Source organism: Tinamus guttatus, unplaced genomic scaffold (assembly GCF_059628265.1).
Source record: "Tinamus guttatus ecotype Peru unplaced genomic scaffold, ASM5962826v1 Tinamus_guttatus_pri_ptg000307l, whole genome shotgun sequence".
NCBI classification, from domain to species: Eukaryota; Metazoa; Chordata; class Aves; order Tinamiformes; family Tinamidae; genus Tinamus; species Tinamus guttatus.
Genome location: NW_028288841.1, coordinates 4,825,204 through 4,947,099, shown reverse-complemented (window position 1 = coordinate 4,947,099; position 121,896 = coordinate 4,825,204). Strand labels below are relative to the sequence as shown.

General features: G+C 43.2%; 1 protein-coding gene across 2 annotated transcripts; it reads right to left on the bottom strand.

Moving 5' to 3' along the window:
• Positions 1–596: 596 nt before the first annotated feature.
• Positions 597–79,436, bottom strand: SLC25A26 (solute carrier family 25 member 26). 2 transcript variants are annotated; one of them, XM_088528310.1, is made up of 10 exons: positions 79,275–79,436; positions 78,045–78,201; positions 76,168–76,277; positions 61,025–61,129; positions 60,183–60,230; positions 21,612–21,656; positions 11,515–11,584; positions 3,574–3,638; positions 2,090–2,163; positions 597–693 (listed from the first exon to the last, which is right to left on the bottom strand). In XM_088528310.1, the coding sequence occupies exons 1-10, from the start codon at positions 79,305–79,307 to the stop codon at positions 597–599; spliced, it is 804 nt and encodes a 267-aa protein (XP_088384436.1). In that variant the 5' UTR covers positions 79,308–79,436. The 2 variants fall into 2 exon arrangements, with proteins under 2 accessions (XP_088384436.1, XP_088384437.1); XM_088528311.1 differs by lacking the exon at positions 78,045–78,201.
• Between the last annotated feature and the right edge of the window lie 42,460 nt (positions 79,437–121,896).

Below are 121,896 nucleotides of genomic sequence, written 5' to 3'. Positions count from 1 at the left end.
CCCATTTGCTCGTTGTAGTTGAGTAATTCCCCAGTGATTTTCTCCGTTTTGGCCTCCGACGAGCGGGGCTGCAGGCAGACGCTGCGCGGCCGCCTCGAGCGCTGTCCCCGTCCTGCCGTCCCTGTCCCCGTCCCCCTCCACGTGCTGGGAGGAGCCCCAGGAGCGCAGGGCTGTGTCGCGCGAGCGCCAGCGCTCAGCGGGCACCGGCAGGACCAAGAACGTGCACAAACAGGGCTCCAAGGAGCAACAAGTGCATCACTGTCCTACAAAGAGCCCTCCCCCCGGGGCTGTTTGCTGCAGCTGTAACTGCCGGCCCCGGCGCCCTCCCGTGTCACGAGGCAGGTGCCACCGCATGGTGCAAACTCGCTTTATTGCGGCCCGCGCTGCGCCCACGTCGCGGCGGGGCCCAGTGCCTTCCCCGCAGCAGCGCTAACGAGGCCTTTTCTCCAGCCACCGTAATTAGCTGTTTACCCCCAAACGTTACTTTTTTGGCACGACTCTCGCGATGACGTCACTCGCTTTCCGGGCAGGAAAATTCCGCGTTCGGGAAATGGGCTTTTCTTCAGGAGCGGCCGCTCGCAGCAGTCCCGGCGGGGTCAGAGCAGCAGCTGCCGGGTCTTCTCGTAGGTGCCCAGGAAGATGAAGCCGCCCAGGCCGATGGCCGCCACGCGCGGGACGAGGCCGGCGAACAGTCTGTGGGCACAAGGCAGCAGTGAGCGGGGCCGGGCGCCTGCGGCTCCGACAGCGGCCTGGCTTTAAACTCCGAGGCCAGCGCAGGGGCTGCCTTTACACCTCCCACCCGCACGACCAGGCGCTCTGCCCCCCGACAAGCCCGAACGGGCACGTTCATCCTCCGGCCCTTCTGGCCATCCCCCCGGCCGGGCTCTCTCCGGACAGAAAGGGATGCGAAACGCCCTGGCGCGAAGCACAGGGATTTACTAGGTGCAAAACAGGAAGTTGAGCCCTGTGCTCTGGTTTTAATAAGGTGGCAATAAGCATCTTTCTGCCCTCAGAATTCCTCCTCGTCAAGTACGAGATTTATTAGAGAAGTCATAAATCATTTTGTGTTGCAACTGGCCAAAAAAGCCCGACACTTTTATTGTTTTTGATTAATAGATTTATAATTGGCAGCAGGCATGGCAGCCTCTGCGTTTATTTTTCCCAAGACTTTCTTCCTTTTCCTTGCAGCTGACGCAGCTTGGCCTACTTCACATGCTGCTTTTTCTCCAGATCCCTTATTGTGTTGATTTCAGCAGATTTGTGCTCCCTTTGGTCCCGCTCCACGGGCACTATCTTTAGGCAGCGTTTAGAGAAGGGCCGAAGCCCCTTGTGGAAAGGCACAAACCCCAGGGTCATTTCCTGCCTCTGCCCGCCCAAGCCCTCACCGCGATACCTGCTCCAGGCCAGCGCTCAGCTCCTTGGCAGCAGCCACATCTCCTGGCTCCTGCAAACGTGGCCCTAACCCCACGGAGCAGCCTGCGGAGCCTGCGCAGTCCAGCGGGGCCACGGCAGCCAGGGCCCTTCCTGGAATGAGTGTCCAGGACCTTGCTGCTGCCATTAAAGACCCATTTGTGACACTGAGTGGCCAGGAACCACCCACAGTGACGCACAGAGCCCAGGAGCTCAGCATCATGAACGCAGCAGGTGTCCACAGCAGCAGCCACAATAACTTCCAGGCCTGAGACACCTTTCTGGAAAGCTCACAGGTGCCTACAAACACCAGCAGGGTGGGTTTTCTTTCTCAACCTCCTCCAGGTTCAGAGGAGCAACTGGCAGCCGTAGGAATGTGCAGAGGGCACTTTCCCAGTGTAATCCTGGAGGTTATATTGGGGAGGTATAGACTGTACGTTTGGCCTTGTTTCTACACTCTCTCCTGGTCACTGCATGGTCAGTGCTTGCAATGTACGAGCAGGCCGGAGGGGCCTGCACAGTTGTCTCCGCTACCCGAGAGCTAAGGCTCCCTGTAGACAGCGATTAACATCTTTCCTGTATGGCAGAGCTTAGCACAAATAGACCATCCCACCCTCCCTGCACCCCAAACGCAACCTGGAGATGTGAGCACGAGCTGTGCTCCTGGGCACGTTCTTACCCCGACAGGCCTCGTGTCCTCCAGATGCCACCAAGAGCAGCCAGAACGTTCCCGCTCGCATTACTGGAACCAGCCTGCAACACAACACAAACATTCCTTCTGGAAAACTCAGGAAAAAGGAAAAAAAAAAAAAAAGAGATTTGCTGAGCTTCATTTACTGAGCAACCTGTAGCTGGTGCTACATTACAGCACTGCCAGGGGTCCTAATCCATCTCCTCACCCCATGCAAAGGTCATTGTGGCCAAACCAAGACAAAGGACAGGAAGGAATATCGAGGCACAATAAAGCAGTCGCTCCAAGCTCACACAGCTGCCCCAGGAGTAAGACACTAACAAAAACAAATTCTCAAAGCATCAACAAGTGACCTGGCTGCCTGCTGACTTTGAAACTTGATGGACAGCAGCCTTAAGATTTACTAAAAAAAATTCAAATTACAAATAACAATTTTAAAAAACCATAAGCAGTGTATTGCAAGCAAAAATTACCCTGAGTGGAAAACAGGCCAAACAGCAGGACTACAGACTGTTAGATTACATGTGTGATCTTAGTGTGAGATAACTAACAAAAATGTTGTTGGAAGGGTCTCGGAGTATCTCGGAGCACCGTCATTCCCTACCCACTCACACAGGGTTGCTGGGGAGAGCAGCAGACATACAGGAATCTCAGCTCTTACAGCTGTATCACGTGCTGTGCACAAAGGCAAGGAGGCTGCAGCAGGTTCAGCAGCCGTCAGTGAGAGATGCACAACACAGTGTGGACAGGGCTGCAATTCGGACGAGGAGGTGCAGGGCATCAAGGAACATCTGCTGAAGGATGGGAGCCACAGGGCAAAACCTGCACCTTGAAACTTGGGGTACCTGACCCCTGCAACCAGCACAGCTCTTTTTAGGGCAGGGAAGAGCCTCAGGAAAATTCACCTGAAGGCTTTTCTCTCTGTGACCGGCTAGCTCCTCTCTGGGTGAGCAGAGTAACGATGAGAAAGCTAATGGATACTCTTACAAGCAGTTTTCCTTCTGCCTTGGTTGGCAGAACTTTGCCACTGTAATATCTGTGACTTGATATTTTAGGCCAGAAAATCAAGTGCCAAGCCCTCCTTGGGAAAGACACACAAAATTTCAGCTATTATCAAAAACAACAGAGGAAAAAAATCACTGCTGGGACTTTTAACTTTAGGCATCTGTCCCTCGGAGGATTTTTCCCTAAAGACACCACATGAGACTCCTGAAGCCTGGAAACTAGCACAAGTGCAGGCCCTTCCCAGCCAGCTCCTCTGGGAAAGGACGAGAAAAGCCTTTCAAGGGAACGAGTACAACAATTTCATTAGTTCTGTGCATAGTATCTGCTTACATCTAATCCTGTCTTTGAGGACCAGAGCAGAAGTCTTTCCTAATAGGTGCTGGATTTCATTCTGTTGCGACCATTCAGAAATTCTGAAATTAGCTCGTCATTCACCTGCTTGTGTGCTGGTCTCCTCCACAACTTACCTTTGCCAACATAATTCTTGTCTTTGCTACGTCTAGAGGTGTGGTGACGGCAGCTGCAAATCCACCTGAGCAAATGAAAACACCAAACACAAGTGAGACATTGTTGATTGAACGTGAGCGCAACCCTGCCTTTAATTCCCATGGCTATGGCCAACATTGCTTCATTATTTCTGCCTACAGCTTGTTTCCTCACTTCAGAAAATAGCTGTTCTTGTCAAATGTCTGTAACAGAGAGTGTTTTATTCTTCTGTGTCAACTTACAGAAAAACTGCTCTCTCCTATTAACTGTAAATTTAAACCCTCCTGTTGAGATTTGTGCTCTTTGTCTCTGCACATATATAAGTACAAGAAGACCTTACGACTTAAGGGTAACAGGTTCCATTTTCAACATCTAAGTCAGGGATGACAGAGAGAACCTGCTTGCTTACTTGCAGAGAAAGAAAAATAAGCTTATCATGCTGTGCTCTGTTTGGAGAATTAAAGCCTGACCAACCAACACTGGAAAGAGGGAATGCAAAGAAAGGAGGGAAAGACTCTGTGCACATGATGTGTGTGCATTACAGGCCTGCCCACAAGACATATACGGACATATATAGACAGGATTTGCACTTTGAGTGTTAGACCTGGGATTCCATTGCTAGAAAAGACAACAAGCCGGTGTCCAGGACAGGGCTCATCTCCAAGGAAGGAGACCGGCTCGTTTGCTGAATGCAACAACCTGGAGCTGCCCAAAAGTCTTGAAACTGTCCCAAGCCTGCGGCCACGAGCTCCCACAAGTGTCATCCTCTGCCCGCAGGCATTTTTATTGTCTGTAATCGCTCCCAAACGTCACCCTCGGAGCTCTCTGCCTTCCCTCGGAGCAGCCAGCTCAGCTGTGGCTTTCCCACTGAAAGCCAGAAATCCCAGCCTGGTCCCTGTGCACGTCTCACCCATAAATTTGCTTATTTCTCCATATTTTAACCCTGTGGCTACAGCTACGGCCTCTCATGCTACTTAGGGACTAGGCTGGCTGTTTTTTCTCCCTTTGCCTTATTTTCCCCATCTTAAAATTAACTCTAAACCTTCTCTCCTTCTTTTAAACATTCACATTCTGGAAGAGGTGAAAAGAAGGAAAATTACAGTTAAAAACAGTTAAAATGTTGGAGCAGCAGAGAAATGAGTGAAGATCTGGGAAGAAGAAGGGAAGACAAGAAAGAGAGATTTGTTTCGAGTCACTCGTTTCTTCCCTTCTTTTCTTCTCTGGAGCTTGTAGAGATCCTGCATCTCCTAGAGTGAGGAAAGAAGTGGCTCCAAAAGCTGAGGCCCACACAGTACCCAGGGAATATGCTAAAAATAATCGCTCTTCTGTTCCAAGTTTTCTGGAATGCAGAAAAATTGATCTCCCTTCTCTTAGGATGGGAGATTTTTTTTTTAAATCAGTAAAGTAACAAAAAAAAATCCATCTTCTCCACTAGCTTGTGTTTTGCCTGCATCAACCTCCTTCAGCCTTTAAAATAACTTTAAAATACTGAAATCCAGACTTCTGTCAGAAAGGCGCCTGGTCCAGCTGGCACCCTGTCTTGACTCCCAAGGATAATTAAGGAACATCCATGACAATTTAGGACATGTAGGAAGGCAAAGATGCTACTCCTGGATCTCCAACAAGAATGCAGGGAAGGGGAGTCACCCAAGGGCCCCGGCTTGACCCACTGGTTTCACTTTGCCAGAAGCTTTCTAGCAGTGACACCTCACAAAAAAAAGAAAATGTAGAAAAACGGGTTGTACACAAGAAGCCAACACAAAATCCCAATTCCAGCCCATTCTTGGACCTCACTGAAGGTCAAAATTCTTTTCAGTGTCAGCCAGTTTTTGACAAAATGACCCAAAGGCTTTGAGAGAATGATCTGGTTAGTGATGTATTTTTAGAGTAGTGAAAATAATCTCCACGGAAAATAGTGGATTTACAAGTTTGGACATAGAAGCCTTTCCTTTGCTCACAGAACATGATAAAATTGAACAGTGACCCACATGGCTGTTAGTCCTGTATCAAGCAGAGATCTCAATGCATCACTCAGCTAGAGAGTTGACAGTAACACTTTAGTAAGACCAACTTATTTTCCTTATCGGATCCTGGCAAATTTTTAAGGCATTCAGTCCTAGGAGTTTCTTACTGGCAGAAGATTCAATCTTGGCTGATAGAAGGATTAGAAAAAGCACAATTTATTCTGATACAATGTTCCCAAACATTCTTATCTGAAAGGTTTAATCAAGGCTGATTAGGTTTTCATTTTTCCCAGCTAATATCTGGATCTTTCAAGCTCTTCTGCTGTTAATGTTTCAGTGTTTCTTTTTCTGTCACTGGGAAGTACAAAACTTTCAATCAATTTAGAATGACAACAGCAGCCATAAACAGCTTCATAAGCACAAAAAGCAGCACGATAGTGACTAAATTAAATGCAAGATTGAATTTGCTTGACAAAAACACAAGCTTAAAACCAGCACTTATTGACAACTATGTTTTACTGAAGACAATGAGCTTGAGAAAAATAATCTCCTCCATCCTTAACCCGCATGTCGAAGGTGATTTTAGACAGACCACCTTGACTTTATTGCACACATAGCCAAGAACAGGCTACAGCTTGTGAAGTGCTGTTGAGTCCCACCTGCTTTAAGCAGGTAAAGGAACTTGACATAATGTGACTGATCCTATTCATCACATTAATGAAACAGAGTCTAATCATTCAAAACAGGAGGGTGTGCTCTGGGTTGGCCAATACACAGGAGGCCAACAGATCTGCTTTAAAAGCTCTGCCACTTATCTAGGTCAATCTTGCCATCGCCGACTCCTCCAAGAGCTGAACTCTGCCCAACTCCACATCTAGGAAAACCAGGTATCAAAGTATCAGGGAGGGAGGGAAGGATCAGCCACATCCAACCATACATCCCTAATCACTCTGGCTGCTCCAAAGAGTTGAATAAAGAAAAGCCTGTGCCCAGATGCCCTGACTCACTCTTGGAGAAGGCTCCCTTCTTTCCCTTGTCCTAGAAGGACCTAGGGGTGACTCCATCTCTGTGGGTTGGCATAACGATGGATTTGCGTGCAGGGAGAAAGCTCTTGGCTTGCTGATATTTCTAGTAGAATGACAAGCTCCTCTGATGGGAAGAGAGAGCCTCACACCGTATTTAAAAATCCATTACCTGCCTCCCAAGAAGTTACATGGGCAACTCTATTCACGCATGTCATCTGTGCATACTTCCCCAGTGACTGATTCCTGATGAAAGTGAGAGCAATTTCCTTTCACTGGGCACTAACCACAAAAATTCTTGAAGACTTGGATATTCTCCTAGTTTCCTATTGGCATTTTTTACACTTTCTAGCTGTCATATTTGAATAAAAATGGAGAAACATCTGAACAGAGTGAATTCTCCACTTGAGAACCATGTATTACCCTAGGTTCTAGCAGTAAGGTGGCTGCCTGCACAATTTGCTGATGCTATAGCAAAATACGTCACTGGTCCTTTTAAGCACTCCTCAAATGAGATCCTAGGAGGGAGGAAGGCAAGTTCCTCTTCATCCTGCATCTTCTCTTTCCTCACCACCTTGCTTTTTCTCATCCAGTCTAAAGGCCTTAGGGAACCTTTCTGGCCAGAAAACACAAGGTTTCTCCCAAATCTGACTTTACATCCAGCTTGTTCCAATACCTTTCTCAAACAGAGGCCTTATGCAGGTTAGAGCAAAGCGTATTTCAAAAGATACAAACTTGTATTGGACTACTCAAATGTTTTGGTTTGAATCAGCTTACTTAGATAAAGCTAAAAAAATTAACAACAATAAATAAAACTGTATCATTGCTTGTCTTTATTACTGTTTTCTGTACTATCTGAAGGTTCCCCAGGACAGATTTTTAGGGCTGAATGCCAAATTAAGATTGAAAAACTGAATAACGCTACCCTACTAAACCACACAGTATTCTCTTTTACTGCTTTTTTTTTCTTCCAGAATCTCAGATGCTCTTTTTCAGACATCTTCACTTAATCAGTTCTTATTTAAAATTGTATGCTATTGATATTACATTAACTTTTAAGGAGAATTTTATCCTGCACCTTTATGACTGCAGGAATAACTCCTCACAGTGATAGAGCAAAGCCACCCAGGGAAGCAGCTCTCCAGATCTGAGCAGAGTCCCAAGAGACGAAGCACTTCTCCTCCTGTGATTTTAACTATTTAGATTTAGAAGCATGGTCCAAGAAGACACCAAAGGGAAATCGTGAAAACGACTCCAAAATTTATTAAGAGCTGTAGAGTTAAAGAGGCTTTTAGACACAGCATGCAATCTTGTCAGAGTTAATTAAATCAAAACAAAAAATGATGGGAAATCTTCTCCGTTAATGTGCAAAAAGCTCTTGTTAGTGCTTTATTATTCACTAGACTTGCACCTCCATTCCCTGTCTGCGACTCTGTCACCACAGAACATAAATTATTAATGTTAGGCCACACGTTCTGGGAGAAAGAGGGCGTCTTTGGTAGGGACAATTTTCAACTGCGTTAAATTGACACTCAGGTTCTTTGACAAGCAGTTGCTGCCCTACTAGTTTAATCAGTAGCCGATGGCAGAATTTCCTTGCCATGGAGCCAGCCCCAAGGAAGACCCCTGCAACCTGCCAAGATGCCTCTCCCAGGACAATCTGCCCCGGTACCGTTCAGGGACAGAATGGACCAGCTGGACTGGCCAAGCCCCAAGAAGGCTGAAGCACCAGATGCAGCCCAAAACACTCCTGGCCCGGCTGCAATACAGGGACACACAGGCCTCGTCTGCCTTGAGCCTGCCAAAACCTCTGCCCAAATCCAGGCTGGTACCCAAACAGCTCAGACATGAGCTCAGACACAACCTTAAAATATGGGTTAAAATATGGCAGAGACCTACCCTTGGGTTCCTCCTTGGATGCCTGCTCGGAAATCTTCCTCTCTCCTAGACTGTTCCAAATGTCTCCATTAGTCAAGACACCAGAAATGATAAAGCTGGACAAAGCCTCCGGGGATTAAATTATTAACAGATGATACAGAGAGGATTCCAAATCTCTAACTGATATTTATGCTCATGTCTACTCTGTTTTTATGAAAAGCCTGCAGATTGCATACATATATTTTACACATCTGCACACAACGAGGAAGAGTCAGACCTCTCGGAGCACTTTGGCTCAAGTCACTGCCATTTCACAGGCTTTTGGGATGGAATTCAATATATTGTTGCTTTCTATTCCCTCTCTGCCAAATAATCAATTACGGTTTTGCTAGGAGCTAATGAGCACACACAGACACACACATCTATGTGTGTGCCATACAGGGAGGCCAAACAAGACTTCTCTTTCAGTTTGCTTCAGCTTATGGGCCTGCCCCTCAGGACCCATAATGTATTTTTAGAAAGTCCTGAATTCAAGCAAAGAACACAGGAGAAGATCTTGTCTGTATCCCACTGCTACCACGGTGGCATTTGATAGTATCTGTGTGTTTAAAGGCTGTTTTCTGGGTAATTCCCTTCTCCTTTCAAGGTTTATAATGTGGTGAATTTAAATCATTCTGATGTGCACACACATTTTCTTCACAGGGTACTGGGGGGGCTGAGAGGGAGAGAGGATACAGAAGAGTGTGGTTTGGTTTTTGTTGCCCTTGTTTGAAGCTCTAAGTAAACAGTTACTGGTTTTTAACTGTGGATTCCATCTACAGGGAAATAACTTATCCACCTCCTCCCCTCAGCAAAGGTGCTGGATGTTTTCAGTGTAAGAGGATGGATGCAGTGCCTGAGTAGATCAATACTGGGCCTGCCTGTCACATATCTGCAGAGGGAGGGAATGGACACAGAAGAGTAAAGTTCCAATCCAAAAATAATCCAGGCTTGAGCGTTTTGAAGCTCTCAGAGGACTCTATGATCTCTAGAGGTCCCTTCCAACCTCAAACCCTCTGTGATTTTGTGCGTGGTTCTGCAAAATGATGGAAGAAGTTAAAAATATTGCTGTTAGGAAGGAAGGAATAGGGAAGGAAAGAATGACAGAAATAAAAACACAGTGGATGAAATAAGGAGGGAAGCATATAGAATATATCATCACCAAAGATAACACGATCTACCAAGTAAGACTCCAGTTCTCCAAAGATTTCTGCTCTGGGAATAGCTCCCCGGGAGCCGTGCAGGCCGCAGCGTCTCCCCAGCAGCACCGCGCAGGGGACGTCAGGCTGCCAAGGGCAGCCCAAGGCCTGGCCAAGCTCCGCGCGCGGCCGGGTCTCTGGAAGCCCCTTCTGCAGGATTTCTGCTTCCACGTGAGCAGACGCTGCCCAACACCCCTCAAAAAGGCCAGGCACAACTAGCCGGAATCAAGATGTACAGAGAAGGAAAGGGAGACACCGGGCGAGCTTTCCAATCGAGGCGCTAATTGGACTTCAGGAAATTGCTCCTCAAGGCCTTGGGTAAATCAGATAACCTTTGCAGCTCTCTGAACGTGCCTGAGCGCAGGATTTGTATCAATATGACTGCAAAAAGATCACAGATAAATTAACGATCGCCTATCACACCTGCAGACATGCAGATTCCATTGTAAAGAATTTTAGTCTGGGTTGTTTTGTTTCAAAACAAAAAAAGAACACTCTCCTTCAATCGAAGCGCTCTGATTTTGTTTGCACCATTTAAGGCAGTATAAAATCCAAAAGTAGACTCAATCTTAGGCAGAACAAAAATGTCTTCCCGTTACATAAACTTGGAAAATAGGGCTGGTTGAGACTATAAAAGATCATATAATATATCCTCTCCACCCCAAAATAGAATCAATTCTACCTAAACCATTCTTCACAGCTTGTGTGCCTGCTCTATTAAACTGTGTGCAATTAAAGCAATGATTTCTCTCTTAGCATGTGTACTCACAGCGCCTATCAAAATGAAGCCTCGGTAGTTTAATCTCTGTTGGAATTCTGCTGCTATTAATACTTCAATTCCCCATACAGAGCTTATTTTTAAAAAATTACATACAAAGTAATGGATCTGATTTTTTAAGTCATGAAAGAACAAGTTTTGCTTTTGATAATCTCTATTTCTAGAAATGCTATAATTTCTTTTTTAACGGGATTTATTTTTTTCCACATATTCTGTTACTGATTTGGAATCTTAAAAAGTATTTCAGCTCCTTGGGGAAAAGCTCTGGCTATCCCTCTCTGAAGTACTAATCTGCTTTTTCTATTAAGACATTTGAGTGTCTCCTCCCTCTAAGTTGTCAGCTATACTGATGAGTCACTAATTCTTTTTTGAGTTCTTTCTTTTCTGAAACATCTACAGTAGGCTAAAATCAAGAAAGAAGCCTCCTGAAGAATTCAATTAACTTCTGGGTTGCTTGGTAATAAATAGTGCAGCATTGCATCCTGCCACTCTTTACCCTTGCTCTAGTGTCTGGAGACTGCCCAGATGTTTCGTCCTCTGTTCTTCAGGGGTTTATTTTGATTTTTTTTCTGCTGCGGAAGGCTTTTGCCTTGGGGCTGGTGCTCTCCTGACTCCAGTTAATCTACGCGGCTGTCAGAGCCGTCACATGAAGGGTGAATCACGGCCTGGAGCCCCCGGGGAGCCGCTCGGAGCAGACAGCTGCACAAACCCGCACCCAAGCAGAGATTCCCCTGGATGAGCATTTCACAAATCAACTTTGAAATAATCGCAAAGCCTGACTGACAGGGCTTGGGTTTTTAAATAACAGAAATTTGTCAGAAACAAATTGGTTGTCTTTCAAACAGACACCCTGCTTGAATTTTTTTTTTCTCCCACTTGTCTTTCCTTTTCTGACTTTCCTTCTCCCAAATAACAACTGGATCCGCTTTCTTCTAAACAAACTTGAATTACAAAAGAATGCTGTTCTGCTATACTTAATAGATTTGCACATTTTTCCCTTTCTTCTTTAGTCTTTCTCAGTATAACATATAATCCTTTGCACCTGCAAAAGCTCCACAGACTGCTGACTGCCAAGAATCCACCACGTGACCCTGCTTCCATGACCAGAGATCCTGTGTTTAAAGAGAAAGGAAAATAAAAAGTTATTAAATGTTTGAATCTATCTGATCCCCATGTGAGTTAGCTCCGAGGATGGGAACTTAAGTGAAAAGCTATTTTTGTGGCATTTTTCAGTGATGTAATAAGCGATTTTTCCCAAGGAACTTGTGTACTCAAACAAGCAGATGGAGTGAGAAAGATGTCTGGAACTGAGGAGAGCTTGAAGCAAATTGCTTTCAGGGATTTCATATGTATGTATTTAAGCCTGTGGCCATGCAACTTTGCAAATGTTTTGCGAACTTATTTTCTTTTTGGCAGACAGACCGGTGCAAAGCAGACCACTAGAGGGGTGGGAAGGGGGTCACGCAAAACATCAGTTCAGCCCCGTTGCACCAAACGCTCCCATCTAGAACGAGGGATTCCTGGCTCCACGACGTGGGAATGCTGTCTGCCCCCCTCCATGCTTCCTAAACCAGCCCCTTTGGCCCCTCTCCCCTCCAAGCCCCATCCTTAGGGAATTACCCTTATTCCTGCTGTTGCAGCGGGGGCAGGCGGGTCTGTGTGGCACTCGGCGTCACTCGGGACCACACACCCTTCTCCCCACGGCTCCCACCCAGCGCGCTCCGAGCCCTCGAACGCGTCATGTCACTCCAGCACGCACGGTTCAAACCGCTAACACCAACCGTGCCGCCTCGAACCAGGCGCTGGGATCACGTCACACACAGGGCCGTGAGGCAGACCGGGATCAGCAACCCACGCCAAGGCTCGCCGGCCGCGATGGGGCTTTTTATTACGCCGGCCACGGTCACCTTGTTCTCGCCTCCTCCTCCTCCCACACTTCACTCCCCCTTCCCAGCCTCCTCAAACGCTCAGCCGTGGAAGACCTCTGGAGCAGGGATTTCCATTCTGCTATGTTAAGAGCAGTGCTCAGTGGAAAGGCACGGGCTTCTCTGGCCCTTTGGAGCCCTACCGCAGAGAAATCAATAATTCTACTTTATAGCCGTGGCACTATCTCACTTTTAAAGCTGTATTATTTCTGTGCTATAAAATCTTCTTGAAAGCAACCCGATACCCGCGCGAGGCTGAGCTCTTGCTCTCGGCCTCCCAACCTGCAGTCTGACCACAGCCCGCGGGCCACGAGGGTTCCTGCCTCCCTGTTTTTGCTGATTCCTCATTTAAGGCGCTGTCCTTGCGCCCCGCGCGCTCCAACTTGGCTGGTGCTGATACTTCACTTGAATGTTTTAAAAATCAAACTGCTCAAAAAAACAATGGCCAGCCACAATGATGTTTGGTATCTTGCCACAGCTAAACAGCTGCAGCTCCGCTTTGCTAAAGCACTAAAGGGCTTTCAGTGTCTTTAACGCTAGCCATTCTTTTTCCTGGTGTTTTCAGCATGTGTTGCTATTCTGCTGTCACCCGCAGCAAAAACTGATTTTCATCTCATGAATAAATAAATAAGGACTCACAATTCTTCAAACTCTTAAGTTGCTTTCCTGGAATAACTTACACTCTTTGGACATCCTGTTTTCTTGCAAGTCGCTCTTGCTGTAGGACACGCACATCCCATAGGACAAAGCATGCTATTTTCCAAAGCATCTAAATACTATCGATGCATAAACCCCACTTTCAAAGCCCACTCTCCTAAAACTTAAGGTGCTTAGGAATACTCTGAGTATTGGGATTTGGAAATCTCAGTGCTGGGGCCGCTTGGCAGAGAGAGCGCAACTGTATTTTTTAATTAAAAAAATATTCCCGAGTATGTCTACATCTACAAGTAGAGCCTGGGATTCAGCACAGTTATTTTTGTTATGCAAAAACCACCATGGAGGATCTGCTGGAGGACTGACAGGAGAGCTAGAACATTGATGCAGACTTCTGTGGCTTTGCCAGAAGCCCAGCCTGGCCTTAGGCAGTCTCAAGAGGGTTTATCTTAATGGCATTGCCCAAAGAAGCAAAAGGTCACTCCTAGTTGTTGGCACAGGGCTCCTAACTCTAGCTGCTGATAGAACTTGATTTCCTGGCTGCACAAAGCGCCTTTGCCAAGCAAGGCAAACCGATGAATCCCCTTCTGCTCAGCCCGCCAACTGACAGCAGGTAATGCAAGAGTCATGCAGGATGGAAAATTGTTTAGAAGGGTGGAGTTAGGAACAGTTCAATTAAATTATAAATTAGGCAAAAGGAGAACTGAGGCTGGAGAACAGGAAGAAAATTCCCCAACAGTGAGGTCTATTGGACTGTGGAACCAGCCTCCCCAGGGAAGAGAGGAAAACCCTCTCCTTTGAGTCATTTAAAAATAGACTGGAGAAGGCACTCGAGATCGTTCTGCAGGGAATCATCCTGCCTTGGCAGGGACCGGCTAGGATGACCTCATGCATTTCTTTCCATCTCTGATTTCGGTGATTCACTCGGAGTTCCAGACCTGAACATGCGAAGCAGAGACGAGGGCAACGAGCGCAGCAGCGCGGGAGGAGGAGGAACCAAAAGGAACGAGAGCCACGGGGCCAAGAGGACAAGCAAGTCCCTGGCCCACGTTCTTCCTAACCGCACTCGTGCCGCGGGCCAAGCTGACGTGTTGAAGGTCACACGTGTTTTCTCTTGCAGCCAATGGACCCACTAACGGACAGGTCTTTACAGCAAGCTGGGCTTTGTCTTTAAGCACAGAAGCTACTGCAGGCTTGAGAACGCAGGTGAACACTAGAGCCTTGTTCCTGAGCAGAAACACATGGTTATCACCCATCCTCAAACACCGACTTTGCTGGAGATCCGCTCGGTCCTGGCTCTGGGGCCCTGGACGCTGCAGCCGCTCGGAGCAGCATTCCCTCCACGCGCCCTGTCCTGGCAGGGCCGGAGGGATCCAGGGCGACGTGCCGAGGTCCCGGGGCAGATCAGTGCCAGCGCGAGGATGGGAGCCCGTGTTTCGCCGCTCCCCGCGCAGAACCCCACGCAGAGGTGCCTGCCCAAGCGCTGCAATCACCCGGCTGCTTCTCCACGTCTCTCTGAGCATGACAGGGAATTCTTAGCAATGTAATTGCCAGTTTCATCTGCCTGGTTCCCCCCTCCTCACAAACGGTCCCCACCTGATTACACCAGGCTTGGCTTAAGGAGCAGCATGAGATAATGAGACGTTTTCTGGGCACTGCCCGTCCGCGCTAGTATCGGCAGCCGCGGAAAGCGAGACGGCAGCGAGTGCCGCACATGAAAGCGGGCGGCCATGCCAAGCCTGTGTCATGTGTATTCTATTAAGCCGAAGGCTGAATAGAAGACTTTGTTTCCCACTTCAAAGGACCCCATCCCAATCTCTCGCTCTTCCCTTATGAATAACAAATTGGAAATAAATCTTCTGGCTGAAGCGCATGGAAACTTGTACAGTTGGGGCCCTCTGCAGCTTCCCAGCTCAATCACATGCTAATTTTTTTTGTAAACACTCCTATGTGATATATATGTAAAACTCACCGTGCACTGCTGCACCATGTAAAGCAATACAGCGAGTGCGTCCCCAAGGGGTCGGGCACAGCAGGAAGCCTCGACACAGACTTCCAAGTATTCACAGGGACAGCATTTGCAAGAAGAGTTCAGCTTTATATGAAGGTAGTAAAAGAAAAGTCAACTTTTCTTTCTCCTTCTCCCATCTCATCCCACAGACTTCTGCCCTCTATTTCTCATCACAACCACTATTTAGCTCTTTTAATTTGAGAATAAAGGCACCTGGACACCACACTTTCCTCAGCAGAAGGCGTCTTGGACTAGTCAGTGTTAGGATATATTAAAAGCCTTTCAATCTCTAAATAACAAAGAAAAAAAAAAGAAAATATTCTCTCTTTTAAATATGGGAGGAATTTATGGTGCCCACGGGAGCATGGCACCGACGAGGCTCCACATGTTGAGGACAGCTGGACTCAAGCTGACCAATAATTTTTTACTAGTTCACATAACTTCTTACCTATGTGCCTGCCACCTTTGCTTTACATCTGAGCTCACCTTTTGGCTTCGTGCTTAAAGCCCAGCGGGCTCTTCGTGCATACGTTCAGGAGCCCAGGGCTATGGGGACACTGGAAAGCGCAACACTCCCATCCCGCTCGCACTTGATGACCAAGCCAACATCCCAAAACTGCAAGAAGCATCGCAGGGAAGGAGACACCTCCAAGGCAGATGCCTTATTATTCTTCAGCCATTAAAAGACAAGCAGGGCTCATGGCATACTCCAAATCTTAGGTCTGCAGCTGAGTAAATATTACAATTCATCCAATGATAAGCATCGGTAGTATTTCTATGCACCCCTCTGTTCCAGGCAGTGTTCAACTTCATGATAACAGAGAGTGGGGAAAAAAAAAAACTTTCTGAATTAATCATATTGATTTGTATGTATGCATAATCCTGCAGACTGAGGAAAGAAAAGCATTCTTCATGCTTGCCTTTGCTATGAGGTATTTTACTTGCAACGTGGCATTCTGCATGGCTGGTCCTTACAGATGCATGGCACATTAGCTATAGGAGAAGCAAAAAATTCATAAGCAGATTGCAATTTCTACACATAAAGTGGAAAAGCAATGAGCCAGACATCCTCCCCAGTGAATTGCTACGTGCATATGTGCAGCATATGTGCAGCGCATGTGTATATTATCTTGCAGGAAACATGCAAGCCCTAACATGGGAAAAAGTCAGTGATCTAAGTTCACTGTTGACATAAACGTTGAGACTGCTATCACACTAATGGACTTGTGCTCGCTTATGCCAGCAGTGAAATTGGCCCTAGAATTTAAACTCACCCAAATCCCAGATAAATTGAAAGAGAACAAAAGTTGGCCTACATGCAACAGCATATTTTTCATGTTAAAAGCGTTTCATTCCCTTTTTCTCCCCATATAATGCTGCATTGATGTCTGCGACTCATTTGAATGTAAATCAAAATGGATGTGCTAAAAGCCTAGTTAAAAAAATTGTCTTCAAACCAGAGTTCTCATGGCAAGACAGAGCACAAAATGCCAGACACTCTCAGCCCCCAGAGCGGAAGGGGCAGTTCTGTGTCCGGGGGAACAAAAGCAATTAAAAAAAATCACTTCTACAGTTAGAACAACTTGCCCTGAGCAGGTGCATTGCTATTACCTGTTAATAAACATGTGCTCCGTGGAGGCACAAGGAAGAATCACATAAGTTTTTAAAAATTCTTCAGCAAGAAGGAAGTATCTGAGACAAACTGGCGAACCCTTTACACTGAACCCTTTACCAAAAACACCCCCAGACATCACTGGCAGGCCCAGCATCTTCCAGCAAACCGCTCCTGTTCCAAACATGATCAAGTGCATCACAATCCAGCCCTGTATCCCCAAACTGCATGAGCCTGTTTCCCTTCTGCCGTTTCAAACGGCGCATTGACGACCCGAGAGCATCTGACTTCTCCAGACGTGCCGGCAGCGCTGTGAGTAATGATCGCATTTGTTTCTTGCTCTTCAGCGCAGATGGCGGAGAGCATTCCTTCGACTGTGCTTAAAAGCTGGGTGAATGACAGTTATTGTGACACTAATAAAGTGAGGGCTGTTTGCTGAACAGCTGTTGGCTACATTGTTCTTTTTGTGAGAAAAATGCGGCCGTTATGCTCCAGGAATGCGTGCGCCGCGCGGGCTGCGAGTTGCATCACGCCTCGGAGCGGCGCAGAGCTGGTTTCGCCATACAGCACCCGGCGAATGGCAGACGTGTTAGCCTTATTTCACCATTAGGACTTAATCCTCAGATCAGCCTGATCGGTGCTCAAAGGAGGCGTGAGGAATGGTAAAACACTTATTGCGCCGCTCGCAAGGAAATGGGTTTAGCGCCGGGCCTGGGTTTCATTTGCTATTGACTTGCACGCAGCTGAGCACAGCAGAAAAGAAACACTAGACCAGGAAGAAAGGGACGCTGTCACCTAGCCATAGAGCAGGGAAAGCCATTTTAGGGCCAGTTTGGCTACGTTCCTCTATTTTCTACTTATTCTGTTAAACAGCAACAGGTTTGATTGTAAATTTTAGGAGGGAAATAGCATGTGGTTTATTGTTTCAGTGGTGGAGTTATAAACACATATTACTGCTCAGGACCCCAGCTGCCTGGGCAGAAGAATTCTGTAAATCTTTTGTTCTTATTAACTTTAAAAATCAGGTGCAAGGGGCTCCAAACAAGCTGGAAACGCACTAAGCAGCCCTGGCACAACAAGCCCTAGGGTATGTCTTAAAAGAGCCTCTGCAGTGACAATCACAAGGCAGCCTGAGGCCACCCTCCCACCCAGACATCTTCACATCCTTCAGTGCAAGCCAGACCACCCGAGGGGTCCCAGGGCCAGAACGTCCTGGAGGGGAGAACCAAGGACCAAGCAAATGAGCCCATCACACCCAGCACCTTCAGGTAGGTCTAGAGTCTACCAGCAAGTTTCCCAAGCTCTGTTCATTTCCAACATGGGTGCTTGTGCCTAAGTTCAGTAACGGTTTTCTCTCTGGAGAAAGCATGGAGAGAACCAGCTTAGGAACAAACGCAGAGACCTCCTGCTCTGACCCAACCACCCTTCTGTCACCACCCCGCGTCACGGAGGAACAGCTGGGTCCTGTCCGTGTCCCTGGCTGCGACGCCCTGATGGCCTCGCAGGGAGGCACCGTGTCTGCACGTTCAGGTGCTTCTCTCAGAGGAACCCTGTGCTTCTCCAGGGCCTTTCGCTGCTACCCCAAGCCAGCTGAGCCACCGTACAGTCTCTCACGAGATCTGCCCATGCATCTCAGGGGTCTCTCTCCAACTACTGACTCTGAAGGTGCAACCAAGTACATCTCTCCGTAAAAGCACCTGCTAACCTCAAAGATTTTGAGTTTTGAGCAAACTCATGCCTAAAAACAATGAAAAAGAACTGTGTAGGTGCACAGCAACTGCAGAAAGTCTAAGATCTTTGGGTTTTACCCATCACTGAGAATAAGAGGGCAATTCTGTCTTCATTCAGTGCCAGCTGAGCCAGGTCTTCACCTTCAGTGCATTCAGTCCAAGATTTGTATCCTGCCTTCCAGGAGGGAGGCCAGCCGAGCAGCCCGGTCTGTGACAGCCCTCCCGGAGAGGCTGCATGTGCAAGAGCAGCATTCCTTGGCACACGGTCGGCAGGGTGAAGTCAGCATGACCCTGACATTACATATTCTCAGCAGTGCGCAAGTGTCTCATCTCAGAATTGGACGTGTCTAATGGAAAAGACAAAAGGTTCCCACTATACTAGGTTTGTTTTTCCCTTTTTAAAGAAATAAAACCACCTTATTTTCCAATTATACTTATTTGAGATCTACGTCCTCCTGCCCTATTTGCTTCTTCCCTCCACACTGACTATCAGAGCCTTCTACAGACATGTAATACATTGGGTCTGCAAAGAGAGCATTCTCCATTTATGGCTATTTTGGAGTAACTTAATGGCTCTGAAACAGCAGCCAACAGAAAAAATATAAAACTCAAGAGGTCTGAGCCCTGTTTCACCTAAGAGAAGGGCTCATCTTATACAAATCGTTGTGGTTACAAGCACACAGATTTCCAGTTGATTATTTACACTTAACAGTATGAAGACAACACTTTTGAAGAGATGTTGCTGCACTCAAACTAGTCAGTGAGTTCTTGCTGCTGATTTTTCAAAACCCCTACTTTGGGTTTTGAAAACCAAAGGAGTTTGAAAACCCCTAATTTGTTAAACAAACTGATGTCCCACCTTTCACCAAAATCTCCAAACCAGATATTTAATTTTTCTTCCTTCTCAGAAAGGTCTAAAACATACATATATAACATACATAAGAGTTTATTTTTATTAAAATCACCAGCATTTCAATGCTGTTGCCTTTTAAGTCGTTGTGATCTAAGAAAAGAGTCACTTCTTGTTAATCACTGAAATACCTGCTTTACCAGCACCCACAGTTTAAGGGATCTTGTAGTTCAATGATCTCTCCTTTTTCTAACTCACGAGTGTTCAAAGAACCAGTGAGAAGCCCCTGCATGACTTGTACCGCTAGTGATGCTACCAGCCACGTTCTCCCACGATGGGAGATTTTTCATCCTTTTTCATCCTTTTGTTATAATGTCAGGGTAAGACAGTAAGAGTTAGGAGGTTTCTAAGAGCTTAATTCAGCTAAATAAAATGTATCCCACTTTCCTGGCCTGGCTTTGATGTGACAAACTCTGAGCTCTCTCCATGCACTGAACTGAAGCAATATTGATTTTTGAAGATTTCTACTCTCAGTTCCATATGCAGCAGAATATATTGCAACCGGTCTGTGGAATAAACTTAGCCAATTTGGATTTTTTCACATCTGCACTGACCTCTTTAGATTAAACATGATGTCTCATGCTAGTGACTCACACCCTTAGCAAGCTAAACTCAAACTGCCTTCCTTAAGCCTCTACTTCAAACAATACATCTCACTGCCACGGCCACGGGAACGTTAGTCATAGCAACTTTACATTCTGAAAACAACTTCACGACATTATTTCATGCACTTCTGGAGAGAACACTGCACTTTTTCCCCTTTCACTTGTGCCACCTCGTGCTTCCAGCGCAGGCGCAGCGCTAACACCGAGCGCTCCCGCCAGCAGCGTTTCCAGAGGCCGATCCCTGGCGCTGGCAGGGAAGCAGATTCCTAATAAGGCAGCCGAAGCTGCCCCGTGATGGGACAATACCCAGATATCGCAGCAGGCTGAGCTCACCAAGGACCTACAGGACCTAGCCAGGCTCGTGTCCGTATTCCACGCTCCTCCTGCCTTCACATTTGAGGGGACAGTTTTTTGGGAGAGCCTTTGCTTTCCATAAAGCCCAGTGGAGGGCATTGCCCTGGACTCCCACCGAAGTCGCTGGATGCTAAAGCTCAGAGCGTGGGCTCATCCCTCAAGAGTGGGGAGATGCGGCCTGAGAAGAGCAGGGCCAGGCAGCTCTGGGGAACTTGCTACCCTCCAACACAAGCCCCAGGGCGATCACAAAACCACCCTCCCGAAGAGCAGCACAAGATAAGCTGGTCCGTCAGCAGTACCTGTCCTTCCCCGGTGGGTCCTGGTGGAGAGAATCTGCAGGGGCGCTGGAAAGCTGGAAGTATGAGGAAGGAATGAAGCAAAGCCCGTGGCCTCTCAGGGCCAAAGTGCAAAGACCCAGCAACAGCACAGAGCACATGCTGCAGGGCAGCTGGCAGTGAAGGACAAAGTTAACGACTGGCAGCTGTTGGGCATTTGTGGGCAACGAGCCAGAAGGCTCCACCAAGTTCAAGGGAGAAAGCTTCCATGTCACCACAACCATGGCACAGCTTCCACTCTCTGGAAAGCACCACCCTGGATCTGCTCCTCTGGGGAGAGGAGCCCTTGGCTGAGCCTACCCAGGGAGCCGCTATTGCTGCTCCTGCCTCCACCTTCCATCTTGTGAGCAAACAGCCCAGGAAACTCTGCCCTTCCTTTATCCCTTTGCAGCGGGTAACCGGCACCACCATTTAAAGGGAAAAGGGAGGGACTGAGAAATTCCACAGCTCCCAACCCAGCCCCTGCCGCTGCATCCCTCGGAGACTGCTCTGTTCAATAGCACCGACTGACACATTTAAAGGACCTTTCAAACCAGGCATGCAAAGTCCATCAAAATAGGTTGTCAGTGATATACGAAGAGCCTCTCCCTGTCTAAAAAAAAACAGGCTTAGTTTTCTTTCCACCAGTCACAATTCCTGTTACCTTTAAATGCAAAAAAAAAAAAAAAAAACCACCACCACCAACAAAAAACCCACTAAAGTAATATCATGTAATTCAAATGGCTCCCACTCTGCTTCAATCAATAAAATTAGTTAGAGCAGCAAATAAGATTTCTGGCAGGTTGGGGAGTCAAATTTAGCCTGCATGCCACATGTCAAGGTTTAGATGATTCCTGTTATTTTTCCTAATATTCATGCAAAAGACTTCCACATGCACAGGCAGCCTGGGACACACTTGTGGATTCTGCACTGTGTCCTGCAATGTGATAACCAAGCTAGGTAAAATACCCCAGAAAGGCTTTGTGGGACACATAACCCGTTACTATCATTAAAGATGACTTACCTTTAAGGATTCCCAAATCGGAAATTGTACCAGAGAGAAAGGAATCTGGAGAGAGGGTAGGAAAAAAAAGAGAAAAAAAATGTTACCAAAGCAAATGAGGTTGTCATGTTTCTTGACTGGCTAAATTAGGAACAGTTATTGCTCGGTAGTGAACTGCAGCTTATTACATTTACAAATCTTTAAGGACACTTTATGGAAGCTGCCATTAAATGATTGGTTTCACTAAAGCAATTTTACTTTGTTTATCACATTCCCTGCTGAGAGGTTAATGTATCGTTACCAGGGTGGCCTAGAGGAGCAATAAGCAGCATGATCTAGTGCAGGGACGTTCTTGCCTTGACTCCCCGCCAGGAGCCATCAGGATGGTTCAAGCAACACATTCCCAGGGCCAGGAAGAACCATCTTCAGCAACACGCACTCTCACGAGTGATGGGCCTAAAAGTCACTTCTGCTCTGAGCAGGGCTTTGCAAATGGGGCCTCGGCAACAGAGGGAAGGTTATTCGGACATCTCCCAGTGATCTCAGATTAACAAGATCCCTTGAGAAATAAAAGTAGGTTAAAAGCTACCAAGCCCAACCAAAACCCTCAGGAGAAGCTCTGTGGTTCTCCTCACTCATCACCTATAACGAGAGGTGGTTCTGTCCAACGCCAGCCCACACCCCCAGTGAGGCTCACGAGTCCTGCCATGCACAGCAGCGTCTGTGCATCTGCAGCTCCTTCAGTGCCCTTGCCCTGAGAGAGGCCTCATGACCAACCCTCCTGACACGCGGGAGCAAAGCAAACCCTTCTCCAGCTCTGCAGGCAGCGCAGGGCTAACGTGTAATTAGTCAGTCAGTCACGGCTGAACATGAAGAAAAGGATGAGACAGAGGGACAGCAAGAAGCCATTACTGTTCACGGCTTTGCCTTTTTTTGGAGGTCCCTCCTCCTCCAGTCTCACTCCTAAGTTCTTCTGCCTCTTCCTACTCCTTCCTGCTCCAACAAGGTCTGCCCAAAATCCATCTCTGGTGCTTACCCTCCTTCCAGATCTCCAGCCCTGGTCTCTTCTCAGGGCATGGCACAGAAAGGTGTCCCACGGCAATACCATCCAGAACTGTAACTACATTTGTCTCTTTTTGGCCCCTTGCTAAAAATACTTTTCCCCCACTTCAACAGCCAGTCAGCTCTGATTTTAAACCTCCTTCCAAGTATCTGTTTTCTTCTCTTATCTTCACATCCTCAAACTCGATGCATGTTGGGCCAGATTTTCATTTCTTTGCATTGATTTTGTTGCTTAGTTTTAGAAAGCATAGAGGCACCTTTTGTCCTGAGAACCAGCAGACAATCTAAATGAATCACACTTTGTTAATGCATAAATCTTAAGTCTTCATAACACATGTAATGAAAGATTAAAAATATTCAGTATAAAGGTATGAGCAGGTTTGTAAATCTAAATTCAGGCTATACCAAGGAACTTGGCAATGGTGCCTCTATCCAGCATCACAAGAGTTAAAGGGTATTGTCTGCTTCACTGTGTTGCAACTAATGATTAATAAATGAGTCTATTAAGTTAATCTGTCAGGCAAAACTAAGCGTGACAGACACCTGCCATGGAAAATTTGTTATCTATTCGGGCAGGAAATGGCAGTGAGAAGAAATCAATGTCACTGCTGTACATGGAGCTGACAAACTGAAATCTCAGAGGAAGTTTGTCATCTTGAACAGTATCCCTGGTGGCATCTCAAGCCCCACAATAAAGGTCAAATATGGCTCTTATTTATCAGGGCCTTGAAACTCTAGTGTTGCAATTAAATTTTGTTTTCAATACTGGGTGAAAAAGTCCAGCTATTTGACAGTAATGTGTGGTAATATATTTACGAGAAGATATATATATATCCACATGCTGCTGCATCATTGTTGAACTGGAGTTAAATGGCATGATTTCTTTGCAATATAAAATGAAAGCAACATAATATTCTATTATCTAGGCCAAAAAAAGAAGGGGGAAATGAAACAATACCTGCTACATTTGCTTCAAATTTGTTAAAAAGAAAAAAGGAAATGCTCTCTATCCAGCTGTATACCAAATAAAACAAGCTTTCAAGTACACAGTCTCCAAGTATTGCCCTTCTGTACTTGTGAATGAGGTCCAAGACTATGCAGCTGCTAATAAGGTAACAAGGGGAGCATTTGACACAAACCCCTGGTCATCTCCGTTGCTAACTAGCAGCACTCAGTCAAAGAGGAAACTTGTTCGCACTGCTCTTTGCTTTTCAGCCCTCGTGGTGCTCGCTTTCCGAGTCCTGCTCAGCAGGAATCACAGGGATGGAGGGATGTTATCGCTCTCACTTCCCCGGGAGGCCCAGAAGATGCTGCAATGCAGGACCTACCAAAAGCCCTGGCAAGGGTTAGGATGCAGGTCAGTGGGATCTAGGCAGCCACACGTCTCCATCCCCCTGGGGTGTCTGGGACAGGGACCTCAGTTTTCAAGCAAACAATGAAGCACCTTCACTTGCATCCAGAAGTTCCTAACAAGAAATGTTCTCCTAAAATCAAAGCCTCCATCTCAGCCTGCTTGAAAACACCCTGATTTTAAAGAACCCATAAAGCATTCTCATGGGCAGGGGAGCTAAAGGCAGCCCAGCTTCTCATCAGTTTCCCTTTTTTCATCAGATTATTCACAGCCCAAAAATTACATGTCCAGCTCAGCACTCTTCGCAAGCCCAGGATCTTCATCACAGCTTCCTGCGACACCAATCCCACAGCCCTTGTTAAAAGGTAGGTTCACCTTGCAGAGAAGCCCTCAAATCCCCCCAAATTACTTCTACGGTCCCCCCATGCACTGATTTTCAAGAAGCCTCCGGGAGTTTCTGTTTCCCTTGCAACCTCTGCATTGCTGCCACGTTTCTGTGGCCAGCAGGAGCAGAGGGGAGCGGGCAGGAAGAAGCGGCCGGGCCGCACGCTGCTGTGTGCTCATGTGCACACACCCTGCTTGCATGAGCCTGGCCTCCCCCCGAACCCAGACTGAACAGCCTGTGCCCAAAGCAGGGTTAACACATGCAAAAAGCAGCACCTCCGCAAGCCTAAGTCATGCCACAATGAAGACGACTGCGGATGCCACGCGAGCCTTCTGTCCTCTGCCACGACAGATGGGACAAAACTCGCTCAGTTTGGGGACGTTTCGCCATTTGCAGCATTCGCCATCTGAGTCCATGTAGCATTTTGCTTTCCTAAAGGAAAAGCTCTTCAGCAATGAGCAGAATTGCACCCTGCCAGGCAGCAATATTTATGCCTGAAATAGGCTAAGGCAACAACGAAAAATGTGCTCCACACATGTAGGAAACTCTCTGCCAGCAAATATGAAACCCTGGCGAGCTCCACCAACCTCTCATTTGACATTCATATAAAATAGACAGAGGGTACCAGTTCTCATGTCTGGCCTGATGTTATATAACTGTGCTGTTTGTTCGGCACAGTCAAACCTTGCACTAAAAATGAAGAAAAAAAAAAGTGTAAAGCTCCCAGGCAGCTGTAAATCATTATTCTAAAATCTTTTATAGGTTAGTGAAATTGTCAGTTACTCTGGCCCCTGCTTTCTTTAGCACCTGATACCTAACTTAATGTAGCAAATGTTGCAGGTTCTTTTTATTCTTACAAATCTCCTTAATTCTCTTCATACAGAAGGATTTTTAAATCCCTAAAATCATTTTTTTATAAGCGAGTTTTAGAAACAGTTGCCCTTCACAGTCAGCCAAACAGAAGAACAAATCTGCAGTTCTCCAAAAAATACCAGCTTGCCCTTACTGGAGATTTATCTGAGAACAAAGTCTCACCAAATACCGCTTGAATAAACAAGAAAAAAATAAGAGGGAATTTAAAAGTTGTGCCATAGAATTGCATTAATACCAAAAACATAGAGAGTGCTAACGCTCCTTATAACTGTAACACAACATTTTGAAGCAATTCCCTCATACAATATGTGATGCTAAATTGCAAGCTGACATCTTCCAGAAGGAAACTCTGCAGCCAGACAGCAGGGAGGGGAGATGCTGAAGGAGTCACAAAGAAGAGAAGAAGGACTGGGGGGAGGAGAGCGGGAAGGGAAAAAACAACAACAGAAAAAACTCATCAGTCCCTTCGAAACTGGGATTCCCTTCAAAATATGAGGATTCTTTCACATAAAGAGGAAACAGATGTTCATGGCTGGGATTTGCATGTGGCTTTATTCTCTTCTAGCATACAATAAAACTACTCTTCTTCTCATCCTTCGAGCTAGAAATTAAACAGTGGCATGTCATGCAGAGTCCAGCTGGGCTTTCTACCTCCAACCTTTATTAGCAATATATTTAAAAGGAAGACAAAAGCAGAGAGACAAAAAGAAAGGGAGAAACTAGAAAAGCCTAAGAATTGAAAAGCTATGTGGTATGTGCTCTCACAACAATATAAAATCTACAGATGTTCTTACTAATCTGCAGCACATGTTTGTTTATTCAGGTTTTCCCTGTCTCCAGTTCAGTGGGGCTGCATTCTCCAAATGAGATTTCTGTTTTTGCAAATGTTAGAGCAGATACTGAAGGAGAGGGCAGCTAAACAGCCAAAGGCTCACCCTGAAAGTGCTTTTTTAATGTCCCTGAAACTGTTCCTCCATCCTCAAAACTATTCTCCCCGCTGTTCCCTATATCATTAACAACGGGGGAAATGTTGATGGTTACAAAGATGATTTTGGTAGCTCTCATGTCACCCAGGCTAATGGCAAGAACCCCCGGCAGCCTCAGGAGAACTTGCTGCAGTTAGCACTGAATTTCCTGAAATTGCATGTAATCTGTCACGAGCAAGCACTTGCATGGGGTCACAGGTAGAGGTTTTCCCAGGGCCAGCATCTCTGCACGGAGCATGCCACGACCGCCAGCCCAACCGCAGGTGCAACGGAGCCTTCTCCATCGTAATTACAGAAGAGAGTCAAGTAACCCACAACAGGGCATCAAAAATAGGTCATTTTCCAAGCATACATAAATCTACAAATTTCAAAAGACCAATCTTTCATTTATTTGGGGGGATCTTTGTGTTTTTTTCTTGTTTTTGAAACCAGCCCCTTTATGAGAGCTGGTTCTTTTCAAACAGTTCGCATTACAGCAGAATAAAACAACTCTGTTGGCCTGCTGCAGTCAACACCTAAACATCGCCTTCACGACCACGGTAAATCAAGTTCAGTGTCTTGTCCTCTTAAAATCCTTCACACACTTGCCACTACACCCAGGTTGTGATGCACTGGCATTCTACTGAGACATATACCACCAGGATTTGAAGGGAAAGCACAAGAAAAGGCAAGTCTCCTCCTCGGGTATGTCACAGGTTGCCCCAAGACACATAATTATATAGAGCAGGTTATAAAGTACCTTATATAGAGCTTTCCTCAGCACAGGCTAAAGGTGAAGGTGCAAGAGAGTTCGGCCCAGCCACCTTCAACGGCATCCTGAAGCTGAGAAAGTCACTTATTTTCTTGCAAAGCCTCAATTAATACTGCCTCCCAGATCCTACTTGATAAACTGCAGACTCCCCAAGGAACCTAATGAAGGTAATTTGTAATCTTAACATGAATGAAAGGCTGTCAAGGCCATCAGCTGTGTCCTGCAGCTTTGAGAGATGAAAGGAGCGAGCACAGTGAAGGAACGGACAAGTTTATATCTTAAAAATGATAGAAGGCTCTGCTAATAAACAATGAGGCAATTAGAAACAACAGTCTTCAAGCAAACATGACAACTCTAGTATAACAATGACCAGAGAAGATCATCTCTGGCTCTGCTTCTAAGAAACACAATGAAACACCAAGTCCACATACAGTAACCGACCGCATCAAGCCAGAGAGAGGCAGGACCATATGAAAAGCCAAAAAAAAAAAAAGGGGGGGGGGGAAAGACCATTAAAGGTAAAACTCTGAAGTTGCATTTGCTAAAAAACAACATCTAAAAATTCTTCAGTGTTGAATGGTGCCTCCCCAACACTGCCAGGGGAAGATGGACAACATTCATGAAGGCACAAACACCAGCCTCGACATTTTGAGGGTACCATTAAAACGCAGGTTTCAGCCGATGCACCAGCAACTTCGAGTTCCTCTGCGGTTCCCTCACTTCCAAGCTATGGACAATAACCGTGCTCCAGCTGGGGAGACAACTGCAAGCCCTAAATGTGCAAAAATACAAAATACCTGAACTGTAAGCATTATTCCGATTCAAACATCCACTAATCCTCAAATAAATATTTGCACCTTGCTTCCTCTGTTTTTCCAGCTCTAAAACCAAAGTAATTCCACTTGTCACCTGGCATATGTGAATGTTTGGAAGTAAATTCCTTTATGAGACAAAACATGACATGCCCTGCAGGGTTGCTTAATTTGGTTACAAGCCATTATCACAGATGTCTTTTGGGTCTATGTGATAGAAGTTCACATTCAACAGGTTTTTCTTTTCAACAGTGCTGCACACTGATTAGAAGGGGAATGTAAAAAGGGCATTAAGCAGAAACAAATAGGTTGTGCTATATAAGGGAAACTCTATCCAGTTTCCCCTCCACTAGAAAAAGGGTTTGATGGAACAAAAAAGGGACAAAAAAAGTTTTTCTCGAGAAGCAATGCTGACTAGCAAAGGGAAAACACAAATCTGCCGCGACTACATGTTCCCAACCCATGGGAATAAGAGACACACTGAGGCAGGTCTATGAACCTGTCTTGTGTTGAACTCAGCTCGTGTCAAGTTTGGTAAGAGCCTGATAACCACAGAAGATTTTAATTTCTCACAAGGGTGACAGGATCATCATCAAGCTCTGGAAGCTTTTGCCTCAAAGAAACAAACATATTAAAAGCCTCTAAAATCTCGCCTTCTGCACCAGCCTCATACTTTGGTGTGACAGAAAAGCTGTATTAGAAATTGCCTAAGGTTAGCCAAATAAATTGATCTTGCTGGACTTCACGCAGGCGTGGGATCCATCAGGCCCTAAAAAGGCCAACTAGACATGTTCTCTCCTCCTCCAGCAGACGAGCACAGAGGAGATGCCTGTTTTGCTGTTCCCTCTTTAATAAAACAACACATAAAAAACCCTTCAGCAATGAAGCAAATATGCTAACATCAATTTGTACGCGCTGTTTTTAAGGCACAGATAAAAATCTCATAGGCTAAAAGATGAGTTTAGCAGCTCTGGAAGAATGAAGGTATTGTTTAACAGGAAGCAGATGTATGTCAGATGGCAAACTCATTAAAGTGTCCCATCGTTAAAGGAAACAGGATAACAATGAGCCATCTGAAAAAACGTGAACTGATCAGGAAATACACATGCCGCAGCTAATCTCCTATTTATTGGTAGGTAATGCCTTTAAGTCATGCACATGCATTGAGTTTAGGACCATGAAGGCCTAATCTTTGTTCTCATGAAAAAAACATAACAGCAGAACCCTAGAGCATGGAATACAGCATTTCTGGAAAAAGCCTTCTGAGGGAAAAGCCTAACATTTGGAGAAACGATTATACAACTGTGTGGACACACACGTATGGTTATGTGCTGCTGTTCCGAAGCAGCTGGATTCCGCGGCTGAAGCTGAAATTCTGAAGCTTTGAAGACATTTAATGTCCATTTTACATACATGCACTATTTTTAGCTTGAAAATAATTAGAAATTTGCCTTATAAAAGGTAACTAGCAAGTGAGACCCTCCAAGTACAAACATATAAAAATCTAATCCAAGAAAATAAATTCATAGGAAGGCATTTGACTGACAGATTTCCAATAACACATAGTTGAAAATTTCCGCAAATAGAGTTTGAGTGAGATGCAAGGAGCTGAGCACTAAGAATGAAACGGCATGTTTGTCTCATAAGGCAGGTGAACCTGCAGACAGGACAGGGAGTAATGCTTCATCCAGCAAATATTCAATCAAACAAACCAGGCAGCAGTGCAGCTATAACCTCATTGACCTTGACATAAGAGTCCTGTCCTCAGAGTAACAGCTATAAAAAAATAAAGAGAATGAAAGGCAGCCTGCCTGTCCCTTGCTTGATGTTTCTCAATTTACAGTAATTTTGTTACAAATAACTTGTTACTACATTACGATTACAAATATAGCCCAGCAGCTCTTATCATAATAAGTTATTTTTAAAAAAAATAAAATTAAAACCACCCACTGGTGTTTTTTTGGATGTCATTATAAAAACTCCATGCAAAGTTTTTGGATCGGGATCCAAGCTCAAGATGGAGAAAAAAGGAAAGAACGGCTATAAGGATGCTAATACACAACATGAGGATGAAACGATTTGGATACTACCTTCCCGGAATGCAGGGAGAGTCAAAGTCATACTGCAACTCCATGCTGAAGATGTACTTTAATTTTTCTTCCAACTTACAAGGCAGAATCTGTTGCAAATTCCCTGCTTTTAGAGACGCTGATATAATAGCCTTCCTAGTAGCTACATTCAGGCTCAGACTGTGCAAAACATTTAAGAATAAGCTAAAATCCCAATGAAGTCCATGCAACTTAAGCATACACTTTCGAATGTCTTAGCAAATGCACATTTCATTTTCACTAAATTGCTGGTCCTCATGATGATGAAAGGATCTTCCTGCTTATTTGCCTTTTTGTGGAAAAGGAGAACTAGGCAGGTAAAAGTTGCTTTAAAAAGGGGGAAAAGCTATCTGGGCACCCAGGGTGGGGAGTAACTAGAATTACTCTACCAAGTCTAAGGCAAAACCAACAGTTACAGCAACAACTACTGCAACACAACAACACAACTGGGCAATAGTTACCCAGGTTGACGCTTTTGGTTTCAGAGTGGAAGACCCACACGGTACTGTTTATAAATCTCACACCATTATCTCCATCATGTGGCAAAGAGAAAAAATGCAGATTAACATCAAATTCAGGACATGCTCCTCATGGAAAGATATCTGATGTGCTTTACACACAGGCGGACACACGTTTATGTGTAAACACATAAAGAATTTGGGGACCATCTCTCGAAGTGGGGCATTGCTAAGCTTCCTTGAGGGCCTGGATGTTTTCAGCTATTTACTAGGAGCTGTATCTGCATTACAAGCCACAGGTAAAAGAAGAGAGAGACAAAGTGCTTTAAGTCTCCACGGGGACTCCCACATTGCACCTAAGAGGAAATGCAGAGCATCCTTCCGCACGTCCAAGCTAGCGCTCCTGAAATGCAAGTCAATACAGACAGGGTTAAAGAACTGATCTTTGTAAGCTCCTTGAAAGACTTCCCCACGTGTACTCTCTCTGTTCAGTGTTAGCTGAAAAGGAGTTGATTCTGTAAAGCACTAAAACACATGTCTCATATCCCACCTCTTTACAGCAAAGCATTTAAATGTGTCCTTAAATCCTGCACATGAGTCAGACCGTTCCGTACGCCTGAAATCAAGGCTGGATTATTTTCTTCTTTTTTCATAAACCTTTAGCCCAAACAAATGACAGGGCCTTGCAGAAATTAGTGAGTGAAATTACTTGCCTATGTCACACAGAGGGACCAACTACCTTAAGAAAATTGCCTCTTCCAGCCTTAATGTATTAAGGCACAAGAACCTTCTGGTTTCCAGAACTGCAGCTACAGTCCCACAAACTTCAGTCATATGCTGCATTGCAAAAGACCTAATCTAAAAATCAATTAAACCGAACAGAACAACCCCAACAAGCGTTTGCTCACGACCCAAACGAATGGTTACACAACGCACGCACACATACGGGAAGGAGGGATCCCACGTTATTTATTTATTTATTGGTGGTTTAACCAATTCTGCGGACTCTGTAACTATTTAAACAGGAAGCCCCCTGGGCCCAGCAGACCTCCCTGGCTACGCAGCTGCAGAGCTGCTCCTAGCGGAGCCTTTTTCCCAGCGCCGGCCCAAGGTGGCAGCTGGACAAGGTCAGGTCCCCGCACGGCCACCCGCGCCCCGCTGCCCTCCCAGGTGCCCCTGCATCCCCCACGCTTCCTGCCTGCCCGGAGCCGGGAATGGCGCTAAGGGCGCCCGGCCGCATCCGCGGATCCGGCACGGCGGCAGCAGGGGCCGTGGCTCTCCAGAGCCTCTCGCAGGCTCCCCCAAAGGCATCTAGCCCTCAGACATGGACAAACCTGGATTTTCTTCACTCAGTCACTCCAAGGGGCTCCTCACACGACAGCAGCTAACTCTTGTTCTAGGAAACCCTGGTTAGAGCTGCCATCAGCAAAGTAGACACTATTAAGCTTCCACTTTACGAGTATAAATCATCCCCTCCATGCTTGGCAAAGCACTTAAGCACATGCTTAACTTTAACTATTGCCGAATAGGAACAAGATTATGCTTTAGAAACATTAAAGACCAGACCCAAACAAGTTTTTAGACTCCTCGCTCTTCTTTACGCTCCCAACTTCCCATTAATCTCGGAGCTCTTCCAGAGCTGGAGCTGTGCCAAAGTGTTTTGCTGAACTGACGCCTAAACAAAGTTTTCTGCTAATTTGGGGCTGCAACCAATGTGCTGAATGAAGAGAAAAGCCAAAGAAAATACCCTACACTTTTCTGTGGTTGCTTTAGATATACAATAAAGAACTTGAAGTGACCTCAAACACCAAACACGGCATAAAGTAACGGTTACACAACTGCAGCTCCACCAAGAGGCTCTTGCGTTAGGAAGAGGCCCTTGGCAGTAGGAAAACCCAAGGATCGGGGTGACATCCAGGGCTCCAAGAGGGGCCTGGAGCGCAGCAGCTCCAGCGAGCTCCCCTCACACAGCAGCTCTGGGCACAGCAGCTGTTGCGGCGATGGCTCCTTTAAGGAACCAACTTCTGTGGAAAACATTGATCCCAAAAGGAGAGCGCCAAACTGCCGCCCACTGCCGCTCGGCCTCTGCGGGGAAAGGGATGGGAAACACTGCTCTCGCAGCTTGGATTCACGTAGAGGCCACTTCACATCCAGAAGGTTCCTCTGAGGTGATTGCTTTTCCTCACGGGTGTTGCAGCCACGTCCAACGCCCATCACAGCCAAGCAGCAGGTTTGCCACTAAGTCTCCTTGACCAGTACGGATTCTTGCCTGCTGGATACACAAATATCATCTACCGTTTTATATTTGAACCCCAGTTAGGGTTCCTAGTGGTACTCTAGCTGGGAAACACAACAACAACAACCAATTTTCATGATCATAGGTGACACTTGAGGCACCCAACACAAAAATGAAGCTGGGGAGAAAACAGCCTTACCCCAACACAAGGAATCTCCAGTAATTTTACCTGTTTAATGTATGGTATTCGAGTATGTGTACTAAACATCTGCTTGAGGAACCTACTTTCTAGAGAGGCCTCAAAAACTGGTTTCTGTTTCTGCAGCAGCATTTGGCTGCTTATCCAAGTGCCACCACAGACCCAGCAATAGGTATATGAGCAGCTAACAAATGTCTTTTCCAATATAATGTTGGTAACATCTTGGGCTGAAAAGGAACAGAGCGGTGCTAGCAGCATATAAAGCATGTAGACGACTTCAGCAGAACTTTTTCCAATGAGATTAGCACACTGTACATTACATTTCTCAAAACTCTTCAATCTTGATGCATTTTAATTACATTTTTCACGTATCTTCCTTGGGAATTTCTAATTTGTGCCAGGACATTCTCTTCACTTAAGACACTCGCAATTTTTATCTCCAAGTAAGTCCTAATAAATCACTTCAAAAACCAAAAACTGCCTAAGCGATATGAGAGCAAAAATCAGCTTGGGCCTTCAGTCAAAAGCTGTAATATTCCTATCATCTTTCCTTAAATGGTGTTACCAAAAGCTGGTAGTGGTCTTTGGGATCATGGAGAGAATTAATAAACCTGAAGCAAAGTGTGTTGATTTTGCATTCACATGCGTGATTTGAAAAGGCCGACTGACACAAAGCCAGTAAATGTTGTGACTTTCTTTGGAAGCTCTGCAGTATTACCAGTGTTTTAGGCCTAGGACTAAGATTGGGGCAGAGGAGGTTCCCAAATCCCTGCTGAAATGCCCGTTACGCTGAAGAGGAATTTCCAGGGCACCAAGAGAATCAAGACAAAATTAGCTCCATAAGATGGACGAGCCACTTCCACCACAACCACCCCAGTGTGTGCCCAGGACGCTGGGGAGCTCCCACTCCGAAAGCAGAACCCAATGCCAGGAAGATCCCGTCCACATTTCCAGACACTGAGCAACTGCCTTTACAAGACAGTGCTGATTAAAAATAAATAGATAAAAGGGCAGAGAACTTGCTCCTTTGCTTCGCAACACAGAGCAGCTTCGCAAGATAGATGATAAAAGCCTTTACTGTGGCAGAACAGTTAAATACAATCACAATAAAATTCCACCTGTCAGTTCCAAAAGCACCCCACATGTAGAATTTACACAAGCTGAACCGGAGCTGGCTCAGGGCATGTCATAACAGTTAGTCATTTCTGCACTGCGCACTGTTAAAATTGGCCTCAAGATGAATCGAGTGCCTGCAAAGGGCAACCATATTTCAAGCAAACTGGGACATGCTTAGGGTGGTTGGACTGCCCCTTCAGCTGCATTCCACACTTTAATTTTTGCCACTTGGTTTCACGAAAAATATTTCCAGCGCACTTCCAAAGAAGTCTGCGATCCAGTGAAAACAGTCAGCAGTGAAACTTCAGGAGCAGGAGGGAGCAGAAAGCTTTTAGTTTATACTGAAAGGATTTTGCACAGCCTTCTCCAAACCTATGCTCCCAAGAGCAAATCAAGGCTCACAAACACCCCTTGCTCTCCCTAAGTTGTCTGTGATCTCTCAGTGCCCACAAACTAAACTATGGCCTTTCCCATCTAAAAGGTTTCCCGTCTAAAGGAGGTTTTTTTGAACATTTGCCTACTTTTAGTTACACATTTCAACAAAAGCGGTTTCTGGCTGTAGAAGACAACATTTCTCCAATTTGAATAAAAAGAACATTCTCAATGATTTCATGCACACACAGGTTTTCTTGAGGAATGTGGGCCTTGAATTCAAGAAGGCTTCTCATTTCATGCAAAAGACTCCTGAATCAAGCCAGTGGTACTGAGCACCTTCACCTCAGTTCTGCTTCAACTTTATTTCCCCCTACTTGATTGCCTGAAATAATCAGGCACAACCCTTCCCAGAAACCTGCACATCAGAGAAGTCAGTTTGACCAAAACAAATAGAAATCCTCTTAAAGCTAAGAAATCAGTCCAGTAATAATGCAAGATTAATAGCAATAAAATGTTTTGGATTTTTTTGCCATATGACAATCTATATGCTGTATCTGCATACCACATACACACTTCGAAGACAGAAAATTACAATCAGCAATCAATATATTTCTCAGGTGTCGCAACTAGGACTGAGTTGTTACTAGTAATTTCACAGTGAAGGCTGCAATAAAGCCCAGGTCTCCCCTTATACAAATGAATTAAGTCTCCAAACGCTCTGGTGTACATGGCAGACACTTCTGTGACACGATTTTAGGAAGGTATTTGCTCAACTTGAAGACATACATTTTTTGTAATTTTTTTGCTTTTACAATGTTTGCTATTCTCACATTTCTCTGCATTTTACCATATAGATAATTGCTTTCATACAATCTTAAAAAGTAGATTTCAAGTATTTCCAAACTTTTATCAAAAAAGAGACAGACACAGAGAGAAAATTGGGTATTTTGGGCCTCCCCTTATTCCAAATAATGTACATAAGCATATGAAGTCCAACCATTTGAACTACTTAAAACTTCCTTCTCTTTCTACTTGTGGATGCTTCCACCACGCATTTTGGAAAATCCACCATTTGGAGAGACAATTACGAAGCACGAATGGCAGAGGGGGCCACACAAGACAGGCAGTGTCCTCTGAGGCCAAAGGCCCCTCTAGAGGAAAGGCACCATGCGGGGAACACATTAGCGCAAGGTGTAGCATGGAAAAGACAGAGGTAACTTTGTTGTAAGACGGTTTTGTACCAAGCACTTCTCAGACAAACTGCAGATTTGCCCCAGGACCTGCAAACACGAGAAGGAAAGCAAATATAATTGCTTAGTTCACTTAAAAAGAAATGCAGCATAGACATTGCAAGTTTAAGTGCCACTTTGGTGACAGTTTATCCGTGCTAAATAAATCACTTATACACCTGACACAGCTCATTTCTTCCTTTCATGATAATTATAGTTTTAGAAGCCTCAATTAAGGGGTGCAAATTAATTCCCAAATTCCACCTACTGTCAAAGAGTGTATTTTATTAGGTGATTAATTACCTTCAGGAGCACTCCAGGAGACACCTTGAAGGCAAACAAGGATTGCTGTGACAGCTCCTTTAAGATATGGCTCAGCTCCTGAAGCCCGATGAGCCCAGAGATAAAATAACTGCACGCAGGTGTTAGCATCTACAGTACCTTGGGATGTTTTCAGTTCAGAGCAGTGCATCTCCCCTCAGAAACATGCAAATATTTGCCTGGATATTGTAGCCTTCGCTTTGTGGGAAGCTCCACGTGCTGCCTGGCATTGGCCCCACACCCACAGCTAGGTAGAGGGTAAAGGCAGCCGTGAGGACCACTCTGGCCTCGGCCTCAGGGAGCTCCTGCCACCCCCTGCACTCAGTGCTCAGACTCATCTTTCAGTCAAGCTTGATGTAAAAAGACTGTGTTGAGAACAAACCATCACGGTGCAGAATGGCTCATGCACACACGAAATGCAGGTACCTCCACACAATATAATCACCTTGACATGCCATTTAGATACTGAGGATTTCCTCCCGAGGAAAAAAAAAAAAACTATTCCAGAAACATAAGTACAGCATTCAACAAATTTAATGGACTTCATCCACCTTGTTTACTGCAGACTCTCACTCTACACTGTGACACACAGTCACAGCAGAACCGGCTCCATTCCCTTGCATTTCTCACTCACCTTTTCTTACAACTACACCTGTCTTTCCCTGGAATTACAGGGCCATGGACAGAACAGGACTTGAAGGATCCTCATTCTTGACCAAGGCAAGACCTGTCCCCAACACACTGTCTAACCTATTTTCATGGTCGCTTGGGTGGACTGCATGGACAATCCCCTTGGGTGTTGGGTAGTTCCTCAGAACAATTTTAGTTATCACTCCTTCACCTTCTCATCACAGGCACAGAAACAGACTTCCTTTCCCCTTAAAGAAAGTTTTCAAGCACACTGTGTTTTTATTTATCATGTTTCTTCCGTGTGGCTTTTCCAATGCTTTTCCAGCCTTTCACATACAAGAATACATACAAGTCTCAAAGACAGACAAAGGCAGCTGTTGCTGCACATTTCATCAACAAGCTTAAACCAGACTGTTAACAAAAGCTGGTCAAGTATAAACCAGCACTAAGCCTTCAATTTTGGGAGTAAAGGAAAAGTCAAAACAACAGTCTAGGAGAGATTCTTTCCTCTGACAGGAAGAAATTTCTTGTCCTCATCTTTGGCTAGTAAGATGGGACAATCTCGCTTTAGTATCCAAGGAAGGAGATATGCCAGAGCAGCATATTTCAGAGGTGAGGGAAAAGGATAGAAGAACAGATTTTCAAAATCTGAGGATATATTAATCTCTCACAAACTAATAATGAAAGACACACGGTATTCTCAGAAGCACTTCACATAGCTGAGAGTGCACAGTTGATGGAAGGATTCTTCAGAACTCTTCAAATTTCATCCAAAGCCAAAGTATATCTAACAGGACTCATAGTTTTTAAGATGTGGACACTTAATTTGACTTTCTATTTAAAAAAAAGCTTAATGGCCTCAGCTGAAGCAAGATCAGAAAAATACTTCCCACTCTTTTATAAAAACAAACAAATAAAGCCCAACAACAACCAAAAAAAAAATTAAAACCAACAACAACAACACACAAACCTCCCAGAAAAACAACCAGATCACAGTGAAGATCAAACCAGAGCTTATTGCTCCACTGCTTCAAATCTGCCCTTGATTAAGTATGGAGATTTCTAGCACTCAGCAGTTGTTAGAAAGTTAGATAGACGTCTCATCTGAAACATCACATTAACCCAAGAGTAATTAACCAGTGCTGACAAACACTGTTCTACAAACCTACTTCAATTTTAACCCATAACGTATGCTGGAAACCTCCAGTCGAATATTTCATATTCTCTCTTTTGCCCACATACGCTTGCTATTAAAACCACATGTGGGCACTGAATCATTTCATGGTTCGTTTACAGACAAACACGCAGAAAATTGTGGGAAACAAGTAAAACCCAAAGAGTTTGCGAAAGGCTCTGCAGTCTCAGACGTGCTGTGGTGCAGAAGCTCGAGCTACAGGCCTACCTTATTCTGGGGCTCCAAAGTGAACCAGACAGAAGCCATCGCATGCATACTCTAAATGTCAAAGAAAATGGTTAGTAAGGTTGGCCACTGTAGCAAAATGCAATGTACGTGTTCAACTGTTAGCTTAAAAAGCCTTAAGTAAGGCAGTAGAATGGCCTTTAATTTACGAAACCGTTCTGGGAATCAGGAGAATTACCCAACTGCATAGGAAGTCAGTAGCATAACCTCAGGCAAAGCATTCAATCTTTATGGAGCTGACAGCTGAGAAAAATGGTAGGTCTTTGTCTTACCCGTTCGGGCTGGAAGGTCTTTGGCTCCCAGATAACCTCTTGCTGTGGGTGCAAGCCAACAACGTCTTGATTTTCATTGGGTTTCTATGGATTATTCATTTAGAGGAAAGACCCAAACGTAACATGTCTGCTCAGATGGGCAATGATCACACGCATGAAGTCCACCTGGGAACAAAACCTCCCATTCTGTTACAGATTACTGTTGGATTACGAAGCAAAAACTCCTACAAGGGAGAAGCTGGACAAACATTTTCTATAAGAACACACCTCAGCTATGGACCTTCTCCTCCAGCAACACAAATTCAAGTTATGCCAGCAGATCTCCTGTCCTGCTTTGAAGCCTAGAGCAGATCCAGGGTCCCTGCTACACACTCTGAGGATTGTAGGGGGCCAAATCCCAGCAGTGCAGTACAATCCTTGTACCTGCAAGAACTGAACCTTTCCCTTAGAGGGGTGTTGGTACACACATGTAAGAGACTTTCCATAGCAACTAAATATTTCAAGTTAAATTACTAAATGGTGAGGTATTCTTCATCACTTAATAATTTAAGTCCTATGGCAGACTTCTCAGAGAGGCAGTTCTAACCAGACTGCTACCTACTACAAAGCTTGGCAAACAGGTAATTTGTGAAGAATAGAGTGAAGAAGAGGACAATAAATTGAAGTTTAAAGCCTTATAAGCCCTCCAGCCTTAAGTGGCACACGTTCCTAGCAAGAACACTAAATTACCCATAGCTTGGCAAGGCTGGCAGTGACATTTGAAAGCACTCATGAAAATCTCAGACCTCAACCTTCCACTCATGTTTCACTCTTCCTCCTATTAACATAATGCTAAAATGTTGGACTTTTAGCAGGTATTAATGATGCAGCAAATATCCCCTTTAGAAAGGTGAGCTGCATAGCCACAGTTTCAGACAGCTACATACGTAAAGTTAAATCCATATTGTGTAGCTGAGGGAGTTAAATCCATATTGTGTTTCCTGGAGGGAAATAAAGAAAATGTTCCTATGATAGTTACCTCTGATGGGTGGTCGGAAAGGTACTTGGGAGACGGGAAAATCACAAGATTAACAAGCATATAACAAACACAAATAATGTATGTTAAGAAGATTACTTCAATAATTCCAGAGCTAATGAGAGAGAGGTGCTTCAGTGCTAAAATTCTAAACACTTACTAAACTTCTGATCAAAATTTGGGGGCATTAAGACATTGTGTTCACTAGTCTTTACTACTCTGGCAAGAACTGTTCACTCGCTTTCCTCTTGCAGTACCAGTGAGTTGCAATCTAAGAAAATCCTTTTCTTCTCTGAAGAGAAACAAAGCCTTATCCATAAGGAAAATCCATATCGCAGAGGAAAAGATCTTTATGGTGCAATCTAAATATTCATCAAAGCCCTACTTGTAACAGCAGGAACTTACAGGAACTTAGCACAAGCAGGCAGGTGGGATGGATAAGAATTTATGGGATGGCTGTGGATGTATTAAGTATCACACAGTCTTCAAAGCACAGGTAACACTGAAATGGGATTTACAGACACAGTTGATTGAAAGTATGTACAGTCTCAATCTGTACTCAGTACTTTCTCACATTAAAACACATTCAGAAGATACCATCTGCTCTTTATAGGCACTGGTAAGTACAAGGTTTTCTGTCAGTGTAAGTAGAGCCATTAAAGGATGTATTGGGGTAAAGCTCGTGATTACAAGGGAGCACTGCTCAACTGCATGCTTTCACCCAAAGGCAGCCCTGCAAGCTTGATTAGAAAGTTAACTCCAACAGGGGCTTCTGGACTGCCTCCATTTTCAAGGAGGAAAATACAAGTGGGTGAGAGAGAGGGTACTGGCAATTTCCTGTTAATTGAACATGCTTCATCAAATAAAGAAAACCAGGATATCTTCCATCTCTATGCCTGGAGGCAGTTTGATCCTGCAAACATCCTATTTAAGCAGTTCACACTTAAGAGTTTAGAGTGCAGAACAGCTCTTAATATACAGAAAAGGCTAAGTATTCTATACTTTCTTGTGACTTTCCTGTACTGTAAAAAATAAAAAATATTTCAAAACATGCTTGTACAAAAATCTTTTCCATTTCAATAATTTGGAAAGTTAAGACACAACTGACTAGAAAAGCTTTATGGTAACGAAATGCTATCCAGTTTTACTGACTCTGATCCAAACTGTGGCCTGGGTGTCCATTTTCAAACAGGCTTAAAACACATTGAGAGCTTTATGTTCTCTGAATTGTTATTAAGCTGCAGTATAAGTTTAATTACAGAAACACCTTTGATAGAGTTAAATAGCACTGCTTGTAGGAATAAGATCTCCAACGGTAGAAATAACATTGACATATTTACACAAAACCTGACTAACTACCAGTGCAAAAGTTTAAAACCAAGAAGCAAGGACCAGATGCTTTGAAAGACAAATATTTCTAAGGCCGTTCTAGCAACTTTAAGTTATTTTCTATGGATACAGTTAATCGAAATTAAAGCAATAGCAGCAAACTCCATCTCTGGAAACGAGGTTTGCAAATATTTTCACTTTTGGTAAGGACCATTACAACCCAATGCACACACAACAGCAAAAAAATTATTATTTTTGCTTTAAACTGCCTGATCCTCTTTTATAGACTTTATTCTTGCTATTTCAGGAATTCCACTATAATAAAGTATGGAATTCTGCTGCTAGAGAGTAAAATCCATAACTAAATCTCCAATTAAGTGGTCTCATATCTACCAGGAAAAGGAAAAAGGTATTTCAGAACTGAGACATGGCTGGATACAGGCAGATACCCATAACGATTACTGAAAGCACATCTGGGCTAGCAAAGGTCAAGGACATTTTGTAGCAACAAGCATTCCTTGTTTTTAATCCCTGAGCGGTTTCAGGAGCGCCCATACTATACTTCAAAGTTGTTAATCTCCACAGGTATTTGGACTGTAGCCCATGTATTTTCAGGGGGTACCTGAGACAGAATAAATGACAGTACAGGGTTATTACGGTAAAACTCCAAGTTTTCACCATGGAACAGGCCTAATCCAAATTTCAGTATCGTGGCTGGGATTTGCCTTCCCTCAGCTTCAGCTACACTATGTCTGGATGGTAAGATTTAGTTAATCATCTGGACAATAACACTGAATCAGTACTAAGGTTTTCTTCTCCATAATCTATCTCCAATAAATGTAATTATTTTTATACAAAAAGGAAATGTATGTCTCTGGGGCACCAGTAAGTAATAGAAGGCTGGTAATTCAAGAGGATATTTACTGACATCTTGTATCTGACTGTAAAGAGGTGCATCTTTAAATGGGTTTACTACAGAAGCAGTGCATGACATTGCCCTCCTTTTCCTCAGCTTTTGAGCTCACTGGCTAATATTAACCAACAGCCAAGGGCTCTGGAGCTCCCTCTGGGAGCATCCCTAGAATGCTGCAGGGATGGATGAGAGTTTGGGGATGTCAAAGGGTAACATGGGAGCTGAAAGAGGAACCAGAGTCTGGGGGTCCCGTGCACCTCTCCTGAAGCCTTAACATCAGTCTCCATGGGGAAGCTCTGTGGATATCTCAGTTGCATGAGCGTTTTCATGCTCGCAGTACCACGTAGCCTTTCCTGGCCACAAAATGGTCTTCCTGGCTGTTTGGAGTCCTTATGTCCTGCCAAGAGGATGGGGAAATCAGTGAGGCTGACAGGCCAGCAGCCGTCTGAGGAACAGCTGCAGAGAGCCTTAGAAGTTCCAGGGACCTTCAAGATGATTAAAAATAGAAATAATTTAATCAAGGTCACATTTTTCCTCAGAGAGAAAGAAGGAATTCTCTTTAAATACACAGTATTTTGTTACAATAAAAGTATTTCCCTGTGTGAGCAATTCATAGGGCTCGGGAAAACAAATATTTTAAGTTGTCCTCAGTCCTACTGCTTCCAGATCTGCATTTCCCAGGGGACTCAGAGATCAAAACTTAACATCAGCAAGTGATCCCATGTTTCAGTGTGTCCCAATGGACACCCTCTAGCTAAACACGACAGCAGGAGGCAAGACTCCATTCCTCATTTTAGGTTAGGAATGTGCAAATAAAACCCTTTTAGAAGCCAAGACAGGAGGAGAGTCCTCTACAAACACCCTCCTAAGATCCCTCTGCCACACACAGGACATAGAGCTCATTAGACATTTAAAAGGGATCCATAAGGTCAGGTCTACCAACCTCCTGGGTGGTAGTGGGTTTTGCTCTTCTCCATCAACCCTCTGAGTAAGAGCACAGGAATTTTCTCTTCCCAGAATCGTCTCCATGTATATACGGAGCAAAATCACAAGGAAAGAAGGAAAAATGTTTTCTTTTAACTTTCAAGTAACGCAAAGTGAACTGCAATTTAGGAGGTCAGGACAACTGGCAAGCCAATAAACATTTGTCTACAAAGTCTGCAGTTTACAATTTTGAAAAAGGAACCTTGGAATTATTTCATTCTCACTACAAGCTGTTCAACAGTTGCGAAAGCCACTGAAACAACAAAGCCTTCAAAATAATCTCTGAAAATACTAAGCAGTTTTCTTCCAGCAACTGTCATTATTTGCCTTGCAGAACACGCACGCCAGGCAGCGCACCTACATCTCACTCTATCAATTTAAAAGCTCTAGGTATACCCCATAACTTGGGCAGTATTTTTCAGCTATGTAGCACAGATCTCACATTAGATCCTTCAGCTGGCTTCTTCCTACCAAAACAAGCCCCTCCTGCTCCCTACTACTACTTGTCCTTTTTAATTAAAGATGGTGGGAAGTTCAAAAAAAAAAAAAAAAAAAAGGAGAAAGAAATTTTGGCAATCCCTTGAACACGCAAAAAGGAAGACATTTCTGAGTCATATACTTAAAAGTTAAAGAGCTAAATCCATATTTAAGCACTTAAGCAAGCAGCCTGGCTTGCTTCTGGAACCATTAAGCATACAAATCTCCTTCACTGCTATTCCTGGGAGTTCTCCATGTCTGGTATTTTCGGGGAGGGAATGAAGGGAAAATGGAATCACAGGTGAGAGGCCACTTCTCCGTACTGGGACCTGTGAGAATACACACAATTCCTGTGGTCTGCATTAGTTAATTCCTAAGCTGCTGATGCAGGTACTTGGAATTGTCAAGAAAACTGTGCTTTTACATTCCCTTCTTTATGATCCCTTCTGTTGATGTAAATTAAGAAAAGGGGGTAGTTTGTAAAACCCTAGACATTCACATGCTTAGCTGAGAGCCATCACACTTGGTGGTCTGGAAATTTTTAAAAGGACACAAAATTAAACATATGACTTGGACAAGACTAGGAAAGGTACACTTAGTAACTCTGAGCACAAAACATAAATGGGCAGATGGAATTTTCCTAGCTTTAGCTGCAATAATTCGTTACTGCTAGGGTAAGGAGGATGATCAAGCTGTGGAACAAGGCAGTATTCTTGCCTGATTTTGAAGTTTTTGTTTGTGCCCAATGGCTTAAAAAATTGTTCATCCTTCCTTGCAGACTGCATTTGCAATGCTGTACCATTGCCAGGGTCAGTAAGAGGTTAAGTTATTGGATGGATAAATTGCAACAGCACAAATTTATGTTCACCTGACCTGTGGTTCTGTGCAACATAGCGAGTCAGACACTCTACAGTGAAATAAAGCACTAAGTACACACCAAAGATTTGTTGCATCTTGCCTTTCACCATACTGAACATAACAGGGCCTTTAGGATCTCTGGCAGTGTTCTCTCCCCACAGTTTGCTGATACTAAACATTTATTTTTATCTTCCTTATCCAAAATGTTGCTTTTTTTTCCATTTCTTTCTTTTCTCATGGAATATGGAACATGTAGAAAAGGTGAGTTTATTGCCAGTCACGGTGCTCACAACCCATTGAACTTTACCAGCTCCTTAAATCATACAACTGTGCTGCCTTATTCGAGCTCACTCCTAAAATCCTGAATGAAGCATCAACAATCATGAGACAGGCTCTCAAAAGCAGGGAAATGAAAACAAATTCACCAGGGCTCCGTTGCTGCCTGGTGTTTGAAACAGCACCATACCACCTATTTTATTTCCCAGTGAATTTTTTCCATAGGCTTTAAATGGAGACACACTTCTGTATTTTTAAAGACAGCTCATATTTTACACAGTCACAGCAGTTTGCGAGATGTGAGTTGTAAAAACCATAGTGAAAAGACAAAATAACATCCAAGTTTATCCAGAGAACATAATTCAGTGCTCCACCAGACATATTGATATTGTCTCTCTGCTGAGTATATGACATATATCATAACATCAAGGAAAGGAACACTTCAGTGATTTGTAGAGGCAGCACGAGCTTTATTCTTCTTCCAGTCAACATCTGAGGCCAGAAGTGCTTGACCTGCCACAAAAAATCCTGTTTCTGGTTTGTAATTTCATTCTTTCAGAAACTACATGTTCTAAAAATAACTGCTAGTACTATTAGATATTCAGGATAAGCATCTCAATTATACAAAAATTAAGATGAACCAAACAAACAGACATCAAGACTTACAACCAAAGTGACAAAAAAAAGCAGTAAAGAGCGCTGGAGAGAACAAGCTGTGAATCTGAAATAAAATTTCTACTGAACACTGAGAATATATATACGTGCACTTTATATATTTCAGATCAGCAAAAAGCATAAAGAAATAAAATCAGGGAATGACTAAAAACACACAAAATATGATTTGATACATATTTGATACATATAGTCTTGACACAAGTGCTGACACAACTTAAAGAGGATTAATACGCTTCAGAATCCAGTTTTACTAAATCTCAGCAATATCAGATATCAGTGTACAGAACAAATACTGCTGAGAAATGTCAATCCCACAGTCTTCACAGAGGCAGCCCTTTACCTTCTCAGAACAGCCCTCACTGTCCTTTTGCTCTCCATCCTACCATCCTATCAAGTCAGAGAGCTCTGCAGAGTCAAGACTTCTGAAAGAATTAAGAACAATATGATAGTATCTAGAGGTCTCTCCTACATTTCTAAAACCTAGTACAGAAACTAAAGGTTCTTACAAGTGGTAATAACCACAAAAAACAGATTGCAGAAAGGAAAAAAATGCAACCTGAAAACACCAACAGGCCCTTTTCACTTCGAAATTCACATGTGTTACACATTCCTGTACTGCAGGACGAGCCCTTTGCAAAACAAAGGCCCTGAAGCCAGCCAGAGTAAGTGATAAAAACATTCAGATGTCCATGAAAGAGCAAGTGCATTGCTTCCAAAAGAATGTCAATAGAGAGAGGGGGGAAAAAAGCACAAAATAAGTTGAGAACTCTACGTCCAAATGCCGATTTTTGACTAAAACTGGCACTAAACATGATCTTAGACACCAAAAGCAGTGGTTCCTTGGGCCCTTCACGTTCTTGCTAGTGCCACACCTCAGCTTTCCCTTGTCCAGGACAGAATTTTGTTTTTTGTTTTTTTTTTTCCCCTGTGGCAGCTTCAGTTACATTTTGATGTCACGTCTTTCTATCATACCAGACTATATCTCTATACCTCAGGGTTCTTTGGATGTGTACAGCTGTTTTTGTGTTTTTTTTTTCCATGACATGGAAGCAAGATCCTGTGCCAAGCATAGCAGGTGTGAGATGAAGTTGTTCCCAAGTTGCCAAGAATTCTCCATGCGGAACAACTTTCTGAAATGCTTTCTCTGCCCATAGCTTTGCTAGCCCCTTTTTCACACAATAAACTGCAACGCCTGAAGGACCTGGCAATGCAGCTGAAGGCAGGAACCTGCAGGAATCCTCTGCCCTCTGGGTTTGGAAGACGCGTGGTCTCCGGCTGTGCCCCATCTTGTTAGCACATAGCCCTACTGACATGGAAGTCAGCAGGAAAACTTGTTCCACAAAGATGAAAATTTATATCTGTATAATATGATGTTTTCTGAGGGAGAATAAATAAAAAAAGGGAAGAGGAGAAGTTTGAAGGGAAAGATAAAGGGGAAATACATAAGGAAGGGTCAACCTCGAGTCATCCATTGTCCCAGAAAAAAAATATCAACTGTTGCAAAAGATCAGCTAGTTGCATAAGTAATCTATGAGTCAGTTTCATTCATTTAAAAAGATTAATATAAAATTTGGCATTTTTAGTACCCACCTGAAGCATCACTTATGCTGAGAGTGCTCATATTGGCAAGGAATCACCGAGAGAGGCCTTTCAGCAGCTGCCACTGAGCTTGAAGCAGAGCAGGACACCTTTCCTACCACCACGCTTCCCTGGGGATCCAACATCTGTCCCCAACGAGAGACACCATAGTGCAGGGAACACAGCTCTGATCCAGTCGGACAAGTCTAACATTCCTACTTGGGTTTTCTCATCCGCCACACACAGAAATAAACGCTGTACCAAGTGTGAGGTATTTGGCTTCTTCTCAAGGCACTATATAAACTGAAGAGGGAAGGGATCTCTTACAGAGAAAGCTTATCCTTCAGCTGAGTTACAAGCTGATGTTTGTGCTTTGGATTTCTGCAGTGAATTTTCACTAGGCACAGATCTAGATTTGGGGTTACACAGGATAAGAACTTGATCTAAGTAGACCTGAAAGCATTATGAAAACATCTCTTAATGGTTTGTGTATAACTCTGGTAACCACACAGCAAACTGTGAGGAGGATTTGTGAGATAAAAACAAAACACAGCAACAGCAGGAAACCCAACACTGCACTACAGCTGAACACAGGATTAAGAAAAACATTTCTTCCCAAAACAGTTGAAGTTAAATTAGAAACAATGGAGTTACCCATGTAGGAAGCTGATGAAACACTGAAGACCCATAATTATCCACAGTCTTTCCCTTTGCCCCCCGAATCATAGAGCCCGTTCATACATACCTAGAAAATTCAGGTGTAGCACATTTAATCAACTATGGGAAGGCAATGATGCTTATTGAACTAGTTTAGTACCCACACAGACCAAAGTTAAAGAGCTAAAAGTAACAAACAGGGACTATTTGGTCATCTGATGTTGATGTCTATGAGGTGGTACATCACAGTTAAAACAATACAAAGTTTAGAAGTGAGAAAAGCAGGAAAAGAAGTTAGGGAAGTAAATCACTGAACAGCACAGTGAAAATGAATCGTTGGTTCACATGTTTTACACTGCTGAAAGGAGTAAAGGAAGTCACCAATCCCACCAGGTTGTAGAGGAACTGCAATAAAGGAGATGGCTGCTTCTGACTTCACATAACATCTGTTTAAATACTCTGGGGCGCACATGAAAGCACAGAGGAATCGTCTGCTGCGTCTATTAAAACAACAAGAATGAAAAGTGCTATCTTTGGTACCTTTTCTACGAGATCTCAAACATGCGTAACTATTAATCGGACTCAAAACTATAAGTAGAAATGAGGTCTAGATCTAAAAACAAAAGTCATGAACGTGTTTGATGTATTTTAAGTAAGGCACTGAACTGCAGTTGTTATTTACAGATCAAAGAAGCTCCAGCAGTGTCCTGAAACAATCTAAGTGAGAAATGCCAAAATCTGATTTCATCCATGTCCATATGTTGCTTTGAACTTGCAATTCACAAAATTGGTCAGTATATTGAACTAATTATCATGCTTAACGCTTGCCAATTTTGATGGCTGTGCTCCTTTATAGGAGAGTCAAGTTTGAAAAGGAGGAGAATGATATATTGGAAGAGGTATAGACTCCACTGAAGGCAGGGGAGGAAAAAAAAGCAATGAACAAAAAAAAAAAATCCTCCCCGCCCCCCCACCCCAAAAAAAAACACTTGTCTAAATGGTGCCCGCAACACAAAATAGAAAAAATAATATTCATTTGCATTAGGCAGAACGTTTTTGTTTTGTTTTGTTTAAAAAAGGGGCTAATTCTCACCCTTCTCCCCACAGGGAAATGTCTTCCTTGTAACATTTATTAAAAACTATCCATACTATCTAAAATCCAATGAGAACTTATATATTGTACATTGAAGTAAAAATAAAACTACAATTTCACAACAGAAAGTAACAGTGAAATTAAATTAGTACTGGGGGGCAGGAGGGGGAATGAGAAAGTACTTCTGCAGCCAGGAAAAGCCAAGTACGGTGGTCTGATATCAGCAAAGGCTTTAAAAAAGTGAGGTTTTTGCCAATTAGTTACAGTGGTTGGAAACATCCACAAACATGGGTTTGACACAAAGAAGTGATTTCTAGAACTGCACAGCTCAGGGTGTAATTAAAATGCAATCTATAGGAAATAGATTATTACCAGTATTTAGCAACTAATTTGCTAGTTAATGCCTTAACAAAGCCCTCCTTTGATTGCAGTGGGAGGAGGAGAGAGGGAAAAAAAAAAAAAAAAAAAAAAAAAAAAAACAGCTTCGAGAGGATTATTTGCCATTAAGACTTGTATTCAATTATTGAGCACGCTCCTGCAATTACAACTGCAGAGCAGTCCCCAGGAAAGCCAGGCTGGATCCAGCCTGGGCTGCAATTTCCACCTGCAGGGCTTCCATTTCCTTACGGAGAATTCACAAGGCATCCTCACTAACGGAGGTGCTCCCTAACCCTCAGGGATGAACGCTCCTGGTGCAAATCACAACTTTTACTTTATTGTCACTTACATCAGCGCTTTCTCCGGGGACATCTGGGATCTCTGGGCAATGTTTTTCATCAGGGTAACACGATGCTTCATTTGTTTCTCTTTCTGACAAAAGTGAGAAGTTGAGAAAACTTCTATCAAATTCCATGAATATCCCATTTAAGTTCATGCCACTGGAAACAAACATAGCGGTAACCCCCTATGAACATATTCTTGATCCTGACGTGTTGTAACCAGTTGTAAAAGCACCTATCATTTACGGTGACCAGGGTAAGCCATGTAAACACCTCACCCTGGACTTGTGCTCAGGCATGGGAAATGCAACCAGCCAGCGTCTAGATAAGAGACAGAGAGGATTATTTATGAATGGCTTTTCCTTCTGATATCACTTCTTTAGAATTTACTACCATATTTAAATTGCAAAAACTGAATAAAAACATCTTTAACAGCATAATTGAATCTGAGGCATATTTTCTATGCAAAGGCTGGTGAGGGAGCTGCACCCCATCGGACACAGACTCTCAGGAAGCCTTCAGCTGCAGCGCAAGGCAGAGAGGCCCATTAATCATATTTATCACAAATGTCTACCCTGGCTTGCCTGCAGTTAGGGGAAATGTGCTATTCTACTTCAGCAACAAGGAGCAAGGCTAAAACAAACTGACCTAACTGCATGGGTCATTTCCAGAAATAGAAAGCATACTAGCAGCACAGCTGTATGGGCCAGAAGGCAAAATGCTTGGAGAGCGAAGAAGGAAACCTGCCCCAAACGTGTGAGGTATGTAGCCACTGGCAAAATTATACTGGGCCAAACTGGGCTCTAATTGGCATTCTGTTTACCAAGGTCAGCAAGACATCATTCAGTCAAGGGCCTCACGGTCTTCCACCTCATAAGACTCCTAAAATGGCACCTTGCACTTCAGAATTCCATACCAGAAAAAAAGCAGGAATAGAGCAACATCTGAGGCACAATCATATTATTATTTATTGTGAGATGCATGGATATTTCTTTTTTTACTCTTCTCTTTCTGAAGGGGACCAAGCAGCCTATTGTGCATTGCTAGCAGTCTCTAACTGGGAAAGGCTGGAGGCTGGAATAACCAGATCTGGCAGAGCGATCTGAGCATTGCTGCATCTGCAGCATGAGGCCAAAGCACCCCGGCCAAGCTCTACTTTGTTGTAGCCAGGCCTGCTGGCTTCCAATAAGCAAGAACACAATCTCAATAAAAAGAAAATTTGTGGAGCTTTCACTTTATTGCTTCTATAAAATTAACAGAAAAATAAAAGTGAGATAAGAGCTTGCTTTACTAACACTTTTTCCAGCTGCAGCATACAGTCCAGGCCCCGCTTTGCCTACATTTCTGTAAAAATAATGAAAATAAGTGCAAACAAAGCTTATACCCTGGTGAGATTAGAGCTAGGGCAGTCAAACCTGGCATTACCATCCCTGCCAGCTGCTCCAGGCCCCATGCGTACCTCCTGCCACATATACATTTGATATTACATGAACAGAAAGGCCACTCGGAGAAGTTTTAAGAAACAAACCTTCTTAGTTTCCAACAGCAATCACAAATTATGGTGCAAAATACATGGGGATTAACTCAAAACATTTAACAACGTTTATCATCTTTCTTGAAAAGAGCTCAGCTGAACAAATTCAGGATCTTGGTGGACACTGACGCTGAGATAAAACTTATAGATTAGTACACAGCCTGTGGCATCTCAGCATGGCTAATCAAATGTGTCACGATCATACAACCTCCTTTCCCTTCGTTATGGTCAAACAGGTTGGCTCGAACAGGACAGATCTTAGTAAGACAGATCTTGTACAAAAGGACTCTATCATTATTTCACTGGGCTAGAAGACAGGCGGAGTGCTGCTACAGGCCTAGAAACCTTATTCAATTAATTCATGTCAAATGAAAATATAACCAATTTAAAAAAGAAAAACCTGCAAGGTTGTTCCCAAACTAAAGTCTCACTCACAAGTTAGTCCCAGGAAATTCAGTGGGACTATTTCCCAGGGTAACACATCCCGAGAAGCGCTACTCACTCCAGGTTTTGTGCTTTCTTTGTGGCCTGGTAGAAGGGCAGGATGAAAGCAAAGTCAATTTGAAGGTCTGTAGGTCACCGAGAGCAGATCCCTCCCGATAGGCCCTTCTTCCAGCCGGCGTTACGAACCGGCAGGCTGCGTGTGCCCTCTAGCGCATGAGGGCCCACAGCACCCAACCCAACAGGCCACAGCAAGGACCAGGCAGCAGAGAGGACACTGTCTACCAACCTTCTTATAGGAGCAAAAGTGCCCTTACCGAGACGGCTTGTCCCTTGTCCCTGCCAAAAAGTATTACAAATATTGATTGCTTCTGCATTCCCAAGACTCCCCCTTAAATAAGCCAAACTAGTTACTACTTTTATTCTGTTAACTAAAACTTACTGATTCTGACCCATAAGACACCCTGAAGCTTGGTGTCACTTTCTGCACTGCGGCCCACCTCCGTCACACTCAGACCAGCAGTATCGAGCCCAGCTTCTTGGGAGATCACTACTAAATTAGTCTTTTGACAAAATTCAAGTGTGATCTGTGCAAACCACGTGGAAGAACTGTTCTCATTGCAGACTGTCACAGGTGTCTCTAGCTACATTTCCAAAACATTACCGTAACTGTGATAAATTATATAAGCTCTTTGCTGCAGATCTGGTTTCTTTTTCACACCTTCATCCATAACCTTTGGCTTTCAGATTTAACTTTTTAGTTTCCTATTTCTCAGTAGAAGCCTAAAGCTTGTTTTTTATATGCATTTAAATAAAAAATGGTAATAGTTATATACAAATATGAACAAAGAATAAAGTATTAATGCACATATAAAAATAAATAAAAATCTAGAGATGTGTTGGGGACAGAGAATTATTTTTGCTCAGATTAAACTATAGTCTCAGCAGCAGCACTCTAGATTAAAATCAGCCCCCTCTGTTCTCCAGGCTTTAGTCACATCCCTTCAACTTTGCTGCCGTATCTGCAGGTGAAAAAATCACTATTGTCAAAAGAAAAGTTGGCATTTGAATTGCCATTCATGCAAAGGATCCCACCAACGCGAGCACCACCAGCTGGCGTGTTATTGTGGATACATGTGAGATCAGCATTTCTGATAGAGGGTATGGATGGAAAATTCTTCAAATTAATCCTGGAATGATCTAAGGGTTATTTCTTCCCAGCTGTCTGCTTCACTCGCAGCCAGTGGTTCTTTCCCCCGTATCAGAGCCTGCAGAAGTCTGTGCATCTCAGGTCCTTGGTTTCTGAATTTCAAAGCCTGATACATCAGGGCCACTTTGATTTAAGCTAGAGGGGTGCTAACCTCCCAGAACAGAAGGAGGGATTCATACAAACAAATCATAGAGCTCACGTGTCAATGCCCTCAGGCCTCTGTGTTGAGCTACTGAATCCAAAAAATGTCGTGTTTTGATAAAAAAGATGACAGTCCCCACCTAACTTATGGCTGGGGGCTTGCAGGTGCCAAAATTCACATTTGAAGCACACATCTTGACCAGCATGGAGACGAAACGCAGAACTGCTTCTTGAGATAACATCATACAAGGAATCTGGGGAAAAAAGATTTTGATCTCAGATTGCTGATTATTTTAAATTATGATTCTGTTCCTTAGCAGATGTACAGAAATAAGGTAACAGCCAAAATGCTGAAAAGCAGATAATGGATATTAATGCTGATAGCAGTGTAATTCTGGCTGTGGAGGTCTTCTGGTGTCAAAGTCTCTTTCACTATTTCAAGCAAGAATTTCATCCTTGAGAGACAATCCTATATTGCTAAATTGCTTGTTGTTCCAGACCAATCATACATATTTGCAGGGCTACTCACCTCAGAATGCAAGATCTTTGACAACGTTCTTAAAAACATCACATTTTAAATGTGTAGGCATGCATCTCTGGAGTTTTTATATAAAAGGACACATTCATACTCTTCGGGTTAAACAAATACCTGGTTCGGGACAGACATACAGAAACTGGTTCATCCCACAATGAAGTCTTTGCCAGAGCTAGCCCAGCAACTCTTTAGTCATCTGCAGGATTACTATGCAGCTGAGCAAGATAGGAAACCCTGTCTCCCACGAAGGACTTCAGGAGGATCATGGACAGACAGAATACAGTGGCCTGGAATGGAATGCAACTGCAGAATAAAATCCAAGATCCAACACTCGGCCAAAAATTCCACAAATTTTTGTTGCTTCTTTTCTTTTTGCTTTTAAACAGTTTCAAGTTTTATGGCTACCCAAATCACACAGAAATATGCACAACAATTTAATCCCACTAGACATGTAGTGACTTCTACTTACTTTAATGTCATGCTATCAGACTTCAATGACCAAAGATACAATGTTAATCCATTACTTCTAATACACATAGTTTTCCTTGGAAAGCTCCAAAGACTCATCCAACGAGACTATCTGCCAGGCTTTTTCTTTTAATCCCTTAAAATCACTTCTGCTTGCTATCTACACCTTTCCCCTTATTTTACCATGAGGAACCTCTTGCTGCCTGTCTCCCCTCATATTACAATTACACACGTTCATCAGGCAAAGGGATCCTTTTTGTGTGTTCTTCATAAAGAGATCTGTAATCGCTTCCTGATCCTTAGTTAGAACTTTATTTAGGTGTGGAAACGAAGTAGGGAAATTCATATTAACATTAACTGGAGATAACATGGGAAATGTGATCTTCAAACTGTTGCCAAACATGTAAAAAATCACGGGCAAGCAATGTAAAGAAAGTTCTTAACTTGATAAGGAAGGAAAAAAAAAAAGGTGAAATAGGCTAAAATAAGAAGCATGTTGCTTTTCCCATCTTGCTGTTGCCCACGATGTTTCTACGGACCTACAAAACACATTCCTCCAGCACAAATGCTGCAGAAAGCACTGCTTACAAAAATGTTTTATCAAGCTGCTTACAGACGGTATGGAAATAGTAACTGTGTTTCAAGCATGCAATAAAATATGCTTCCTGCAAGACTGTCCTTGCATGCAAGTTCATTTGCAAAGGGTCTGCATTATCAAATCACAAACTGTTTTCGGTGTACCTAGTTTTCAAAAGTGTTTGTGTGTTCACAGACTCTCGATGCAAGAGTGCAGTTTGCAAATAACGAAACACTGCATATATACGAAGCTCTTTCCACCTACAGATTTCCAACGATGTCAGACACACCATATAACTGTACAGTCCCCTGGTGAACTGCAAAGAAAGGATGGCTACATTCTGCTCCTAACCAGGGTATGTGGCTACCGCACCAAGCCTGAAAGAGAGAGGGCATCCAACAGGAAAATCTAACATCATTGCACAAGCTTGACACAAAACTTTCAACAGTGAATTTGCTTTCCATTTCCATCAGTCCTGGCCAGTTTATTTGCCATTCAGGCATGTCACAAAGCATATTTTCCAACACCGGTAAATTAGAAAAAGCAGGGTTATTTTGTGGGCTTGAAACGTCATTTATAAATGCCTTTTTAGATCTTCATTTTCATTTCCAAGTCCTCTCCTGGTGTTTATAGGGAGATGCTAAAGAGTGTGCTGAGTAACCCACAACAGTGAAGGACAGCTCTGCTCTCGGTCCATTTACCACTGCTCCAGGTCATCAGCTAGAGGGGGTTTGAGCCCTTACACCAGAGTGGTCCCATGCGCTCACCCTGCAGTGTATTAAGTTGCCTTTAACACTTACGCCATTCCCAAAAGGAAAAACTGTTGCATATAACAATCTAGAAAGATACAAGTGTTCTATCAGAGAGAAGACATAATCCCAGTGATACACTTTCCAAAACACAATGGTGTTAGAAGAACGAAGTTGAGAGAGACGGAAAAGAAAAACCTTGTTTTTCCAGCTTACTCCTATTAATCAAGTTACATAACTTCTGCACATTTTCCACACAGTAGGGACTAAACAGCTCCTATCCTTCTCATGAGACTGCTGCTGTTTTATATGGAAATATCCAAGTCTAAAACATGCCAGTTGTTGAGTAGGTGTCAAAAATCCAAATTCTATAAATCCTACCCAGCAAACTCCTGGTTAAGTCTAGCCTATCTAGAACAACAAAATAAAATAAATCCTGGTCAGTTTTGTAGAAGGTAACAAAAGACAGATACTGCACATCTTTCACTAAAGAGGATGTTTATTTTTCCAAACACTGTATTAGAGTCCTGTTTGCTTATTTCTATCAACAACTGCTTTGTAATACATGGCAAATGATAGAAGATGAATTAATTGTGCAAGTGAAAGAAAGACTTAGTATCATTCTGTCCTACAGCAGCACAAAGATAACCTTAAAAAAAAAAGAGGGTGGGGGAAGCAGCTTAACAGCTAGGAGAACAGGATATTTATATAAAGACATAAAGACATCCTAACAAAAGGAAAGCAGGCAAAACCACCTCCAGTGGATAAACAAACTAGGCTCCCTGTTTGCAAACTGTTTTCTGCTGAGATCAACCCTCAAAGATCCCCTCCCTTAGTCAATGTTTTAACACGTCTCAGCTGGGTCTCACATTTTTATGCAAACCCTTTTCAGGCTCCTCTATGCACCGACCTTTTACATTTGGGACAGTGCAGCAGGGGTGCCTTTCAGAGCCATTTTGCTCCCAACTGCTGCAGAGGGCCTCTCACCTTCTCCTAGGTAATAAGTCACTCAGGAGGAGTTTTTGGCTGGTCTTTTTTTCTACTTGCTCCCTCTTCCTCTGCAAGAAGGCTCTGTGCATCAGTCCTATCTCTGTCGGTACACACATACACACAAGATATATATGTATATGTATACACATACACACTGCTGCATATACACAAGAGTATCCATTCCTCATGAGATTTTAGGACCTCCTAGCTCTCCCAGACTGGAACAAGCCCAAATTCATTGCTCGTTTGCCCCAGCACTGCCGTCACTCAGTACTGCAACAACTACTTACCCTTAACTAGCTGTTCTGCTCCTGGCCAAAGCAAATGTAGCACAGGGTTTGCTCTCTTCTGAAGGCAGCAGCCGCTGCCCTTGTCCACCTACAGCTCCCACTTACATATGCTGCAAAAACCAGCTGTGCTAATTTAAAGGGTTTGGGACTTGTGCTTAAAATGGACTATTCTCATTGCAGTCCTACCAGAAACCACTACTAATTGTTTGGTTAAAATGTCAAGATGTGAATCAGAGAAAATCAGGTGTGGAAATCTGTTCCTTTTCCCTCTTCCAGGGACAGGACTGCTAACTCGTAGCCTGGCGGATGAGGTGCCTCAGGACACTCTTCTCACACTCAGTGCAGGTAGATTCACTTGAGACTTGTTTGCCAGATCTTTCAGTTACTTTAAATACGAACCTCTGAGTCTTAGCTAGGCTGTTGCACTGAAAGGAAAGACAAGAGCAAGCTCTGCAAGAGCAGGTTCAGATATATCAACAGTTTTCTTTGAAATCCCTTTTTTTCCCCATTCAGATTCACTCCTACAATAACACACGACAGGTGGGACACTGCGGCACCGTGTCTGCGAAGCAGAAACCTGCACACAGACCTGCAGAGAGCAAAGCATCTCCCTGCACAGCGAGCTACTGCACCCGGGAAACCGCACGAGGCACTTCTTTTACTTCTAGGTTGTCTTTTCATTAATAATAATGACCTTTAAGACATCTGTTAGAGTCCTGCGATGTTGATGGAAATGGAAAAAATCCAAAGAGAACTCAGGAGTTTCTCCCTTTTTCCCATGAACTTAACATTATGGAATTTTAACAGATGTTCTACTTGGTCATAGTTAATAAAATGAATTATGCAGGAATTAAAAATCTGGCTCCATTTGCTTATATAAGGTCTCAGCAGAAGAACTGCATTCCCATTAAGAAATTCTATAGGATTTACAGTCTACTCCTGCCTCGTTATAAGATAGACAGAAAATTTACAAATTAACTCCTCTGTCTTATGGAAAATGTGCCTGATTTTACCTGTCTATTGACTGCTTTAAACAGCATCACCCAGTGTCCTCACTGGTGAAAGGATGATTCTCACTTGGATTCACTTTGGAAATTATATCATAGGAATTCCTCATCTTTTCACAGCCTCCAGTTTCTGTCAGTTATTTAAAGTCTCATTCAGCAATCTCAGAACCAAACCCCTTTTTGCTTTATCACAAAAGTTTTGCTCTTGGAGCACAGGCGTCTCTTACAAGTTGCTACTGCCAATAGGATGATGCGCTTTGCCTCCCTTTAATTTTCAAGCATTAGTTTGGAGTAGCTAATCTCAAAGGAAGATGTAAAGACCCACAAGCAATGGAGACTGTGAGAGAAGGCATCAAAATGGAGGTGGGAGGAAAAGTCATAGCCGAGACTTCTAAGCCTGACCCAAGTTTTACATCTCCACTGAAGTTCACTCAGAGATATTTCCAGAGAGCTGTACATACTCAGCCATATTCTTCCTCTCCTAATGTTCATCTTTGCAGAATATTGATGAGAAAATAAGTGAAAGAATGAAAAAAAGAAAAAATTAAAAATGAAGGGCTACACAACTCCCCTGCACCAAAGCAGTTAATGCAAATTAAACAGAGCAGAATAAGGTTGTCTTGAAAAGATTACAGTGCTAAAGCAAGAAGAGATTTCAAAGGCCTCACTCGCTTTATAAACAGTCAGATTCATTTTCACATAAGCCCAAGAAACTGGCAAGCAGAGCTCTGTTCAGACCTGAGATATGCTTGGCACAATATGCAGAGTTTTATTCTTAAGTAACAGATAAAAATTAACATTTTACCTTCTGGCTTAAGTATTTCATTAGTGCAAGAATATCACTTCCTAAAAGGAACCCTATTCACCGCCTCTTCTGATACAGCCTGCCCCCCAGTCCGTATTTTTTAAATGAGAAATCACGCATTGAGGCCCTTCTAACCAAAAACCCACTCCACTGTAACTAAATAAATTATCTTCTGTGAGCAAAGAAATGAAGCATGCAAACAAACTCTATAAGCATAAAATTCAGCTTTGAATTAAGCACTAGACTAACATGCCACACAGCTACCCGGATGTGCCCAATATTGAACTACTACAAACTTTTATCTGAAAATAAAGATTTCTCCTATAGGAAGGCATTTAAAGAGAGGAAAAAATAACAATATTAAAGGTCAGCTGGAGGTTCTATATACTGATCTTCCTTAATTGGATTATTGCTCCACAACACAGTCTCAGAAAATGCAACAGTCAACTTGGTGATAAAAAAGAACCATCTTGGTGAATTTAACATCAACTATGATTTGTTTCATTTTGACGAGAAAGCACATTTCATTTGGTAATAATTTATTTCTCAATCTATTGGACAGATACTCCCAAAAAGCAATACTTCAAGTGAAATGAGTTCTGAAGGATCTTTTATGAATATACATAATGCAGAGGACCCCAATTAAATTTCCAGCAAAGTGCTGCCATTTTGAGTAAACAAAGTTATCTCAGCAGGGTCACACTCTGTGCTATGAATCTGGTCTGCAAATTAATTACCATTCTGACATATGTCAAAACAAATTTTAAGGGAATAGTACCCAGTTGTAACTGTGTTTTATCTATCTGTTAGTATGCAAAATCTGTATTCAATGACATCTAAATTTATTCATTTATTCAGAATCCTTCAGAGAAATCAAAATGACTTGTTGGCCTTTTTGTGCCCATCTCCAAATGAAATTTGAGTGAATAACATGTGTTTAGTGAGCCAGAAAATAAGTACAGGATGAAGCTATGGTGGAGGCTACATTTCAGAAAGGCAGGTGTCATCTCTGCACAAATAACTAATTTTTGAAATATTCAAAAGCTTTGAAAAACTGTAGTGTATTGTCATTTGTCAGCATTTTAAGTAACACTAAATTTGGGATTTCTTATTTTAGGCAATATCTGTCTTTATCCTGTATTGTAAGAGGAGGTGGCTAACAACTGTCCTAAAAAGTTTTCAGCGTGGAAAAAAAAAGGCTTTTTAAAGCAACTATTAAATGAAGGGCCTAAAATGCCTCTAAAACTAGCATTATTACCACAATGGCAACACAGTCAACAGATCTGATCTTGTGTTTTAAAAAGGAGGCAAAGATCCAAAGCTAATTTACTCAGCTGTGTTATATGAGAAGGGAACAAACCCACGCACATCATGTTGAGCAGAGTAAGCGAAGAAACCTTCCTGGACTAGAGCTGATGTGTTTTCATAGGAATAAAGCCTTGTCTCTATCTGAAGCACTCATGGTTCAGCTTCTGCGTTGTCAAATGACAGTCCCTGAGGTTTGATTCTGAAGTAAAGCTTTGGATTGGGAACTCATCAGAGTATGTTAAAGGAAAAAAATAAATCTTTCCAGGCACTGGCTAATCTGAAAAAACTCAGGGAAGATCAAACACATTTTACAGGAGCGTTAATGTCAGGACAGGTTTTACACTTAAACAGAATATCCAAAAAGTTTGAAGTTTCAAGGAAGCCATTGAGGAAACCCAGTATACAAAACAGGAATTCAAAAATCCGCAGAGATGCTGTGAAGATCCAGAAGCCAGAGAGGACAAGGCTGTTGGCCTGCATCATGATTCCCCTGGGCCCATCTCATTGCCAGTCTCAATTGCTTTAGAACAGCACCAAGGATAAGCAAGAGGCTAAATCCACAACTGTATCAGACCCTCTGCTTACCTGTAAGACTCAGTGGGAACAATCCAGGATCACAAAACCCCACAGAGGTGCTTTTTCCACTCCTTTTATACTCTGCCTTCAGACCACACGAAATATCAAACATTTCCATGACACTAATGCTGAAATTCACAGTATGTTTACAAAGAGATTTTAGCTTAGGAAATATTTTCTGCCATGCAGGCCAAAACATACTTAGCTCCAGTTCTTTCCAACAGTGAGGTACTTCTGATTTAGGTTAAGTAATGCAACACCACATTACCGACTGGATAACTAAAAGGTATTTTTTTTTCCCCACAATTTCTTTAAAGGGGCAGGAACACCAGAAATCTCTTTTGGCATCTGCTGACAAACATATTTAAAGAAAGCCTAAATCTGTCTGTGTCAAACTTGACAGGACACGAGTGGTTCACCACTGTTAGAATACCTACCTCATGTGATGCCAGCACAAGACTTGAGTAAATTTCCAGTACTTTATAATTTTTATCACGTTAATATACACGTATTTATTCTTTCCAAGATGTAGCAGCAACAGAACAGAGAGACGGAAAAGTAGATGACTTTTTGTACATATCAGGTTTTCAGTGCACATTATCAGTATTTAGTGCACATTATCAGTACTCTATTAAATTACAGACTGATAATTTAAACCTAGAATGAAACATGCCAGTATTTAAAGCATGTGGTCATAGCAATTAATCTCAATTAATTAATTAATCACTTCTGCATCTTGTTACGAAACACACACAAGGTGAAGCAAAAGCAATCAATTGCAAAAAAGCCAAAAATTGTTTTACCTCTCTTAATACTGTGCTTTTATATCCCCGATAAAGTCCTTGAATACCCTATAAACCAAGAAAAGAAAGCATCAGCTATAGGGAATTATCTTGCCAAAGACCACAATTTATTGGTGATTACAAGGCAAGTATTACAGGCTTATGAAAAGTCACACTTGAACTTTTAACAAATTGACTACATTGATTATAACACTATATACTCTGTTCCATGAATTACAATGCCAGAAAGTTTCATCTTCTTTTCAAAGACCATTTAACTATTGTTCAGAATAATCAATTATGGAGTCACATTGAGAAGAAAATATACCTAATATAAAAAGGCAAGGAAGCATAGAAATATTATTTACAATTGCTTGCTAAATACATACATATCTTGAAACCACTACACATCTGCTTAAGTAGTCCATGCAAAAAGAACATGTAGGATGACAGCTTTATCACGTGTAGTTTCTTAGCTTTGACTCAGAGCCTTTTACCAAGACAGATTTTTTCATTACAAAACTACATAACAACATTTAAAATACTTTAAATGGACTTTGTGTTCCTTTAATCACCTCTGTATAAAATCTGGGTGAATATCTTCAAAGAGTTTCTCCTGTCTTCTGACAGCATTCTCCTGTTCATTCTGACAGGAGAATGACCAAATCACAGGGGAAAAAAAAATCCAGGAACCCTCTTGGGCAGATTCATCACAATAGTTGCCATTTGCAATGGAAGAATTGACGGAAAAGAGCAGGGACATAACAGAACTACAATTAAGTTATAGAAATGCTTATTATGACACATATGGCACTGAGTGTAAAAAATGAAGCAACTTATCTGAAACTTTCCTCTGAACTTACCTCATGATACAAGGTGTGGGAGAGGATCCGAAAGGTACCAGAGGAAGGAGAAACTTGGGCCCTTTGCTTGATGACTTCAGATGGGACCCGTATGAGGCATGCGACCTGTAGAAGAATCATATGTTCAGACAGAAGTTTCCTTTATTTCCTTACTCTTCATAGAGTTAGCAGCTTAGGAGAAAGTTGCAAGTATTGAAATCTGAGAAACCAGGAAACAATTTGTATACTTATGAGTTGATTTTACAACTTAAGCATCTCACTCTTGGAACTGCTTTCTAAACTCAAGGTTTTACTAGCAGAAAAGCAGAAGCAGCCTTACAATTAATGCTTCAGTTTTTTCTTCCAAAGCAGAAACGGGTTTGGGTGATGAAATCACTGATGAAGTCAACATTTTGAAGCCATCCTTCCTTTCAGTATCCACAGGAATTTTCCCCTAACTGTACAGATCTAAAAAGGAAGATGAGGACTCGGAGACCAACAAATATATTTCCTGTACAGTTCTGCTGTGCCCTCTAGTGACCAGCACCAAGAGACATTCCAGTTAGTGCACAAAATATTCAAGGCTTCTCTTTAAACCCATGTCAAATTTCAGTTGAAGAGGAAGGATCAGATTGACTCTTTTTTATTTAATGTATTTATTATGCAAGAGAAGTGCCTGCTGTTGGATGCCACAAAAATACATTCTAACTTTGGAGAAAAACAAAGGTTAGATCCGTTATTAAATATATTCACCCACCATTACAGCTTGAGATCAGAGTTAAGGTTGCATGCACATAATTTTAAGGAATGAGGACTCTGAGGTATGGGAGTTAAAGGCCTTTCATCTCTCTAAAAATGCATTAAGGGCTGGTAAACAAGCAGCCAAGAGCTACTTGTCTTCGTCAGCCCCAGAGCTACTTAAAATGGTGTCCAGACCAGTGGCAAAACACAGGAAATAACTTATAGCCTTCTTCAGTTTCATCCTGTGCTAGGCTCAGAAAGGTACTGTGTTGAAATTGGTTTCTAGAAGTAAAATTAACTGCACACACTTACAATCATAAGCAAGACAGGTGGAATCTCCAGGTCTGAAGTGGCAAACTAAGCCACTAACTCCTAAATTCACATGTGCCACAGACAGCTTCAATTTAGAAACTCACTGCCAGTCTGAAGACAGTCAAGTGCTACTGGTAACTCAAATGATTATTTGTCCATAGCCTAGTAAAAGCTGAAGTTTCATATTCATAAAGAGATTAAGAAAGTCTGTTACCCTGTCACATTCTTACAAGTTTACCAAACAACAATATCCCAGAGTCATTACAAACAGATATAACTCCATGTGCTTCTCAATTCTCAGGGTCAAAAATAACAAACGACCCCAATATGTCAAGAAAATAAGACCTGTCAAGTTTTGTGATAGTTCAGCATAAATATTTATAGAACTTCATGCTTCATAACACTCCATGTCCTTATATTAGTTTTCTATTCCTTAAAAATACCGAGGCAGGAGGAAAACTTTGAAAAGGCTCAGATGAAAACAATCTATTCAAGCAAGGGGACACAAAGAGCCCAGTGTGGCTTCCTGACATCTACCGTGTTCCCGTTTTGGCACCAGAAGGGTGGCTACAAAGTAATGGCTCTATTTCCCCCCGGACTACTTGGGGTGCATTTTGCTTCAAATTAGCTTTGATGTTTCTCCCATTTGAATCAGAGCTGCAGGGAAATCTCTGGCTGCACAAGAACAAAACAGCAACAAAAAAGTTATTACACTGTCCAGTTATGAAAGGAAATGAAAGCTTGTGTCACCCAGGTTCCTGCATCATCAAGACTGACTCTGTAGGGCACTGCTGGGGCTAAAAAAGCTGTAAGCAGCGACTGCCAACGTCAGGCTGAATGGTGACATTTTCAGTGTGCACCCGAACTTGTAACTTGTTACCTTATTTGCTGCTACATGTGTACCTTCCTCTCAACAGCAATTCAAGCCTCTTTTGATGTCAATCAACACTGGCCTCTAACAGAAGGTATGAGCCTCTAGCTTCACACCTGTCTGACTAGACTAGAAGGCTAAAGAATAAAAGAAAACAAAGAAAAAAGGTAGAAACTGTGATAGAAGAGTGAGGAAAATAAATCTCCAATTTGTTAGATTCAGCTCAAAATCACTTCAGTGATCTCTCTGCAAAAGTTAACAGAATTCAAATTGGGACTGTGGGAGCTAAATCTATCCAAGCAACACCAGTGTGAGCTAGTACCCGGCCTTCTAGCACTGGGAGAGTATTTAATGAACTCTGCTGACTTCTTAAAGTTTTAAGCAAGCTATCACCATGTGGGCAAGAATGAAAAATATAATTGCAGAGCTGCTCTGCAGCAGCTCTCTGTGTGTCTGCTTTTACCTGCATTGATTAGTAGATAAAACGAGCTGTTCTGCATGCTGCTCTCGGGGGAGAGCAGAAGAGCAATGATCACCAGGCAGCTACAGCCCAGGCTGCTTTAGGTGACTGCATCTTCTGCAGGTACTCGGGCTTTACTTCCACGGGTGCAACTTCTTCTCCTGCCTCCGCTCACGCTGTGTGGCCTCTGTGCCAGCGAGGCAGCAAAATGCACACAGCTCCAGCGTTGGTGACAGCTCCTACGTACGGCAGCAACGCAGCCCACGGTCCCACAAAAACAAACTCCTGAGCACATTTCAGGCAAGCTCTGGTGCCTATTTCCAGTCGCTGATGGAGGCGGAAATATAGAATCAAAACGCTACAAACCAAGTTCAAGGGGGAAAAGGGTACTTAAACTCCAGCTCTGGTATAGAATTCTGCAGTGTTCAGCACAAAGCAGCCGGTGTCCAATCCTGCTACTTGCGCACCACATGGACAAGAAAGGAGTGACACCTAAACAAAGACTCAAGTATTTTTAAGATGTAAGGTTGAATAAAGCTTGATACTAAAGCTAAATACAAAGGGATTATTAGTTCTCAGAGCAGCTCAGAGATGGCAGTGTGACATGTAAGCATCTATCTAGCCTTTAATACTCTAACCACTTCTGAAAAAGAGTGCTGAATTTCAAAATTTTGGTCTTAAATCATTACCAGATCATACTGCTGAATCCAGTATTTAGACAGAAACTTAAGTGCATTTTATTTCAGCTATTTGCAATAGACAGTAAGAGACAAAAAAGTGATTATTTTGTTAACATTTATCTATATATTACTATTGCCTCAAAGTGCAGAGTCAAGTTAATCTTTTCCTTGTCAATTCTGGAGAAAGTGATGAATTTTTGGATGTTCCCGGCACGAATCAAGACTGCCATCTTCTGGCCTGATCTGCATTTGACTTGAACTTTCTGGTTGTGACTGCTCTGATACCTCAAGCTAATCCTGGGGAATGACTGGCACATCTAAAGTCTCAAAATTTACATGTAAATCACAGCAAAGCCTTTTATACCTACTGATTTAAACATTCTGTTTCAGTATATCTGAAACTCATCCTTAACAGGCTTACCTCAATGGAAAGACTTGCTACAAGCAGAGCAGGAACAAGCACAAAGCCTTTTTACACTGGCCCAGAAGAGTTTACCAGAAACACCTTACACTAAAACGCTACCCAAACACCTGCGTACAGGGACCAATCCTGCTTAAAGCTGGAGCACCTATACAGAATTATGCAATGCTGATCCAATGCGCCAGCTTGAAGCTGCCTGGGCTTAAGAGTAAACATTTTTTCCATACAGCAATTGCCCAGCTACTCTCCTACGGAGGAAAGTAGTTTAAGGACAAAGAATTGTTCTGGAATAGTATCAGTGCACTGAGAGCAACCTCACACAGCAGCTCCCAGGCAATCTTTGGTTTACCTGGCTAAGCCTGCTCTCAGGCTGGATAAAAACTATGTGATAAACTTCAGCAAACTTCTGAATTGCAGCCTTGAACCCTTTACAACACTAAGTTCCCAACAAGGAGGTTAGTTTTAACCTTTTTTCCTGAGCTTCATAATACAAATATAATTTAAAATATAGCTCTAAACGAATGTATCTGGGGAAGAGTTTCTCTTAAATGCCATTTGCATATATGTTATCTTAATCAAATAAGAGTCTTATTTACAACACTACAACTTTGTATCCAGAGAGCAGAGGCATTAAATTAAACCTCATGATGCCTCTACAAGATAATCAGCAAGTCAGTTAAGAGAAAAAGTTGCTGCACGAAAACAACGACGAAGAGGCTACGACTTATCAAAGGCCATGTCTAGGCTACAGTCAATCTGGAAAAAGCAGCCTCATCTCTCATCTCGTTCTTGAAAGTCAGTAGAATTGTTTGTGCCAAGATAGTACAGAAAAGCCAAGAAAAACGGAGCCATTTCCAAAACCCCTTTCAAGGGGAAGTAGAAAAAGACTTTTTTTTAATGCTCTTACATGAGTCCTATCCATATCCCTGCTGCCAATAGCTATGTGATCTCAGGTATTTTTATTTGTTCTGTTTTTTGTTTGTTTCACACCGTGCTTCTCAAAACAGGGTAATAAATATGACAGAGTGCAACAATTTCTGTCAAATACTCCTTTGTAAGTAGCATTCAGTATTTTTAATTTGAAATAAGAAAAAAAAAAAAAACAAAAACAAAAAACATTTTCTATTCCTCAGATAACTGAAGGATTATTTGAAATAACAGGCAAGCCTAAAAATCAAAGAGATCTTAAATTGCCCAGGTTCTCTCCAAATCTTGAAAAAGCTGGGGAATTTTCCATCTTGATTCAAATCAGAACCTTTCAACAATCCTAAAATCCAGCAACACAGCTTTCCCTGGCCTCCCCAAATTCTGTTTATATGCTTGGTTCTTTAGATCTCACAGTGATTCAGCTGTCTGATAGAAGAGAAAAACTGAACGTTTTCCATGCAATATTATGAGATAGGCAGAGTATTTCATCTTCCAAATAATTGTTTTGAAGCTCTGGCCATGACTCTTGGATTGGGAATGTTTCATAGGGTGGAGACGGGGGAAAAGCACGGGATGTATCTATAGACAGAAAGTGAACTGCCTAACCCTTTCCCATTCCACGAAAATTAAGAGAAGATAGGGAAACACGAAATAAACGTTTGCCCTTTGGTTTCACATTTTCTTTGGATAAAGTTGAACTGCTGCAATCACAGAGCTGTAATAGTTCATGCACCAGTAAAGCCTCCATCTAAATAATCGCTGTCCCTTTGATCAAGATGGGATGGAAATGCAAGTCTCTGCTCTGCGGCAGCCCCCGTGCATGTTTGTCACAGGCTGGGCTACCTGCTAAGGCTCAGCAGAAGCAGAGGCAAGAAGCACAGCACCTATTTTAATGAAATCCTCCTCAGGGATGGCAAGAGGATGCCCATTACACATACTGCCCACTATCTGTTTCTGCTTTAAGTGCCAACCCCAGAGAGGAAGCATTCATTTTCAAAATAGCCTGAGGTTTTATTTCCATGGACACAGGATGCACACACACGCACCATGGATGTGCCCTTCTGGCATAGTTAAAATCAACCCTGCAGAGAGCTGCTGGGGTCAAGAACAGGTGACTCCACTACTGGTTTAAAGCCCATGGAGGGAATAAGTTTTGACGAATGGACTTTGGATGGGAAAGTTTAGACAAAGCCAAGTTCTTTGTCCCGTCCTTTCTTCTAACTGACACAATAGAGCCCTCATTAAATTAACTGCCACCCCCCTGGATGCTGGCAGGAAACATTTCTTCAAAGAGCAATCTCACCCAGCAAGATCCCTTAGATCTCAGCACTTCCGAGGGCTTGAAAAACACACAGTTTCAGAGATGAGATCTTTCAGAGGGACTGAACGTTGCAAGTGTTTGAAATATCGGAGCTTCCGCAAAAACATATTCAAGATTTGTGTTTCTAGATTCAATGACTCTGCTTGGAACGTGCGGAGCCCTCTTGCAGGGTGGTCTTCCCTTTGCTACTCTCAAACCTACATCTGCTGCCAAGTGCCACTTTCCGTAGCTCTCGTCTGCCTGCTCCAGAGCACCCTCCGCTTCTTCACACTGGCCGTTTCACCAAACATTCCTCCCCCAGTTGCCTGAAGGTCTCAGCTGGCTACTTGTCCGTCCCTTAAGGAGTTTGCTCAAGACAGGTTTGTCTCACCTTTAGACTTCCTTCCCCACACCCCGTTCCTCAGCGTTCCTCAGCTGTCCAAGGATATGCTGTCCATCTCCCACATCAGTTACACCTTGGAAAAAACGGCCGCTCTCTTTTGTCAAGAAGGAACATTATCACCCTATTACGATCAGCTTACCCCAGGAGAGTCTGTGAAGCCGACAAGGCTTTCATTTTGCACAACTAAAAAGCTCTTATCAGATTTAATCAACATACAGTTTTGTCTGGTTGGTTTAAAGCATCCCACCATTACGCCCTTCTCTTTTGCACTCAGGCACAAACTTGAAGTCCCAGGGATTTTCAAGTTCTTTGTAAAAAGTTTCAGTCTTTGACTTCCTTACCCATCTTGGTGCTTTTAAGCAAGGTTCAGTGCTTGAACCATCAGCCGCTACCAGTCTTAAACATAAACAGCCTCAAAGTAAAAGAGCAGGCCCTTAACTCAACTTACACAATTGTCTGCATGATCCAATCTATCCTAGCAAACTCTTCCACCACTATGAGGCTGATAAATTTATTTTAAAAGTCTTAAGAAATTAATTCCATCCACCAGCCAAACTGTTCTTTTAGCAAAAGTTCCCTTCCAACATAGCACAGTGCATCCCATGCAGCATAAAACTGTTTCCAAGGAGCTAAGTCGGGTCAGACTATGTAACAGGAGGACAAATGTTAATGAAATTCCAGGCAAGAGAACACAGGCAATATTTTCTGAAAACACATTAAGTCTCCTGTTGAAAGATGGCTAGTATTTTACAATTTGCTCAGTCTCTTGGGATTACATTGGCCCGGAACATGGAAATCTCAACTATATTGTATGTTCCTTTAATTGATCCCTTTCTCTTTCCTACAGCCTCTTTACTTAAAGGATTATAGGCTCGTCCACAAATGGAGCTATTCAAAAATAGTCATTCCTGACAAACACTGTGCAAAATCTTACTTTGGGATAAGTATACCGTATTTTAAATGATCTCAGTCAATGCCAAAGCTGGTTTTGAAAAAGTAACAACCCAGGAAATCAATCAGCAATTCATTTTTTAAGCTTTTTTTTCTTATTTATATTCTTTAAACTAAATTAACTTTTCTCTTACAATACTTTGAGCTAAGAGTAATTTTTAAGCAGTCCTGGTACTGAGATAAAGTGATCAAGGAAGGAAAGCTGATGAAGAAGAGTTAAAACATGCAGTTAACATGCAGCATACAAGAAAGGAGCACCATGGGTGGCAGGTTAGGTGTTTGACTGTTAATTTGCTGCTTCAGCCTTTAATTGTATGATGAATTTGCTGGCAGTATGTGTGGATTCACGCCTTCATTCATCTTTATTTACAAGCAATTTCAAGTTGCAGCTTTAATTTGACTTTCTGCCTGCTCTCACTACGCTCCTTCCCCACTGGCTCTTCGCGGCAGCAGTCTCATATTCACAGTGATCTTCTGACCACTGCTTAGCTCTTATCCTGTGTAACGGCTTGGCAAAAGTCCTATGGCATCTGTACTGCAGACCTGACCTCACCTAGCTTAATTTACGAATATTTCAAAAGCCACCATGATAAATTCCAAAGACCACACACCTTGCTGCACTCCCCACCACTGCTTGTCTTGCCAGGGTCAGCATATTCCACTGCTCAAGGCCTGGAAGCATCCAGCTATGTGAAGAAGGAAAAAAAAAAAAAAATCAGGCTCCAAATGGTAAGCACTGATCAAAAATCAGTGCCTGGAAAGCAAGTTTACTGTAAGAGAAATTCTAGCAAGATTTGAATATTATATGTTTTTCCTAAACTACTGACCTATATAGGTTATTCGTACTGGTGATGGGGATTCACAGGAAGAGCAAGGTAGCAGGAGGAGCACGTGGGCATCAAAGCCAACCTGCTCCCCAGTCCAGCCCTCTGGGCACCAAACAGCACCAGCCTCATACAGAACCAGTACAAGCTCAGGCCACCTCACTAACAGACACAGGGAGGTTTTCTGTCCCCCTTCGGGAAATCTGATCTTGCAAGATGAGCACCTCCTTCAGCCCCACTTGAACTGAGGCTGGCAGAGTGACTGCACATGTTTAATTTCTACAAGAGAAATATGCTGTGAATTGGTAGAAACAAACCAGCACCGAGACATGGAATGACCTTGGAGAAGGGGTAGATTCGTGTGCCAGATCATAGTACCCTGGTTGGAAGGCAACAGGATGCAAAACAGAAAACCTGGCTTTTCATTCAGGGATAGTTGTGTCCATTTCTTTGTTCTGTTTTTAGGAAAGCTGTTAAGAATCCAAAGCCATTAGCCCAAAGCACAGATGCAGTAAGTGCTAAATTACCTCTTTGTTGCAGCAGCAGATTGGTGGCTTAGAAGCAGCTCTAAGGTGTCCAACTTAACTGTTGAACTGAAAAAAAACCCCACATCCTCCACCATTCAAGTTCGGGGATTTTTAAATAGCTACAACAAACTAGAATGATACAATACTCAACCTCCTTCCTTCCTCCCTCTTTAATATTAAAGGTATGGTCAAAATATTCATTCTACAGTAGTGTGACTTGTAAATGGTTTTGCTTTGCATTTGGGATTAGTTCTTAGGAGAAACAAGTTAGGATGGGCAGAGCAAGCTAGGTGAATTCCTCAGTTTCTAGGGAAACTAAGCTAGTTTCTAACTTAAGAAGCTTTTCTATTTGACATATCCCTACAGTGGATAAGAAATTTCAAGTTATTAAAACTGAGGTTAGATGGTAATCACAAAAGAACCACACACTTTGCTCTTATCGGAGTCTTAAGTGGCACCACACTGGAATACAAAAATGAGATTGGAATCTGACCTTGAAATACCCATCCTCACCTTGCACTTTGGAGCCAGGTGAGGTGATAATGTGACACCACCTACCTGTGACACTTAAGCCAAGCAACGGCAGGGAGTCTAATGTTTAGCCACCTTTCCATGTTTTAGTTACTACTCTCTCAAGCTCATTTTTCCTGATAGTTTAAGCTATGCAAAGCAAGACAACCCAGTCATTCTCATTCCCTCTCCCTAGTCAAGCAACAAGCTTCCGGATGTTTCAATTCAAATGGATTTACCATCCCTCAACTCTCAAATTTCGAAGAAAAATTGAGTGTGTGGCTCTGCCCAAATCCTTCCTGCTGAAGCTGGCCAAGCCTATCCCCTCCAGAGGAAGCAGTCCCTATATAACCATACACAACCATTCCAGGAGAACTCAGCTGAGGTCTCTATTTCTTCCTAGGAGGTTCATGCTCCACCAAAGCTTGGTGGAGAGCCTGAGTTTTAGCATTCTTGCAAGCAGACCAGAAATGCCTTCCTAGACCTGCAAACTCTTTAAGCATTTACATGACTCAGGGGAGCACAGAGCAGATGCACGGAAACAGGTTGAAAACAAGCTGGCTCAGGAACCCAAACTGCCAGATTAAAGTAGGCATCAAGTTATTAACATGACTATGAAGCCTTTGAGATCTGAGCTACTCCCTCCACTTACTGCATACCACGTAGACACATCAGCTTACTGTAGAGAACTTGGACATCCTGCAAGCTTGGGGATGCATTGCACAGCATCAACGCCATCTCCAGTGCTGTCATGCTCAAGTACTCCGGAAAACTACACAGAGGCAACAGCAGCTTAATAACCTTCAGCACTAAGCAACTTGCAGAGCACGGTCACTACTGCTAATTGCCAGAACAGCAGGACATCTACATACCACCCTGGTCCTCAGTCCTTCACCTTCACAGCTCACCTCACAAGTAAGCCAAAAGCCTAGTAGTTTTATTTTCCTGCAAAATAGTTTTATTTTCCTACAAAGTAAGACGACAAAGCCACCAAAAAAGTCCAATTAAAAACAGGGGAAAAAAAGGCGAGAAAGATAATAGCGGACCTGATATTTACAAGCAACAGCCCAAAATTCCCACTAAATACCTTGCAAAGCTCAGATCGTAACCATAACAATATCTAAATATTAGATGGAAAAGACTGTTGTCAACAGGCTTCTCTAGAATGTGATCCAAACGACTTTATTCTCACCTCCATGGAAAAGACAGCAGGATGTAAAATTAACTGTGCTGAATCCAAACACTTTGGCTCTCATGAAGGAAACCTCATGAGCCAAACTGGGACAATCTTAAACTTGTCCCATAAGACTGTGTTTGCAGCAAGCTGGTGGGGGGCCATGAGGGAGACTTGTCGTTACACAGGCTCCTTGTAATTATAGTATATATGCTCTATGATGAAGCTGACAAAAAATGAATCAATTAACTGGATTTGCAATAAGCACCCTGTTACTACTTAAAATGGACATTAGGAGGTTAAAATTACTGCTCCTTCTTTAAGTTACACCATCTCAGAATATTAAAAGTAAAATTTCAGAACATCTGGTTTTCCTTTCCACCCACCATGATATCATGTTTTCCAAGCCCTTTTGGCAGCTCACTATAAAGATACAGGCAGACTAAACATACAGGGCAATGCAGAGTCAAGATGAAAAATTCCAATGCCCTGGATGCAGTATATGTGTTTCCTAACTCTGAATTTCAGTTATACATAGAGATATACTAAGGGTTTTTCCCCCTTGGTAACTCCTGTATTCTTCAACCTTCATTCTTCCTTGATGAGATGATATGATAGAGTTTGTATCTATCCTCTGGAGTTTTGGCTCTGCTTTTGTAAGTAATTTCTCATGTATTATGGGATATTCAGAGTCCCTATACAGTAAGATTCAGTTATAGGAAAAAATAATTATGTTTAACAGGGTCGGATGTTGTGTGTACTTTTCTTTATCTCACTGCTGGAGATGAGATTAGCCTTCCCTGTTCCCCAAGTCTAAAAGGAAAACACACACTATGGCTGCTGTCTTTCTGCAGCTTGATTTTGTGCCTCCCAGTCCACAACTAGGAAATTGGATCAACCAATTCTACAGGACTGTTTTCCCACGATTTTTTAGAGGTTGTAAAAAAAAAAAAAAATTACAAGAATGCCTGTTATTAAAAAGAACTCCCCTTTGTCTGATTTCTCTCAGTTATCATCTTGATGAGACCCTTGCATTTTCAACCATTACCTTTTGTATTATTACTATTATTATTTTCAACAGGGCTCACTCTGCTAACACTCATTCAAAACAGATTAGCCAGCATTCACACAACTTTACACTTAGCAAGTCTTCATATTTTACTGATACACAGGAAGGCTGCCAAATCATACATGCTCACCAGTGAATGAGCAGCAAATTTAAGAATCCAAAACCAGTTTCTTGTTCTAAACCTTAATGCTCCTTTCTGCAGAAAGATGGTTTGAAAACATGAGGAGATGTCTGGGGAATTCTAGCATGACAGAGTCTTTGTCTTATTATCTTACATTTAAAAGCAATTTATATAAAAGCAATTATTTAAAGTGTACAAGGAGAAAAAGTGTGTATGAAACAAAAGAACTACTGACAAAATAATTGTCCCAGTGGATATGTCTTGATTAAATCTTAAAGACCAATCAATAAAACTATAATTATAACTTTCACTCTGATGTAATTTGAAATAGTTTTTTAATATACATAGAGATTGATCAATCAGCTAAGACTTGATATAAAATAAATGTGATAAGATCTCGCTTTGTGATATTTTTATTATGGGTTTGTTGCGGCAAATCCCTGCCTCAATTATTTTACAGCTTAGTTTCCCCACTGTGCCAAGGAAGGGAAGAAACTGGGGGTAGGAGGGCAGTGGGAAACAGAAGGCTGGCAAAAAGTAGAATTTTATTAGCTGAGAAATGGTCATTTCAACAACACATTTTCCACGCCATCAGGTCACACTGCTATTTCACAGAATTGCAGAATGGTTAAGGTTGGAAGGGATCTCTAGAGATCACCCAGTCCAACCCCCCTGCCCAAGCAGGGATACCCAGAGCACGTGGCACAGGGTGGCATCCAGGCGGGTTCAGTAGATCTCCAGAGAAGGAGACTCCACAACCTCTCTGGGCAGCCTGTTCCAGGGCTCTGTCACCCTCCCAGTAAAGAAGTTCTTCCTCACACAGAGGTGGAACATCCTGTTTTTCAATTTGTGCCCATTACCCCTTGTTCTGTTGCTGCCCACCACTGAGAAGAGTTTGGTGCCCTCTTCCCTACATTCTCCCCTCAGGTACTTACACATATTGTTCTGATCTCCTCTGTCTTCTCTTCGCTAGGCTAAACAGGCCCAGCTCGTTTAGTCTTTCCTCATATGATATATGCATTTCAATGGCCATCACTATAGATTTTGCTGGCCTTAGGGTGGCAAGAGCCCTGCCTTCGAAGCACAGCTATAGGCAGCCCTGAGCAAGTCACTCAGCTGTGCTGCACCTCAGCTCATCCGGCTGAAAACAAGGCAGGACAGCCCTGGTTCATAGGAGCCCCCTTGGAATATGCAGACAACAGGTCTGCAATCACACAAGGAGTCATCTGTAACCAACTGTTCTCTAGCTGCTGATGATTATATTGTCCAACCATGGTTTTCTTACAGAATCCTCGCAGACAGAGGAAGTGCACTATAAAAAAATCCACTCACAAAATGAGACTTTTTTTTAAAAAAAAAAGAAAAAAAAAAGAAGTTCTTACTGTGTTTTTTTGTATCACTGGCACCTCTTCATGGAACCAACCATAATTTCTCAGATCTGAAACAGAGCAGTCCACTTGGAAAGCTTAAGAAAGCTCTTAGAACTGCTATTCCATGAGTCAACTGGGCAAACAAGGCAGTTAAGAGCTACATTTTGCCATGGTGCTGAAAAATCTCTTGCTGATTCCAGCAAAACAAATTCTATGCATTGCCTTGAGTTAGAAGCTGCAACCTGGCAACACAGAGCCTGGTCTAGATCATAACCACTCTGCCTAAGGAGGCAATGCAGAAGCACACCACCCACCCTTACACCTATATCACCTTCCATCTATTCCTGCCTATAACCACTGCCAAAGCAACCGGCAAAGATGCTGCATTCAGCTCTCTTCCTGTGCTTGGTATGAGAAACCATGGTCACATTCAGCTTTACCAGCTTCATTCCCAGAGCAGAATAAAAATCACTTGGAAAACAAGGCTGAATTCAAGGCAAGCAGGAACAGCTGCACTGCTGCTTCACTTGCCCTGGGGGGTAGCTAGGCCATGCTGCTGAGGCACCCAGTAGCAAAGCTAAGGTGGAAGTAGTTCTTCTGCACCTCTAGGAACTTGGGCCAAGTTACCAAGGCCATCGAGGAGAGTGGCTCCTCTTTCTCTCCTTCACATGTGCTTCAGCATTCGCAATTTCACAAGATACAAAAACCTCACTTCACTTCATAAAAGCAGAATACGGAATCAAGGGCACAATACATTTTTCAGCACCATGTCACTGGCTAAGTTGAAATTGCAAATAAGCCAGAGAAATTAATTCAGTTCAGCCCATCATCCCTGCCTAAAACTGTGGAGAGAGAGAACAGCTGACATCCCATTTCATCACTGCAGGGCCAAGAAACATCTAGTGCCAAAACCAAGAGCAATGAGGTGGACAGTGCTGGCAGGGACAGCAGGTGACTGTTTACAGCTGAACACCTAGCCCAGAGCAGTGCCAGTGTTGCTGCACACTGTGTACACAAGAAGTTCCTTCCTGTTACTGAAATGACATCGACTAGTTCTTGCCATTGCTGAACTCTCAACTCAGTGGATCTGGATCTGTGTCCAGTCACCCTGGCACTGCATGTTGGCAATGAAATTAAAGGCACTTTCAAGTAGACTCTTGATATTTTCTTAGTGCTGAAAAATCTTTCTCCCCTCTAAAGAAGGGTCAGTATAAACTGGGAAATTACACTGAGGGTGGAAACTCAAGAGAACAGAGGTATTTCGGTACTCAGATCCAATTGGTTAGTGCTATTTCATTTGGAACTTAGAATTTTGTAAAGAAACAATGAATTCCTGCAAGATCCATGGTGTTAACAAGCCAAGGGCAATACAGGTGTCAAAACAAGAAAGTCTTCTTTCGCAATCTCCCTTACTGAGCATCTAAAATGTTTGACAGAATTTGGTCCATTTTGGGCATTGTATGAACCCAGTAGAGCGAGTCACTGCTTGTGGCTGCAGATCCTGTTATAAAGACATTTAAGTTTAACAGACCAGAAACAGAGCAATTTCTCCAAAAAGTGGAGGGAAAATCTTTTAAAAAGCTTACATATAGAAATAATTGTCATTATATGTTTCGATCCTTTATTCATATGTTTTAAGTACCCAACCAGTACATTAAACTACCTAGAGCTACAACTATTAGGGAAAAATATATGAATAAATACATATACACACACACACATATGAAAAGCTGCCACTAAAATACAGACATACATTCCAAGGAAAAAATGTTTCTTTAGGTTACCCGTCCCACTGAGACAGGCTTCATCAGGAAGGCATTACGCATCATCTGGCAAGTGAAACTACACAGCTGCCAGATGCCCCAACCTGTCATGTCACTTTATACATCCATCGGTAGAGCCTGTTTATAAATGCAAGAAAGTCTTCTCATCAATATGACAAACTATCTTTGGGGAAAAGATGTTCACTGAATCTGAATACATGGAGGGAAAGGGATAGGCTATAAATATTAATTAACACTGGCTACTAGAAGCAAAGGTAGATGGGTTTCAAATTATGAGAATTTTCTACCACGTGTATAAGATATTGTGTCACAATTGTAAAAAAAACTGCAAATGAAAACTTTTTCACAACTAGCTCACATGAGCTGAAATACTGTATAAGGAAAGGAATTCTTGAATTTCAGCACGGACACAAAAACCACAAAAATGTGAAGATACAACCATGCATTAGTGACACATGTCCTTTACCTATTGACTTAAATGAGCTCTGCTAATAAGCCTACTAGGAGTTACTATTAACTCATTAACACACTTTGAAAGAAGTCTCACATGAAACTTTCAATCATATGAACAGTTCTTTAGAAAGAACTAATATTTTTGTAGTAAATGTCACAAGTATGAAGATAGTCAACACACAGAAAAGTAACTGATGACACCAAATCTGAGTTTTCATATATTAATTGTTTCCTCTCCTCCCACAATAGGTTAATTTATTTCTTACCACTTCTCCAAAGGAGGCAGCCACCATGTGCGTTACAGGAGACAAGTATGATGCAGAGCCACGGTGCAGCACAGACTTAACATATTCATAGGTGACAAAAAAAGCAGCTGCTGAAATTCAAAATACACAGTCATTTAACTGTTCCTCCATCACAGAACTAATACAAAAAACATTCAGAAGTGGATTTTGTTGCTTATTATTCCAGTACTAATTTTGAAAAAAAAGTATTTATGCTCCCATAAGAACACAACAGTATCAACACAACCTGCAAATAACTAAAGGCACAAACTTCTCAAGGAAGTTATCATTGGCAAACCTCCCACCAATATCAAAGGTGACTAGACTTGAAGAGAATATTTACTACTGAGATTTTTTTTAAAAAATGAGATGTGTTAAACATTCCTGATGATGCAGTAGGTTTTGAAATGTCATATTCTCCACATTTGGAGACTGAAAGGGTAGAGATGAGGTTGTTCCAGCCTGGTTGAATTTTGTGACTGGTCTTTTTGTAAAAAGTTCAATGGAGCAATTGGCAAGTCAGCAGAAGGAAGGAAGGTGCTCAATACAAGTCTGCTATGCTGCAAAAGTGTTTCAGTAGCAATTAATAGCATCTTCCTTGCAATAATCAATTGAACATTTCACAATTAAGTTCCAGAAAGCAAAATATTCAAACTTTCTCAAGTACTATGTCCAGTGGACAATATACAAATCTAAAAGGAGCAACAGAAACAGTGTTTTTTTCCACTGCAACAGTCAACTACAAAGGCATTTGCACCTTAAGGGTTACTCCCTCTCCTAAAGGGAATTTCAGTTCTTGGTCTTACACCATAAAGATAAAAACACAGTTCAGATTTTAAAGATGCAAAGCCTGAAAAAACTGACATGTCTCACGGGGGAACAGATTTTAATTGTAAAGGACTACGTGAATTGCCTTCTGCTGCTAATCAAAAGATGCTTATCACCTCAAAAGGAGATAACAGAGGAGACAAGATAAAGAACTGACATTTTTTATATCATCTTTTGAAGGACATCAAACATTTGAAGGTGCCAGTGGATTTGTCAGCAAACTTCTCCTAATACTTACTACTGACAGCTTAGCTTGGTGATTTTTTTCTTCCCCTGCTCTGTACAAAGAAGAAACCGACAAAAGGTCTTTGGAATTGTAGATGCCTTTTCTCTGCAGGGACTACAAGTATTTATCTTTTAAAAATTTCAATTTCAAAATTAGAAATCTTCAATGATACATTTAAGTAGCTCAAAGATGCCCAATGTTTAACCACTTTGAAGAATTCTTAGGCATTTCCAGTACATTGAAAGATATACAGTGGCGCAAGTGTCCATGTAAAGCAGGACTTATGATCTCTTTGACAGCTGGAAGTGCCTTAGGATATTCCTGTAAGTAAGAATAGGCTAATAACACACATCCAAGGACACTTCCATAGGGGTTGTGTGCCTGGGACATGTAAAGAAGGGCCACAGCATTTATATACTGACAACTAAACACCACTTGATAATTTTTTAGGATTCATTTGTTTTACATTTGTTTGAACTGCTGAGCTACACCAACTACTCTTACCATAGAAGTAGGCTCACAGTGGTGAGATTTATACAAGCACTTAAAGCACACTGTAAGAGAACAACTAACTGCCTTCACATCAGACACACACTGTCCCCTCTACAGTGGTCCAGGCTTCTCTAAAGCCCAGGCTCCAGGTCTTATCCAGAATTTGCTCAATACTCTGTAATTCTAGAAGCCTGCTCCTCTCAGAATCCAAACATACAATCACCTGCACAAAAGGAAGCCACAGACAGGGATGTCCAATGCTACATAAGCTCCCATTTAAAGAGGAAGAAAGCATAATCCAGACAAAATTTACCATTTGGAAAGGATCCTATAGCAGTGGAAGGAACACCAGCATAGATGCCACGAAAGCCACCAGCCTTCCGAAATCCCTGGGGACTCTGCAGCCTGGTTTTCACAGTATCCAGGGGAAAAAGGATTAAGTCAACGCAGACACCAGCAACTCCACCAGCCTTTGAAATAAAACCAGGTAGTAAAATGAATTAATATCCACAGAGAGAAAGAGCAGTGCATATGTGAACGACCGAGTCATGCCTAAACCAAAGTACTCCTGAACTGTATATATCCACTTTGGGCCCAAATTGTGTCTCATAAATTTAAACAAACCTCAATAGCTTTTATAGCAATAACTAGGAAGCTTTAACAAAGGAGACAAAGTAATAAATATCCCAGCTTTGAAACCAGTTTCAGGAGATAAGAAGCAAAGCTTTAACAAGCTTTGGAAAGTAAAAACAGGAGGACAAGATTGAAATACATAGAAAACCTCAACCTAAATAAGTCAATAGTTTGCATGAATCCATTATGATGCATTTTTGGATGCATTACTTTTTTGACAAGAAGACTTAGTTTGCTGAAATGTACCCCATGTAGAGCAGCACCCAAGGCACAGCACAGATATTTGACCCTGCCTGAAAACAAAATCTTATAACCCTGCATGTTACTCAACTTTCTTCCACTCCCAACAGAGCATTCAGAGAGAGGTGTTCACTATCTACTCCTAAGGTTTTAATCAATAAATTAATTACTTTTTTAATCTACTTGGCTATTTTGCATGCATTGGCTTTTCCCAATCCTTTTCCATCAAAGTTCTTATCTGCTCCAAATAACATTGATCAGATTTAATCTACCCAACTGTCGCAACATGCATCAAAACTTGCTAATTGCTTCTGTGGATTTCAGACTTGGGTACCTGGAAGGCCATTTAAATTCATGAGGCAGCTAATAGAGCTGCTGCCAGAGCACTGCAATACCTGGGGGCTCCCAGCACCAAAGCGTGATGAGTTTTTGATAAGGAGGAAAAAAAAAAAAAAAAAATCTGCTGTCTTTCAGCTTAGCAATGGCAATAACAGGATTGTGGCTAAAATATCTTCACCAGGAGCTGGATATCCCCAATAAAACTTTGACGTTACGGGTTTATTTCATCGCACTGCCCCATCTGAGTTCCCCAGCGCGGCCCTGGGGGCGAGTCGGGAACTAGGCCGCTGCGTCGCCATAGCAACGAGCAGGCCCATGCCCGCGCACTCACCGCCAAGGCCGCCCACGACTCCCGCGGCTCCATGCGGAGGTAGCGCGGCTCCGGCGGAGGGGGCTCCGCGCACGCCGCACTCGCAGCCCCTTCCCCGACGGAAGAGGACGGCGCTAAACCCCGCAGTGCAGCCTGCCCTCGCGGACACGCATGGGCGCAGCCATTTTGTTACCCTCTGACCCGCCAGACCTCTTCCATTCTGGGCATGCGCAGGGCGCCCGCGCATGCGCCTGTCGTGCAGAGACACCGCGGCCCTTAGTGGGGGGGGGGGGGGGCGCGCGCGGCTGGAGCAACAGAGTCCCCGTTGCATATTTGAGTTGTAATTTAGGAGAGAATTATTATAGTAACATCTAACCGACTATTTCGCTTTCTGAAAGAGCCCTGCTCTTGAGACAGAAACAGAAGTGACCCAAAAACCTACTGTTTCCAACTGGTGTTCTGGCAAATGGCTAAATAAACACAACAGTTGGAAGTTCCTCAGCTTCCAAGTCCGTATATGTGGAGTTAGCTACTTTGGAGAGGTATTGAGGGAAAAACCAAAACAGACATCTGTGGTAAATGGTGCATGCTTTTAGAGTTACTGCTATCCTCATAATCTACTGATGGCAACACTTAAAATGAGACCTTATTTGCCATATGTGCCCAGGAGGTCTCTTGATGTGAAGTTTCCTGGGGTTCCAACAAGCATTTTTCACATTGTTCAATGAGAAGCTTTCAGATATACGCAGTAGCACCATGACTGGTATTTTTCACAGTCTGTCAGAAGATCAGTGCATCAGAGAGGTCACAATCCCTTATTCTTCCAAGCTACCATCCTGTTTTAGATGAAGTTCTGCTTAATGCTGCAGGCCTAACATTAACCTTTGTGATGAGTCCTTCAGTGAGCTTGCAGAGTAACTTCACAGCTCAGAAAGGCCTTGGTGGGGTTTGGAAAGCCTGTTAAGTGTAGTATGACAGAACAAACTGCATCAGACTTGGAGTTGCCAACTGTCTTACATTAGACAAATTATTAGATCATGGAGACCATATATCAACCACTGAAAGGTCCTCTTTATCCAAGTTACTCTAGCACCATTTGGTATTGATTCCAATGCTAAATTGTGCTATTGCTGGGCATTTATGTACAAATATACCATTATATACACATATATATGCATGTGCATGTATTTTCCCCCCTCACCAGACTACCTACTACAAGAAGGCTGACAGCAGCATCAGAAGATATATTGATTTGGTTTTAACATCTGCTCTTCAGCAGCTCTAAGATGTTAGAAACAGGCTTCTTGGCATACATCAGGCCCTGGAGGTATCAGCTGCACACATGTTCCACTTCATTTATTAAAGCAATCACTATCCTCATTCTGTTTATCATCTTTCTCCTGGGCAGTTCAGGCATGTCAAAGCCAACCCCTTCCAGTCAGTGAGCCCTTCCCAAATCATCATTTTTGCCTCAGTTCAGACACTCTGCAACTCTTCCTTCCCAAGGACCTCAGCCCATCCCACTTACGAGAAACAGAAGGAAATCAACAGCAAGAATTTATCCCAGCATAAATAAATACAAATAAAGACTTGGAGATCCCTTTTGCTTGGTACTAAGCAGATACAGAAGGGGGCCATAGAGGCTATTTGGAGGGGTATTTCAGTTATAGGGCCGCATATCACAGCCTGTCCACACACATGGTAGCAATGCTGCATATTACTAACTACTTCCTTGGCTGTTGCATGTGCCACTGGGAGTGCCCCCCTTAAAAATATTCAATATTATCCTAACATCTAGCCAACAGCAGACTTCTGGATCCAGAAGGGCAGCAGGTTTTTTCAATCTCTACTTGCTGTGTCATCTCACTTCTGCTGCCTTAATTCTCTCAAAGTACAGGGACAGCTGATTAACAAGAATTTTGAATTTTTATTTTTGCCACTCAAACTCTAAGCTCCCCCTCACTGTTTATGGTAGCATTCCCTGAAATACTAACTGCAGTTCATTTTTATGGGAACAGATGGAAGAAGCAGACAGCCAGAGATTTAATAACTCCTTTGAGTACTTAGCAGCAGAAAATCCAGTCCCCAACTCCATTTGAAAAAAGGTGATTAATGAAGATGTGGATTTTGCATGATGATAAAAAGCCTTAAATGGTACAACTTTCTGACAATTCTCATTTATTTTGCCTTATTGGCTGCCTGGACAGTTGAAGATGAGTGGTTTGGGAAAGACACAAAATGTCAATTTTAACCACTGGGTAAAGTAAGTGAAATAACAATCCAATGGCAGTGTAGTGACCTTTTCCATGTCAGCACATCTTCCAGAGACTCTGCAGTTATTCTTACAGCACAGCTGAATTAATCTAATATTTCCATTTAAGAGACATGGAGGAAAATCTTAATTATGCCTGCAATTGTGGTTATGGCCCAAAACACTGACACTGGAATTTCTCACATCTGCTCTCAGTTCATTTTGTGGGTTGAGCCAGTGACTTCAGTTTGATTCGGGAAGCAGAGCTAAGAAGAGTTTGCAGCACAGTGGCCCTAAGCTGTTCCTGACAATTGTGCATTACCAGATATCCTAGAGGAACATCCTGGATGTTCTCCTACAGCAGCTAGAATCCAGATGCTGATTCAAATTCCTTCAGCAGGTGAACTTCTTGAGTCACTCTCCTGGAAATTTAGTGTCTTCCTCTCTTCAAAAAGAAGACTTAACAGACCTTGCCTCTTGCAGAGGCTGCAGACAGGATTAAACACGAGGTGCCCTGCCTCTTTGTAGAAGAGGTGCATGCAACAGGGCTGCTTCTTCCACTGTCCTCCCATTCCAACCACTCTGGACCAGTGGGAGACCAAGGCCATCATGGTGGAGGTCCATGATGTCCTATTTTGCTAGGCCTTTGTCAGGAAAGACCCCTTGAATTTAATATGTCTTTTGAGAGATGGACATCAGTCCCCCTCTCTACTCTGTGGGGTTTCTCCTCCATCCCTGAGCCCAGCTGTGCCCTGCTCAGCAGAATGCAGACCCTTAGAGCTGTACAGCTCCCTACCTGAAGGTGACTTGCACTTCATGCTCAGCTCCTCAAACCTTCCTGTGAAAATATATTGCAACTGTTCCCATGCAGATGAACAATATTTTAGACAATTAGTTCATTGCTAGTTGTTTGCTCAGCTCAGTTTTTAAATCAGCTAAATTCCTCCTTTAACTTCCAGGGAGCACTGCCTGTTAGTTAGTGCTTACATTTCTATTATTTAATTCAAGAAAAGGTTTTCTTAATCCATTTCAGCCACTCAGAAGTAGGAAGAAAACAGAGTGCTGTACATGTGTGACTACCACTATCACAAGGAGAGGAGGCTAAATGGAGCACAGCTGTCTAATAAGGATCATCTGTTGAAGCACTCCACCTGTCCCCAAACTTCAACATACCCCTTTTTGCTAAATACTACTCCTCACTACCCTATATGTCCTTTAGGACCACAGCAAATTCCACTTCATTTGCCCCTTCTGCAGGCAATTGTCAGAGTCCAGGCAAGACCACAGGCAGAGAAAGGGAACAGACAGACACAGCAGGTCCATGGAGATGCGTCTATCAGCATCTTTAGTCACCTAAAACCTCACACTGCTGCTGTAGCAGTTAGAATCCAGCCACTGAGGCCAAGCCCAGTAGCTTGGACATGAAAAGTTAGTGCAAAGCAACATTATTTTATCATTAGAGCACAAGACAAGCCTGGACAGCCAAGTTGCCCTTCTGCATGAGGCTCCCCTGGCTTCTCCCAACCTATACTGGAGTGCTCCTCACCACATGCACATCCAGTTCTCTAGTGACATACTTTAGACCTGCTCCAGTCATGGCTAGGAGATATTTTACATATTTTGACACTGTGTAGCATAGCCCTTGGCTGAGAGGTCCTTCCCAGGGAGCAGAGGAAGGAGTTTGATGAACAATAAGTTCTTGTTCACCCTCCTGTAAATTTCCAAGGTTCTCTTCCTTTCCCTTCTGTTTTGCAGCAAAATAACTACCAACTCCTCTCCTTTCAATAGAATTATCACAGCTGGTTTCCTATGTAAAGTTTCCCAACAGGGAAAGCTTCTGATCCTTTCTTCATATTATGCCATCATGAGAGGCACTGCGATTCCTGGCAGATAACTAGCCATTTTTGGTCTGCTAGAGGAAAACCATTATCTAAGAGAAACACAAAAGCATGGGAACACAGGCTGTTTGTACATGGGGAGGAAAAAGTGTATGACACGTGAATTTGCCAGATGTTACCACTCTGAATCTTATTAAAACATACCCTGTACTGACCATGAGCATGTTATCTGGATGTGGAAAGAGTCTGAAGATAAAAATTCTTACTGACAGCATTATAGTGGCCTGATAAAACATCCGGTGAGCAATTACCTGACAGTGTCAGTTTCTTGAAAATGCACAGATTGTTGACCTGGGCTTTGTTTAGTTCTGCCTGTTGCTTCATCTGTCTATCTTTCCTCTGGACTGCAACTATTTTCCAGAAAATAACTCCAGGTTCCAATATTGAAGGCTGTTTTATGAAGGGAGACCTGACTTTGTCCAGCTCAGATGATCCCGCAAGGCATGTCTCAAAGCTCTTCTGAGAATGCCTTGTATTTAATCCAGTTGAAAATATTCCAGGTAACTTAAATTATGTACAGCTTCTCACAATCTATTCTTTGTGTTTCATATATTTTTAGTTAAATGTTTAAATTCCATCTTCCCCTTTCCTTAGTCCTTCTGAGATCAGAAGTTATCAGGAGCTTTGCCAGATACCTCTGAATATTCACAATCCTCTATGCCTCAGCTGGGACATAAGGGAAATTTCACTGTCATAATAGAAATCCTGGAAGTCTGTCCTCTATATCCTGGGAGACCATCTTCCTGGAAGATGCCTCCCATTTTTAAACCTTTGGTTTTCCAGATGTCAAGAGCCCTGGCATGCACAAGTGCTTTCAGGTTTGTTGTGTGTATGGGTAGGGATTCAAGCTCAGTCCACCCGGGCTTTGGTCTGCCTGGGTCCACACTAGCTCAGAGACAGAAGATGAGCCCCACTAGCTCCATTCCAGGGTTACATACACACATGGAATTGCCTGCAACAGAGCAAACTGCACCACAGAGGAACACCAGCTCCTCCTTGCAGGGGAGCAATAGAGCACTGTTTGGCTCCAGAGTTGAGTGCTTCACTGGCAGCTATAGCAGCATCCAGTTCTCCAGCATCCAAGCACCTTTTCTTTCTGCAAGGGGAAGAGCTGAATATTGCCACATATGGGCTTGGACCCAAGCTCTTCAGAAACCTGCAAAGCCAGCAAGTGCTTTCAAGTGTCTACCTATTTATTCCTTGTTTTCTTTTACAGGAAGCAATATGGGGAGGCTGTGCCAAAAATACAGATACTGTAATTATTATTTCTGTTATTATGGGGTAAACACAGGAGCTTATTATCATAAGGTTGGGCCAGCTCTGTACCCAGCAATGCATCAAGCTAGAAGTTCACACATGAAGAGAGAATTGCACCATACTCATCATTTTGTCTTTGACCACAGATGCAGGGCTGCACTGATGAGGTCTAATCAGGCACATGAGTCACTAAGAGAGGCATCATTACTCTGTACACAGAATAATCAAGTTAAATGAAATGCTTTAAAGTGATTTGTATCCATTCTCATCCCCACCTCCTCAGTCAAATTAACTCCTCTAATAGAATTAATCAGCACACTAAATACAAGACTCACCAACAACTTTAGAAAAAGCCCACTATCTATTCCAAAATACAATTACACTGACAAACTCAATTACATGCCTCAGTCACTTCTGAAATTACTTGCTGGTATTGGACTGTGCACAGTTTAAGTTTCATTGTTGAAAGAAATCATAAACACTTTCTAAATCATACAATGTTTACAGAAATACACAGAAGCACAGCTTTTATTACCCATGTGGCAAAATTAATTTGACACATTGAAAGCAAATGAATGGAACTGAAGAACTCTATTCTTGCAGTGTTCTTTCCACCAATACTATTTACATTAGGGGAACATCTAACACATTAACCTGATTAGACTCGGATGTAGGTAAATAGCATTTCAAAGTAAGGGATCAGGGATTTAAATCAAAATTCTTTCTGCATTTGAATGAGAAACATCAATTATTGCATTTCTAACTATTCATTGAGAACAAAAACCCCTTTCACTAAGTAGATTTTGCCCTGAAATCAGCAAAAACTTTGCAGCAGGAGCAGTCCACAATATGCAGTTATAATCGTGGCTTTAAAGCTGTGGTAAACTCTTAAGGTGAAAATAAATTCCAATCAGCTTTCATAATGTGAAGTTAGCTTAAAGTCAGAGGAAGGGAGACAGGGGAAGAGAGAGGAAAAACCCACATACAACCACACACAACTTCAGTGTCCAGCTTCAAAGTTCACATTGAACTGAAGATACAGAGAGAAGCTTCCTGAAGTTTCACTCCTTTTGGTCATACACTTTGTTTTAAACCATCCCTATTTCTCAGTTCCATTTTTCTCCAATGTATGACAGTGTTCAAAACAGTGGTATTCCTAAACTAAGAGTTGGAGCGCTCTTGCTTACAATCAGCCCCAAAGAGATGAAGATTAGAGCTCCAGTCTGGCAAGGTGCTCACTGAATGTTAGACACAAGTATCCTATTTGAAGCAAAATTGTCATACTTAGCAAGTGCTTAAATACTTACTCAGATAGCAAATTAACAGTAATTTTTAGTCTTAATAGGTTAAAAAAGAAAAGCAGTTGCTTTTTCAGTTACTGATTAGGGGTTTCTCATCTCAATATAGTAAACTCACCAACAGAGCTAAGGAAAATTGCTACTGCTCTAAACTTTAGGGATCAGCTCAGTGCTTCTGGGAGTGCTCCAGACAGGCCAGTGTCACCCCACCAGGTCTCCCTTCCCACCAAACCCAGGAGGTGCCACAAATCAAACAGCTTTAAGATGGGATGTCACTGTTAGATGTTGGGCAGACACCCAGGGCAACAGCAGGAGAAGGGATCTCCAGAGGACACCAAGCCCATGCTCTCCTGGAGAAGGCCTCCTGTGGTTTTTGGTGTGCTGACGTGCCCATTTTCTTTTACAGGACCCAAGGCACCCCATAACCATGTTCTGCTCCTCTTCCTGCTAGAGTTCCTCATGTGTGGGCTGAGGATTGATTTCCATTTACTATCCATTATTCCCTTCTGTCTCAAGTATTTGAAAACTAGCAAAATACACATTTGATAGAAATCTACTTGTTTGCAGTCCAATAGCCTGTCCTGTTTCAAGTGCCATAGCACAGCCACACGATCTCATGACTGAAGATTTGTGTTCAGATAAAGGCAAATTGGTGATATGAACCAGAGTGCTTTAACAAAGTGTTACTTCTGCTGGAGCTACAGATTAAGACTCACTTTGGGAACTAACTAGTAGGTTTTGTGCTTTCATCAGGGGAAACATTCATCAAACTGGAAGCTTGGAGGTAATTAAGTATTCTTCATCCAGACACCTACCTTATTAATTCAGCACATTTCTCCATTCTCTAGTGATGCATTAGATGACACTTGCCAAGGATTACAGACCTGATACAATATTAGATAAAAATTACAAGCAAAAGCTATTTTACTGCTATTTATTTTCATCAGCTAAGCACTGCTCTCCTAAATGCCATTCTAGGTTGGTCGATACTGGCTTTCAGGCTGCTGAAAAGTTTTGTAATTCTTTTCTCCTTATAGCTTATGTATAGAAATCAATACTAGTTTACAATTTGTTGAAACTGTGAAATGGTTGGGGGTACTAGTAATATGTGCCTGATTTATCCTTTCATTCTATTCTCACTCTATCAGTAGAGTGAAAATTGGATTCATTTTTCAGTCATTCTACAATATTTCACAATTAAAAACAGGTTACACCCATGTTGCACACACTTTTTTTTTTTTTTTTTTAAAAAAAAAGTCTTACATGGAAATCTCTGCCAAAGAAAAGCAGCAGGAACAGGGCTGTGCACTCATTGGGGTCAAAATGAAAATTCTTTGATTCAGAGAAAATGAGAAGAAGCTCCCTCCCTAACCAAAACACCTAAAGTAACCTGAATATGGGCCAGCAGGGAATTAAGCCAGCTGTAGCCCTTCTGCTTCAGCACCACTATTAGATTTTTCTAGCCCTGGAAGTTTAATGGTATATCTGGGTTTTCTTTTGCACAAGTATACCCATAGTAGCTGTAAAATAAACCTTGAAAACTTCTTACTTTCCAGACAGAGAGAAACAAGTGGAAAAGAAAATTCTTGTGCAGTGCTTGAACTTGACTATGGAGGATACAAGTCTAAATTTCTGCTCCTTCAGAGCAGAGACTTGAATTTAAAACATATTAGGGTCCTAACAACAACAAATGTGAGACAACATTTGATTTTTAACTGAAGGAGAACATACTAGCATGATCACAGATGATAAAATTACCATGACTCCACAGGTTATAGTCCTTTCATATATAAGGAAACAACTTTACCTATTAGCCTGGAAGCTAGTACAGTTCCATAGGCTTATGGGACACTTGTTCATACATGGACTAGATGATCTCCAGCAGTCCCTTCCAACCTTAATCATTCTGTGATACTGCTGCTCCAAATTGGAGAGCAGAGGGACTAGCACATCTATATCACAGCCCATTCATCTCAAATCAGGTGTTTCAAGGAGCAAGCACTACTAGAATAGAGCCATGGTTCACTGCCACTCTAATGTCAAACACCCCTTGAAATGTTTTTGGAGTGAGACTACCATCTAGTGCCCTGATGACAGACTGCAGCTTCTTCAGGAAAGGAGAAAAATGCAATGCAATCACTTGTTCACTATTAATTACATTTTCATAAAGAATTCATCCCCTAAGACAACTACTGATAGAAGAGGGATTGAAGACCACAAAATGGCATCTTACATTTGAATTAGGATAGAAAACTCAGCCAGGGTTATGATTGAGCTATTTAAATACCTCCTACAGGTTGTTCTGAACACAGAACTGGCCATTTCACGGTGGATCTGCAGATTTTGGCTAAATTAGGCTATTTATGTTAGGAGGACTTTAAACTAGATAAGAAGGGGGAAGGGGAGTGTCAAAGACAGGGCAATCAGTACCACACAGCCAAAGTCAGATGACATCCAGGGGAAGTACGGTAGTGGGGAAGTGAGGATAGGACATGATTATAGAGGCTCCTCTTTCACCCCTCCTGGGGAACCTGCAGGCTCAATTACTTCCCTAAAATGTCTGTACACCAACACACAAAGCATGGGGAATAAGCAGGACAAACTGGACATTTGTATGCAGCCCCAGCATCATGCTCTCATTGGAATCACAGAGATGTGGTGGGATAGCTCACACAACTGGAGCACTGCTGTGGAAGGCCATGCACTCTTTAGGAAGGACAGGCTGGGAAGGAGAGGTGGTGGAGTTGCTCTTTTTGTGAGAGCAACTGGAACACATGGAGCTCAACCTGGGAGTGGATGAGAGAGTTGAGAGCTTGTGGGTAAGGGTTAAAGGGCAAGCTAATGTGGGAGACACTGGGGTGGGTGTCTGCTACAGGCCACCTGGCCAGGATGAGGAGGTTGATGAGGCCTTCTATAGGCAGCTGGATACTGCCTCACAGTCACAGGCCTGGTTCTCAACTACCCCGACATCAACTGGAAGGACAACACAGCCAGGCACACACAGTCCTGGAGGTTCCTGCAGTGCATTGATGATAACTTTTTGACACAGGTTGTGGAGGAGCCAACAAGGAGAGGTGGGCTACTGGACCTTGTGCTAACAAATAGAGGAACTTGTAGGAAAAGTGGGGGGCAGCCTCAGGTGCAGTGACCATGAGTTGGTGGTGTTCAGGATCCAACGAGGAGGTGGCAGGGCTGTAAGTAACCTTGCAACAATGGACTTCAGGAGGACCAACCTTGGCCTCTTCAGAGACCTCCTCGGAAGATTCCCATGGGCTAGAGCTCTAGAAAGTAGGGGAGCCCAAGAGAGCTGGTTAGTTTTCAAGTGGCGCTTCCTCCACGCCCCGCAACAGTGCATCCCTGTGTGTAAGAAGTCAGGCAGAGGGGGCAGGAGACCTGCATGGATGAGCAGGGAGCTTGTGGCAATGCTCAAGCAGAAGGTGACAGTATATAGAATGTGGAAAAAAAGGACAGCCCCCCTGGGAGAAATACAGGAACATAGTCAGGGAATGCAGAGATGCGGCAAGGAAAGCTAAGGCACATTTGGAAGGCAATCTGGCAAGGATGTTAAAAACAACAAGAAAAACTTCAAGTATATTAACAGCAAAAGGAAGATCAGGGAAAATGTGTGTTCACTGGTGAACAGGGTGGGCACCCTGGTTATGAATAACACAGAAAAAGCAGAGTTGCCTTCTTTGCTTCAGTGTTTACCAAGGGCAGCCCTTTAGAGCCCCAGGCCCTAGGGACAGGAGAAGAAGCTTGGAGAGAGGAAGACTCGCCCTGGGTAGAGAGCACCTAAGGAAACTCAATACCCGCAGATCCATAGGCCCTGATGGGATGCACCCCAGAGTGCTGCAGGAGCTGGCAGATGTCATAGCTAAGCCACTTTCCATCATCTTTAAAAGATCCTGGAGAACAGGGGAGGTGCCAGAGGACTAAAAGAAGGCCAATGGCACACCAGTCTTCAAAAAAGGCAAGAAGGAGGACCAAGGCAACTACAGGCCAGTCAGCCTCACCTCCGTCCCCAGGAAAGTCATGGAACAGTTCATACTGGCTGTTGTCTCCAGGCACACGGAGGACAAGGTGGTGCTCAAGAGTAGTCAGCATGGATTCACCAAGGAGAAATCATGCTTGATTAATTTGATAGCCTTCTATGATGGAATGACCAGCTAGATAGATGAGGGAAGAGCAGTGGATGTCATCTATCTTGGCTTCACCAAGGCTTTTGGCATTGTCCCTCACAACACCCTCCTGGGCAAGCTCCAGAAGTGAGGGATAGATGAGTGGACAGTGAGGTGGATTAGGAACTGGCTGAATGGCAGAGCTCAGAGGGTGGTGATCAGCAGTGTAGAGTCTAGTTGGAGGCCTGTAGCTAGCAGTGTGCCCCAGGGGTCAGTCCTTGGTCTAGTCCTGTTCAATTTATTCATCAATGACCTGGATGAAGGCACAGAGTGCTCCCTCAGCAAGTTTGCTGATGACACCAAACTGGGAGGAGTAGCCGATACCCCAGAGGGCTGCGCTGCCATCCAGAGGGACCTGGACAGACTGGACAACTGGACAGTGAAAAACCTCATCCAATTCAACAAGGCCAAGTGCAAGGTTCTGCACCTGGGGAGGAATAACCCCAGACACCAGTACAGGCTGGGGACCGACCTTCTGGAGAGCAGCTCTGCAGAGAAAGACCTGGGTGTCATGGTGGACGACAAGTTGACCATGAGGCAGCAGTGTGCCCTCGTGGCCAAGAAGGCCAATGGGATCCTGGGGTGCATTAAGAAGAGCATCTCCAGCAGGTCGAGGGAAGGAATCCTGCCCCTCTACTCAGCCCTGGTAAGGCCGCATCTGGAATATTGTGTCCAGTTCTGGGCCCCACAGTACAAGAGGGATGTGGAGCTGCTGGAGAGTCCAGCACAGCCACAAGGATGATCGGGGGCCTGGAACATCTGCCCTATGAGGAGAGGCTGAGGGAGCTGGGCCTGTTCAGCCTGGAGAAGAAAAGGCTGAGTGGGGATCTAATCAGTGTCTATAAGTACCTCAAGGGAGGCAGTGAGGAAGATGGTGCTGGCCTCTTTTCAGTGGTGGCCACAGACAGAACTAGAGGTAATGGCCACAAACTGAAACACCAAAAGTTCCACATGAACATAAGGAAAAGTTTCTTAACGGTGAGGGTAACAGCACTGGAACAAGTTGCCAAGAGAGGCTGTGGAATTTCCTTCTCTGGAGATCTTCAAAACCCACTTGGACACAGTCCTATGCCACGTGCTCTAGGTGACCCTGTGTGTGCAGGGGGGTTGGGCTAGATGACCTCTAGAGGTCCCTTCCAACCTTAAGTGTTCTATGATTCTATGCATCAGTCTCACAGAAACTGCCTGAAGAGGGAAAAGACTCCTGTGCTCTGTCCAGGCTGCTGCAGGGAAGACCAGAGCTACCTCCACTTTAAACTCATTTCAAAGCTGAAAAACAAGGTGATCCTCTTTCTATTACTTTTCAGAGTAGCTTCAAAGAGGGAAAAAAATATATAATTAGAGGGGGCTTCCTTTGGCCTACAAAATCTCCTGTGCCTTCCCAAATCCTCCCATTCCCCCACTTCGGTTTTGATGTTAGTCTGCTGTAACAGTATTTTCAACTAGAAAGATATTGCATCAGGGACTGCTCAGGCAGCTCTGCTTTATTGCCATTATTGAATGAGCTGCAACAGACTGTGGCATGCCAGGTTCATTGTATACATCTTCCACTGAAATCATTGTAGTTCAGAGAAAGTCTTTAACACACTGACAGCAAAGAGAGCCATTCTATTGCTTTTGATGCTGTAGCCATAATGCTACCATTTTTCTTCAGATGATTTACACAATTTCGCAATGTTGTAAGGACCCTGGACATACTCAGGCTGAAGATGTCAATGCACTTTAACCATTTCCACAGTGCCTGCCTTTCATCTTCCGCATACTTAAAATATGCTCTCTAGCGGATTCTGAATAAATCTCAAATTTCTCTTACATCCAAGCTGCAATCCTAGGAAAACCTTTATAGACTGAGAAAGCTATTTAAAAATTTCAAATTGCCCAGTGAAAAGGGCCAGAGTTCATTTTGCTGTCCCATGATGAAGACTGAACTGTTCCTGCCACAAAAAGTTAAGGGTAGGGCAAAAAGGGTTGGATCAAGGGAGAGTGGGACTTCCTACTCTTGCTGCTGCAAGAAGTCATTTCCAATAGACTCTGATCATCTACTTGCCTATGCTATCACCAGACCTGCCATATATAGAGGAAACCAATCCATACTTGGGTTTGAAAATGATGTATGAGGTCTCAAGTATCACAGTCCAGCTCCCTCCAGTACACCTCAACTTTTTTTTCTGCTGTTGCAGTTGTTCACACTGAGGTGTTTTGCTTGGAATGCTTTATAAAGCCCACCTACCTTGTTTATTGAAAAAGCTTTTTAGGTGCCAACACATAACATCTTTGAAGATTTCCCCATCTAGAAAAAAGAAAAATTACCAAGGAGACCTGCATTTGGCTTCTTACTCTGCAGGGTGGGTGTTTAGCATCCCTACCTCCATTTACCCCACCCATAAAGATGGGAAGAAACAGTTCTGCAAAGGATACAGATTCCTGGATAGAGCCAGCTATCATTGGGCTGACAGATTCCTGCTACAGAATAATGTGTATCATGACCTGGGTAATTTGTAGGAGCAGCTTGGCATTATAACAGCTAAAAGAACAACATCTTTTTCAGAACCTTCCTATTATGTTTAGTTTAATCCTGGTGTTGCACTACTACTGCAGTCTCTTCTAGTGTTATCACAGCAGGAAGAAAAGGAGAGGCTGAACAATAAGTATTCTGATGTTTCCTTAGAGGAAAAAGCCCATTTCCAAGCTTTTCCTGCTGTATGGTTTCATTAAGAATATATATATACACACACAAACATCATTGCAGGCCCAAGGACTGTCAGCAAAAGGTACATTACTACAAAGAGAAGTTTTGCTGCTCTGGCGCTATAAAAGGCTCAAAAGCAGAGGGGGACAGAAGCAATGACCTTCTCACTTCTGCTTTGTTCAGAAGTATGAAAACCTAGAAAAGCTTCAGGACTGACATGTAGACAAATACTTTCCTCAAATACATGTTGACATCTAAACAAAAAGGTTTTTCCTTTTGACACTAGTTATAATATGGCAGCAGCCAAGAAAACCTTTCCAGAGAAAAGTCGTTTTATTAATTTAAGAACAGAACTTATTGATGGGTTTGTCACCAACCTTTCCTTTCACCACAGGAAACCCAAATATCAGTGGAACTATTACCTCTGCAGGAGATAATATGGACTATACCCACCAACCCAGGGAGGATAACAATTTTTTCCTGGCCTTTCTCTTCCTCCTTTTATCTACTTATTTTCAGCATCCTTCGCATCTGGGAGGCTCTTTGACCTCAACTCCTGTATTTCTCAGCACTGATATAGTTGTTGGCTGACTGACAGAACTTGGAATCAACAAGAATTCAGAGTGATAATTTACAAAAAAAAATGCAGGAAGAAAAGCAAGCTCTAATCCACCCAGGGGGCAGCAATACCATTGCAAGCTGCCTTCTTCTAAAACTAGAGGCATAAAGACTAAGAAGCAGAGAGCACAAGCTTGCATTTGTTGAAACCATCACAAAATAGTTTATCATCCACAGAAGTTGCTGTAACAGTTTTGTTTGTAATTCTTAACATCCAATAGGCAGACTAGAAGAACTAACAGAGTACTACAGAGAAAAACATTCATTTGTCTTTACATTTGAGTGGGTATCCATGAAATTAGGGAAGTATAGCTACATAGCCTAGAAAACACTTCCATTAAAAACCTCAAAGTTAGTCTACTACTCAAGAACTAATAATAATACCATGAGCAAAGCAGCATACAGCACCTTCAACTTAAAAGATCATCATTACTATTTCTTTTCTCCCTTCTTCTCTTCCTCTGCCCCTCTTTTCCCACCATAACCATAACAAATAAATAATTTTTTTTCTTAAATTGCCTTTTAACACTAGAGAGCAAGAAGAATATTAAAAGCATACCTATTAACCCAAAAAGTTTCCAACTCCAAGCTCTAAAAACACCAGCCTGCACCTTTGTCTCCTCAGCCTTATAAAGCTTTTTGCCTGTAACAGAAACAGCCACAGCTGAGAATAATCAATGCTCCCAGGGCAATGGGGCTCACCTGTTTCTGTGATGGGGCCTTTAATTCTCCCACTCTCAGCAGATCCCAATGATTGAGGATTGGAAGGTGACCAATAAGGTGGCTGGGTGGAGCAGGGCAATTCCTTTAAAAGGTGAGTAGGAGGCAGTAGGGCTTTCCTTTCCTAGGAGGGAGAGTAGAGGAACAGAGAGTCTTTGAAGAAGGATGATTCCTGGGAACTGTCTGGTAAGCTAGACTGTTAGAGGAAAGGATTCTGAAAAGGCAGATGAAATCTAGGCAGCAATTACAGGTGGGGTAAAGCACAAAAGGTAGGAGATGTTTTCACTTTATGTTTTGATTATATTTACTGTAGAAGGGTTGTTTATGTCCTACCTGAAAGCTGTTTATAAGGCAGAATGTCTGAGTAGAATTGCTTTAAGTGAAGGCTAGCAGGATATCTTGGTAAATATTGATTGCTTTTCATAAAGATAATAGCTATTTTAGGTAAGGGAAAGTACTGTAAATCCACCCTTTTTGAGCTTTAAATGGGGCATTTGATGTATCTCCAGGTGGATGGCTGGAGCTAGCAAAATAGAGACCAGAAGAGCAACTGCCCTGTGGTGTGGAAATGAGAAGGTGGCTGATAAAGTAAGTAGTGGTAATACTGAGAGTTAGGCTACTAGCATGTGTTATTTCTGTCCAGAGCTACTGATGTAGCCCTAGAGCATGAAGTATTGAGTACAGCCAGGCTAGGGACATGTTTCCCTGTGCAGGGGTCAGGAAAACACTGAAAGGCAGAACAGGAAAGCTAAGCACAAAAACAGAAAAGGGCTCCCCTTTGGCAATAAATGCCAAATAACTATAGTAACCTGTGTTAACTAGGGCCCAGGAAGATCTGTTGCACATTCATGCCAGTTTTCTAAACATAGCTCCAGGAGAGCACTTTGCCCTGCTTGAGGTCCTATTCTACTGCACTTTCAAGTAGATCACTGCTAAATAACAAGGCTCAGGCAGTCTGCAGACCTGCTCAGAGAGCACCAGCTGTGAGCACTGTGGTCTGGGAAAATCAGGTGGTGGCAGCTTCTGCCTTGGTCCCACTAGGAAGAAAAGCACTTTGGAAGCACTGAGTATGGGCCCATGCAGTAGGAGAGCTGGGATAGGGACATTGGTTGTGTAGGAGTATGATAGGGCAGAAGAGGATGGAGCCTCAGGGTTGGAGCAAGTGTCACTGGAGACAGCTCTGTACCAGGCAGGGAAGAACCTAGATCATGCTACATGCACCTGGAGAGTGGAAGGATGCGGAACACTGAGGAGAGCTCATGACATCTGGAAGTAGGTGTGGGGCTCGTGACAGCCCTTCTGCCTGCTTTGTCTTGCAAATTATAGCTCCTTTGGCCCTTTGTTTATCCTTGTGTTGGAAGTTCTTTTCAGAGATGAGAGGCTACTGCTGGGCAACAGCATTGCTCGTAGGGGCAAAAGAAGAAAAAGTTACTGACTTGTGAAGTTTTTGCTGTCCTGCTTGAGAAATGGGACACTTGAGGGACTTTATATGCTGCAGATACAGTAATCCTTGTCCATGAGCAATCAGCTTGCTCAATGTTTGGAGACTTAAGTGAGAGCTTTATGGGCCTCTTAGTGGCTTTCTGTGCTACTTCACACTTCTGCTGAAGGTGCAGGCATGAAAGGGAAGTTGGAGCTGTCCTGAGTTTGTCCAGGAGCTCTCAGAAGCTGGACTCTTGATCTGAGACAGCTCTGCCTCTGTTAGCAGGGTGCTTTGTTCTTGTAGATTTGTTCTGTTCTCTTCATTTTCCTCCTCTTTACATTTGCATACAGCTTTTGGATTGACTAGCTTTGCTTGGAAGAAGATGCTGAAAGAATAATATTTGACCATGGATGTTATGCTGCAAATCAGCCTAGCTGTTGGCCAAAGGTAATTTACTTGAAGTTTACTAATGAGTAGTACCCAGGCCTCAGTCTTTGAGCTCACTGTTACTGAATCTTTCTGAGAAAGACCCTGTGTGACATTAACCAGTTTTGAGCACTTTGTACCAAATGCCATGTTCTAAACACACAAGAGATGTATTAGGCTCTCAGCATGTTAAAAAAAAGTGTGTGGGTACCTCAGCTAGAGAGATTGCTTTAACTTTTATAGTGAAGGCATTGGATAGATAGGTGCAATTACATGTTCCAAGACTCAGAACTAGGAGTTCTGACACCCTGTTTCTTCTGATATTTTACTTAATATGTTGTCCCTTGGTTAAGAGCTTTTTTCTTGATTAGCCTTTTAAAAAATCAGAACTTCATGGCTTTATCCCTGAAATCTTATATTCTGCAGTGAGGGTTATGAATTGTGCTGTGGGTTGTTGTGTTCTGCCTCCTGTTTAGAAAAGTTCCCCATCAGGGAAGCAGCTAGGCTTCAGAATTGAGTTGTCAGGGCATTGTCAAGATGTAGAGGAGGATCTTGGTGCAGCCAGGGATTACTTATCTCTGGGCAGAATGCAAAGCTACAGAGGCCATTGCAAAAGCAAAGTAAGATTTGGAGGCCCCTCTGCAGGTGTGGGGTGTGCCTTGGCATGAGGCTGTGAATGAAACCTCCTGATTTCTGGCAGTGCCTGCATGTTCAGTCTTGGCTGTGCTTAATGCAAAGCCTCACTACAAATCTTCCCAGTGTAGTGTATGTGCTCTATGGTGAGGTCTTTATGGTCTTTGGCTTTCATCCCACCTGAGCATGGGTTCTCCTGTGTCAAGTTTCTCCTGTGGGATTATTTGCTGCCTTTGTTACATCCTTTCCAGCTTGCCTTCTCCATGCTCTTGGGCTTCCCAGCACTGCTCACAAAGCAAGGAGCATCCAAGCTTTCTGCTTCTCGGCTCCTTTGAGGAGCATGTGCATCCAGAGCAATGGCTCTGCAAAGGCAGCCACCATTCCAAAGCAGCTCATGTACTTGCCCAGCCCATCACCCTTCCTACCCTTCTCACCTATTACTCTAGCTAAACAGTGAGGAGACAAATGACTTTATACTAGTCTGTTCAGATGATCTGTTCTCTCCTTATATTTTCCATGCAGATCTTTTTGCCAATGCATACAATTTTTTTTCTGGTTGTCCTTCTCTGTTCCTTTCTCTGTTGTATTTCTGTCCTAAATCCTGTGCTCCATTCCCTAAATTCTGCATCTGTTAGCTCTGCAGGGAGCAGTAGCATTTTTTGCTCTTCTCCATCTTATAAGGTTCCTGAATAGCCTCAAGTCTCCAAGGATTGCCAGAGACTGGTGTACCTATGTCACTAGGGCCTTTTCCTAAGATACCTTCCAAACTAGTGCTGTTTAAATTGCCCTAAATTGTGATATTGGTGAGATGCTGTTTCCTTAAGGCAGGACAAATACAGTGTGAGCTCCAAACTTGAGTAGCAAGGAGAGAAGTGTTTGATTTTACCCCTTAATGTGGTCATCCTAAAAAAAGGCAGAACTTTTCTCAAAATGAGAAGCATTACTTTTCTTTGTCACTAGATGCAGCTATTGCTGCATTATAAACTGTCTTGGCACCACTGCTTTGCAGCTAGACTTTGCTGTTAGAAATGATTTCCCCTGTGTTTCTGTGTGCCCATGTGCTGTTGGGGAGGGGGGCATTGAATCCTTATCTTAAAACCTTCCTGTCTCACTGCCAAATATCTCCTGCTTCTTTTCCTTCCTGTGTAAAGGATATCCAATTTTGAATACCAAATTGTCCCTCCTTCCCTTGTTACTGTATGGAAATGTTATTGTGAGTAGCCCTCTTGAAGCTAATGGGGTAGAAATCAGGTGTGTAAATGGGGAATGCACTGATTTCCAATGTCAAGCTGAGCACAAATTTAACATTAAATTCTCCCACCCCTTTTTCTGTCCTCGCTTTGATTGTCCAAATATGTGCTATATCACAAGTGTTGCACTTAAATGCTGCCTGTCAGATTGAACACAAATCCAGAGGAAGGATCTCTTCCTAAAAACAGGAGGACCAGGAAGCACACCAAGGGACTAGGGAAGGGAGAGCTCTTTGAGGTTGGAGCTTGGCACTTATTCTGCCTTGTTCCATGCTGCCCAATGCAACAAAATTAAACCAAGTATCCTTGGAGAAAGGGAAGCTGCATCCATCAGCTGCCAGCAGAACTGTGGTTAAAGGCCATTTGAAGAGAAGAGAGCCTGAGGAGAGGAGAGCAGAGACCCAGCTGCCATTTCAAAAAAAAAAAAAAAAAGTTAAAAGCTATGCTGGGGTGGCTGTCAAAGACTGCCACTAAGGAGGATGTTCCAAAGAAGCCCAAGACCAAAGCTGCAGTGGTCTGTATTCTAGTGGCTGTCAGGCTTAGCCTGAGCATGGGAGACCCCATTTCCCTGCTCTGCTTAAGAGTTTGAATGTCAGTCTCTGGGCAAATGGCTGCCCAAGCAGGCAACTTGGGAATTCTGGAATTGCATGTCTCCCTCATGTTTAAGCAGAAAAATGGATTTTTGTTTTACGGAGGAGGATGGTGCTTCCTTCCCTGCTTTTGTTCCAGGTCTGGGCACTATTTCCTTCTGCTTTCCCTTTTTCTGGGCTCAGAAATTTGGAAGTAGACAATCATACAAGTAGCTTTGTGCTGTCTCTTCCTGCATGTTTAAGACAAGCTCACTCTGCAGGGCTCTTGGCTTTTAGCTGTTTTGTAGCTGCATGGTATAAAGGGTCAGGGCATACTTGGCACTAAGGTTATGGTGTTATAAGTTCCAGCCCCCCTTTAACCTGGACTAGCTGAACTTGGGCATGTCCTGGGATATAAGGCATGCTCCTCTGGCTCTCATCATGGGTGAATATTGCTTATGACTATTGCTTCACACACTGAGCTTGCTCTCAATGCAGTGATTTTTGTGTATGTGACAAAGTTATTGGTAGTCTGTGTGCACTTGCCTACAGACTTGCTCATTTTATTTCTCTTTTAAGTTAGTGAGGTGTTAATATTAAGCAGTTATCTTTTGGGAGAAGCAACAAGGTAGCTGCTCAATTAGTTCTGGGTATTTTTGGGAAATGTTATGTAATTTCTCCAGAATGCAGTAAGTGAGCTGGCTCAGACCTGCTGTGAATGCAGTACTAAGTAATGCTTGTGATTTGTAACATTTCTTTGAGCTTCTGCTTTTAAACGGAAAAAAATGGCATTTTTTCCCCCCATAAAATACTTTGACAGATCCACAGAAGTTCTAGCTTGCTAACCTGGAGTTTAGCAGGTCTGCTAGGTGACTGCCAGGTCAGTGCCAAGTCCTGCAAGAGGGGCCACTTAGGGAACTTGGTGGTGCTGGTGGTCACAGGTGCCTCAGGAGGCACAAGGCTGGGGGGGTCCCTGCCTGGCACTGGGACCTTTCAACATAAGACTGTCCTTCCTCTCCTCCCAAAGAAGAATTTGATCGGCTTCATTTCCCATCAAGGAAAAGTACAGCAGAAAAATAGAAGCAGATGTTTCTACACAATGTCTAGGACTCCTGGAGCTTCAAAGAGCTTTTTGATTGCATAGGCTTAAAAAAGCAGCCTTTCACTGTTCTTTTCACTGGGGTAAAAACCCTCTTTGAAATTTGTATGAGGAGAGATTGTTGTACAGAGCCAACACGGGGAAAGCCTTATTACTAATAAACCATGCTTAAAATCCTTTCTTGCTGTTCTTTTTTATATGCTGCCTTGGAGGCATGTTGAATGTGTCTGTGTTAGTCATTACAAGCAGTGCAAGGAGGGCTCACACCTGGTACAGGGGCTGCTCCTGCTCTGAGGGTCTGTTCTGGCAAGAGCCCTGCAAGTACCTGCTGCCCTTGAGGTCTCTGCCAGGGACTGCACCTCTACCCTTCTAAATAGTCTAAATAATGGCTAAAAGCAAAGCAGAGAACTTGCAGCTCTGCTGGATATGGTATCTTGATGCTTCTATCTATGCTGTGTCAGACTGACAGGAAATTGCAGAGGCTGGGGGGAAGTCCAGATTCCTCAGATGGTGGGTGCTGTTTTCATCTTAAATGAAATTTCTGGTATGGCTTCATCTTAGCTTTTTGACCTTTCCCACTAGAGTTTTGCTGACTGTGAACCAGCCTGTGGTCACCTCTGAGATCTGAAGATGTGCTGTTGCTGCTCTTGAGAGACCATGAAGATCCATGTTTTTCTGGATGCTGAAGCGTTCTAAGAAATGTCACAGGTTTGTATGTTAAAAATCCTTCTGGCACTTTTGAGAACTTTTCTTCTATCTGTATGAGTTGGAAGCAGCACTGAATCAGAGGGCAGGTATATGGCTGCTAAGTAAAAGCCCCTTCATCAGGTACCAGCAGAGATCCACAAGAGTCTGCAAATCCTTTCATCAGTGTCAGATTGCTTCTGTATTCCCTCTGAACACATTGTTTGGTGCTGCATACATCCTGTGCAATGCAAGACCCTTTCCAGAACCTGATTTTAAATGCCTGGCTTTGTCTTCCTGTGCCTGATAGGAAGGAAACATTTCTGCTTTGCCTGCCTTAACTTTGCACTTCATGCAAAGTTCTCAGAAGTGCTTTTTCCAATTACCATTTGAATTTTATTCCTTAATAACAAACTCTATCAAAACTGTTTATTCCAGTCTTTTAGGGACATCAGAGGACTTCCTCAGAAGGCTTTATGCCTTCTGAGGCACTCAGGAGAGATGCTGCTGAAAGCTCTGGCTCTCTCAGATGCTTTCTGCTCTGCAGGGGAAGGAGCTGCATTTGCCTAAGGGATCCAGTAGTTGTGTGCTGCAGGACCTTCTGTAAGCATTATTTTAGGTATTTTATGTGTATTTATATGTGACCTGGCAGGTCATGCAGGCTGGTGGCTATGCTGAGGTAACTTCAGCCTGTCTGGTTTGGAGGCCAATTGGTTTTGGGGAGTTATTCTTGTACATCATGATGCTGCATCCCTGATCTCTGCATTTTCCTGGCTACAGCAAGATTAGGGCCCCCAAAAGCAATTCACACTATTCTGCAGCTGGATAATGAATGGCAGATATTCTGTAAGTGCTCCCATATGTCTCCAGCCGCCTTCCCAGAGCCACCTGATGTGGTGCTTTTCCACAGTACTGTGCAGACAAGACCACAAGCCTTTGACAGCAGATTGCTAGAAAAAATGATAGGAGGCTTTTCACTCTTGGTGTAATTTCTCGCAAGTAAAGTTTTTAAATTTAATTTTATTTTTTTGGCTTGTTTCCTCCTGTGGTGTGTACACATCTTGTAAGCAATGAGGAATTTGAATGTCACTTCTCATTTCCTCCCAGCCTTCCACATCCAAGCTGTAGTTATCCTTTTTTTCCTCAATATAGAGAAACAGAACAGTATGTTTGGGCCCAGCTGTGAAGCTCTCAGCCAAAAGCTGAGTAAGAAGCATCATGGGATGCATGTAAGATAGCATGTACCATGCCTTATCCTGCTGCCAGCATGTATATCATTGGGGCTTTAGTGCCCAGGGTAAAAAGCCCTTTCATTAACTGTCTTCTCCCACTTCCCCACTGCAGCCTGGGCTGGGAGCAGCCCACTAGTTCCCCAGCTGAGCTTTTACTGCAGCTTGCATCTATTTGAGCTGCACAGGTGAGGAGGCAATTATTACCAGCAAAATTATTTCAGATTTGGGGTTATAGAAGGTTAAGTGACCCCTGGGTAAATTGTGTGATTTGCTCCTAAGGGCTTTTCTTCCAGTCCTGCTTTTGTCTTTCCAGTGGAGGCTCTTAGGAAGGAGGGACTGCTTGTGCCTGGCAGGGTAGCTCCAATATGGCCCTGCTGACCAATGTGGTTGATTACGACTGCAGCCTTAGAGAGATTGGTGGCTCCTTTCCCCAGGACTTGGGTGACAGGATATATGCATTTGGAGGCCAGTAGTCATCATAATGCCAAACCATACAGGCAGGTGACAACTGCTTCAAAGGACATGTGTGAACCTTGTGGCTTGTGTCCTTGGTATACTCTGCCTTACAGTGGGAATATTAATTCCCCCAAACTTCAGTTATAGATTCTCCAATAGCCCAAATAATACTGGAGGGATGAAGGGTGCAGGGTGCCCTCACCAGCTACTGGCAGGATGCAGAGCTGATCCAGTGACCACCTCAATTCTGTACTGATCCATTTAGGTACCAGGATAATAAGATAGTGGTTGTGTTTGTCCAGGAGCCTTCATGTTCATGCCAGAGGGCTCCAGCTCCTGCCAATTGGTCTTGCCTGCTGTCAGCAGCCAGAAAGGCAGAGAAAAATGTTCTTCCTAAGAGCTCTTTTCCTACAATGTCAACATGAGATGCACAAGGGGATACGTTTATAGTGACTAAGCACTGGTACAAGATGTGCCTAAGGTGGTTAAAGGCTTAATTGTTAAGCCTTGCTTAATAATCTGGAGAAAACTGGCATAATCACAGTGACTGCAGTTTAGTATCTGGCTGCTGGTGCTAATTTAATTATGTGCCGGCAGGTGGTGCTCAAGTAGAAAAAAGGAAGCAGAATTCTGAGTTCTCACCTAATGTGTGACTGCATCTCCAACTGCTGTTGAGTTGCAGTCCAGCCTCTTACCTGAGACAACACTTACCCCCCAACAACTCATATTAGCTTTATCCTTTTTTTCCTTCTCCTGTCTCAAGGTGTGTGGCTCCCAAAGCGGCTTCTCATGTCACTGCCAAGGAAGACAGTTTTGTGCCAACCGGATGCAGAGGGATCACTTTGTTCCACCTCACTTGAGACAAGGCTGAGGTTTGTTCAGAGAAATCATAACTTTCAATATATGCTGCCATTCACTCTGGTGTGCAGAGATGAGGACAGTACAGCACAAGTACTGTCTTCTAGTTTGTTGGTTGTGTTTTTTCCCAGCTGCATTTGTGTGGGGTTTTATACCAAAATTGTGGAAAGTGATGAGCTTCTGCCCAGTTGAATGTTTTATGCAGGAGAGCAGTGGTGTCTCTTAACTTGCTTTTTAATCTACAAGGAAAAGGATTTTGTCATCTCTTTTTGTCTGCAAAGAAGCACGAACCTTCTGGAAAGACTCAGCTGGTTCTCACTAACAGAACATACTAAATAGATGCAAAAATATCAGGTTTACCTTCTCTGTTGCTTTGGCAAGTTGCTGATCTGAGTGATTTTTGCAGGTGCTAAAATACATAACATAGTCATTGCCTCTGCAGAGCTTGCAAGCTATTTAAAATATTCTGCAAGCTCCTGGAATCTCTTAACTTTCAGTAAAAATAAAGAAGTTTCCCTCTGGATTAGAATAGGAGATCTGTAAAGGAAACTTATTATTCTATTTTCCTGCACTGAGAATGCACACCAAACCTCTGCCTTGTCACTGTTGTAGCTTTGGCCTCTGATGCTGAAGATGGTTGTGCTCAGCTTTGCATGGGTGAGCTGTGAGCCCTGCTTGAGGATGGGGAAAGCAGTTTGATTTTTTTCAGGCAGGACCAAGCACCTCCCACCTGAAAATTAGACTTGTTAAAATGTAAGCCAGGTGCTGTGTGAGGCAGTCATGGCCACATTACTCATGAAAATGAAGGCCAAGGTAATGAGATAAAGCCCATGAGTAACTTTTCCCTCTGATCAGTAGGGGTAAAGGCCTGTGCCACCAGGGAACAATCTGCCAGGCAGGAGATTTTCTGGCTGTTGAAATCAAGGAGTCTCTCGGATCCCTGGTGTGGTTGAGATTCCTGACACAAGCAGACAAGCCTGATTAGAATTGGTATATATTGTTCCTCCAGTAGCAGAGGAGACAGGGAAGACTGTCAGGGAAGAAGTTGCTTCCACTGGTAATTTATGCAGTTATTCTCCTTTTTATTTCCCCAATGGAGAATATAAAACACTTCTGCTAGGAAAAAGATGAGCCATTTCAACCAGCTCTAGAGATCACTGGGCACAGATACTGCAGCTCTGCTAGCAGGGGCACTACCTGCATATTAGCCATAAATGTCTCCTTGGAGGGGGGATCCCCATCATTTCATCTGCTCAAGAACTGAACAAAAAAGCTAGAAGATCACAAAGCCCAAATTCATCTTCTGGGGAGCAAGTGAAAAGGCAAGGAGATTAAATGACATTTTTTTCTGTTAAGCTGATTTTCAGATGCTTGCTGAAAATATACAGTACTCTCGTGGATCAAGCCTGGTTCCTGTCAGTGCTGCAGATGGTTGTGGTGCTTCTCCTGCTATATTAATGTTGACAGTCATATATCACTGAAAGGCTTGCAAAAGAGATCAGATATCTACTGTTTGTGTGCTGTATGCTTGCATTGGAGCCAGGACAGGAGCAGCAGAGAATACAGGAACTGCAGGTGGGTTTTGCTGGTCACTGCATACAGATAATGAGAGCATATTTTCAAAAATCAACTTGAAAATGTGATTTTTTGGAGACAGGTCTATTCTAAGCCACCTCTACCACACTGCTGCAGGGACATTTGATCCTGGAGCAGATGGGACAGACTTTGCCCAGCTGCCCCATGTGAGTGGGTCCAGAGCCTTCTTGGAGCATTAATTTTTTTCAAGGCAAAGCCTGTGTTTTGGAGTTCCATTTGAAGAGATTACCGGGATTTCAGCATGAGTGAGAGCCCTCTATACCCACCCTAGAGCAGAGAGAATAAGGAAGCCCTGCAAGTCCCAGTCTTCAAGCCCTCCTGGCATGGCACAGCCCTTTACAAAGTGCTTGGTGCCTGGTGTAGTGCTCAAGAGCTGTATCCAGACCCCTTCTGCTGGAGGTGGGAGCTGTAGCTTCTTTGAGCTTAATGCACTGACTATTGAGCATGAGCCATAATGAATAGCGTGGCTCCTGCAGGAGAGGAGCCAATGACACTTCCCATGCTCGTAATGCCCTCTGCACCTCTGCTGAAATATTGATCCAAATACCTTGGACAAAGTGTGCACACTCTAACCCGGCACTGTCAATATTTGGTTCCAGTCCTTCCTGTTGCTGAGACCCCAGCAGCCCCCTCCACAACCTCTGCAGTGCTCTGGACCAGCAGCCTCCTGCAGAGATGTCACAAATGGCACAGTGCTCCTGCCTGCTGGTGCATGGACCTTCTCCTGCATTGTCATCCCCAGTGCCTTTCAGCCATGTCTCCATTCCAGAGCTGCCTATCCAGTGTGGACCAAGGACATGCTCAAGCATCTCCTGTGCTATGGACCTCACAGAAACCCTGTGTTCAAAACACTTGGCTCCAGCCAGGGATGCCTCATGCCTCTGCTTCCATGCTCCTGCCTGTGGCAGGCTCTGCAGCAGGTCGTATGGCCATGCAGTCCCTCCAAGGAGATATTGTGCTGTAGAAGGTACCTTTTCTAGTTAAACTGATTTCCCATGGAAAGAGGCCAAATGTTATTGCACAAGTCAAGACAATAGTCTTGTGTGTTTGGCTTATCTAGGAGATAACATTTTATCAACATGCCAAGAGCAAAAACTAATGAGATGCAGAAGTGAGAAAGCCAAGTTGCTTACTGGTAAGTTCCCTCTTTGCAAACACTGATCTCATTCAGTTGCAGAACCGTATATAAAGAAATAATGAATAGATACACAGAAACCAAGCAGTGCTGCCAACATCCCTGGCATGTTTTTTTTAGCCTTAGTTCTATATTGTTTTTGTGTGGTCAGTAAGACTTGACATGACTGCTCAGTCAATTGTTTTGTTTTATTTTTACATAAAATTTAAATGCTGATCAACAAAAGTCTGGATCTTGAGGGTCCTTGGACCTCAAAGAGCAAGTAGGAGACTCCATTCTCATCTGGAGGAAGAGGCTGAAGTAAGAGGGAAGAAAGCATTATGTGGGCACAAATTATATTTTTTTATAATATGTGGCTATCAGCCTTAAGGATTAAACACATTTTGTCAAATCATCATGGAAAACCTCTCTGACACACCAATAAACCTCACTGTGTGTGTTTCCATAAAACTTTGTTTGGCTTTTTTCTTGGTGATATTTTTGAGAACAGCCTAGTCACCCACTTATGGCTCCCTTTTTTTCTCATTTACTGGTTAAGAATGAAATTATTTTTGTTTTTTCCTATTGACTAACTGCTCTGCTTCATTACAGGCTGCCATTTCGCATGAAGAAATCAAGCTGAACACTAGCCAGAATTCAGCAAACAGCTGCTGTAGATTGCAGTGCTGAGGCCAATCACACCATGCAGAGTGGTCAACCTCTTCCCCATGTCTCTGGCAGTAAGATAACTTGTGTTACAACAATGTGTAGCAGAAATTCAGATAATAACAAATGCATTTATATAAAGTTGTCCTTGTTGAAAGTAATAGAAGCTTTTCCTTAGAGGGTGCAAAAGTCAGAGTCACAGAATGGTTGGGGATGGCAGAGAGATCTAGAGACCATCTAGTCCAACCCACTGTTTCCAGTTTTGTGTTATTTGCAAAATGCCTGTTCTGCCCTCTTCCCTTAGGGCCCCATAATCCCAAGAACACTATCATTTTGCAGCAAGGAGGGCACTTCTGATTCAGCTGCAGTTGGAAGTGATTTTGCAGTTGGACTTGGTCTTGAAGATTTTTTCCAACCAAAATGATTCTATGATTCTATTGCTGTCTCATTTCTTAGATGCTGCAGTGCTTATTCCTCCCATAGACTTGCTCCAACATCAGCCTGAGGTCCTCAGAGCTTTGATATATCTGTCTAAAAGAAAGAAAAGGTGTAAAGCTCTGTAAACAGAGGGGATTCGGAGAATGCCCCTGATTAAGTTACGGCCAAGTATCTTTACAAAATGATCATCTATGAAGATGGAACTGAGTATAACTTCTAAAAATGAATCCAGAGGGGTAAAGATTGACAAAACCCCAGCTGAGGAAAAACCCTGGATTTCCAGGAGGGGTGGTTGCTTTCTTCATACTTCAAGCATTGATTGTGGTTAGTGACAGGACAAACTGGGTTAAGTGTACCAAGGCTAATGTGAACCATGATAATTAAAGATGCTAGAAGAACCAAAAGACCTGGAGGTGAATTGATAGCAACAAAATGTTTTTAGGTTTTCTAGCCCACCTACTGCTTTGCTGAGACTTAAAAATCCAAGAAAACTTATTATTATGCTTAAAGATGCAGCTAAGGAAGATGAGCTGTAAGGCAGAACTCAGCCTAATATTTTCCCAATATTTTCACTCCTCTGAACTTATCTGGATCCATTTGCCACCTAGGTCAGCATTAATTGCAGTTTCTGTAAGCAGCAGCAGATTCCTCTAACCAACACTGGTGAGAAACAGGGCACATCCAGCCTGTGTTTTCCATAGATACTACAGAAGCCTTGGGCTATGTGAATGAACCTGGGGTAAAAGCTTTTTTGGGGGAGGCCCTTTCTTCACAGGTAAACTCTGCTGAAGGGACTAGCATCACTAAGACCAGGCTCAATTGCAAACTCTGCTGTGATAGAAGTGGAAGAGGTGCCAGGGGATGCCAACATTGCTCAGTTTTGCAGAGAAGAAAATAGATGGGAAGAGGGGTTCCCCACAGCCATGAAAGGAGCAGGTGGCATTGAGCTGTAGCCTCCCTTAGAAATCCCCAGAGCAATCAAAAAAGCTGTTTTTCCCTTGACCTTGTATGCAGGATATAAGAGCATTGGGTGGATGCTGAGCTACCGTCTGGTCCACATGTTGGTTGTGCTGTAGGAGGGCTCACAGATACCTGTCCAGCAGGATGAAGAGTGATGCTGCAAGGCAACCCAGAGAATATTCCCATTTACAGCAACTAAAGGATAAAACCTATGTAGTAACCTTCCTACAGGTCATTAACCCAAGACAAATGCTGTACAATTATGAATTTATCCAATGTTTATTTTAATAGCAGCAATCTTAATGAATTAAGTCACCGTTTAGGTGAATTATTTCCATAGGTAATTTAGTGTAAGTTAAATTTTCCTTTACCAAATCTGTTTGAGACCATAACTTTAATGCATGATGTATCACTTAATGACAGCTTTTGGCTGTGCATTAGTGAACTCCAGTTAATACAATATTTCTTCCAGATAATTTTCCTAGTAAAGGAAATACAACATTTGTAGTCATTTTCATGCCAGCCCTCCAGAAAGGGGCTGAGAGTGGAGGTATATATATACTTATCTACAGAGGAGGTAAAGGGTGACTATTTGAAGAGCCTTTAGAACTTTCATAGACTCTTCTAATGTCCATTTTTCCCCAATAAGTGCACTAGTTTTTAATATAATTTAATAGTTCTCTGAGGTTTCTCTGAATCTCCAGTCTCATCAGCAAAGGATATTCATTACAGTGGACACAGGCTGGTCTGCATGGCACACGGCTTGTTCCCAGGCATGGTGGAGTTACCAGTGTAGATACAGTCTGCAGGTTGCTCCCTGTGTCTAGATATGAGCTCTTTACAGGTACATTAGGGCTGATATTTGAACTGCTTGAGTGCTTAAATAAGTTTGGTCCCAGCAGTGAATTCAGCCTACAGGAAAAACAGGTGTTTTGGTAGCAGGCACTGGGAGAAACAAGGGACACAGAATTTGCAAAGCTTTTGATCCAAGGACCAATGGATTGAAGGCAGTGGCTGTACTGGGCTGAAGGGAACTTTCCATCAGTGTCAGTAGCAGTGGTGCTAATAGGCTCTTTTCTGACATGCAACTGCTGCATGGTGACATCATGGGGATGGACTTGCACCCAGGAGTATTTAGGAGAGGCTGATAGAGCAAGGGTATGTGACCTTCAGAGAGCAGAATTAGTTCAAGATTAGTAACCATACCTGCAGACATCTTTGGTGTAATGGAGCTGCCATCAAAATGAGCATTAAGAAGTGATATAACCCTTAAAGTATACTGCAGAAAACACCTCTGTTGCTGACCTTTGGTGAGACAGGCCACGAATACCAGCTAGGAGTTAGCTGTTGGGTGGAATCATAATTAAAATATAAAACTAAACCTCCAAAGAACAGTAAAAGGGACACTTGGGATGAGCAGGGGCAGAGTAGACAGAGTAAAGACTTCAAAAGTCCTGGAAGGCCCTTTCAGGGACCACACAGGGCAGGAAGGCAGTTTGTCTCCTGCACAACAATATTCAGGAATGCTGATTTGGTTGAATGTTTTCTAACTTTAATTTCTTTCCTATAAAGAAAGAAGTATAGTTTAAAAGGATTGCTCAGTTAAAAATCTTATTACAAAAATTTTTAAAACTCAATCTTCCTGGAGGAATATCTAAGCTTTTTAGCCTCTAAGCCAGTGTGCTGGACTCCCAGATGAAGCTAGTGGAGCTGAGATTTGGCCTTGCTGCTGAGCAACAAATGCCAGAAAGGTAATGCTTTTTGTTAGACCCCGATGACAAAAATCTATTAGAAAAGCTGGGAAGGTTAAATGTGGCATAATGAAACCTCCCAGCGTGTCATCTTTATGCAGTGAAAATGCTCCTTTCCCCCTCTGTGCTGGGGGGCAGATACATGTTGGGTTGGCCAAGGGGGATGGTGATCATCTAGTATATTCTGAGGCTGTGTTGGCCAACCTAGACTCCATGGGGAATGGCAGGTCCCCTTTCTGTAGAGTGTACTGAATAATAGATGTGGTAAAAAAGGTATTTCAAAAATTGATTATGCCCATACTGTTGTGTTCTTGCCTGGCCAGCCAAGGTGCTAGTTTGCTTGACTCAGTACTGCCTCTTTTGAAGCTGCCCTGGGCAGGCTGGGTGCTGTGCCTGGGTTTTATATCTTTGAGCAGCAACTTTTCCCCTTTTTCTGGTCTTTTTGACATCTCCCAAACCTTTTGCAAAAGGGAATTAAAGTGTCTTGCTGGTAAATTCTGCAAAATCATATAAAGCTCCTGATAGCACTATACCCTTATAGAATCAGACTTCCTCTCGTATGGAGGAAAGCTTAGTATTTCATTTAAAAAAGCTGCATTTGCAATGCCGTAAAGAGCTTCCAGATGGCTTGAGTTCCCACTTTGACTCCTCTGTCTGCAGAATCACAGTCTGCAGTGAACTTGCTCCAGCCCCAATTTGGGACTGAATTATGGACTGCTGCAAGGAAGCATGAGGTTGCATAGTATTGGGACAGCCTCAGAGCTGGTTTATCCCTGCATCTAGAGTGCTTGTTGGAGATACGTATCCCAGATTGATTTTATTGCAATACGGAGATCTGTGGGCACTGCATCAGCGGTCTGCAGTGCGTTTTTCAAAAAAAGATTCAAAAGTGGTGTTCTTTATGAAAATAGCTCAAACTTCTTCCCTGAAATGTTCTCTCTTAAAGGAGCAAGGACTTTTCTCTGTGGTGGCCCACCATCATCATCAGGCTATTGCTAGAAGTCCTGATCTGCTTCTGTGCAAGAATGAGCATGACTGGGCAGCAAAACAGCATCGCAAATGAACAGATTTTAACAGTGTAAAACATTTTGGGTTTGCTGCCAGCCAGAGCTCAGCATGTTTAAGGTGTGTGAGCTAGAAAGAAGCTAATCTTTACTGCTGAGGCTGATTTCTGCTGTTTTATTAGATAGCAATGTAAAAGACAGATTGAGACTACATTTTCTGCCCCTTCCCCCCCGCCCAACACACACACACTTTTTTTTTTGCCTGTCCCCAGCAGTGGGTAGGTAAGGAGGTAAAATCCCTTCACATGAAATCAGCTTAATGAAGGAGCAGGACTCGATACAATTAGCTGAAGACACAGTTGTACACCTTGCTGCATACACTGGAGCTCCAATCTGTGTTTCCCCAGTGAGAATATTTACAGAATGACTGCTTGGGCTAAAGTTCATAATTAAAGCTGTAAATCTTGGCTCACTGCTAAATTTGCCTTCATGCAGAGAGAGTAGGAGGGGAAAGGAGGAGAGTCTGTCTCCCTCCTGGGAAGCCTTGTTTACTAGTATTTTGTAGGTTGTCTCCTGCTGTTCACTCTTTTCAGGCTTGCAAAGAGGATATTGAGAGCAACCATGTATAGGTTTTGGGATCTGATCACCATCATCTGGTTTCCCTTTTGCAGTGCAGCCCCTACAATATAGAAATAACTGTGGAGCCAGATGCCTTCATGCAAGGGGTCCCACACCAACAGTGAAATCTGGGGAATGATCTGTTTTTCCTGTTGCCACAAAGCACTGACAAAAGCTTCCCTTCACTGTGCCATGAATGATCCCTGCTATTATTCCTCCAGCAGCACCCTGGACAGGATGAGGTTGCTCTTATGAAGACCTGAGGTTGATCAGGAGGTTGGAGGATACCCACAGACTATCTCTGTTTAATTCCATTAATAAACAGCTGCAGTCTCACATGTTCTCACTGCAAGACTCCAAGTCCACCTTTGTAAGGGTCTTGGCATGTCCCAGTTATTAATGGAATAAAATACCTCCAGGAATGCAAGCAGCTCATGTTTTCCATGTCTGATACACATACTGATGTACTGCCTGCATTTTAGACCTTTTCCAGTGAAAATGACACATTGAATTTACCAGAAAAATTATGATCCTCAAGTACTCCTGATGGGATTGCTTGCATGCAAATACTTATTACTTGTCCATAATCTGTCTAAATGTAGAAGAATAAGGCTTTATTAATAATGTTTGTGTGCCCACAGCAGGGCGGCTGAGTCACCGTTTGCAGTACGCAAAGCAAGACCAAGCTGTGGAGCACATCTATTAGTAAGCATGATAAATGCAAACCTTTGTGAGGGGGAGTTGCATATCTCTGCTGAAGAGACAGCCCTTTGCTGAAATAATGATTTATTGCTATTAAAATTGTGTGATTAGCCAACCCTGGAAAGCAGACTCAGAAAATCTCATGGTTGCCTACTTGCATGATGAGTTTTCCCAAGCATGGAAATTCAGTAACATTTTATCAAGCGAGAACTTAATAGGAAAGCATCTAATTCCAAGAGCATTGCCTGATGATGCGGTTGTGGATTTTCAGTTGCAAAATTATTACATGATTTCTAATCATGTAATGCTTAGAATCTAATCATTTAGATGGTGTTTACATTTGAAAGAAGATTTCATGTGTACAAAGATACTTGCAGGAAGATGCACCTCCCAGAATGAAAGAAGCAGAGGAAATGCTGTGATAAAGCCAAACTATATGGCATCAATTAGCCATCTGTTCTGCCGTGTGGTTTCTAATGATCGAGGTAAAATCTTAGGAAGGCTATAAAAATAGAGAATTACATCATATCTACCTCTACATCATATCTACCAGTAAATACTTCAAGCATAGTCATTAAATACATACATGCTGGAATTAAAACTGAGTTCAGTCATATTACAAACAAATCTTAACATTTGATAGCAGAGGTGGGACATTCAGGCAGGTGACATTATTGTGAAAGTGCTCAATAAAAAGTTCTATAGCAAAGATATGGATTTTGAAAAGGAAAGAGGAATTCAGCATGTCTCAAACTGCCTTCCTCAGAGTTTATCTTTAAGCACATTAGTAAATAAACTTGCATTTGAAGTGGGCTTTTTATTTGGCTATCCACCATTTGGTGGCTCATTTTATTATCTTAAAAATATCACTAGCAGGATAATATCAAATCATCAAACTCCCCATCTACATAAAACTCAATGAAATCTCATAGGGTGGCTGCCTTCACAGTCCTGTTTTAAAAGGCTTCGAAGGTAATGTTTTCTCTGCTTTTCCTTATGGAGGATGTTTCCAGTGATAGCTGAGGCAACTGGGAAGCAGATAGATGATGGTCTTTTGCAAAGAGCTTCTTTCAGAAATGGTTGTTCTCGCTGTATCTTCCCCTTGGGGCTAAGCTTCATCATTAGGATTGCTTCTTTCAGGGTAGACACTGAGCTGATTTCCCCATGGAGGAGTGAGGCCACCCAGATTTCAGGGGGAAGATTCGGGTTTGGTTGCTTCATAATGAGCAACTCGGGCTTTTTTTTCTTCTCTAATGCACATATGGAGCTTCTGCATGGAGAGGCAACTATTTTTCATTTGCCTCTTCCATGGATTATCTTTTCCATTTTTTGACACAGCAGGGTCTTTCTCTGCAAATATCTGAGAAATGCAAACAGCAATCTGTGTGCTGATTACACGAAGATCATCAAGAGTAGCTGGGTGGATGATGTATTGCTTCTTAGAAAAGAGACAGCAGGAGACCTGCAAGCCTACGTTAATTTGAAATGTTGCAAGCCTTGGGGCTAAGGTCAGCAGGTGCAGACTGGGTCACATTTCATGAACATAACTTATTAAATCTTGCCAGGCAACAGCCAGCCAGAATCCTGCAAGTGTGCTGTTATTTGTGCCAACTTCTCGGCTTGAAAGCAGATTGCAAAGCATAAATCTGAACCCACAGTTATGTGCTAGTTTCAAGTACCATCTCATGGGGTTTGGGTCTGGTTGTTGGGAGAGCTGATAATCACTGGGTGCTGGGCTCATCACCTGCACCATTGCCCAAAAGACAGCTACCAGCACAGCTCATGGTGCTGCAAAGCTCAGCAGTGCATAGATTGACAACAGCTGTAAAATGAGCCTCATCTGTGGCTCATGAAGACAAAAAGCAAGATTTAGAGCTTCGTACTGTCTGCTTCTCCTGCCCAGCACCTTTTGAACCCAGTGGCTAACACCACCCTAACAGAGGCGCAGTGACGAGAACTCAGAGGTGTTAATGAATTTAGATCTTAGGTAGAGCAGGGTGACCCAGATTGCTGCAACAGGAAGGAACTACAGCAGGAGCCCAGAAATTATCTGCTTAATTTGGCTTGAGCACAAGCAAACGAGGATGGGCTGCTGGCCAGCCAGTAGGCACAGGTCACAGCTGGCACAGCATCCGCATCCTGACCTGAAAGTAAAAAGGAGGGGAGGGGAGGCAGGGATTGCTAAGGGCTTTCCCAGTGTGGGGGATAGTAGGATGCAGCTCCATTGCTTGTGGTACAACTTATCCCTCAACTAAGGTCCCCCTGTACCAAAGGGTGTCCTCAGAGTGCAGCATCTCAGGAGCTTAGTGCTGTAATGCCAATCACTGTTGTGAGAGCCTAGATTAAAGGCAGGCACACTGGGAACAAGGAGAGGCAAATGACCACATCAATCCTTCAAGAGGATCTGGAATTGCAACTGTTCAACTGTGTTTCAGGTTTGTGTGTATTTTTTGGTTTGTTTTTTTCTTTTGTCTTTTTTTATATATATATCCACAAAAGTGTTGTATTGTAAAGGCACTGATAACATATCCAGGGTTGATGGAGCTGACAGGAAAAGAAGCTGCGGGAGCTCTTTTGCTGTCTGAGCAGTCTATTACAAGCACTGCAAAGAGCTGCAGCAGGGAACTGCCTTGCCGTCCTGTGCTGCTGTCATGTGCAGGCTCCTGTTGGGTATTTAGCACCAGGACGCTGCCTCTGAGGCCACCAAGCAGCTTGCTGCTGGAGGAGAGCACATGGTTTAGCTGTTTTCTAGTGAGCAGCATTGATCTGAGAGGGGAAAAAATCTTCCCCCCAATCCAGCTGCTATCCAGTGCTTTGACCCTGGAACCAATCAGCTCTGCAGTGCTGCGGCCTCTGGGAAAACCCTGGAGCGAGGAGCCCTGCCCAGCCTAGCAGAGAGCTCCTCGGTGTAGCCTTGTGCAGTAACAACATGCAGTCTTCCAGCCCTAAGCCTTCCTGATGGAGCTGTTATTTATTTATTTTTTAATGGACCCCCTGTACTGCTATTATTCCTTAAAGAGGATTTATATGACAGCCAGCTGCTGTGAAGATGTTTTATCAGTATAGTAAGTGCAGAGAGAAATGGTGGCTTCTAGTCTGCCAGTTGCTTGAGTGTCTCTGCCCTGTAACTTGCAGCTCGATCTGTGCCAGAGCCTAAAACCTCTCCAAAGGGGATGTTCCATGTTATCCCCTTGGTATCCTCTCTAGGGCTGGCCTTGTTGAGGCTCACCGCGTGTCCTGGAGCCCAGGCCACACCACAGCCTGGTAGGCTCAACACAAAGGTGCTTAAACTCCAGTTTCTTGCTTCTGTTTTGTTTTGGGAGTGGCGTGAGGACTCTCTTTCCACTGTGTTTATGGGCTCCCTGAGCGAGATAGACTTAAAACAGCAGAAGCGAAAACGTGAGCAGGGAACCCCCTGAGCAGGCTGAGAAGATGCCCTGTTGCAGGGGGCTACATGGAGGTGACACACTTGGCCTAGCAGGGCCGGGCAAGGTCTGCACGGAGGCAGGACCGCGATAGCAACGCGCTGTCGGTGCCGAGTACGTGGTGGTGCAGGAGGATCCTGCGGATGGCCCGCGGACACTGAGCAGATGAGGCTGACAGCAGAGGCAGAGCTGCAGAAAAACATCCGCCGTGTCTGCCCGCTGAGGTATGAACCGTGAGGATTACACGGGATGTTATTTTCCACTCTTGCAAGTCATCCCTAAAATCTGATCTCATAAAGGAGCTTGTTTTTATGAGAGTGGACTTGCCTTTACTGGGTTATAAATCCGAATGCGGATGCTAATTTTATTGCCCTGCATCTAGAGAATAGCAGAAAAACAAACTTTACAAGCCAGCTTGCATGGCCGAAAGTACAGACATTGCATCCTCACGTGTCCCTGATGAATCCCAAGCAGGGCACAAGGGCTGCCTCCTCCCTCCCTCCCTCCTGTCCTCCCTCAGTGAAGCTGGTGTTAAGCACGGAGATGAAGAATCCATCTTGGGTGATGCAATTCCACAGTCTGGGTATGTTTTTTGGAGGTTGCTCTGGCACTTGAGGCCAGATGGCTCAGGCTTTGGCTTATCGCAATAGGCTGGGTCACCTCAGGAATCCCACAGTGCTGCAGCAGAATCGGCTGTACCTTTTCCAACTACTGGAGCAGATGTTGTCCAGCCTGTTCTTCAAAATCTCCCTGGACAAGGCTTACCCCCAGCTCTCTATAAATGCATTCCAGTGTATAACTACCATACGGCCAACAATTTGTTCCTATTTTTTTATATTAAGTCCTCTTTGCCTAAAATATTAATTTTAATCCCTATCTTGTTTTCCTAATTCTTTTTCCCCTTTTTGGCCACTTTAGACATACTCGAAGATTTTTTTTTTTTTGTTATCTTCTCAGGCTTCCAAACTAAGCAGAAGTGTTGGTTTGTCCACTTCTCCTTATGATCTCCTCCTTGAAGAAGTCTTAACATAGCATATGAACACAAACTTCCTAATATTCATTTTTTTGAATATTACTATGAAAAAAATCCTCTTAACTTTTTGCTTGGACTCGTAGGCATTAATTTTAGTTCAGGCTGTCCAAACAGTCCCTCCTTGGCCCAGAGGTCAGAGCACAATCACGAGCCTGCCAGTGTCTTGCAGAGACCATCATTTCATGATGAACCTGTCAGATGCTTTCCCATAAAATAATAGTCAAAATTTCCAGAGAAGGAAAGGGCTGATGGCACTAGCTGCTTTGTGGTTCTCAGTCAAGTTGTTTAGCATGCACAAATTAAATTCCTCCGCTTTTAAATTATTTGTTTGGAACATTTTCTTCAGTGCATAGCTCCTATGGAAAAGCTCTAGCTGTATAAGCCAAGAAGAAAATTATGTGATGTCAGGACACTGTAAATATCACAGACTTGCGCAGAATAAATGTTCTGTAAGATGCCTTGCCTACTTTCCTGATAGGAGTGATTTGAAATGCAATATATTACTCTGTTCCCAGTACACAAATTGCACTTAAGCCTACACTAGAAACTCTCCTTGGGAAAGCAGCAAGAGTAAAAAGAGTTTAAGCAGTAAGAGTTAAGAGTATATATATATATTTTTTTGTCCAACATTTCTATGCTGGCAAAATAAATTTTATGTTGGCATAGCTGCTTTCACATGATTTTTTACTGGCACAGAAATGTCACAAAAAAAATCACATCCTTAAACATCACTCTGCTGGCAAAACTTCTATCTGTAACTTGGTCCTGGAGATTATTTGCTGCTATAGTCAGTGTGTTTGTGCTGGTATAGCTTATGTAATTTCTTCAAGTAAAATAAACCATCAGTTTATACTTATGTTGGCAGAGCTTAAGCACAGACGGGACCTGTGCGTTGATTAAGAACAGACAACGCGCGCATACCACGCAAGCCTTAGGCAAAAATGTATTTTCGTGATGAACACTGAGGATTGAGCAGCTCTCCATTGGTAACAGCTAAAGCTCTGAAATAGAGTGACTCTGCTCCCAGGAAAGCACCTTAGTAGATGCCACAGAGCAGGGAAAAACAGCCTGTGTGCACTCATGTTAGAGCAGAGCTGCACAGCTGCTTTTGTTATTGAACATGGCATGCACCAAAGTGCTTGGTTGCTGGATATTAAAAATGGTTCAATCATAAAACATGGCACAGATTTGTAGCTGTTCTGTCTCTGTGTAATTACTTCCAAGACTGGCTTGAAGAGTATTGGAATGACAGAGGTCTGTGGATTTTGCTAGGGCAAAATAAAAATTTAATTTAACTCAGCCCGTACTCTAGCTAAGTCAGAAATGGCTTTGAGCAAAAACACAGTGGCGTGGAATGTCAAAGGTGGGATGAGGACTAGGAATACACAGAAGCTTCCAACTCCAGTTGTGCAATGACCTGATCTTACCTATGTCGTTCTGTGGAAACACTGCTATTGATTTTTGGTATGAGAATGGAGGCCTCTGAGATCTTATTAAGAGTTTGTTGCTTGGGTGCTGTGATGCAGATCACCTACCATGTATCTCTTGCATGTGGAGCTGTTGTAGCTTGTCCATTCCAGGGCTGACTGGCATGTGTGGTCAGTCTGATGGAATTCTTCACCCACAGTGAGCTCCATAAACATAGAGTTGTTGCATGTAAAACTCTGGATGAGCAAACAAGTTGAAAAATTGTCCATCTGATGTTTCAAGGGGATTCAGGTATGAACCAGCAAGAACTGGGAAGTTCTTGCCAGTTCTCTGGTGAATCAGGGCTGGTAGATGAACCTTGAGCCAAGCATGTAAAATCAAAACTAACTAGAAAAACTCCATCTAGAATACTAGTGTGTGTGCCAGCAGAGCTGAGCAGAATAGCATGATGGTGAGATTGTGGTTAGCTGCAGTTTGTGCTGCTTGGCTGCTCCAAGTGGATGTTGTTGTTATTATTATTATTATCATGATCATCATCATCATCCTGGCATTATAATAGGACACACTTGCTACATGTTTCAAAGCCAATTTCACCATCTGATTTCTCTTTGGGGAAGGTCATCTCTTCCCCAGTAACGTGCCTAACGTGCAGTTCAGAGGTGCCTTCGATCCGAAAGATGCTGGTCTACAAGGCCTCTATGGGCCCTAAAGGGGATGCTTTTTGCTCTGAAGACCTGTGCTTTTGATGGCCCCATGTCTGATGTGCCAAACTCAACCAGAAGTGAATGATCCAAGTGTCCCAGGCACTGACCTACCACTAGTACTGTGTAACCTGCCCCAGAAATCTGACATAAATGACTTATGCTTCATTTTTGGCCATATCTGTAGCACAGCATCCAAAGGCATGCCTAAGCCACCTCATTTCCCATCCGCACTTCAAATGTTTCAAAATGCAAAAGTGTCTGGAGTGGGCTTTTTCTCTCGAGATAGTCCCAAGAGCCTGCTCAAATTATAGTCTTTGCATGAGAAATGAGTCAGTAAGAACTGCAATGTACTCAGCCTTGTTTGAGTAGTTTTCAGCCAAGTTTTCTTAGTGTTCTTATTTAACTTAAATCAGAGATTGGTATAGTGTGCACTTGTTAAAATGATCTCCCTTTAAAAGCCCATTTGTTCTCCTCCCCAGACTTTAAATAAGATATATTTGAGGGAAAGGGAGGTAGAGATGAACAATGACCTGAATAATACACAGGCTAAAGAAATGGTAATTAATTAATATTTTTAAGTGATGTTAGCACCTAAAGCTCGTAATCAAAATCAGGCCTCCATTGCACCAACTCCTGCCATGGCTTATAAGGGAAAAGTCTGAGAAATGAGGTTTGAAGGGGCTGAATGACCTCTAGCTGGATCCACCATGCTGAGCTGGGGAAGGAAGGAGTAATGCGACTCCTCTAGCCTTGCAGGCAGGAAGGTTTCTGGCCCAGGAGTCACGTCTCCAAACAACCTGTTTCATGCACTAGCCACTAGGCCACATCATCCATGCATCGAAAATGTGTGCTGGGGGGCGGATGATTCTCCAAGTTCAGCCGTCTGTTCCCAGCCCTTGTTGGCATAGAAACACCCTTTCCAATTAACCTTTTGCAGAATATACACATACAAAAATATTCTGCAAACAAATGATCTTCTTTCTGTCTTAATTTTTTGGATTTTTTTTTTAAATTCATTTGCAAGAATGAGGAATCAGGAAAAGTGTGAATCTGGGTCTTTTTAATTTTTTTTTTAATTTAGTATTTTAGGCTTTCAAAGAACTGTTGTCAAGCTGATAGTAGCAGACAGATGAAATACCAAGCAGTCAAATTTTCCCACTTATTTAGTCCTGTCCTCTACATGTTTTAGAGAAGATGATCAGAATGGGGCCTAATAGCTGTACTGTAAATTATCTGAAGCAGGAAACAGTTGAGTGGAGGTTAGTAAACCCAGGCCTTGGAAAGCTTAGGACAAGTCCCTTGCAGAGGTACCGAAAGTGCTGTCAAATGTTCCATCCTCCTGGAAAGAAAGGGAGTCGTAAGTATGTGCAACTGCCCATCAATACCAGAGTCTTAGGGAACTTGTGTCACCCTTGATAAAGCTAGGGGAGATGGTGTCCTGGGCCAGTTTCATCCCCTGCTGAAGACGCAGAAGCCAGGATGGCATTGCTATTGAATGGGGATAAAAAGCCCTCCTAGAAAAGTTAGTTCTACCTTGGCCTCATCTTCTGCTGCCCCCAGACCAGAGGTCTGCAAGGTCCTTCCCTAAAGAGTAACACAAATATTCCCCTTGAACCTGAGGTGTAAGGGAATATCAGTTTCTCAGTTATGCTGGGAGAAGTATTGGTCCAGAAACAGTGAAGGAAAGTGCCAAGGAAAGTGTTCCCAATAACTGAGCAAAGTTGTAAGCCAACTGGGAGGAAGAAAGTGGATGAACACTTTAGCCTTCACATTCATCACACGGCTCCTCTCTTAGTTTAAGGCTGCTTCTGCTCCCAAAATGAATCTGGACACATGCAGTTGCTTCAAGATTCACAAAAAGCTGAACTAGCAGGGCCAATGTCTAATGAGTTTTTATTTTCGTTTTCTCCTGTGAAAGTTAGGTAAGCTTGTGGTATAGTTAAAATGGGAAACAGAGCAAAAGGTTAGTGAAGAACATGCCTGTGGCAGGAAGGCTGACGATGCATGCAGTGAATTTTGTTTCAACATATTGTTGACTAGCTGGTGTTGGGTATAAAAATATATTTGTCAGATGGGGCCAGTTAGTGATTTGGGAAAAATATGGTGCAAGCTTTACTTTGTGGCTCAGCCCAATTAGGCAATAGCAAACAGCATGTGTGGTGGCCTGTGAGGTACAAGGGGCTTCAAATGTCATCTGGGTGGCTCCAAGATACAGTAGGTGGAGAGAGCAACAGGCGTTTTTGTGTGAAATTATAGCCCATCACTGAAGCAGGGTGACGTTCCAACATGCTGCCATTTTCATTGCAGCCTGTATCAGAGAGATGGGTATTTGTGCTGTGTACTGTTCTTGGTGTTAAAATAAGAAGGGACTTTTTTTTCTTCATGTTCTGTTCTCATCTCAGCGTTAGCTTTCAGTGAGTTATCAGTCACCTGGCAGTGCTGATGGATCTTCATTTTCACTGTATGCCTTCATTCACTTTTGTGGCAAAGATTGCCAGACTGAAAAATAGCATGCCATTAATCCTTTCCACGGGCAATATTAGGACTAAAATGGAACAAGGGAAAATGGCACAAAATGTGCCTCTGTAGTGAACAAAGATAGTAGCAGAGAGGAATGAAGTGACACAAGATATAACAAAGTTTGGCTGGGTGGTGAAATCTAGGCAATACATATTATGCTCTGATCACCTGTAGCTCTGCCTTTGGGTCCTTATTTTGGGTTCCCTGCTCTCTAGGCCTTGTGTCAAGCGTGATGGGGCTCCCATGCACACTGTGTTGGAGGCATCGCTGTACTGACTAATGCTGAAAATAGATTCAGGCTAAGAAGTCTACACAGATGTACCTGTGAATGCTGTGGCTGAAGGGTCTAGCATTGCTGTGAAATACCTTATGGCAGGGTTTAAAGGACGTGTGAATAATGGATTATGTGGCTGTGGAGCTCAGTGGGGAAACACCAGAAAAACTGCACAAGATTTTCCCTTGGATTACTAGTCTGGCTTCCTCTGCTATTTGCTGTCTTGAATCACAACTAGTGGACAATTTATGGCCTCTTTTCCACAAAGATGAGGTTCCCAGATACTCTTAAACTATAGAGGTGTCCTGGACTGCCATTTCTGTGGCCACACCACCCATCAGTACCCTGGTGCTAACCAGCACAGGGTAGCCCTCGCCTTGGCCCCACTGGATTCAAAGTCCTACTGACAGGAGTGCGGCTCCCACCAAGCCTGTCCCAAGGAACTAGGATGTACTGTGTCCTTCATGCTTTCCCTTTCTGGGTCACCTGGAAACTGCCTCGGGAAGTGCAAACTGGGCAACAGACTTGCTAACCCAGATACTCCATCTGAAAGCTGAAAGTCCTGGGACAAGTCTGGACACCTATCAAGTTCATCTCCTTCCTCTTGCCGCTCCATTTCCCTGCCCTGCGCCTGCAGTAGAATCAGGGGCACTCAAATACGAAAGTTGGAAGTTTTTGCTTGTTTGTTTTTTGGCAAAGTCTATGCAGCTAGTCCTGATGCTATTTTCCACCTAAACTATGCAGGCCAACCTAGAATTAGGTGGTGGTCGAGCAAAGTGTGCATCACTGTCTATTTCCATCCTCTTTATGTTGAAACCCAGCCCACCAGATGGGCCGTCAGGTGCCTTTTCCCCTTGCAGTGTGCTCCTCT

Bases quoted from the DNA above. Each gene is read 5' to 3' on its own strand.
- SLC25A26 (XM_088528310.1), bottom strand. From the start codon at position 79,307: ATGGAGCCGCGGGAGTCGTGGGCGGCCTTGGCG. The intron at 21,657-60,182 runs GTAAAACAATTT...CCCTCTCTCCAG, and splicing joins AAAGCACAGTATTAAGAGAG to ATTCCTTTCTCTCTGGTACA. The intron at 2,164-3,573 runs GTAAGTTGTGGA...GTTGTGTTGCAG, and splicing joins CAAGAATTATGTTGGCAAAG to GCTGGTTCCAGTAATGCGAG.